We start from the raw sequence: 134140 nt of genomic DNA, 5'->3' as shown, positions 1-134140 counted from the left end.
ATGCAGGGTGGCTCCACTATGTAGTGCCTTAATTAGACAAGATAGTTGAATTGAGGACAGCCTAGACTTTTTATTCCAACCTTCAGACTTTTATAATTTCATTTCAGGTGCCATCAAAAGGGAATTTAAAGCTTATTCTCTTTTTTCCTTTTTTTAACTAATTTAGTTCAAGTGTCATTTCAAGGGTGAACGCCTTTCAAAAATTTTAATTTAAAACTTTAGGATAATTCTAAATTACGTAATAAATTATTTTTCTACTTTTTTCCCCCTACTGATCTAATACTATGCACAGGGGAAAACTGTGCAATTTGATTGAACAATCTCCTATATGGAGTTCAGAAAAAAAAAAAAGAAACACATACATGGTGTGGGTGTGACAAGATATGGGACCAGTGTGCAATCAATCCTCTATGACTCTAATATATCATGAACAAATCATACTAAGTGTATTTCAAAAATTAATTACTAAATTAACCACATGTATAGATTATCATTATATACAACAAAATATTATCCTACTATATAGAATCGGCTATACGGATCAAATGACGCTATTAAGTCTTATCATGTATTATATCTACAATAAGATTATTAACAAATATATTTTTTTTGATCACCTCATATATGATCTTTTTAAGTTTTTCTTTTACCATTCGCCATCTATTCACTTTTTATCTCATCTACCTTTTTAACTGGGTATTTTATTTATCTTTTTTCTACATGTATAAACCACTAGAGATGAGATTCTACTATTTTTTTTACAATAAGCATTACTCTCACTTCTCTCTTATATTTTTATTCTTTATTTTGTTCATATGTGAATGGCCGCTCATCTATTTTAGCATCCTCGTCTTTGCTACACTTATGTTTATGGTAACCCTTTGCCGCCCAAAATTCTGTTTTATACAATATAGTCGGTCTAATATCATGGAATAAGATTTTCCTTTAAGTTTTTAAAGGTACTTTTTGTCGCATATAAAATTAGACGCATTTCACTATTTTAACCAGTCTGTTTATATCCGACGTTTTACATTCTTTTCAATTTCTCTATTATTCTTTATAGATTACATGTTAAAATAAAAAAATACATATTAAAAATAAATTAAATAATACAGATTTATACAAATATTTATTTGGTGATTAATTTTTTTGTATAGACATACTATTCTTATTATGAACTTATCCAAAGTGCTAGATTTGCTGGTCCATTAGTTATAATTGAATCTTACAATATGTAGAAACAATTGACCAGTTTAAGCAGAAACAATTGTTGGTCTAGTGGTTAGCTCACCAGTCCGCCTTGTGTATGCAGCAACCCATTGACCAACGACAAACCCTTAAATAGAGCTCAGTACCGCAGCAGATTAATCACATGCCGAGTTGGGAGATACGAGAAACCAAAAGATATATATATATATACGCAGAAAGAATTACTTGGCATGGGCATGTTTGAGAATTGAGAGGGGTAACTGCATGCATGGGACATGGATTCTCAAGGTTACGGTTGTTTCCATCTGATCAGTAGTCATTCCATAACAATTACTTGGCTCTTCCACCGTTGTCTTTTCCAGGTCCCAAGGGGTAATAATAACAAAACAATATTATATGACCAATAAAATTGATTATTATTTATTAAAAAAAATACTAGATAAACAAATTATTTTTGTAATCAAATTCATTTAGAATTTTTTTTCTTCTTATGTCTTTTCCTTTCTTTTTTCTTCTTCAACTAAATTTATAGTTATCAATTTTTAAGCTATTGGACTAACTTGATTGATCTTAATTATCAAGTAATTTAATCATGTGGCATCATCGATATATTAATATTTACTATTTAGCCAATTTTAAATTTGGATAAAGTACTAAATTGGTCCCTACGTTTGGACGTAATTTTGTTTTGGTCTTTAAAGTTTAAAATGTCCTATTTGAATCCAAAAAAGTTTCATTTAGTTTTAATGTAGTCCTACCGTGAGGTCAAAGTTAAATAATTAACGGAATATCCTACATAACAACAGTACAAGAATAAGATCGATAATCTAGAGAACAAGTACAAGCTTCAGAGACACAATATCAACCGTGATGCATCAATAGATTTATTTATCATTCTCTTTAGTTCTATAGAAAATATTTCATTTCAATTGCAAGAAGAATGATAAATAAATGTATTGATACATCCATGGTTGATTTTGTGCCTTTGTTCTCCAAATTGTCGACCTTGTCCTTATACTGCTGTCATGTTCCATTATTTATTTAACTTTGACCTCACAGTGGGATTACATTGAAACTAAATGAAACTTTTTTGAATTCAAATAGAACACTTTAAACCTTAAAGACAAAATAAGATTACGTTCAAACGTAGGAAACTAATTTAGTATTTTACTCTTTAAATTTTAAACTCTAAATTTTAAAAGTGTTAATGGCTAATATTGACCAAAAAAAATATTAGACTCTGACATTACAGGTAATGATATACAAAAAGACAAATTCTTTGGTATCTATAAATTTGATATTGAATTTGCCGAACTTACCTTTAATGATAAATTTTAAATATTTTAAAATTATTTATTTTTATATTTTTTAAATTAAATATTAATATTTGTCCTTTTTTAATAAATTAAACAACTATATATAAACACCATAACAAGCACTGTACAAAAATATGGCCGAAGAGTGTCACTTCCATAACCATAACATGGGGCCTTACTGCCAGTTACCATTGGCCCAGGTCACGACTCACGAGTGATGATGACTCTGTGGTTGCTTCAGTAACCAGTAGTATGAGGTTGTTTTTGCACTATGGACTTTTTCTCACTACAAGTGGTTCCCGAGTCCCTAGTCTCTGTCATGGTGGACCAAGTGATTTGCTTTCTTCACAGTGGAGAAAATGCTATGGCTTCCTTCTTCTTAGGGTGGTTCTTCTTAGGGTGGTAATATGTACTCTACCTGCGGGTACCCAACCCGATCCCACCCGTTAGGATAGGGTTGCCAATCTGATCCGCAACGGGTAGGGTAGGATGCGGGTAGGGTTCTCGTGCGGGTTGAGTTTCAACCCTATCCGACCAACCCGCACTTTATATATATTTATATTATATATTTATATAAAAATATGTTTTAAATGGATGTTTAATCGAAGACCTCTCACTAAATGCAAAAGATCCTTAGTCACTAAAAGAAAATCATTAATTGATATTTTAATATATTTTTTTTACATAAAAATCAGTTCTATTTTAAATTATCACCAAATTATATAATAATGTTGTATATTTTTTGTAACCCGGGAATAGGGTCGGATACCCGCGGGTTAAGAGCGAGTAGAGTTAGGGTTGGAATATTCTCAACCCGCGGATAGAGTTATATTTTAGTATCCTTAAGTCTAAGAGACCCAATATCTTAGTATCCTAGTCTTCGCTCGAAATTAATAAGGTATTGAAGCATCTTTTCTTTTTTATATATAGGGTTATATAAAGATGAGACTCCCCAAGTCAATAATAAAAAACATTGGGAGTTCGTTCTCTCACTTTGACTTTGAAGAATGAAGAGAGTTCATGTAAGCTATTCAATTGGGCCTTTCATAGCACGATGGAATTTTCTTTCTTCTTTTCTCAATGGCGTGTTTGTTTTCTCTTTTTTATTTCTTTAAATTGCTATTAGTTGTGACGGCTTTCTTGGCTATGCATATACAATATTTGAGTAAAATTAACACAAGGTGACATGAGAAAATCAACGAACAACTCTACCTTAAATTGCGTTAGCTAGAAGGAATGATCCTTGAAAATTCATGCCCTCTGATGAAAGAACCAACTATACACAAAATCAACCTACCAAGCCAACCCCAACCTCCCATCTTTCTTTTTTTTTCTTGTTGGGAATGGATGAAGGATCATTTTCCAGCTAACTTCAAATCAAGCTTTTTCTTTTGAAGTTGATGATAGTAAATGATTCAACGTTGCTGCTTGAACGACAGCAGTCGGGCTTGGTTCCTTGATATGGGATGTCCCGGCTCTTCGAGTGCCATAATTCTTAACACGGCGCGAAGGAACTCTAAGAAATCTCACCAGCCTTTTTGAACCCACAAGTAAAACCACGCCAACAATGATAAGCAGCCTGCAGCAAAATGTTTCGGATTAACTTGCTTCTGGCTTAAGATCATGAATATTCACATATTGGGAGAAATAAGAAATACAAGATTATTGATAAGTTCTCTATGTAAAGTTATTCAACCTAAACAGAAAAGAAACTTGGACAAGAGATTAACTGAAACAAGAAGTGCTTGTAATAAACAATAAAACTAATGTTAGTTCTAGCAAATGAAATGACGAACTCTCAAAGACCTTGGAATGTAAGGGGAAAAAAAGCACAAAGCAATAAGGCAGACAACTTATATTACCATCCAAGAAGAAGTGCGAAACGAGCTTTTGGGGCTGAAGGGAGTCGCTCGCCTAAAGCAAGCATCCCAGCAAGTACACCAGTCAAAATTGATGCCACAGCTGCACATGTAGAAACTATAATAGCCCTCCCATGCTTTAGGCCGCGTGTCTACATGGTGAATAAAATAAATACAGTGATGCAAATCTGAAAATGGCAATGCAGCACTTAGACATGTGTCTAGACATTTTGACTGAAATTAACACTCATAGGTTGAATTCAAATGTCAATTAAGCTTAAAGTGTGTAAGCATTTTGCACAAAGTAGATGGCACAAAAGATATCTTCAGCATACCTGGTAGAATAAGCCTGCACCACTAAAGAATACACTGATGATGATGCACATAGGAACCAACAGGCTGGGGAAACCTTGCTCCAGGAATAAAAATCCCATCTTTGAAATTACAGAAGCCATCCTGCATTTAAAGGGTTTACAATGATCAAGTTGTATTTGCTAGCATAACGTAGTAACCCCCAATAGAAACTAACAATTCTAATTGAAACCAAGTCTAGACTTCACTAATGAAAATTTCAAGATATTTTAGATTCTTACTATCACCATTATTCTCTAAAAAGTAACAGTATAAACAGAAGGGAAGTAACAGTACCCAAACAGAATTCCAGATTCCAAGCCATATATGATTTCCTCAACAACATCATATTCCATCTGTAAGAATTAAGAATGTAAAGTCATGCATGGGTAAAAATGACAACAAAGATATTTAAATCACCAAAGGGATAGAAGAGGTTATTTTTGATAAAATATCAATTGTAGAAGAGTTCAACATTGTTATCTAAATTAGTAAGTGACTAAATCAAATACTTTGTCTAATGAGGCAATATATGATCTGGATGTCAATGTTTCTCACACTAATATTGCATCAAAATTAAGTTCTATAAAAATAAAGGAAAAAAAAACATGTGAATTTGAAGCTTCTAGAAATGAAAAAGGTAAATTTAAAAGGTAATATCATGATGACAAAATAAATTACCATCTCTTGTTCTCTGCGATGACGTTTGCATATACGAAGCCATGCATTAAGTAGTATCTGCATAAGTGTTTCCAACAATTAACATAACGACTCTATTTGGAAGCTAGTAATATTACTTTGTTGCGCAGACATCGTAACAAAAATGCATTTGGAATTTCCAACATACTACAATAATGCCGTCTTGCTGGCTTCGAGGAAATTCAGTGCTTAGTGGAAAAATCATTTCAAACACAAATGTTAAAAATAAGATGATGCATAAGGCAGGGTACCTACAAACAAGATGAAAACGACAAATGCCAGCCACGGTACACATAAAATGGATAGAGCAGCAGCCTCTTGCTCCTCACCTCCAGCACCAACTCCTAAATTTTGAAGAGCATATCATAGTTAAAATATTGGACATGAATCACATGTGATAAAACAAAACATTTGATGAATTGAATCCATTAACTGATAGCAAACTTAATTTTATCAGCATATGGATAACATAAATGAGGAATTTGAAACTTACATTACCTATTGTGCCAAAACCTGCCAAGGTAATGCCAACCCAATCAACAATATTCATGACTTCCTTAAGATAAAAATGAGAAAAGATTGAAAGAATGGCCAGTCCACTGCCAGAAACTGGTTGGATAACAGAGACCTATTTGGGAAAACACCACCATATTTTATCAACTTGAGGAACCTCAGAACAGGATTAATAAGAGCATGCATTATACATGTTAGAATATAATTAGGATAAATTAGGATTAATTAGTATTATTTAGTATATCTGAATAGGATATTACGTCTTTATTATTACGATTCTCTTAGTACCTATAAATACCCTTTCATATTGTGTCTTTCATATTGTGTCGAGACAATTTGAATAGACAACTTGATTGTACTAAATAATACTAATTGATCCTAATTGATCCTAATTATATTCTAACAATACACAACAGTATGGCAATAAGAAATAACCCCCTGAAATTCAGAGTCATGCTTTCAATTGAAGAAAACTTCTCTTATAGGTATTGGTATTTTTCACTTACAGGAGCTAGAGAAAGTGCCCTTAACATCAACAGTGCCCCAATTATGTCCATAAGAAAACCTATCAACCAGGTTTTGTTTGAAGCATATGCCTTTATGACCTGCAAAAGCCGAAGAGCAATGTTAATCGCTTTTAATCAGTGACTCCCTGTGGTTGCATAAGCTTGCATGAAAATTTAAACAAAAAAAAAAGGATCTTGAAATTCAATTCTCTCTGTTCAAGTTTTCAGTTTCACCATTCCAAAAGAAACTAACAACGCAAAATTGTAATGTTTTCGAGCTACGGCGAATTGAGAGAGAGAGAAACAAATGTGCATGCAAATGTTTGAAATGATATTGGTAATGAAAAAGAAAAGAGAAGAAAAAAAGGTGAAATTTTTGAAAGGGAAGAAAGAAAGGGACCTTGAGCTTGAAAGAGAGAGGGGGGAGAATGAGTGTGCCCTTCTTCTGAAGGATCTTGCCGACGTTGTTGCCGGCGGTGGCAACCACCGTCAAAACGATAGATTCCCACATCTCTCTTCTTCAGCCCTTTTGCCCCTTTTCCTTTCTCTGCTCTCTGCAAAGTGCAAACCTCTCTCTGCTTCGCTTTGTTTCACAGCGCTTTCTTCCATTGACTTGCCTTATTAATTCATGGATTTCATTTAATTACATTTTTTAAATGGTGAAAACTCACTTGAAATCGACTTTAGGTAAAGTTGATATTTGAGAGTCGTTAGACGAAAATTTAATTAAATTAATTAAATTATCTGACTGTTCTCAGATATAACTTAACGTGAAGTCAACTGCACCTGAATTTCCATCCTTTTAAATATAATATAGATGTGAATATGAAATTATGAATATAGATATACATTTAATTATGTTTTTAGTCCCTATTCCTATTCGTATCAAAATGGATGCTTTTAATTTTTTCCTCTTATTGTTGTAAAATACAATTTTTTTTAAAAAATTTAAAAAATGAGTGGAAAAAATATTAAATATATAAAATCATACTTAACAATATTAATTGAAATAAAAAATTAAAAAGATTTATTTCCTATTTGAATAATCAAAATTTGGTAATTACATTTGATTTTTTCCTTTTTAAAAAAATTGTTTATTAAAGAAAAAATAAACTGGTTGAATTACATTTGTCATTCACATTTAATATATATAGAATATTGTTATATTATTAGTAAAATTTATTATTTTTTTAATATTAACTAATTTTAAATTTTAAATATTAAATTTTAAATTCTGATGGTATAAAAATAAGATATTAATCTAATAGAATTTATTTTTAAAAATTTTACATAGAATTTATTAAGATTTTTAAAAATTTTAACAGGTAAGGGGCGTGTTATAACACGTGGTAGCATCTTGGCCAACATGTGGGGGCGTGTTGGACACATGGCAACATATTAGCCAACACGTGGGGAGCGTGTTGAAACACGTGGGGGGTGCTAAATGATTTCCACAATACTGTAATACACTTCAAATATCAATATTCAACCAAAATACCATCTCTATTTCTATATTAAAAATAATTTCTACAAATTAGATTAGATTTTTTTAAAATTAAAAGTTTTAGTCATAATATATCTTCTTTTCAAATTAGAGATACAAAAGCTTTAAAGTTCATTTTTTGTCAAAAAAAATAAAATTGGGTTTAGGATATAATACCATAATTAGTTTTCAGTGAAAATAATTTTTTTTATTTTATTCCAAAATAAATCTGTTAAATGTAGGACAAAATAAATAAGTTTTTTTTTTTAAATAAAATCTTTTTTATTTATTTGTTTATTCTAAGAAAATAGAAAAAAAAATGTATTTTTTTTGACAAAAAATGAACTTTATCTATGTCTTATCTATTAAACACAATTTTATATCTTTGTATTTCTGTTTTAGTATATGTTAATAAACGCGGCCTTATTTCTATAATTTTGAGTGACGAGGCACACAAAGTCACAAACTTTAGCCTCAAAGTGGCCATGACATTTTTGCTTATTTGGTAAGGACTAAAGAAATGGTGGGATTTATAAGTGCTGTTCCGCTATTTTCTTGAATAAAATATTTTTTTGTAAAAAAAAATAAAGAAATGGTCTTATTTACATTATCATTTATCTTGCCTATTTATGTTGTATTCTGTCCCATCCCATTGCTTACTAGTTACTTCTATATTTTTAAGATGGAACAGAAGTCTAGATTCCCTTAACAACAATACAAATGATTAATAATTAAGTGGAATCAGAATCACGGTATTGGTACAAATAGAAAAGAATAGTTTTTTGAGTTCAACTCTGTTTCATGAACTAGAAACACATTCTAAATAGAAAATTATTACTATTTTGATTTCATTGTATGACAAGCATTTTATAAACACCACAAGATGTCTTTTGAAAGTTGTCTCTCAAATATAATACAATTTATTTAACTGAAAGCAAAACCTGCCTAAATATTAGGATGTACATGGCCGGGTGAAACCGAATTTAATGTGATCTAGACCCGACTCAAAATATATACAGGGCCTATTTATTGGACTCGAACCCGGCCCTAGACCCGATGAAACCTATATACTTTCGGCCACGATTATACCGGATAAAAACCGGGTCGTTAACATTATATTACCTTGATACCTTCTTCTAAGCTAGCATGTGAAAATATCCAAATTTCCAAGACTCCAACCATTATTTGACATGGTAAAATTCACTTAGAAAAGTATAACAAGAACCAACTCTTCTCTAAAATTAAAGCATAATCATAATCAATACTAATATTGTCTAATAACACCAAATATTTAAATCAATATAAATAACACAATATTATGCAATAGTCTAAAATTTTATGCATTTTAAACATAAAATATTAACTTATAGTCTTATAATAACTAATAACACAAAATATTAAGGTTTACAATACTTAAATTCCACATAAGAATAGCCATCATCTATCACTAATAATACAAAATATTAATTATGTATGATGACCGGGCCGACTTCGGGTGACCCGAGCCATAACCCAGACCCGACCCAAAATAATGACCGGATCTATTTTTGAGACCCTTACCCGACCCTAAACCCGATAAAATCACACAAAAATAGCCCATAAATTGTTCGGAGCCGGGCCGAGTCTTCGGCCCGGACCGAGCCATGCACACCCCTACTAAATATGCATTCAATAGGTCAATTTCATAAGGTGAAGCACATTCTGGAAACCACGTTGAGCCAATGGTAAAAACTAACAAGAGTCAAAAGCCATAATCGGAAAGTAGAAACAGAATTAAGAAGGTTACAGATTACAGAACACTTCAATAAATGGAAAGATATATTCTGATCCCTCAGGATCCAACATGATTTAACAGTCTATCTAACATATCAACAAAAGCTTTGACTAACTCAAGAAAACCGATCATAACCCATTATTAATTAGTGATGAATGATGATTAATCTGAAAGTTCTTACAACAAACTTAAAATTTGTATACAGAACTTTAAGCAACACAAACAATAGGACAAAGTAATTAACATTTAACAGTAGTACCTACCAACCATAAACAACCTTGGAGTACTTGTTCTTAAGCCACCTAAAACTGTTTCTGAGGGAACGTTTGACTTTTCCTTCCACAGAATACATCTTATAGCTAGCAACCCTCTTCTTCCTCTGAAGTTCAGGATCACCAAAGCTCCAAGACTTGGAAATAGAACCTGAAATGCTTTTCCCTTTCTTCAGCTTCAAGTCCCTATTATTAACACCACCTTGAGTTTGAACATATGAAACACTATAGCTCCTGAAATCATGAGGAAGAGGTCTAGGTGCACCATAGTAGCTATCTATCTGCATCCTTTCCCCATTTGCATAGGATCTTGATCTCTGAAACTCCCCCATTAAAATTCTGCAGGAGGATTGAAGAAAGGTTTGTTTTTTTTTATCTCTTGATGAAAGACCAAGACTTTATGGAACCCAAAAAATGTTATCATAATTTTGAGGAACAGTGGTTATGTGGGGTCCAATGAAGACTAGAGGAGCTGGTCTTCTATGTCGATGGCTGCAAGCAAAGTTTTAACTTTGAATTTTATTCTAGATTTTTATGTGCTGCTAATTCCATACATTGTTATTGAAATAAGCTTAGAAAGAAAAAAATGTGACAGATAATTAAAAATAAATAATTCAATCAAATTGAATAATAAACAATTCTTGGCGTGTATAGTGGGGAACCATTATTGTTGAATGGGGAAGCTTTTAAAATTCTTGAGGATTTTTCTTTTTTGACTTAGACAAAAGGTGTATTTTTGAGACTATGGACAAGGATTCCGAATATAGGACAACCTTTCTGTCACGAATTTCGAGCCTTTTTCACAGGCTCAAGACAATAAACAACCGTAAAAGTCTTCTTTAACGGGTCCGGTTTTCAATCATCATAGTTTTTTACTTTTTTTTAGTGAAACAACTAAGAAAGTAGTTTTTGGTTGCCCACGGTATCCTCCGACCCGACAGGTTAAGGATTTATCCGTCGCGGATTGGAGTTCCATTTAAAGGTTTGCAGCTGGCCAATGGGTTACTGCATGCATAAGGCGGGATTTAAACCCCCGACACTTATTAAGAAAGTAAGCACCCATCAAACCAACTTGAGTTCATCTCCCATGGTGTGTTTGAGAAGGAGATTGAAAGATACAGATTAAAAGACAAAAATCGAGAGATAAAAATTAAATTAAATTTTTATATTATGTTTGGTATAAAATATATTGAATTGAGTTATTTCTCAGTATTATATTTAGTTTAATCGATACTGAGAGATAGATTTAAAATTTGAAAAGTTAATTGAGTATTTTCAATAAAAAATGTTACTAAAATTTTAGTTTTGGTTTCTAGAAATTTCAATCTTTGTATCAGCGACTAAAATTTTAATTTTAATATTTGATCACCAAACACAATAATCAATATTCTATCCTATTCCGTCCTATTCCTAGTTCCGAAAAACAAATACAACCTAATTGACTTAAATAAATTTATAATTTCCTTTAAATATTCGTTTTTTTCTTTTAAATCTTATAAAAAAAATTTTGGTTTCGGTACAATAAAATTTAAAAATTTACTTTATTAACTGCAGTAAATTTAATGTACTGTATTAGTGTATTGTCGCGTTAGTATTCAATCTATTACATTAACATTTAACAAAATAAACTAACGAAAAATATTATAATAAAAATATTTTAAATTTAACTGGACCCAAAAAAAAAAAATTATAGAGATAAAAAATATTTAAATTATTCTAATTTTATTAAATAAGAGTAAAATTATTATCATAATCAGAGGACAAAATTTCAAACTTTAATACTACACATTCAAATTTTTTGTTAATGGTTTAATTCAGGATGCTAGGACAGGGCGGTTTGCATTCACCAAACGAGGCTTAAATGTGCTTACCTTATTATATAGTTGACACTTGACAATTATTATCATAAGTTCATAATCATAATGATCGTTACGCTATTAATTAATCACGTCCAGGCTGTGGTCTTAGACCACAGAATGGTTCTAATTTCTAACTATTAAGAGTTAACACATGCCAGCATGAACTGTATTTTGAGGTACTGAGACAGAAACTGAGAGACTGAAATTTAATATCGTATTTGTTAGTTCAGAAACTAGTATTAAAATTTCTGTCTGTCTCTAAAATTTCAGTATTTCAGTACTTCCAAAAAGTAGGGACACAGGAGACTGAAATTTTTAGAGATTGAGACTGAAACTTTAATAACATTTTATACCTAAAATACTTTCATTTCAATTAATTAATTTCAATTTTACCCTTTGTACAAATTAAATTAGAATTTTATTCTTGTCTCAATTCCTGTCTCCCATTTTGCACCAAATAGATACTGAGATTTATTTCAATTCTTGTCTCTTAGTCTCTGTCTCTCAGTCTCAGTTTTTCCGTCTCTGTCTCTCTACCAAACACTACCTTAAGTGATTAAGGTATAGATTACTGATTTTCACACTAATGAGAAAATCCAAATAGCAGGTATAAATGATAAAAGGCTATAAAAGCAGGACATTTCCAATATAAAATTAGAAAATTTCAACTTTACACAACCATCCCTCATATGTTTAAACAAAACTTATATGAACAGAATTACAGAATATTCAAATCCAATAAGGCTAACACCAGATATACAAATAAAACCCCAACAAAAATTTTGCAACACAAGCCAAAACTAGGAAGAATGCTCATTTCTCTTCAAATCTTGCTACAAAAGAAGGGGCCCTAGATCATGAAAAACTAAGTAAAGACTGCAGCATCCATACTGAAAGCAAAACTGATGAAGCATTAATCAAATCACAGGAGATCAGCAACATTGGCTGGAAGCTCCTCAACCACCACATTGTAAAACTTTTGTATGTCAAGCAGCATCCTTTCAACCTCCCTTGTCACAAAATTGATGGCAACACCCTTTCTTCCAAACCGACCGCTACGACCAATCCTATGGAGATAGTTCTCTGGCTGTGTAGGAAGGTCGTAATTAATCACAAGTGAGACTTGCTGAACATCAATACCACGGGCCAAAAGATCTGTGGTAATGAGAACGCGAGAGGACCCGGAACGGAATTCTCTCATGATGATATCTCTTGTATTCTGGTCCATATCTCCATGGGTGGCCGAAACAGTGTGATCACGGCTGCGCATCTTGTCTGTCAACCAATCTACCTTGCGTCTGGTGTTGACAAAGATAACACTCTGGGTAATGGCCAGAGTTTCGTAAAGATCACAAAGTGTCTCAAGCTTCCATTCCTCCTTCTCAACATTGACAAAAAATTGCTTGATACCCTCCAAGGTGAGCTCATCACGTTTCACAAGAATCCTCACAGGCTTATTCATAAATTTTCTTGTGATCTCCAAGGCTTCCGGAGGCATTGTGGCAGAGAAAAGCCCGACCTGTATCTTAGGTGGCAGGAGCTGAAAAATATCATAGATCTGGATGGGAGGAAAAGGGAAAAGAAAGGTAACATTCAGAAAAAACTTTGAGGGGAAAAAAAAAGTTAAATACAACTTAAAAGTACTTAATATGTTTCCTATTGGACATGCAGATAATACCAGTGCAGTGCTAACCAAAACATATAATTCTTAAAATGGAATTTGGCAAGCAATAGATCTTCTCATCCATGAAAACATGAAACAAATAGGAAAATTAGTTTCAAATAACAATACTGGCTGAAAGTTTTCATCATTTGGCAGATAAAAGGATGATACATGAAAGAAAAGGGAAGCAAAGACACTGAAAGGCAGTAACAATGTTTCAGCAGCCACCTCATTACAGCAAAAAAATGTGGCAATAATACAAATAAAATCACTGAATAGTATTCTTATGACAAAATCTTCCTCTGCAACATCATATCGATAGAACAAAGCAATTAAAGAGAGCATCATATGAAAGTAAGTGAACCTGATCCTTGAAACCTTTAGAGAGCATCTCATCTGCCTCATCTAACACAAACATTCTAATGCTATCAGGGCGCAAATACTGTCTTCGCAGCATGTCAAATACACGACCAGGGGTACCAACTACAACATGGACACCACTCTCAAGGATACGTTTATCTTCACGAACGAGGGTCCCACCCACACAAGTATGAACCTTAACCCCAAGATAGTCACCTAGTGCTCGCATGACCTTCTCAATTTGTTGTGCAAGTTCACGAGTTGGAGCAAGAACCAGAGCCTGGCATTCAACAAAGCTGTAATCAAGCTGCTGCAAGATACCAGAGCAAAACGTAGCAGTTTTTCCAGTTCCAGATTGTGCTTGCTGAATTACATCAAGTCCCCTGATGAAAGGCACAATCCCCCTTTGCTGAATTGCAGAGGGCTTCTCAAAACCTTTCCAGAAGTTGCACAATATCATCAAGAATGCACAGATCCACATAAATAGAAAGCAATACAAACTAGCATTCGCAAGCAGAGTTTAGAATTAAATTACACTAATGCAATAATCTACATACCATATGCATAAATACCCCTTAGAAGGTTCTCCTGCAATCCCATAGCATCGAAGCTGTCATAGACTTCGTCATAAGATGTAAAGAATTCCTGTCCATCATCTCCTAGTCTGGCCCATCAACATACCAAACCGAGAATGAGCACATAAATATGGCCATCGCAATAATGCATTACTTATAACAACAATAACGAGACTATGAAGAAACTCTCATAATGAGGAGTGCTAGGGTGCCAGCACTTTTGTTAAATTCTGGCCAGCACTTAACCACATAAAAAAGAAATTGAATGATTCTACACCATTAGATGCAATCTCACACCATTAAAAACATCATTGATGGCTAATTAATGGCTAAAAACCACAAAATCTGCTGGCCCCCTAGACTTTCTCATCTAAGTATCTGGCAAAAGAAACAAACAACATACAACTCATTCATCTTAGCATCAAATTGACGAGCATCAAATTGTGATCCTTCTGGTGCCAACTCCGCCATGATTGCAAACTAGAAAGAAAAATATACATAATACATTAGCTCATTTTGCATAATTTGGAAATTAAGATATCAAAAATACTTCATGAATTCTAATATGCCAACCACAGTGCACAACATAACTACACTAATCTGGAAACTATAGAGAAAATGAATAACCTAACTAACCAAAACGGTAATCCGATAATCAATGAGAAAAAATCTGCCACAAAATAAAGCTGGAAGAAACAACTCAAAAAAGCTATATTAGCTGAGTGTTACTTTAATCGAGGTTAATATTAAGTTATAAAATGTAAAAATCTAGGGAAAAAAAAAATTAACGCAGAGTGAGAACTGCCACAACATAAATTGATCTGAGCAAAGAGAGATGGAAATCTGTAACAGAAACTAGAAATTGATGAGATGTGAAGTGTAGCAGCAGTGAGATGCAGCTTTTAAATTGCAATAAATCATAATTAAGTTCAAAGTTGAAACCTTTTGAGGGTGAAGATGGAGGTTCGGATAATGAAATAGCAACTAGTGAAGAAAAAGAGTGTGTGTTGGGATTTGAAGAAATGGTTGGATCTTATCTTGAAGGATGGTGGTGTTGGCAACGAAACGACGGCGTAGAACACAGAAACGCAGCTGCTGCTGAGTGAGTGGTAAGAGAAAATCAGAATAAGTTGAGGCGTTTCGTTGTTTGGAGGGAAAGAAATAGAGAGAAGGGGAGGGAGAGACAGAAGCCGGAGTAAAAGTTGAATTTCTCTTTCTCTTTTTGTCTTGCTTGGAGGACAAGAAATTGAAAAAGAACAAAATTGAATAATCATTTTTCTTTTTTTTTTTTTCCTTTTTTTTTGGGAGTGAAGTGTGAGATATAAAAAATAATTATCCTAATCATTAAAATTAGTTATTAGTATATAATATGCACTTTTTAATTTTATTATGGAGGTGAGGATGGGGTAGGACCCTGTCATGGAGTTCAGGTGTGCTTTACATGCATGTGGTGTCAGCAAAAGAGAAATCGAACCATGCGGGTGGGAGAGGCCTTGTCAGACGGTCCGATTTACTCCAATAACACGATTTCTAAAAAAAATTAACTATACATAGAACACGAATGGTCCGATTTGCTTTATCGAAGATTCAAAATTTCTCTACTTACAACTCGGACCCTCCGACCTGATCATCACCTTTTTCATACACACAACTCGTATGGTCCGAGTTCTTCACACTGCAACTCAGAAAAAACTGCCCCACACGCACCTCAGAATTTCATAACCAAGCACAATACATTCGTGGTTTCCATAACCGAAAAAATGAGCCTATAATATGTATTGAAATATAAAATATACATTAAAAATAAATTAAACTACATATTTATTTGTATAAAAATATATAATAATTAAATTTTGTGGCTAATTTTAACATATAAATAGTATTTTTTTAATAAAAAATAAAAAATTTGGTCAAAATTATCTTAAAAAAATAAAAATATTAAATATATATTAAAAATAGTAAATTATTATACATTTGTGTGTAAAATATTATTTTATACAATTTTAAATAGTTAATTAAGTAATTGATTTTTAACATATATAATTGTTTAAAAAAATTCTTCTAACAAAAAAGTATTTATATAACATTAAATAATAATAAATTTAGTTTTTTCTTCTTTTTTTTTTTTAATCAACTGAAATCCAAAATGTAAAACTACATATTATTTTAAAATAAGATATTTTTTAATATCAACAGAAATTGAAGAGAAATCATACTAGAAAAGTGAAACATATACAATTAACTAAGAAATCTAAGTATGTCTAGGTTTAGTTGATTTGTCTATATATTCATTTCTTTTTCTAAATACGTAATTGAGTGTTATATTCCACTCCTTCACTGGTAAAATCTGAAACGCTGCTACAAGAAGAAAATTTGTATGAGAGTCGTGAAAATACTCAATTTTTTTTAATTTACGTTATTAAAAAAATTTTATAAAAAATATTCTATGAAAATACTTTGTCTTTCACATAATTAATAATTTATAATCTATTTATAAATTATTGATATTTTATAATTTTATAATATATAATTAATATTGTTATATTTTTTACATAGTTGTCATACTAAAAATAAAATTATAAAAAAAATTATAATTCTTTTAATATATATTAATAAATTTTTTAAAAATTACGATAAAATTTTTAGATCATCCTTGCTCACAGTGTCACAACCTCACAACAATTTTCTTTTTTTTTTTTTTTTTTTTGGTCCATAATTTTCTTTTCTTTTTTATTCCTCGGAGGGGGGCCTTGGGCTTTTCAGAATGTAACTAATTTCTATCCAACTGTATTCTTAAACAATGGTGGTGGAGGCCTTAGCACAATGGAAATTCGATTTTCAATATATCTATTTGTTTAGGCCATGTGAACCAAGGTAATCCCTTATGTATCCCTATCAAGCCTGCATTTATAAGCACAAATATATAATTTTTTTCAAGCCCAGGAATTGAGTCCTAATTTCTGACCAAAAAAGAGTCCCAATTGAGTATGCAAAAAGTTATTAATTGTTAATTTTTAAATAATAAAAAATATAACTTTGATGCACTAGACAATTTAAACTTTATATATATATCTAATTAGATAATATTGTATTAACAAAAATAATTACTTTTATATTAATTACATGAATAACTATTCAAAAACAAATGTGATTTGACAATTTTATAAAACGTGTTATATTATTAATATATTAAAATTAAATTCTAACAAAGATATATAAAATTTTATAATTAACAAAGAATTTAAGAAAATACAAAAATATTTAAAAGAAAAATATATAAATTTCATATAAAATCACAAATTTTATATAAATAACAGAACACGAAAAAAGAAGAAAAAATGTATTGAGAGAGAATAAAAAGAAAAAATAAAGAAAAAAGAATAAGAGAAATACGAGTGGCAACATACATGTTATCCGTAGGTATCCAACTCGACCCTATTCGATTAGGTAGGGTGCGGGTTAAGTCTCAACCCTATCTGACCAACCCGCACCTATATATATATATATATATATATGTATGTTTTAAGTGGATGTTGAATTAAAAACCTCTCATTAAATGCAAAAGATCCTTAGCCATTAAAAGAAGATCATTAATTGATAATTTAATAATTTTTTTTTACATAAAAATCAGTTCTATTTTAAATTATTATCAAGTTATATAATAATATTGCATCTTTTTTATAACTTGCAAGTAGGCTACCTGCGGGTTAAGAACGGATAGGGTTAGGGTTGAGATATTTTCAACCTATGGATAGGATAGGTTTAAATTTATATAAAAATTTCAATCTGCGAATAGGATTAAAGTTGGCTCTAAACCCTACTCTATTCTACCTATTACCACTCGTAAAGGAAAACAGAAAAAATGAAATAAAAAAAATGCAATAGAAAAAGAAGAAGAATATTAGAAGAAAGAGAGAAAAAAATCATAGAAGGAAAAGAAAGAGGAGAAGAAAGTACGTGGAAGAAAAAGAATAATGCATATGAAAAAGGAAAAAAAAAATAAAAACAAAACATTTATTTGTTTTCAATTTGAGAAAGTCTAGGGCAGCAACTTTATTAAATTCTGGCTAGTATGTAATCAACAAAAGAAAAAAGAGTAATTTCACACTATTAGACCATTTGGCCAGTACTCCCAAGAGTACTCCACAGACAAACAAGCCCAAATAAGATGATCAATAACTCTATATTTTTCTTTTATTATATCACATGTTTATTTTGCCTTTCTTTATTATTCTGAAATGTGTGAGTCAACTTTTATTCTTTATTCTGTTAGTATCTTATTAGAATATTCTACAAATTAGAAAGATTTGCTAGATATGATTGTATTTATGATGAGCTTGTAAAAGCTGTATATATTACAGCAAGAGAAAAGCATTATACAAATTTTACCCTTCTCTTCTCCTTACTGTCCATAATTCAGTATGGTGTCAGAGCTTTAAAGCTCTGCTATATCCATCCATGGTAAAGACCACAAATCCAAACGGAACACCTCCTTCTCATTCTCCTTCTTCTTCTTCTGTCATACAAACAATGAGTGATAATGATTCAAACCCCTCTCAAAATTCTGCTATCCCCTTCTATATACAGCCAAGTGAGAACCCAACATCAATTCTTGTTTCCCTGTACTCACAGGAAACAACTACCATTCTTGATGTCGTTTCTTTTTTATGGCCATAATTTCCAAAAACAAATATGGCTTTTTCACAGGCTCAATCCCTTCTCCTTCACTTGATGACCCAGTTTATCCTGCTTGGGAAATGTGCAATAATTTAGTCATTTCCTGACTATTTCATTCCCTTTCACCTTCCATTACCCAAAGTGTCATTTATCTGTCTACTGCTTCTTCTGTTTGGGAAGATCTTCGAGATCGCTTCTCACAGTCAGATCTATTGCGCATTGCTGAATTGCATGAGGAAATTTATGCACTCAAACAAGGTTCACTCTCTGTCACTGACTTTTTCACTGCCCTAAAGACTCTATGGGAAGAGATAGAAAATTCACGTCCTCTCGCTCTCTGTACATGCCCTGCAAAGACTTACCGTAACCAAGACTTCATCATCCGATTCTTGAAGGAACTTGATGAACGTTTTTCAGTGGTAAGATCCCAATTGCTTCTCCTTGATTCTCTGCCTCCAGTCAATCGAGTTTTTGCCATGGTAATTCAGCAGGAAAGACAATTACAAGCAGCTTCTGGCATTCTGGATGAACAACGAACTATTGCTGCCGCGATTGAAGGTCAATGACCAGGACACGGTCGCGGACGCGGCTCTGGTTTCCGCAGCAAAGGACGCGATGGGAATTCCTCCAAGTACTGTACTCATTGCGGCAGAACAGGGCACACGGTGGACGTGTGCTATGGAAAGCACGGGTATCCACCTGGACACCCGCGATACCCTAGACGACCTCGTGCTGGTGATCACGCTGCTCCCTCCATCAACAGCGCCGCTTCCTCCGCTGCTAACCCTACTCTGTTCTCCAACGGCGCCGCACCATCATCCTCTTCATACAGCCTGGTTCAAGAAAAACAGGTTATTAGGGCACCAACTGAACTAGTTCTTGGACTGACCCAAGCCCAGCATGCAGCCTTAATGAGCTTTCTGAAAAAGGGCCGAGGCCCACAGTTCAGTTTCTAAGGATGAGATTAAGCCCTCCAGTTCCTCTTCCTCTCAATCTCAAATTGGGCTTCTCCCCAGTCCAAATTTGGGTAGCCATATTTTATGTTCTTCTCATACTTTTTCAATTTTAAATTCTGCATCACACTTTGTTTTTAATGGTGCATGGATATTAGATTCAGGTGCCACTGATCATATTGCTTCCAATTTTTCTTATTTTATTTCATACATAAAAATTAAGCCAATAGTGGTCCATATGCCCAATGGTTCCAAAGTTATAGCATCTTTTAAGGGTGTAGTTCAATTTTCATCCTCTTTAATTCTTTCTAACGTACTTTATTTGCCTCAATTTCATTTTAATCTAATTTCCATCTCAAAACTTACTTCTAAACTTCCTTATGATGTCACTTTCTCACAATTTTCATGTATTGTGCAAGAACCAAACAGCTTGAGGATGATTGGTTTGGGTAGTTTAAAAGAAGGATTATATATGTTCTTGAGCAAGTTTTCCACAACATAAGTTCATCACCTTCCTCCATCAATTCTACATATAGTACACCCATCACATCTTTAAACTTATAGTATTTTAGAGTAGGTCATCTTTCTGGACAACGGCTTAATGCCCTGCATAAACAATATCCATTTATTTCTTTGCATCATGATAAACTTTGTGATGTATGCCATTTTTCTAAGCAACAAAAACTTCTTTTTTCTCTTAGTAATAATAAAGCAAGCATGAAATTTGAATTATTACATATGGATATATGGGACCATTTCGTCAAAATTCAATTCATAATCACAAATATTTTTTAACCATAGTTGATGATTTTAGCCGCTTTACTTGGATCATCTTGTTAAAATAAAAAAGTGAGGTATCTCAACATATCAAAAATTTCATTGCTTTGGTTGAAACACAGTTTAATTCTAAGATTAAATTTATTCGATCAGATAATGGTCCAGAATTTCTTTTGACATCCTTTTATTCATCAAAAGGCATTATTCATCAACGAAGCTGCGTTGAAACTCCCCAACAAAATGGGAGAGTCAAACGTAAGCATCAACACATTTTGAATGTTGCTCGTGCTCTCATGTTTCAATCAAATTTGCCTATCACTTTTTAGTCTTATACTATTAATCATGCAGTTTATTTGATAAATAGAGTTCCATCTGCCATTCTTAATTTTAAAACCCCTTTTGAAACTCTATTTAATAAACAACCCGATTATAATGAACTCAAAGTTTTCGGCTGTTTATGTTTTGTTTCAACTATTTTGAGACATCGTTCTAAATTTGATTCAAGAGCACAAAAGGGTATTTTTCTTGGTTATCAAAATGGTTTTAAAGGATATATTGTTTATCTTTTTGAACATAAGAAAATTCTAATTTTCAGAAATGTGATCTTCTATAAGCTTATTTTTCCCTTAGCCAAAAACAATCAACAGCCCACACAAAATTATCCCATTCTTATCCCACATCAAAATAATCCAAGCCCAAATAACATCAATAATTCAAAATCACCCTCCATTCCTATTGGACCCATTCCTTTACCCGATTCAAGCCCACTTCACAACAATAATTCCCAACTCCCCTTTTCTGGAAGCACCGAACCCCCTCTCTCTCCTAATTCCCCTTCGTCTTCTTCCTCCCAATTGCCTTTACCTTGTTCTCCCAACTCTTCTTCCAATGTGACTTCTCCCCCATCCTCTCCTCAATCACATACAGCCCCTCACTCCATTGAGCTAATTGAACCTGGACCAATCACTGTCCCTCCTTCTACCCGACATAGCCACCGTCATATCCGGCCTCCCACTCATCTCTCTTATTATGTCTGTAATACTTCTTTTAATCCCCAAATTTATTCATCCTCACGCTCAAGGTATTATCTATCTTCAGTTTTCTTTTTTGCTTTTTTTTCTATCTCACATACCAAGTTTCTTTCATCCTTATACTCTGACTGTGAACCAAAGACCTTTTAGGATGCTGTTAAGGTTCCTCACTGGCAGCATGCCATGACAGAGGAAATTGCTGCACTTGAGCTGAACAAGACCTGCGTTCTGGTTGAGTGTCCTCCCACCGTAAAACCCATTGGATGTAAGTGGGTTTACAAGATCAAATGCAAGCCTGATAGTAGTATTGACCGCTACAAGGCTTGCTTGGTAGCCAAGGGTTTCACACAGACAGAAGGAGTAGATTTTCTTGAAACATTCTCACCGGTAGTGAAACCTGCAACTATCAGAATCGTTCTTGCTTTGGCTTCGATTAAGGGTTTGCCAATCCAGCAGCTTGATGTTAACAACACTTTCCTTCATGGCGATTTGACGGAAACTATCTATATGGCTTTACCTCCTGGTCTCAAATCTTCTCAGCCAAATCAATGTTGCAGATTGCTCAAATCATTATATGGATTGAGACAATTCAGTAGAATGTGGTACAAGAAACTCTCCCTTCTTCTTGTTTCTTATGGATATCAGCAGACGATTTATGATTATAGTTTGTTTTTCAAAATTCTGGGCACTGACATTTGCATAATACTGGTCTACGTTGATGATATTATGATTACGGGAAGTTCTTCTTCTGAGATAACAGCAATAAAGGTACTTTTGAACTCTAAATTTAAAATTAAAGACCTTGGTACATTGAAGTATTTTTTAGGTATTGAGGTAGTTCATTCTTCTCGGGAAATCTCTCTTTCACAGAACAAATACTACTTGGACCTTTTGAACGATTCTGAACTTTTGGGTGCAAAACCCACACCTATTCCTATGGATAGTACCTTTAGACTTCATTAAGATGATAGTCCTCCTTTGTCTGATCCATTTATTTATCGGCATCTTGTCGGTCGATTGTTTTTCCTAACCACAACTCATCCGGATATCACCTATGCCACCCAACAGCTTAGCCAATTCATGGCCACCCCTACTCAGGTTAACTATGCAGCAGTTCTTCGAGTACTTCGATATCTGAAAAATAATCCGGCAGAGGTCTTTTCTTTCCCAGATTTTCTAGTCTTCAGATATATTGCTTCAGCAATTCCGATTGGGCAGGTTGTCCGGATACCCGTCGTTCATTAACTGGTTATTGCTTTTTTTTTTTGGAAATTCTTTAATCTCTTGGAGGACTAAGAAGCAAACTACTGTTGCTAGATCTTCAACAGAAGCTGAGTACCGAGCCTTGGCTAACACTACATGCAAGCTTTTATGGATCTTGAATTTGTTACAGTTTCTTCGTGTGTCTTGTGATCGTCTACCTGTTCTGTTTTGTGATAATCAAAGCGCCTTACACATTGCTGCCAATCCTGTGTTCCATGAGAGAACTAAGCACTTGGAGGTGGATTGTCATCTGGTTCGCCAAAGGGCTCAAGCTGGCGTAATGAAGTTGCTTCCCGTCCCATCTTCGCGCCAATTGGCAGATATATTTACCAAGCCTCTCCAAACACATTCCTTTCGTATCAATTTATCCAAGTTGGGAATTCTTGACGTATATCATCCTCCAACTTGCGGGGGCATATTAGACCATTTGGCCAGTACTCCCAAGAGTACTCCACAAACAAACAAGCCCAAATAAGATGATCAACAACTCTATATTTTTCTTTTATTATATCACATGTTTATTTTGCCTTCCTTTATTATTCTGAAATGTGTGAGTCAACTTTTATTCTTTATTCTGTTAGCATCTTATTAGAATATTCTACAAATTAGGAAGATTTGCTAGATATGATTGTATTTATGATGAGCTTGTAAAAGTTGTATATATTACAGCAGCATACAGCCAGTAGATAAAATCTCACACCATTAAAAACATCATTAATGGCTACAAATCACAAAAATTACTATCCTCTAGCACTCCTCCTTATTTAAGATACCTGATTAACAATAACTTATTTCTCTAACATTAACTGTTTATAATAATATTATAAAACCCAGAAACTAAAGTTATAACAACAAAACAAAGGAAATATGATTCATACAAATTCTCTGAACGGAGCCCATTTTGTATACTTCATGCCCTGATAGTCTCATCAAACATTTTGAGAACATGCAGAAGAGTCCTGAGGTTACGAATAATGACGTCACTTTTGTAAAGGAGCTAATTAGTGAAGGACAGGAGTGAAATATAAATGAGTTAAGGAAACATTTTGACGAAGATACTATAGGGAAGATCATTAGAACCCTAGTGAGTGTTATTGGAAGAGAAGATAAATTTAGTTGGCCTCTTAAAACAGATGGGAAGTACACTATCAAGACGGGATATCATGTTGCCAGAAAAGAGTAGAGCATCGATAATCACAATAGCCAATCAACTAGTGATGACTTCAAGGACTTATGGAGGGACATTTGGAAATTAAAAGTGCCTCAAAAGATCAGAACCTTTCTATGGCAGGCCTCACATAACATATTACCGGTTTTTCAAAACTGTTATAATAAAAAAATTTCTAACACTCCTATCTGTGCTATTTGTTCGCAGGAACCAGAGTCCACTGAGCATGCGCTGCTGCTTTGCCCTTGGACAAGGGTTGCGTGGTTTGGAGCCCAAATTCAGTGTTGTCCTACGGTCCATACAGTCTCATCTTTTGGAAAATGGATAATGGATCTTTTGAAAAATATGAAGGTATGTACAGGAACTGATTATGAACAATGTAGCAGCAAAGTTGGTTTTTTGGCATGGGAGGTGTGGAAAGCAAGAAATCAAGTAGTGCATCAGAGGTCCAAACCTAGTCCTATAATAGTAATCTACAAGGCTAAACAAATGGAAATAGAATTTACAGAAATGGCAGAAGAATTGGCAAAAAGTTTTGTTAATGAAAGAAGGAAAGTTAGAAGGGTTACCTGGAGACCGTCACTGCCAGGATGGGTTAAGTGCAATGTTGATGCAGTGTTTGTTGAAGTGTTTTCTGGAGGAGCAACAACAGCAGTATTCAGAGACCACCATGAAAACCTCCTCACAGCCTCAAACTCTAAAATAGTGGCCACCTCGCCTTTAGTTGCGGAAGCCTTAGCGGTTAGGAAAGCACTAATAATAGCAAAAAATTTTCAACTGGAAAGAATTATCTTTGAATCTGACAGTTTGATTCTCATCCAAGCTCTAAAATCAAAGGCATCAATTGCAGAAATTCAAGTTATTTTGGATGACATTTTGGATTTAGCAAGAAATATCTCAAATTGTGGGTTTACCTGGGTGCCTAGAGAAGGGAATGGCTTAGCGCATGAAGTAGCCAAGCTTACAGTTGACAGTTCTCTTCAACAGAATTGGCTTATGTGCAAGCCACAAAACCATCACGAACATCTTGAAAAAAGAGATTTACATGTCACTGCAAATGACAAACAGATCATGAGTATGGAATTTTGTTTTGGACTGGCTGCAAATCAATTAAATCAGAAAGAAATTTACTTCGCTTGCAGGTCGAAAGTTCGAGGGTAATTCAGATATGGATTTTGGCACTTCCATTATGGGAGAGATGGTGGAATAGGATGCTTGTTGTTTCTTTACTTTCCTTTTTTGGATTTGGGTTTTTTGTTGTCCCTAGGGGAGGGAACGGTGCCGTTTGAAAGAGCAAGGGAAGGCATGACGGATTCATGGCATTTTGAAGGTTAGGCTGGCTGTTTTTTTTTGGGAAATAATGAGAGTGGGATGTTTTCTCATGCTTCCAAGGAAGGATGGGTGAGTTTGATTGTAAGGAACAAAGAATGAAGGAATGAAGGCTGCGCAGTAGTCTTTCTTGTTGGATAATAGCTTGGAGTCTTCTTAACGACGAAGATGTAGAGTGACGAAGGGTTGGTGTGCTGTTCTTAACTGCTGGACAGATTGGGTCTTGGAGCTTTCCTTGTTTCGGGTTGGGCTGCCCAGGTCTACCAAAGGAGTCAGAATCCAGAAAGAAAGGTGTTCCAGATGTGGGTCAGCTACGGTTATAGCAACGGCAACCTATGGAGGATGCAACTTGAGCTGCTGGGCGATGGAGGGTGGTGACAGAGACCTCCTGGTTGCGGCTTCGAAGGGAAAGGCTGCGTCGAAGGCTATGTTGCGAAGGAAGAGATTGAATGAGGGGCGGCTGGATACTGCTACACCGATGGGGGCACATCGAGTTCTTGCCGGCGAGGATGAAGATTTTCGATGCCAAGCACGGTGTTCATTCATTCAGGCGCTTGGGATTTGCTAAGGAAAAGCTGCTGCATGGAGGGAACTCTAGTCTCGGCCAACATGCAAAGGAATCGCAGGGTTCAATCCGTGTTGGGTTGGGCATGGAGTTTTTGTTTCGGGTCTGGGCCTTTTACGGCCTGGATCCCTAACAAAAAAAAACATTTTGAAGTTAACTTCATGTATTATGTATACTAAGAGATTGCGATTATATTGAAAAACGAGTTTGTCAGATTGATGATAAAAGTAGATTTTTTTATTTAAATAAAATAAAAAGTGATTAATATACTATATGATTTTTTGAAATTAATTTTAAATTTGTGAATTTTTTATTTTTAATAATGTATAAGTTGTCTCAAAACTGTGTGTTTTAAATTATATGTTAATTGTTACACCCTAAGACGATTAATATTTTGAAGTGTTCTAAAAAAATAGACAGTTTTGAGACAAGGTATTGAACTTTCAAAATCAATGTAAATCGTCCCAGAGTGTGATGATGTATACATTTTACACCTAAAATTAGGATTGGAAGTGAGTCAAGCTAGCTTATTAGCAAACTCAAGTTCAACTCGTTAATAGCTTGATAAGCTGAACTCGTGAGTTAGTGAGGCGAGCTTGAGCTTGCAATTGAACTCAAGTTTAGAATTAAGCTTATAAATCAAATGAGTCGAGCTTGAGCTTGAATATGCCCAGCTCATTAGCTTGTGAGCTGACTCAATTATATATATAACATTAAAATATAGATTAAATACATATAGAACATGCGTATTAATAATTTAATATATATATATATATATATATATATATATATATTAATTATTTAAAATTTTATAGTAATTTTTTATATATAATTTTGATGTAGAATGACATAAATAAAAAATTTATAATTGATAAATAGATAATATATAAAATTGATCTTTTTTTAATATTTTTTAATATATATATATATATATATATATATATATATAAAAGTTATAATTTATTGATTTAGAATTATAAATAATATTTCTGTTATTTGAGCCAATTCGTGAGATCGAGTCAGCTCGTAAACTTTCGTCGAGTCGAGTTTGATGAGATTACGAAATTGGTTCAATTATATAATGATTTGATTTAACATTTGCATCCTTTATTCACCAAACAATTTTTCATTACCATCAATAATTGTAGTCGGCCAAGATTGGCCTGTGTAATTGGCCAAGGTGTGTTCAAGCGTAGTCGTGTAGACTGTGCAAAGGCGATTGGCCAAGGCCGATATTAGAGATGGTAATAAGCAATCATCAAGCATGATGCTACAAGAAGTCAAGAACATTAGAACCACGTTATCTCTTACTACAGTAGACAAATAATAAAGAAAGGGAATGAGAAGGAATAAAGTTGTTGTTCTTTTGATAAAGATTAAAATAAGGGAATTGAATTCATTAAAGTAAGAAATTATAGATAGAGGGTACTGTGTAAATGTATGCATATACACTAATAACACTATGCATAGAGTCACCTTCACAGTGGACCAATGTTGGCGTGCAGGGTTGACAGAAAAGAAGAAGATGGGAAAATGGGCACATGCCTCCAATTTGTTGTGATCACATTCACATGATTCTCTCCATTTTTTTTCTTAATTTTTTATTAATAATAGAAAGACTCGAACCCACAACCTCTTAATTAAGTATAAAAAAGAAAAGGTATAAGGTACCAACATATTATCTGTCAATTTCTGCTAATTCTTATTTATAATTGTATTTTATGGAAGTGTGTTCGTAGATGTGTCTAATAATTAATATATTTTAAATACATATATAAAGAGACACATCTAGAAAATATATCTATAAAGACACTTCTATTAAACACAGCTATAAAAAAGACATTTTTATTAAACACATCCACAAACACACTTTCATGAAACACAATTATAAATAAGAGTTGGCAGAAATTGGCAGATATGCTGTTAGTAACATAGCGAAACTGAAAAAAAAATTATGTCATTTGAGCTATAATTCATTGACTTATTTTTTCTTGATTTAAAAGAATAAAATATAATTTTTTATTATTAATTTTATAAATAGAATAAAATAAATATAAAAAAAATTAAGAGTATCTATTTTTCATTCACATGCATCATACATTAATATTTGAATAAAAATTTAGATATAATCAACTTTACATATAATTAAATAATTTGACTAAATTTTTATCTAACGATTTTTAATTATCAATTTTACATAAAGTTGACTGCACTTGAATTTTTAGTTATGTTCGCCGTCATCATCATCAGGCATAGGTGCTTTTTGAAAGGGTCGTTAGGGTTTATCGGTTGAGACTTGAGAGTCAATCAATGTCAGGTAACAACCCCACGCACCTTCTTAATGGAACCTTGCAACCCCACTTCACCGCTCGCAATGCAACCCCAACCACAATTTCTTCTTTCTCATTCCATCACGCTCCGGATATTCTCTTTGCTATAACTACTATCTTATTACAAGAATATATACATATATATATATATATGACAGAAAAAAATAAAAAATTATTCTATTTAATTTAATATATAATATTTATAGTTATATATTTATTTTATTTAATATTATTTATTTATTTTAATAATAATTAAAGAATATAAAATTAAAAAATAAATGCATTAAAAGAAAAAACAAGTTATGGCTCTTTATGATTTTTAAATTAGGACCTCATACATTATAAAATAATATTAAGTAATTCATTTTTTTTAGCCAACAATAATTTATTTTTTTAAAATTATTTTGTTTATTTTAAATTTTTTTTAAATTCTAAATTATAAATCTAAACACTAAATTAAGTTGGTTAATTAAAAATTAATTTTTTATACTTTTTTCTGTTCAATTAAACTCTATTAGGTTATACACTATCACAGTAAATTCTCACCATCACCAAGTTATTGTTCAAAAGAATTAAAAATAATACTACATGACCAAAAAATATTATTATTTTTAGTTAATATTTAAATAATACTCTAAATTTTAGGTACTAAATTTTAAATTTTAAATATAATTTTGATAATATAAAAATAAGATATTAGTAAAAATATTGATTAATATGAATAAAAAGCGTTAACTTTCAAACGTTTCTTAAAAGCTCTACACTGTTTTTTTTTTATATTTGATATATATCTTTTATTTTTTGTATTAAAAATAATTAATAAAAAGTGGGAGATAATTAAAAAATTTGTCTTTTTATATTATAAGAAAAATTATATAAAAAATAATAAAAATATAGTAAAAATTCACATGTAGTTAAAGTTAATAATTAAAAACTATATCATTCGATAACAATTTAGTTAATCATATCAAATTATCTAACAATTTTTAACTAATAACTTCCCATAAAAATAATTATATATAAATTTATACTTAAAAATATTATTTCTAAAACAGATTTATCCATAATTCAACTTAAAGAGAATTTTTAATATAATGGACAAATTTGACCAAAAGCGGGGTGCACTGTGGTTGTGGCGGAAAGTAGTATTCAAACTATTCATAGATATCTGAAAGGATCAATATATATGCAGATTGCAGAACGTGCTGGTGGTACCCAAATTAAAGATTTTTCTTTTTCTTTACATTACCTTCTTATTATTATTATTGTTATTATTAGAATAAAGTATACTTTTTATCCTTAAAGTTTGGTAAAAATTTTAAAAATATCTTTAAATTTTATTTTATTTTAATTTTATTTTAAAAGTTTTCGATTTGCATCAAACATACCATAGACGACTAAATTTTCAAAAAATTTAAGACCAATCTAATAACAATGTATAAAAATTATGCTTGATTTACTTGTATTAAAAATTATTCTTATAAAATTATTATTGAATTGATCTTAAATTTTTAAAAAAATTAACTGTCAAAAATATATTTAATACAAATAAAAAATTTTTAAAATAAAATTAAAACAAAATAAAATTTAAAAATTTTTTAAATTTTTTTATCAAACTTCATCGACAAAAAATATACTATACGGTGGTTATTATATATGTTACAAGTACAACCAGAAAGAATTAAAGAGAAGGGTATATGCATATATGCATGTGTTGCCCAATGCAACATGCCAGTTGTTGATGAATCATGATACTTACAGGTGGTCTTTCTGTATCCACAAATAAACATTTTTCTTATATAAATCATGAAACTTACACTTGCAAGTTGCAATCAGCAATTAACTCATCATCAACATCATCCAAATAGGGCTAAATTTAGAAAGCGGTAATGTTAGGATTGATCATTTTTAAAGTTATCTATTTGAACATACATAGTATTTATAATTATATATTTATCATATTTAAAATTATACAATTATTTTAATAATAATTAATAAATATTAAATAAAAGAGTAAATGTCCTTTCCGGTCCCTAATTATTTGTTCGATGGACTTTTTATCCCTTAAGAAATTTAAACACCTAAATTGGTCCTTATCTACTTTGATATATGTACGTTTCAATCCCTGGTTAGGGACCGGAAATGTCATTTATTCAAAGTAGATAGAGACTGAAATGTACATATATCAAATTAGATAGGAATCGATTTGGGTGTTTAGATTTTTTAAGGAGTGGAAAGTCCATTGAACAAATGGTTAGAGATATTTACTCTAAATAAAATTATTTAGATTAATTTTTTATTATTTTTCAAATATTATTGATTAAAAAATCTCTTAGCTTGCATGCACATGCCCTTTCCTTATTGGGAAACTGTTACACACATCATATCAATGCCCATCCCATGATCCCAATATATATATATATCATCATTAACCACAGTGGCCTCAAGCTTATAATACTTTTCTAGTTATTAGTGGCTAATTGGACTTCATGCCCACAATCATGAGTCAGTGAAACACTCTGCACAGGTGATCCACTTATTAAGGGGTCTTAAGTATATATTGCCTCTTAATGCTTAATTAATGCATGTTTATACATATTCAGCAAAAGGCACAAGGTAAGTGATGAACCAATCTGAATGGCATGTAAAGACTAAAAGAGAAAAAAAGTTAAACTAAAATTTATACACAATTTATAAAAAAAAAATTTAATTTAAAAAGTCATTATATCTTTTTTTTTTATGTACAAAATTATGTTTTTTTAATATAAAATATAAAATTTATATTATATATAATAATATATGTATTATTTAATACACAAATATATGATAACTAATTTAACGATTAATTTTTAATATATATTATTATAAACAATTGACCCATACAATTACTTTTGTAACCAAATTAAACCCTCATCCAAATGACGCACTTGCTCTCTGCTGCCGCGGTTGCTAATTGAAGCATTAACGTTGTTAATGATTAACTTTGCAACAATAATGTTATTAGGAAGTAAAATAATAAAGCATAAAGCATGTAGACTTTAAAGTTTAAACTACTTTAGGCGGCGCATTAGATCTTGGTGTGACTTTTTGTGGTTCAATTCATTAGTCTGTATTCAGCACTAATTCCATCCAATGCAATTCCAATTCTCTTAATTTTTCTTTTTTTTTTTTTATAGGGAAGTAAAAGTGATGATATATTTTAATATTATAATTTTTAGTGTATTTTAAAATTGTGGAAGATACACAAATCGGAGAATCTTATTTCTATACTTTAAATTTTTAATTTTTTTTAATAAAAATTTTTCGGTTCACTTTCTGTTCTCTTACAAATTCCTCGATCCGATTTCATAAATTCTTCGGTCTAATTTATATACTTCTCACAAATCAGACGGTCCGATTTTTGTTTATCTAATTAAATGGTTTCACTTTTGAAAATAACACCTCGATACCCATATTTTATAAAAACACTGTTGCTACTCCAATATCAAAAACAAAATCTGTTTATCTCTTTAATCTTTATTTTGTTAAAGAAAGCGATATATATTTCCATGTGTTGCTCTTCAATTTGATTTGCATAATATTAATTATTAATTATTACTGCCAGTCTGCCACCACCATAGGATATTCCCTTCAACTCCGACAGACATATCAATAATGTTGCACTCGATTAGTGTTTTTCTTTGACATGATAATTCACACCAAGAACCTGCTTTCTCATTGGACTATACTCCTTCTATAATAAGAATCACTACAAAATACAAAATCATTCATATATATCTAAACAGTGGAATATAATCATTACTTGTATGTATAATATATGGAAACCTTCATAAACTGATCATTTAAGTGTTCAAATATCCAATTACAGATAACTATCTTTTGTTGTAATTAACAATTAACATGTGTATAATATAAAAATTAAAGTAATCAAATTCCTCAGTTTAATTGATAAATATCCTGATCCTCAATTTTAGCAAGGGCATGATGAGCCCCTCAGATAATCATAACTTGCATCTGACACAGAAATCAATTACAACCACAAAAATGACTCAAGAACTTCACAGAATATTGAAATCTTGCGCTTCGAATGATTTCATTTAACTAACGCTCTTAGCTTGATCTCAAATTACGTGACAGAAAATTGAATAATGCAAAAAATTGTGTATATAACTTGATTTGAATATGCATGTATGCATATTCATATATTGACTCAGTTAATTACTTATCTTATGAACATGAATATACAATTTGAATTACAATAATATTTGAAAGATAATAAAAAATTAGCTCAAATAATTTTAGTTTATCTTATTTAATATTTATTAATTATTATTATAATTAATAAATATTAAATAAGATAAATTTTGACTATTTTAACTAATTTTTTATTATCTTTACCGTTTTAATCAATGTAAGTAATAATTATTGACAATCTTTGAAGGACTAAGACATACATAAAATATATACTCTATCAATGTTAGAGAAATCTCTTGTTCTGGAGATCATCACATTATTAGTTATAACATAACATAACATTATTAACAATACAATTGAAAAAAGAGCTAGTAAATCCATATAAAATTTAAAACATTAAAAAATTTAGCTATTATGTATTCTAAATACGACCTATATTAAGATTAATATTAATAAAAATTTTAAATTTTTTTATTTTAATAATACAAAACAGTTATATTGAATTTACTATAAAAACCTTTTAAATTAATAACTGATAACATTAAAATATTAAACAATAATTAAAAATTTTAATTCATCTTCCTAATTTTTAAATAAAAAATTTTAATTTTTTTTATCTTTTCAATGTTTTGGAAAATAACATATATATTTAAACTTTCACTTAAAATTAAGATTTCTAATCATCATCATTCTTAAAATATAAAGTACATATTCAAGATATATAATAAACTTACTATTAGTGAAAAGTTTTAAATTTTTTTATTTAATAAATACAAAATAAATACATTCAAAACTTAAATATTTTGTATTTTCAATAAAAAATAATATAATAAATAAACCCATAAGATATTTGCATTGCTTAGGTCTCCAAGCCTCCAAAAGCACTTAACAGTTAACAGAGAATTTATCTTTTGAGGATAATACTGTATTGAAAGAAGTTGAGAATATCAACTAGCGAGGATTGGAGGGTCAATAAATAGATTTAGAATTACAAGATGCTTCGGTAACAACAATGAAAATAAATGAGTTTAATTTGAAGTTGGACTAGAGCTATTTGTATAAAGATAAAGCAGAAAAACTTAAAACAGCAAAAAAAATATCTAATTTAACTCTTGATAATTATCTTAAAAGGACAATAAAATTTCTATGCTAAAAAAAATTAAGTTAATATTTTTTTTGACATAGAAACTAATCAATTTCAAAAAAAAAAAAATCAAAAATTGAATTAGATATTTTTTTTAGGGTCTCATTATTCTTTCGAAATAATTGTTATGACCGAATAGAATATTCACTGAAAGATAAAGTTTCTACCCCTGCCCTTCTTTTATTTGTTCCTGCTTTCTCTTTTTTTCTTCTATCTGTAAAATGTTTAAAATATTAGAGAACGGTGAGTGGAAGATAACTCACATTTATTCCTTCAATAATATTAAGTGATGCAATCAAATTCTCTCTGATATCTTCCATTCCCAGCTCTATATAAACCCTTCCATCCCCTTATACTTCTTCACCCAAAATCTCAAGTTCCAAAACAAAGGAACATGCAGTTTTAGGGCTAATTGGTTTATTTTTCTCCCCCATAATTCACTTCAACCATTTTTGTTTTTCTGGTTCTTCAGGTTCAACATGAAAGGTTACATCCAAAATATTCAATAAATTTCGATCCACCATACATATAAGATGCATATCGAGTTCAAAAAGGGTAAGGGAGGTGACAGAAGAGAGTGAGCACACATGGTATTTTCTTGTATAGTATTTAATACTCGAAACTATGTGTGCTCACTCTCTACCTGTCACCCCAAACTATCTCTCTTGTTATATATATTTTTTTAATTTTACTAATAATGTTTATTTCTTTTGTTATTTTAGCCTTTATAAATGCTAAAGAAGAGTAATAACCCTAGCTTGCAGGTTGGGATCATCCTATAACATTTTCATCACAGTAGGTATGTATGTATGTGTTGATGGGTGCTTAATTACAGATCCTCCTTCAAAGAGTTACAATAATCTGTAATTCTAATTGATGGATCAAGTTTGATGCTGTTATACTCAGTCAACTATCTGTAATCCGTTGAATTGCAGGTTAAATAAGTAATTTTGGCAGATCCTAGCTTTCTTTTGATTCTGACTCTGAATAAATATCAGTTATATATCTTATTCTTAGGGTTTTGATGAGTTTTTCACAGCTTAAACAAAAGACTATTGATCAGTAAATTAGAACCAAGTTTCAATCTCTCATCAATTTTGGGTGCAGAAAATTTCACTCTCCTCCCTTCTATTTTATAAATATACATTTCCTTCCGTTTTAATTTTTTAAAAACATCTTCTTTAATTTATTTTAAACTTTTTGAGTTAACTAATGTTAACTTTATCTATTTTTACAAAAAATTATATTTTAAAAAAATACTCATTAACAAAAATTTTATTTTTTATCATTAAATTTTGTTTATCAAAATATTCTTTAATAAATTATTCTTTTATTGATTAAATTATATTTTTAAAAAAATTAATAATTATATTATTTTTTTCTAAAATACTCTTCAATAATTTTTTAATTATTAAATTATAATTTTACTAAAATTTTTGTTAACAATTTTTTTATATTTTATTATTAATTTTTTGATATCTATATATATTATTTTAACATTAAATATAAAAATTTAGTAAGATTATTTTTCAATATCAATATATATTAATTAATTGTTACACAGTGGTAAGATTTTTTTATTTAATGTTAAAATAATATATATTGATATCAAAAAATTAATAGTAAATATAAAAATAATTGTTAAAAATAATTTTAGTAAAATCACAATTTAATAATTAAAAAAATTATTGAAGAGTCTTAGAAAAAAATAATTTAATTATTAATTATTTTAAAAATATTTTAGTAAAAATATAATTTAATCAATAAAAGAATAATTTATTAAAAAGTATTTTGGTAAGTAAAATTTAATGATAAAAAATAAAATTTTTGTTAATGGATATTTTTTTAAATAATAATTTATTTTTTCTTAAAAAATAGATAAAGTTAACATTAGTTAACACGGAAGGCAGGGCAGGGGAGTGGAATTTTCTCTTATTAATTTTACTTGTTTAAAGTTGGCTTGGTTATGAGCTATTTATCTATATTTTTCTTTTCATTAATTATCTCTGAAATAAATGCATTATATTAGATGTAATAATAATGAAATTATAAAAGTTGAGTTAAATAAAATAATTTTATATTATTATTAATATTTTTATTAGTCAACACATATACCCAATTAATCAAACGTTATATTGAGGAACTTACTTTTATGTTTCAGCCTTATATAATATATTATTAGTTGTATGTCTTGATGCTATATATATTTTTCTAGTGCTCTTTAAATTTGGTATGTATAAATTAAAGTTCCCAAATGCTAACCAGTGCTTTATTTACACATAAATATTATTCGACATAGTTTTTTATAATAATATACACTGGTTTTTCAACACTTTAATTTCAGGTTGTGAAAAACAAGATCGATCTTATAGCTAACTTAAGGGGATTGGGGGAGTTGCTAAATTGTTGTAGGGTTTATGTTTATTGGTTGTGTATCATATATAGATGTATGTTTGATATGAAGAATTTTTGAACCGCCATATTTACAATGTATTAGAGTTGTGTCTTGTTTGATATGAAGGAAAGTAGTAATAACCAGAAATTGCTGTACAAAAATTGCCCAATTTCAATTCCCCCCATTGATTTAAGCAATAAATGATGTGATTATATGCTGTAATTTAAGATTTTGATGAGTCCTAAGTAAATTAACTTATGACAAGATCACATATATTAAGATTTTGATTTGAAAGGATGAACTAATTAAATAGTCCAGTGATTGGGTGCAGTGGTTGCACATATTGAATTGAATGGAAAAGTGTGTGGCATGCAGATATAATATGAGGTTAATTGCTCATAGAAAATAGGTTAGGGCTTTTTTCTAGGTTCCCCTTTTGACAAGGTTATTAGCAATTCAAAAATTGGTTTCAAATTTCTATTGTTATGGTGGTCCATGTTTGAGACATTTGAGATGTTCTGAGGAAGTGAATCATTTAGGAGCATAAATAATTTGTTTGCAATTTTCAGCCCAAATATATATATACAAAAATGTTATTCGTACTCTAAAATTATTTAACAATATATTTATATATAAATATATATGTAATTTAATTTATTTTTAATGTATATTTATATTTTATTATATATTTTATATTAATAATTAATTTTAGTATTTACTTAGTATAATTGATATATATATAGTGTCACACACTCACACCTCCTTCAAGTTCAGAAACATTAGGTTCCAATAATAATAAAAGATAAATAATTAAAAAACTCAAATGCTCTTTTTGCATCTGCCTAGCTTTGCCAATGTTTAATATAGTATAGGAAAGTTTTTAAGTTTATCGATACACCAATATTTCAATAATTTTTAACTGTTAATTTTAATTATATATATTATATATATTTTTTATAATTAAAATCAACAGTGAAAAATTATTGAAACATCGGTATACTTGAAAATTTTTTTATAGTATAAGGTCAATATATAGGGCACCTGCTTAAAATAATTATAAGCCTCAGTAAAAAGTATATATATATATATGCTCATATCCCCATAATAATAAGCGTGGACTGCTAAGCTAATTAAGCTACAAGAGTAGCCCTTACTAGTATATGAATATTCAATGAGTAATAATAAGATTTGATTATTCAGTTCGTTTTTATAGTGTTATATAATTTATAATTAAATTTTTGTAACTTTTTTAAATTTTGTGTTTACATAATTTTTTATTTTATAATTAAATTTTTATCAATATAAAAAATATTAAAGTTAATAAAATATTTTTCGTAAATTAAAAATATCAATAATTAAAAATTTAATTAGATCTTTAATTATATATTTTTTAAAAGAATATTTCGTTAATTTTATAATTTTTTACCAAAAAAATCTAAAAAATAAAAATAATGTAAAAATTTAATTAAAAAAAATATAAAATTTAATAAAATTATAACGACTAATTGGTAATTAAACCTAAGAATAATGTTCAACAAATTTCGTACCGTACTATCAAATAATTTATGTGTCAAATTGTAGAAAGGGCATCATGATTCTATTTAATCCAAAAAATAATTATATTAAAAAATGCATAGAATTGGAAACCTGGGTATGGATTTTATTTTACACTAAAAAAAATCATACCCTAATGTCCGTAAAAGAATAAAAATCTCACTGATGAAGAGTATATGCCTGCCTAATCTTACAGGTGTAGAAGAGTGATGAATGAGCATGCAATCATGCATGAATTGAATTAATCATCGCATTATTTTTTGACGTCGGATTAGAGATGTTTAATTATTTTTTATCGTTTTGGGAAATACTTATGTGAAGGTTTACTGTGGTATAATTCGTTTTCTAATGATTATCTTCTCGTTTTCGGTCTCGCCAAAAAAAACATAGAGAATAAATACCTGCAAAAAATATTTTGAAGCTCAAATTAGTATATGAGTAATTAATTATTTGTTCTGCAATACTTGAGTTACTTCCCTTTTTATATTCGAGGCAAGTATTAACAGTTGTTTAACCGATTAATTTATCTTAATAAAAAATAAAGATACTGATCTGTAATAACATAATTAAACTTTTTTATTTTAACTAATATTTTTAATAACTTAATAGATATTTTTGCATCGTCCCAGTTCAACATATTTTATTAAAATTACCAAAAATATTTTGAAAAAGACAAAAGGTGTGTTCAATGAATGAAAAACAGCTATTGTTTTATTTTTTAATGTCATTTGAGTTGATTTAAGTAAAAAGAGAAACGATGGATGAGTTTATCTTAATTTAAAGAATGTATTAAAATCTAGTTATAATAAAAATATGTATCCATAAAGTTTAAAGTTCCAAAATTAGAGGCATTATCAACCAAAGTGTCGATAGAGGATAAAAAATATGTATCATTTGAACAAGTTTTGTTTAAATCAATAAAATCGATACGCATACTTCATTTATCATTATGTTTTTATACCATCACAACATTAGCTAGCTAAGTTGTAAACCTTATTAAGGAAGCTTGTCGCTTATCTATACCAAGGTTACATTTTTTCTGTGCTATAAGTCGGACAGACAGATTGAGTGCCAACTTGTGAGAAATTGCAAAAAAGTCGATGCGTAGCATATTTATGGAAATCCATGCAAATAGATCTGCATTTTGCTGAAGAATTTGTCGGAGTTTATCTTTTTCATATTTCTGTAGAACTGTACCTGCATAGGTGAATTTGTTTGGATCATTAGTCAAAGAAATCTTTTACAATTTTTCTATTGGGTAGGTCGGTCCTGGAGCTCGGCTTATGGATCCAACTCGGCTAATGGTGAAAGATTAACCAAATTGTGAACAACATTGATCTGCGCACCTATAGCTTGGTTAGAAGCAGGCGTTCTCATATTGCCGAGTTTCACGGTTGGCACCGTGGATGATGGCAATAAGGTCGTTTTGCACATGAAACTTGACACACAGATAAATTTTAGATATCATAGCACCAGATTTATTCAAAAAAGATTAGTCAAGTATTAAGTTATAAGGACAATTAACAACAAGATATTGGATAAAGTCTTGGTTAAAAGATTCTCACTCTATGATTAGTAACCACACAGATCTTAAAATTGGTACACATTTTACCTGAAAATTTCACTAAGTTTTCAGTGGATAAATGCAGTATGTAATTGCTCAGTTTCATCTTTTGAAATGTAGAGTAAAAAAAGACATTTGTATTGTTTTCAGAATCTAAAATTACTTTCCAAACAACTAAATTTATGAAACAAAGCAAAAAAAAAAAAACCCTATATTTATGAAATAAAGCAAGGAAAAAAAATGAAACGAAGCAAGAAATAAAAATAAAAAAAGGAAAAGGCTCGTCTAGTATTACTTTAATTCCTTAAAATTTATTTACATTGACTATTTTAATTTTTGATTCATAATAAAGAATAGAAGTAGTTTAGCCATATTTATGTAGCGCTCCACGATTGAAGGAACATTATGGTTCAAGAACACTTCCTCAGCAAGATTGAAGAAGGTGGTAATTAAGAAGTGATCAATATGTTAAACATGCAATTTCTTTTACCAATAATCCAAATAAAATTATTTCATAGTTACTGGAAATAAACACACTGATTATTTCAAAAACCAGAGGAGACAAAAAAGAGTATATATGATATACAAACAAATATGGTAAAAACTCAGATGAAATCGACTTCACATTCACGTGAAGTTGATACTTGAGAGCCGTTAGATGAAAATTTAGTTAAATCAGTCAAATCATTTAACGGCTCTCAGGTATCAACTTCACGTGAAGTCGACTGCACCTGAGTTTCCACCAACAAATATATATATCCTAATGCTAATTATTACATATTACTTCAGCTTTGAATAAAACTATATTAAATTTTACCTATTATCATTTACCAACTAAAGAAAAGTATCCTACTAGGAACAATAACAAAATGAAAAAGGGTGCATGATGATTTGAAAGAGAAGAAGCACATGATGAGTAAAAGTAGTAATAGGGATAGTAATAGTCATGTGGCCCTGATATTACTGTTGGCTCTGCTTCAGTTGTTGAACCTGAAAGAGGCGGCAATGGCGACGGCGGCGAATGTGGCTTGGGAGGTGATGGTGGTGGTGAGAAGGTGGCATAATGTGGTGATGATGGTGGAGGATATGATGCAGAAATTGATATCAGAGGAGTAGGAGGAGGAGGAGGTGAACATATCAATGGACATGTGTCACAGTCACTGATGCAGAAACGATCATTTGTAGAAGAAGCTTCTTCCACTCTGACAAACAAAGCCAGAATCATCAACAACACCTTTGAGATCCAATAAAGAAACAGGATTTTCTTGCTGTGATCCATTTGAGTTGAAGTTGGTGGAGCTAAGATATACCTTGAAGGCATGCTTATAGTTTTATGGTCCTAGTGAATTTTGTGAATTTAGTTCAACTTTTTTATCAGGACTGTTCTGGTTTTTAATTCTGTCCTTTTGGAAAAGCTTTAGTTTCAGAATCTTAGATGCTTCTTTGCTTCATCAAGGGTCTAGTGCCCTTCTGAAAGTAACAACTTATATATTAGTATTCATAATCAATAGTAATCTTCTATATATTAAACTATTAGTATGTGAATTCATAATTTGTCCTTTATTGGATCTTGTTGTATTTACATCATGATGAATGTATTGAATAAATTAAGGGCTTAAGGCATCCCTAGATAAATAAATAGAAAAAAAAAAAAGAAAGAAAAGAAGCCATTACTATTTACAACTTTCATTATATCAATGGAGTTCAGACATTGTAAATTTTGCACCTTTTGCAATTTCTTGAGAAGAAAATCCAAAGGAACACTTCTTTAGCAATTCCCCTTTTCTTTTCTCATATCTATCTCCAAACATATAATTCATCTTTGTGTTTGTGAAATCTTTTCCTCATGGTATTATGCACTTTATGCTGATTTAATTATGCTTTTCTTTGCAAGTGGAAATTCTGTGCCTCCTTTTTCACTTGAGTGTAATATACACCAAAGTATAAATGTGAAGCTAAGCAAACCAACCATCACTGTGCTGCAAGAATATCAGATTTATGTTCATTATAAAAAAAAAATAAGCTTATGATGATACATATACAATGTCTAGCTCCTAACAGATACAAATACACAAATATCTGCATGTATTCTTTTCTTTTCTAAAAGGAATTTAGATCATAATGTACTAACCTAGCTCCTATCTTCCAAATTCTCTTAACCGATTAAGTTCCGGCAACACAACGGTTGCGAGATTCGGCCTGTCCTTCTTTCTGAGCTCACAACAGGCCAATGCTAAGTTGGCAAATTCTAGAGCCTTCTCAACTGGCCAATCAAACAACATAGGATCAAGCATATCTTCAAATTTTTCCTTTGCAATTGCCCTCCTAACATGGTGAGAAAGTCCCATAGCAGGTTTGGCTGTGATTATCTGCAATAGTACTACTCCCAAAGAATATACATCCGATTTTGGGGTCAAAATTCCAGTTTGTTGGTACTCAGGATCAATGTAACAGAATGTTCCAGCAGCCGAGGTCATGTAATATTGTGTGACATTGTCCACTACAGATTGAGGAACCAATCTTGCCAGACCGATGTCTGCGATTTTGGTGACATAATTCCTGTCCAAAAGAATGTTAGCTGGTTTGAGATCACGATGAACAATCGGCTCCGGCTTCGCCTGGTGTAAGAAAAGGAGAGCAGTTGCAATGTCAGCAGCTATATTAAACCGCAGCCTCCATGGCATAGGTGGTGAATTATCTTTCCGGAACAATCTATCTTCTAAGGTACCATTGTCCATGTATTCATACACCAAGCAACCAGATTCAGGACAAGCACCAAGGAGCAGAACCATATTAGGATGTCTAATGCAGCTTAGTACCTCAACCTTTTCAATTTTCACAGCATAAACAAAACATGTTACAAACTATAGAAAAAAATAGATCACTAAGATGATTGAAATAAATCCATTACCTCTTGTTGGAACTGTTTCCTTCCTTGAGCAGCTTCAGGATTTAAGACCTTAATTGCAACAGGGGTATTTTCAAGATCACCTTTATAGACAGAACCATATCCACCTTCTCCAATTTTTCTTGAAGGGTTGAACTTCTCTGTAGCTGCTTCAATCTCCTCCATGGTGTATCTTCTGCATCGCATATCGGTGTGAGCCAAAGCAGTTAGTGCCATCTCCTTCTCCTCTGCCTCTTTCGCCGCCTTCAACTCTGCATCCCTTCTTCTCTGTGTTTCCAGTTCAGCCCTCTTCTTCGCATCCTCTGCCATTTCCCATGCTGCCGTGGCCCTTGCCTTCTCCCTTTCTGCAATGGCAAGAGCTGCCTCTTGAGACATCCTAATCGCCTCAACTCTTCTCTCCCCTTCCATTTTCAAATGCCGCATCATTTCAGCCTGTTTTACAATCATGTCCAAGTTAGCAACAGTTTGAATTTATGTCATCGTTTTCTTGATATTGCAAAAAGTAGCATAACCTCTTTCTTGGCTGAGATGGCTTGTTTGCAAGCTGTGCTGTACAAGTCTATAGTTTGCTGCAGTTCCTGCTTCAATCTTCTAATTTCTGCATCAATATCTCTCTGTATTGAAGACTCAAGTGTTAGACAAAGAGTAATTTGGTGATATAACAATAATGTTGTTGTTTTGAGACTTAACAGTAGAAGAAGAGATTGAGGCTGATGAGAATTCTGATGAGAAGCTGAAGTTAGTAGTTTGGTTGTGATCCATTGATATTTCTCTACAGTCATCCATTGAGAAATGTCGTAGATGAGGAGGTGTTCCTTCAAAGGTATTACCCATTAATGGAGAATTTCCTGCACTCATTGGCTTATCACGGAACGAGATTATTCCTCTGTTCCATAAATAACAAAAATCAAGTTAGCATGCAAAAATTTGATAATCTATCTGTCTATTTATCTATCTATTTATCTATTTATAATATATAAAAACTGATACCAACTCTCTCCACAATGAGTTTAAGTCATCTTTTTTTTTGCTAACGATACCACATCAGCAATTCTAATGACTTGACAAAAGATAAAAATCAACCAATTACTATTTAGTAAAATATTTTAAAAAAATTAAAACAAAAAACTCTTATTTATTATTATTCAATTGAAATATACATTCAAAGTGTCATAATAATAATAATAATTATAAAAAATTTCAGTTATAAATATTCAAATTCTACAACTTATACATATTAAGACTCTTATTATCCTTCATTTCTTAATCTCTCATACTAATTGTAAAAAATTTCTTAAATTTAATATAACATTTTTATATGTTTTTCATTCTCATTCATTTATTTTTTTAATTATTTACAAACAAAAAACCGCAAGAAAAGACAAAGTGTAGCTATTAATGCAAATCGAAAAATGAAAAAAAAAAAAAATGCAGTTTTATATAACTCTAATATAATTAATCTATGTCTTTTTTAAAAATAAATAAATTTAAAATCTATTTATATTATGTAGTATAAATAATCTATCTCTCTACGCATTGCATGGGTTTCACTCAAGTTATGTCTAACAGCTAAGATATGTTAAAGCGGTTGTCACCTTACTCCTCCCATGTCTGGTTCACTATGTGGATAGTGGTGGATTCTGGAAGGAGTAGGAGTAGAGGGTGGTGATTGCCATAGCCGCGGTGGAGTTCTGGGTGGGGTAAGGGTATGTTGGATGGCACGTGTTGCAGATCGAACCGACACAATTTTCCATTTGGAAATCACGTATACAGAACTGAAATCTGGAGCTGATTTAAGCAATGCTGTTGGCACATCAGTTTGATGCCCTCTCAATATTCTGTGTGTCAATTCAAAGTACTAGTAATTACCTAAATCTAAGAAACATTTAAAAAAGAACACGAAAATGAAATAAATAAATAAATAAACCTTGAGAAAGCACCCTTGTTGGCTGGTGCACCAACCACAATAGTGTGTATGAAATTCTTGCTTGCAAATTCCACAATTCCTCTCACAACATCGCTTTCATGGATTACGGCTTCTTTTACTTGCACCTAATAATTACAATAATGCACCAAAAATAATAATATTGTGTATGCCTGTAAAATAATGGTAATAATAAGAGTATTAATAATTACATACAGCTTTTCGATTACATAGTCCACGTAAGTTGCCGAACACATTGGCTACATCGTCTTCATCGGGTTCATAAACAGTAACGAGATCGTTACGAACTGCATGATGAAATTAAATGAAAGAACCTTAATGGTTTAAGTAATAATAATGATGAGAAATATAAGAATAGGGTACCTACGGCTACAAATGTTGTCTTTGTGTTTGACATGGACGGCAAGGACGAGAGGGTTGTCTAGATGATTAACCGCCCAACGAAATGCGTAGGAACTGTTCTTATCTTTGTCCACGGCCACCAACGTCGTGTTTGGTGCTAACGGTGTTTTACCATCATAGAACGTGGAAGACATTCTTTTATTAACGATGATGTCTAGGGACAACTCCTCCTCTTGCCGCTACCGCCACCACGCCGCCGGTGGCAGAGAAGAGAAGAAGGAGAGAATTAGGTTAGAGGAACTCCAATCAAATGCATTACAATGTTTGATCTATCCTTCATCACCCTTTGTTTTTGTCTAATTTTAGGATTTACATGTAATGAATAGACTGCCCTAAATTTTACTAATGTTTTCTTGTTTGTTCCAAAATATGGATGTTTTAAGTTATGTTATATTTCAGGAATTTTATACTGCCAACTAGATTACAAACCGTTTATTTAGTTACATATGTACACCTGTATTAGCTGGCCTAAGGTAGTTAAGCCTAACTGCCAACTGCTGTAAGCGGTTGGTGAATGAGTACCCTTATCAGGTGACATTATACACTTTATACTATAAAACAAGATAGGACTATATGTTACGTATATATCAAAATCAGCTATTAAAATCAGCCACCATTATAAAATACATATTGAAATATATAAATATATATTAAAAATAAATTAAATTACACATGTATTTATACATAAATATATTGGTTACTAATTTTAATGGCTAATTTTAATATATAAATAGCATTTTTAAATCAGATATATAAGAGAGATATAGAAAAAAAAGAATTAGTAAAGACTAGTTAAAGTCCTTAAAAAACCGGTCAAGCATATCAATCCTGACAAAAAAATATATATATATATATTTTTTATAAAAATTTATTGATAACTTTTATGGTCACATTATCTAAATAAAAAAAAAGTGTTTGTTTCGGTATAACGATACAATAAAATTTATACTATAAAATAAGATAGGACTATATTACGTGCAGAGGAGTGCTAGGACCAGCAACTTTTATAATTTGTAGCCATCAAATAATCATTAATGATAATTTTAATGGCGTGAGATTGGTGTAAGATTTCATCTAATGGCTCACTTTTTTTTATTGGTTATATGCTGGCCAAAATTTGGATAAGTTGCTGACCTCCTAGACTTTTTTTTACGGACTTTTTCTTACGTGTATACTAAAATCAGTTACTAAAATCAGCCACAGTATAAAATATATGTTAAAATATAAATACATATTGAAAATAAATTAAACTACATATATATTTATACACAATTATATTAGTAGCTGATTTTAATAACTAATTTTGATGTATAAATAATATTTTTAAACAAGATATATAAGAGAGATATAGAAAAAAAAAAGAATTAGTAAAGACTAGTTAAAGTCCTTAAAAAACCGGTCAAGCATATCAATTCTGACAAAAATAAATTATATATTTTTTATAAATATTTATTGATAATTTTTATGGTCACATTATCTAAATAAAAAAAAAGTGTTTGTTTCGGTATAACGATACAATAAAAAAAATAAATGAGTAAAAAATTGTCAGATGAATTATGTTTTTTAGTTATTATTTATTTTTCAAAAATATTATATTAATATATATATACCAAAATATCTTTATAAATAATTTTAAATAATCATATATATCCTTACGATTATTTTTATTAAAAAACAAATAACTCTTTTTATTGATATAATCAGAATTCTTTTAAAATTTTAAAAAAAAATTAAAATCAAATCTTATTCTAATAATTTTAAAAAACAAAAATGAAAAACAAAACCAAATTTCCAAAAATAAATTATAAACTTGTTCATCTTCTCTTCGCATATGTTTCACATGTATGAAACATAATAAAATGCACCAAACATAATCCCAAACACCATTGTAACCATTATTACTCTTTCACATGTATGAAAAATTGGATTTTTTGAAGGTGGGGTTATTTGGGGTGCTGTAATGGGGGGGGGGGTGTTTGAATTTGACTTTTGCTTTGTTGTTGGATTGCCATAAAAAACGATTCAAAATAGGGTTAATTTCATTATTATGAATGATGATATTGGTGATGCTGGATTTTCAATTTGTTTTCTGAAAATTTAGTTTTATTTTTTGGGATTATTAAATTAAGATTTAATTTTAAATTTTTTTATTGCAGAAAAATATTTTAGTCATAACAATAGAAAAAGATTATTTAGTCTTTTAACAAAATAATCATAAAAATATATATATTTATTTAAAATTGTTTATAAAGATATTTTAGTATTTATGTTGATATAATATTTTCTAAAAAAAATAAATAATAAATGATGACTAAAAAGGTATAATTCATATAAAAAAATTTATTTATTGATTTTTTTATCATGCCCATACGTATAAATTAGTCAGCATATCAAAATAAATACCAACAAAAAATAATTAACACTTTATTAGGATCAACATTCACACAGAAATCCATAAAATTGGTGACTTAGTATCAATAATATAAGCATTAAGTATCAAGTAATTGATTGACTTTTTATTGGATTTGGATCCTCTAAAGTTTGAATTTCACTTTAAAGAGTAAAGTGTGATCTCTCACCATTAATTTTATAGGTGGGACCAATAATAAATATAAAAGAGAAACTATTCAAGGGTAGAAGATCACATTTTATTCTCTAAAGTGAAATTCAAACTTTAGTGGATCCAAATCCGGCTTTTATTATTCCACATGAACAAAATTATTTTACCAACTTATGTAGAGATAGAAATTTAGGTGTAGTCAACTTTATGTGAAGTTGATAATTGAAAGTCGTTAGATAAAAATTTAGTTAAATTATTTAAATTATTTAATAATTCTCAGCTATTAATTTCACCTGAAATTGACTGGGCCTGAATTTTTTCAGAAAGCCAAATGTGTGTGAACTTGTTGTGACGATTTGTTGTTTTGCGTGTGTGTTGATTGCTGGGTCCTTCATTTCTGTTTTCAAACCCTTGTCTTTTTCAATTAAATATGCCAAGTTCCTTACGTAATTAACAAGTAGGTAATCAACTAATCATATCTGGGATCGATAAAAAGAAAATTAGCTGAACTGGATGTCTAATTGAACAAACCGGTACAAGTGTGAAATTGTGAATCTAACAATAAGCTCAGGATGGATTAAATTATAAGAGACTGAAACAATAATATAAGAGACTGAAACAATTGTAAACTATAAGAGACTGTTACGGTGCTTTGAGTTGATGTCTGGACTGAGCATTAACTTTGATAAATCGAATCTGATATCGGTGAACTGTGAGCAAGGATGGATTGATCAGGCATGTGGACTGCTGGGATGCCAACAAGCTTCTTTACCGGTTAGATACTTGGGAGTTTCTCTAGGTGCGAATCCGCGCTTGGTGAAGACTTGGAAACCAATCATTGATAAGGTGGAACAGAAGCTGAGTTTGTGGAAAGCCAAGGTTTTGAATAAATTAGGTAAGCTGGTCCTTATCAAATCGGTGCTGAATAGTCTCCCCATCTACTACCTTAGTCTATACAAGATGCCGAAGGCGGTAGCGGACAAGCTGATTGCTTTACAACGGAACTTTATGTGGTGTAGGGAGAACGGGAACTATGGTATACCTATGGTAAAGTGGGAGATAGTTCAGGCTCCAAAAAAGGTTGGGGGATTGGGGGTTGGTGATGCAGTGCTGAGAAACACAGCGCTTCTGTTTAAGTGGTGGTGGAGGTTTTCAAAGGAGGATTGCCCGCTGTGGAAGAAGATTGTGTGTTCGTGTAATAAGTTGAACCCGGATGTCATGTTAGCAACTCAGCCTTTACCAGTAAAGGGTGGCCCTTGGAAGGACATATGTCAGTTGAATATAAAAGAACCGCGGATTCGTGATAAAGTGGTAAGTGGACTGGCAATGGAAGTAGGTAATGGTATGCAGACTCGATTTTGGGAAGATAACTGGGTTCAAGGTGGTACTCTGAAAGGAAGTCATCCGAGACTCTACTCTATTTCCAGTCAGCAAGGACTTGTCATCGGGGAGTGTGGTTTTTGGGATGGGCTTGATTGGATTTGGAATTTTCAATGGAGGAGGGCACTGTTCCAATGGGAGCTGGAGCTTGTCAATCAACTGCATGAGAGGTTAAGGCCAGTGAGGTTGTCATCAGGTAGGGAGGACAATGTGGTGTGGAAGTTTGAAAATAAAGGTATTTTCTCTACTAGTTCTGTGATCCAGGCTATACAAGCGGAGACATTATCAGCTGAGATAACGAGTTATAGCTTCACGAGTTCCATTTGGAAAGGTTTCGTCCCTCCGAGAATTGAGCTCTTTGGGTGGTTTGTGCTAGTGGGTAGAGTTAACACCAAGGAGCGGTTGACTAAACTAGGAGTCAACATTCTGGGGGATAGTATGTGTGTACTGTGTACCAAGGAATTAGAATCTGTTGAGCATTTATTCCTTAGGTGTGAGGTAACATGGCAGGTGTGGTGCAAGTGGCTGAGGTTACTAGGAAGGAAGTGGGTGATTCCCGGAACTGTTAAAGAAATGTTTGAGAGTTGGCATGGAATGCATAATAGACAACAGGGGAAGAAGATGTGGATGTCAGTGTTCTTTGCAGTGATTTGGAACATCTAGTTGGAACGGAATGCACGAATCTTCAAGAATACAAGAGCAAGCCTGGAGGTCATACACACAAGGACGTTGATGAGCTACACGGAATGGAGTGGTGGTGATCCTGGGGGAGGATGAGAGTACTGGGGATAGTAGGGGTTAGTTTATTTGTTGGTAGCTGATTATGTGTCTTCTTCTTTCTTTTATTTGCTCCACTTTAATGTGTTGAGCTTCCTTTGTTTCAAAAAAAAAAAAAAACAATAAGCTCAGGAAAATTATAACAAACCTGATATTTAATTTTATTGACTCAAGTGGTGAACAATAATACTATACAATAATAATGTTAATGTCAACGCTTGAATGTGTCAACTGTATACTCTATGATTATTATATTGTTTTTATTCCATCCCTAATTAATTGTATAAAGACCCAAGTATGAGTGACAAGCAATTCATCAGATCCGTAAAACAGTTCAATGAATAATGTATAGCGGAAATTAAATGCATATTGTTTTGGTTTTTTCTTGAAGCCAATGCATGCATGGCATGGCATGGCATCCATAATCCAACCATAATTAACTGTAGGTTGTTGCTTGTTAGCCACTCTATATGTTTGGAAAGACAAATGGTCAAAAGTAGTTTATATTGTTGACTTTAGGGTATCAATGTAGGACCCATGAGGCCCCACCTAGTATTGTTTCCTGTGCCATTACTTGGCTAAAAAAAAAAAAAAACAGATTATGCTACGTAGATATCAAAATTAACCAACAAAATCAGTCATTAGTATAAAATATATGTTGAAATATAAATATATTATAAAAATAAATTAAATCACACATATATTTATATATAAATATATTAGTGACTGATTTTAGTGACTAATTTTAATATATAAATAACATTTTTATATAAACTACTATTTGGTGAGTTCTAATATATTTTACTCACGGACATGGAGGGAGTTAGAACAATTCTTTGCTGGAATTAGAATAATTCTTAAGAGAGGTTCATATAAAAATATAATTCTAAAAAAAAGATAAATTAAATTAAGTGGAGATTAATATAAAAATTAGTAATTTTGATATATTAAAATTTTTAATTTGGAGGGTTATTACCCCACTTTTCTAACACTAACCTCTGCCTCCTGCTTATGGGAATTTTGAAATAAATAAATAAAAATTTTATAAAAAGTTGGAAAAAAATATCTGAATCTCCAATCATCCTGTACCTAACAGCGCCGAATCCAAATGGCAATGGCACTCCATTCTGAAGAAAATAATGCTTATCCCTCAATCCTGTTCACACTTGCTCCCTCCCCCAACCCAACTCTGTTATCACTATCAATGCAAATTACCTACCATTTTCTTTTCTCCAAATTGGTACAGATAAGAGTTTTTTTAAATAATATTTTTAGAATGATATTATAAACCAAGCATGAAATCAATAATTAATTATATATTAGTTATGGACTTTGTTAAGTAGACAATGATTTTTCTGAATAATGTAAATAATAGGTTCTAAAACTGACTCAATAAAATAAAAATACACTACACTTCCAAATTACTCACCTAAATCTTAATATTAGGATAACCATCCGCACACCTAGTGAATAATTGAATATCCGATATATCCATTGTTCACATTGTTTAATATTTTTATTATTATATCATAAAATTTAACTAAATTATTTAAAATTCATAAACACAAATAGGGATGGTAATAAGATGGGTAGGGATGAGTTTTTGTCTTATTTAACTTTGACTCTGTTCCATCCTATAATAATTTGCATAGAATTCACTTCGCTCCTACTCATAGATAGTAAAATTGAACTGTAACCTATTTCCGTGGGTATCTACCCCACTCTTATAATTATTAAAATTTAATAAATAAAATTAAATTTAAAAATTTATATAATCATCATCACATACATAACATAAATTAAAGTAAACACTTAAAAATGATACAATATTATTAATCAATTTACTAATAATTTTATATATATTATATATATACTGAGATGGGTAGAGTCAGGTATTACCTAAATCTGACCTCGTCCTGTCCCGTTCAAGGACCCGCCCTGCTAAAAACCTGTCCCGAATGGATAAGAGAGGGGTGAATACCTACAAGTAAAGGTAAAAGTGGGTCAGACTACTCGACGTTAACCTGTGGCTCGACTCGTTTTAAGTTCAGTTTTTTGAAAAACCTACTAGTTAAAAAGGTAAGAGCAAATGCTTAAAAAAAACTTAAAACATTCGTTGGACCGGTTCATCAGAATATTTTTTTGTAAAAATAAATTATTCTTAATTTAGACTTTTAACTATTCACTTGTAATAAACACAAAACAAAATAAAAAAGAATCAATAATCAAAACTAGTTAAGATGATAACTTTTTTGTTAAAAGAAAAATAAATTGTAAATATAGTTCTGATATTTGACTTACGATGAATGTATAAACAAATTATACTTTACAAATTATGAATTATAAATTATAGAATACATTTAATATCAATTTAGATATTTTAAATTTATTGTTTTGAGTTATAATTCACAAAATAAATTTTTTAAATAAGCTCGTAAACTTGTTGAATTTTAAACAAATTTGATTCAAACTTGAAAAAAAAACCTATAAAAAATAATATACCTAAATTTAGAACATTTATTTATAATATAGATCAAATTTGTCAAAAACAAAACTCAACTTAGTTCGACTTATTTTCATCTTTACTCACAAATTTAGATAATAATGTCATTCCTAAACACAAATATAATTTTTTTAGAGAAAAAAAAAAACTGATAAATTTAGTTAGGACTTAGGAGTACCCGATTTATTATAATCACAATGGGTATCATAAGAGAAATATTTAAGGCCATTGAAATTAATTATTTTTTTATTATTATTCTTAACGATTATTTTAATTTCTTTAATATAAAAATTTAAAAAATATATTTTTAATCCACATTTTTAAATATCCATACCTAATTCACCGCTAAACCTATAAATGGCTTTAAGGCTGCAGTTGTTTTTAATAATAGAATAGGACAAGGCACTGAAAATAGAATAATAAACTAGAATAAATTATAAAAATTTAATTTATTCTCATTTTTTCATTCAAAAAATTTGAGATGAAAAGTATAACAATAAAAAATATAATTATTAAAAATTAATAAAAATAATAAAAGAAAAAATAAAAAATAAGTTGTGTTCTTTGTTATTGTCTCCGTATCCTTCCTATCAGAATAAACACAAAATATATTAATTCAGTATCTAAACACATTGTCTTTATCCACATCTTTTTTACCAAACACGATTTTGTATCTTAAGGTCCGTCTCTTTAAACAAACTCAAACTAACATTCCTCTTACTGTATTAGTGATATGAATGGTAGCGTTCACACAGTGATACTCTTGAGTTGAGTTTTGAGACGAATAATAAGAGTGAAGAGAAGCTTCTCTTCTCTCATAATCTCTAAGCTATATTTCTATTCCATCACTTATGACACTTGTGTTTTATTGCATTCTATGAAAATCCAAACTTTTCAGAGACCCACAATTCCTCTTAACCTTCAAATGAAGAACAAGAAGAAGACCAAGAAACTTAAGGGCGCTATCGTTTCTTCGTTCTTAGTCCGCCACCACAATTTCGAAGAACAATCCCACCAAACCAGGAGAAAAAAGCCACGTGCCACGCCAGCAGCTCCACCGCAGCACCGCCGGCTGTGGGTGAAGGACCGTTCCGGAGCGTGGTGGGACGAATGCAACAGCCCCGAATTCCCCGAACAAGAGTTCAGAAAAGCGTTCAGAATGGGAAGAGCAACGTTCGATTCGATCTGCGACGACCTCAATTCGGTGATTGCCAAAGAAGACACCACCTTGAGGAACGCGATTCCGGTACGGCAGCGTGTGGCGGTTTGCCTGTGGAGGTTGGCCACCGGTGACCCTCTGAGAATCGTTTCGAAAAGGTTCGGTTTGGGAATCTCAACTTGCCATAAGCTTGTTCTTGAGGTTTGCAGCGCCATCAAAACGGTTCTTATGCCAAAGTATTTGCAGTGGCCCAATGAAGATTATTCTTTGAGGAAGCTGAAGAATGAGTTTGAATCTGTTTCAGGGATTCCCAACGTTGTGGGATCTATGTACACATCACATGTTCCCATTATTGCCCCAAAGATCAGTGTTGCTGCTTATTTCAACAAGAAGCACACTGAGAGGAACCAGAAGACTAGTTACTCTATCACTGTTCAGGGTGTTGTTGATCCCAAAGGGGTTTTCACTGATGTTTGCATTGGTTGGCCTGGTTCAATGAATGATGATCAGGTTTTGGAAAAGTCTGCACTTTTTCAGAGAGCTAATAATGGGGGTTTACCTAAGGGTCTTTGGATTGTTGGAGGTTCAGGGTACCCTTTGATGGATTGGGTTTTGGTGCCTTATACTCAGCACAATTTGACTTGGACACAGCATGCTTTCAATGACAAGATTGGAGAGGTTCAGAAGATTGCTAAGGATGCTTTTGAGAGGTTGAAGAGTAGGTGGTGTTGCTTGCAGAAGAGGACTGAGGTCAAGCTTCAGGATTTGCCTGTTGTTCTTGGGGCTTGTTGTGTTTTGCATAATATTTGTGAGCTGAGGGATGAGGAGATGGATCCTGATCTCAAGTTTGATCTTGTTGATGATGAAATGGTGCCTGAGGTAGCTCTTAGATCCATGAGTTCCATGAAGGCAAGGGATGCAATTGCTCATAATCTTTTGCACCATGGACTAGCAGGGACTTCTTTCTTCAATTGAATACTGAAAATTTGGGAAAGTAGTATTCAACTAGTTCTTTTGCTTGTGTCTTTCTATTTGTTAGTGTTGCAAGTGTGAGGAGTGTTGAAGTTAGTCGCACATCAAATAAAGTAAGGAAGAGTGAGGAGTTTATAAGATGAGAGACCAATTAACTTGACACCTTAAGGTTTTGAGTTGGATGTGGCGTCTTCTCATCTTATGTTCTCTCGCTTGATTCATTCCCGAAATCTCCCCAGTGGTCGAGAGCTCTCCGCAGTTGGCCCAACACTATTTATGGTGATGATGATAGAATTCTCCATCATTGTTTCATGATAAAGGCTTTGTAAAAGATATAGTTGCCCCCTCCAACAAATATATATTGTTGTAGTCTTCATAGGTTTAAGGTTTTTATATATATATATATATATATATATTCTAGACTTGCAAGTTGTAATCTAGTTGCTTATTTTAGTTGTGTAAGATAGATTACTTAATAAGATCATATCATATCATTCTTTTGTAAGTGTCATAATCTTAATTTCATTGCCATATCGAAACACTAGTTAATCAAATCAGAATCGGAATATTCTTTTGTGTATTTTTAGAATCCCTTGATTAAACTAGTATGAAATGCAATTTTTGGAAGAGCAAGATCTATTTTATTTCTCCCATAGCAAGCGAAACACGTTGTTAATGCTATTAAGCTGAAACTAAAATCACTATCTGTGAATATTGACTCTCTATTTGATGTAACCCAGATCTTGACACTGTAAGTGGTAACAAAAGTTTTGAATTTGTGACTTTTTATGATATTTAAGCACTTTCTATTAAACTACTTCTATTTTAGTTTTATATATATATATATATATATATATATATAGAATAATACTACACATTTAAGTCTTTTTGTTAACCAAGTCCAAACTAAGTTAGTCTAATATATGAACAAGCTCAAGCCAATATACTAGACTTATTGCCAGGGAGGGGGAACCACATAGGGGCAAAAGGGACAATAGCCTTCCCTAATTTTAATTTTTTATATGTAAATTATATGTAAATTTTAATTTAATCTCTTTTAAAATTTTATTTTAGTCTTATTTTATTATGTAAATATTTTTTGTCCTTCTCTAATATTTCATCTAGTTCCGCCACTGCGTATTGCACCTCTGATCTGTAAGGTAGCGTTTGTTTTGAGGTACTGGGACAGAGACTGAGAGACTGAGACTCAGTATCATGTTTGTTGACACAGAGACTGGTACTAAAATTTCTGTCTCTATCCCCAAAATTTCAGTATTTCAATACCTCCAGAAAGTGGGGACACAGGGGACTAAAATTTTTAAAGACGGAGATTGAAACTTTAATAACATTTTATACCTAAAATACTCTCATTTCAATTAATTAATTCCAATTTTACTCTTTGTGCAAATCAAATTAGAGCTTCATTTTTATTTTAATTTCTGTCTCTTACTTTGCACCAAACAGAATACTGAGATTTATTTCAATCTCTGTCTCTTAGTTTCTATCTCTCAGTTTCAATCTTTCAATCTCTGTCTCTCCACCAAACACTACCTTAAGACTTTAAAATGTCTGTGGCCTGAACTGTTCTATTTCCATGACTAATGCTCGAGTCAATTCTTCGTCTTATTGTCTAGGTGGTATCAGACAATGAGAAAAACGTGTTCATGTTATCATCACTTACCTTAAACCTTTTTAAGAGTGAAGTTAATTAGTGCAACTTGAACAAGCACATTTCACGACGAGAAGCCGTGAATGAAAAAAAAAAAAAAACAAAACAAACTTGTATGCATGAATTGGGGGTAAAATAAGCGCATGGAATACACGTTTGGCTTCATGGTTTGTATATTTAAATGGAAAGGTGAAATGATGGGTTTTGGATCCTTGTGTACATAAACCAAAAAAGTCACTGTCATTCTCACATCACATTGCTACAGTTTCCACTCAGCTACTATTTTTGCAAAACATCTCAACTTTCAGAAAAAAATGAGTGCTTTCAAAAAACGGCGCTTTCAAAGGGAAGGATCATTTTGGCATATAATAAATAGGGTCGTTATATTGATATATAGACACTAATGTATCTCTTGATCTACCTTTTTTATAAATCAAAGTTACTTTATTTTGTTTAACGTTTGAGGTATGATACGTGTACACCAAAATCAGTCATCAAAATCAATTACCGTCCATCAGTATAAAATACATACTAAAATATAAATACATATTGAAAATAAATTAAACTACATATGTATTTATACACAAATATATTAGTGGCTGATTTTAGTGTACAAAAAGTATTTTTGTTAACGTTTATAATTATATACTTATTATATTTAATATTATTAATTAAAGAATATAAAATAAGATAAATGATAATTAAAAAATATAAAATAAAATAGTTTTAGATTAGTTTTCTACTATCTACTAATGTTCTTGTTATAAATTAGATATGGATAACAAAATTAGTTTTTGTCAAGATAGTAAATATATTATGCTAAAACTAAAAAAGTAGAGTTTAATTTTGATGCACCAACCGTCTAAAATACTTTACACAATCGTCCAATCACATCAATTCTTCTGGATGATCATTCACGTAATTAATGAAAATAGAAGTTATTTTTGATGATGTAGCGTTACATAATTGAATATATATGTAAAGCTACTTTATACTGATAGTGCATCAAAATTAACTTCATATATATATATATATTCAACTCTTGAAGTTAATAAAATATTTATTTGTAAATTATATATGATGGACAACTTAGAAAAAGAATTGTATACCAATTCCTTCTCATATTTTTATTATATATAATAGATATTTATAATAAAAAACATTTTAGGAAAAAATTTATACACCAACTTTTTTCTATATTTACACTATATATAGTAAACTAGCAGAAGACCCGTGCAATGCACGGGTTGAAAATTTCGGTTACTTCTTTTGGATTTGTTTTTTTAGTGTTTTTGGATTGTCACTTTTTAAGTTGATAAAAGGTACTTTTATTGTTCAATTCTTAACAAAATGTAACAGATTTATTTACTCTATCACTACTCAATATATAAGTATTTTTTCCTAACTCTTCATAGTTTGCATAAGTATCGTTGCTTTTCAAAACATTAATTTTGATGAGCACGTCTTAGAATTGGCTATAGAAATCCTATCTCATAGAATATTGTATCTTGTTCAACTTCATAAATTATGCAACAACAAATACAACTTAAAAATATAAACAATACAATTAAAAAGATAAACATAAATAAGAACCAAAATCAATATAATTTATGTATATAAAAAGAATTCTTTCATCGCATTAAAATTTAAGGAAGGGAGCAATTGAAATTGAACCGTATAAGATTTTATAGGATTTTTCACGTATTACAACAAAAAATATTATTATTTAAATGCATAAAATTAAATCTTCTAACATTGAGATAAATAAGAGTCAAAATTGAGAAAAATCATCAGTAATCAAAAGAGTAAAAATTGCTTTAGTTTGATACTTGAACCTAAAAAAAATATCTGGTTTCCTAATAAATTAAAAATGTTATCAGTAAAACATAATAATAACACACAAAAAATTCATATTAGTTATTAGTTATGAGCTAAACAAATAATATCAAGTTTAAAAAAAATTTCACACATACGCAAGTCACAAATTTATTGACCTAAGATCTCAAATGCAAGTAATTCTCCTCACACAATAACAACATAATTATTATTATAAAATATATAGTTAAACTTACTATACAGTAAATCAACTAATCATAAGTAAACTATTCGAGTTGAGTCACAAGAGCCTGAAAAATATGGTAAGTGAACGAAGTTATTAACCTACTTAAAGACAACTTATTAACTAATAATTTGATTATGCGTAATGTTAATACAACTCATTGTGTTTTAAAATAATAAAATTATATTTTTATGTTGATTCAAACAAATATCTATAAATTGATGCTATTCTAATATACGTTAATAATACATGATGTTCTAATTTTTTTCTTGTGAAAAATTTTTATTTATAATTTTGTGCCATTAATATCAAAATTGTGTATTCAGAAAATTGCGTATTTGACTCTCAAATTGACACGAGAGAGAGCTAAAAAGATCCAAATATTTTTAAAATTACTTTATCCAATAAAAAAAACAATAAGTGGAATAAAAAATCATGACTGATTTTATAGTGTACACATATCCTTGTCAACATTTTAAGTATATGTGTTAGTAGGAGCACTATCGAAAGAAGATAAACGCATGCACCAAAAGAGAAAATTATTAATGATATGATACAACTGAGAAGTGTCTTAAAATTAATCCAAAACACAAACATATAGAATAGGTAACATTTCAAAAAACTCACAACACAAAAATGATTGGTTTGGTGTCACAATGCCAATGCTAAAATGATCAAAGATTAGTGCACATTTTCATTTAATTCCTAACAACAGTTCTTTATAACCTCATGGGTAATACTCATGTTAAACTAAGGTAACAATGAATATTTATAATCCAAAAAGTAAAAAATAATTTAACAAAGGAACAGCTGCCAGCCGGAACATTTATTGCACTGAGAGTTAACATTGAGACCCTTTGAAAATCTGAGTGAACTCTATGTCCTCCTAAGTCCTCACCAGAGGCTCCTGCTGTTACTCGTATAATATCTTCAATAAGTGCAAAGTTCCCCAATATATCATGAGCACCACTCTGGGTTCCCCTTCCTTCGAGAAGATTAGCCGGAGCAGCGTCTTCATACTCCCTTATGAACGTTTAGATGCCTGAAGGATTAAAGTGGATTTTTTCCCGCCAACCTCTTGCACAAATGAAACCAGCGCTTAAAAGAGGATCGGTTTCATCCCCGTTGGCACTATAAACTCCATCCTTTAAAAAAGGGTCCTCATCTCCACCAATTGCTGATGTGTCAATCTGAAACGGAATGTAGCATTCCGATTGAGAGGTTGACTTATAAACATAGGCTCTTTACATTAGAATTCCGACCCCATACATAGAGTAAATCTCCATATTTGGAGCATGTGGTAATCTGCAGCAGCAGGACAAAAATATAACACAAACCATAAAGAGAAGTAGTATGAATAAACAACGGATTTTAAAAGACAGCAGGATACAACATTATAGAAGATAGCAAAAGCAAGAATCTATCAATACCCCAAACCAAGGTAATAAAATGATTAATTACGTAGTAGCCAAGTGCCAACAATAGTCAGATTCTAGATTGGCAGTCTTCTTGTGTGCAACTTCTACAAAATGTTTACTAAAGTAATTAAGTATAGGATCTCACCTTGTTTCTAAGGGGTTAGACCAATATTTGTAATGCTTGTATTTTGGGTCATCTAAATTATCAGCAATCCCACGAGACAGTTTTCTAATAATAATGTTTATTTAACTCATTTTGTGCATTGTAATAAACTTCCTTATTTCCAAATTTATTTCAGAACTTATAGTTATATATTTTAAATACTCAAACTAATTTTAGACATTATACTTCTATTATTGCTGTAGCTTTTTCCAACAAAAAATTGAAAAAAATAAAGAAAGACCTAATAGAGCAAGGGTGCCAATGAATGAATACATCATAAGAAAACTTAAATCAATCTAATGCCTACTAACCTGTCGAAGCCATTGGATCACCTCACAATTGCCATCATGAAAGCGAAAAGACAGCTCCATGACCACAAATCTAGCTTTTCAATTTGACCCATATTCCAATCAGCAATCTCCCACAAATCATCCCCCTCCCTAAACCCTACCCTAAATCAAGTGTGTATGAGTATTAATAGCTCAATAGTTCAGTGTACGTTATAGAAAATTGAGTACTAAAATCAACGGAAAATTACAAAACTCAGATTTAAAACACACAAACCCCAGTGGGAAATCAGGAGCACAATTGCAAACCCTAATAAAATCACTGCATACTGAAAACGAAGAACCTAACAGAAAATCGAAAAAGAATAATATGTTTTCATTTTTGGTATGTATGTTCTCGTCTAAGTTAAGGGACAGAGAATTGGTAAACTAACAATTGCTAAAACACTAACAAACTTTTTAAATTAACAACACCAAGGAAGTAGAAAGAACTTAGACAGCTGTGATTAAACCAAGGAAAACTGAATCTATTTATAAACATATCCAAGTGGATAAAGTGCAACAAAACTATAATAATATCTTAATAAAGTTATATTAGAGTAAAAATTTACATATGCCATAAGATAATGCTTATTTTTTATTTTTCATTTTTTTATTCCTAAAAAGAGAACATTAAAAAAATGGCATTTAGTAAATGCACAAACATGCCAAGGATTTGTCAATGACTATGGCAAAAGAAGAACAGAACTTGTTAAACGGCATTTAGTAATAATAATAACGAATGAAATAATAAAAAAAGTAACTAATATAAAAGGAGAATATGAAAAGGCAAACAAGAGATATTTGGTGGTTACAAATTCAATAGAAAGAAAGTGCATTGGATTGATTTGTATAGAATTTTCTACTTTTTAGTACAGAAGTTTTTTAAATATAAATGTATAAAAATTAATCATTTAAGAGTTAAAAAAATAAAAGTTAAGAGTTTCAATGCGAACCAAATGGTGGAAAAATGAGAAATATAAGAGATAAATAGCTCCAATATGAAGCAAATGAGGAAGCCAACCATTGAAATTGAACCATATCGAATTTTTATAGATTTTTCCACTTTTTAAAACAAAAGAACTTTATCATTCAAGTGCATAAATTATATCTTTTAAGATTGAGAAATAGAGTCAAAATTAAGGAATATGGGATTAGTAATCCAAAGATTAAAAAATGATTTAGTATCATCACTGAAAAAAATAAATATCTGGTTTTTTATTAAAGTTAAAAATTTTATTTGTCAGATACCATCTTAAAAATACACGTTTTACAGGTCCAATGTGACAATAAAAGTAAATTTCATCCAAAAATATTAATCAAAGAAGTTCAGACATCCAACAAACTCGATGGATTATTTGGAAATGAAATATAAACTCCATACACAGAGATCACAGTTTATACACAGAGGTCAAAGGGGAAAATTTTTACCTTAACTTTCTTGAAAATTTTCTGACCTCATTTTCATATGCAGTAAAACTGTATTGCAATTTGAGAACCGAAACCAACAACAACCTCAATCGCTCTCTTATATATCTTTATCAATGAAGAAATCACATTATAAAAAAAGTTAATTGGCATCCAAATATCAATATAAGTAGAGGATAACATTGACATAATCACATACAACTTAACAACAAAAATCATGAAAATTTATTTACATAAAAAATATAGCAGTTTAAAACAAAACAATTAATCTCACAAAAGCCTGTAAATTTTGAAAGACATTCAAAAATCCTAAGAATAAATAACTGTGAATTCATAATAATGGTAAACACAATAATGCATAGAAAACATGATGATACAAAACAAATTTAATTTTAATAAAACAAATAAATAAACAAAGTTATCCGAAATTATGAGTTCCACCCGGACAAAAATCCAAACGCCACTTTCTTAGATCTTTTATTTTGCATAAAATAAATAAATAAATAAATAACCCAAAGATCTGTGAAACAGACAAACAAAAAAAAATCAGCGGCCTAAATTGCACATTGTAAACATATTAACTTATCTTTTTTCACTCCTTTGAATAAGAAAAAAAATTGAAGATTAATTCAGCAACTATATTTTGCAATTAAAATAAAATGATACAATTTGCAGCTGTTGTGACAATTATGAGAAATATATCTAGGTATTTTGAACCACACACACGCACGCGCGCACGCGCATACGCACACATGCACAGAGAGAGAGAGAGAGAGAAGAAATCAAGTAATGATCTGATTTTTAAATATGAGTTTAATCTGATCCAAAAACGGAAAGATTGTGCTCAAAATCAATTTTTCCTTGCTTTCAAAATTCAAAATCTAAACTCTTGTTTGCTTTTCTATTGTGCCAATTCTCATAGAAATGAATATAAAAAACGGTATACCTTTTTCAAATTTCTCGCTTTTAAAGGTAGTAGAACTCCTAATAACCACAGGCTTTGAAGATATTTCAATCGCAGAAATCTTCATATCCTAGTTTGATTCTTATCAGCATAGATTTTAATATGAAAATATAACAACCAAATCAATAAGAAAAAAGAGAGCACAATCCAAAAACAAATCCGAATCGAGCATTGGCCAGATGTCAACCACACTGAAGGATAACAGTATCATAATCACACACAACTTCAACACAAAAATCACGAAAATCTATTTACATCAAATTTTAACAGCTTGCAAGAAAAACTTAATCCCACAAAAGCCTGTAAATTTTGAAAGACATTCAAAGAAACCTTAGAATTAAATACAGTGAATTCATAATTATGTGAAACACAATAATATCTAGAAAAGACAATGATGATAAACAAAATTAATTTCAGAAACAAAACCCTTACCCACTTTGAATCCCACTGAGATAATGGGAAAGAATCAAGGCAAAGACGCGACACAATACAACCTACACCAATGACCAGAGTGGTGTACACTTGTATATAAATAAGGCACAAAGGTAATTTTGACTCCGAAGACAAAAAAAGGGCACAAAGGTGAATCTAACACTCAATTTGGTTGTGACAAAAAACAACAGAAAAACAAAAAAAAAAAAAAGAAAATAACCAGTAGTAAGAAAACAGGTAATGACTTCTCGACATACAAAATGAGGAAGGCAGCAATTGAAATTGAACCATATCAAGCCACAAAGGTGAAAAATAAAATGAGAAAAAAAAAACAGAATAATATGAATGAAAGTCATACCTAGTAGTGCCACCGCCGCCACTGCAAACACCAGAGCGGACCATCAAAAGCAAATCATCATCCATCATGCCCATCTCTCATAAAAGAGGGAAACAAAATATGCATTGATACAATAAGTACCCAAGAAAATAAAGACCAAAAGATCAAAGAAACAATAAAGAATAAAATAAAGGAACCAGCGGTTGAAATTACACCATACAGATTTTTAAAGAATTTTCCACTGTTTTAACACAATTAGTTTTTCGAACTTGAATGCATAAATTGGTCAAATTAAAACCGCACTTGTTCACTTATTTTGAAAAGCTTTTAGCATATTCAAACTCAAGATTAAAAATCCGAAGAATACACCCAAACTTATAATAAAGAACAAAAAGAACCTTGAAATCTTTGAATGAGAAAATATCAAAAACTGAAATTTGAAAGCATGTCATTTCACTAATTAGGCAGTATCAAATTCAAGTGACTAATCAAAGCCACTAAGTTTTTGTTAAACTGACACTTTTATGTTATTGCAATTATTCTAGAATTTTCAACCCGGAATAAAATCTACAAACAACAAAGGAAAACCGAGAACACAGAGTCAAACACAATTTCAGAATTTTCACAACCGGAAGAAAGGGTACAAATCATTAACCAAAAGTAAGAACAAATTATACAGAAATTCGAGACCTTCTTATGAGTAAAAATTTATTTGAGAAACTTTAAAGCGTGTCATTTCTAGCACCTTAAATCAGTTAGGAAATTAAAGATATTTTGGAATTTTCACATACAAATAAAATCCCCAAAGAACACAATAAAACTGAAATCGAATAAGATAAGGAAATATCAACACTCACACTCCACACATGTGTAGTAGTAAACTCAATTTATGTTTCTAGTCAACATCATATAAAACTTTTAGTTAAAAAAAGTTCAAAAAGCATCTGAAGCAGCATGATTAAATCTGTGCATTGAACAGTTATTATCCATTTCAAATGACTAATTAAAGCGACTAAAATTTTTCTATACAAACTTATTCAACAAAACTATCAAAATAGCTATAATAACTAACTTCTTTATCCATTATCAGAAGCCGAAGAAAAGCATGTTCTTCATTCTCCTCCCTATGATCAATTAAACTCCTCATTCTGATGATTCTGAGTGTTATCTTCCAACATTCCTTCCAGGAGGTGAGATTAAAGAGGAGCTTTTTTGAATCAGTTGACACTAAGCATAGTTCATTTGTTTCATCTATCACACAAGCAGCAATACAAACAAAACCACCCAATTTTCAGAAGGAAATCAGAAGGGAATGGATGAACAGAACCAAAAATAATTACTGTTACTGGAACAAAATATCTTATATCCAAACAAAAAATCCAATTTTCAAAACAGAATCAGAAAAGAACGCCCAAACAGGGACAAAAACAAATCCTGTTAATTGAAAGGAAACTTGAGTATCAAAGTAAACAAATATCAAAGAATCTGAAATAAGTCATAACCACTACATACCTACATCACAGGAAATTCGGATTGAACAGTGAAACACGCCACATGATGGAAGGGGACAGAGAAAGGACAGGGCCGCCGTAAAAATTCCCACCTAACTTGTTGTTTCTCAAGATAAGAGAGAGGCAGAGTGACATGAACCCTAGGCTGATTTCCTCTTGAGAACTACCACCGATCTTTAAATGAATCTGACAAATCAGACCAAAAAAAATTTGTTCCCAGGATCCTTTTCCATGAACCCTAATCGCACAGGTAGCTATATCAATAAGGGTTAGGAAAAGAAAGAAACCTGAAACACCAAGATATCATAGCCAAAAACCGATCCAAGAAGGGGAAGAACTGGGAATGGAGATTGAAGCTTACCGAATGAATGGATTGATGAGAGTAAGGCTTGTCAGTCAGTATCCACGCATCTACTGCTCTCAACTCTGTTCTTGCTTCTTCATTTTGATTCAATCCGTATTCCATAAAAATACTCTTTGAGAAGCAGCTACTTGAACACTTCCAACCCACAAAATCATCACATTAATAAGCAATAACTTTTCTGTTTTTCTTCTACCTTTAAAATTTGAAATCATTCATTGTTCAATTTTTTCTTCTACTACTACTGCATGTGGACAGTACTCTTAATGTGAAACAGATGAAAACACATAATCAGTGGCATTCTGAATTAAGTAATTTCCACACAGAAATTAAAATTTCACTAATTAATCAAGATCCATATTATGTATAGTTATGAGCAGTGAAATTAAGTAAAGGTGATATTGGGTCAGAGAGAGGGAGAATGAAGAGGTACGAACCAGGGATCGCTGGAATATTCGAAGAGCTTGCCTTTGGTAGAGAAGATGATGAGTGCGACTTCGGCATCGCATAGCACTGATATTTTGTTTGCCTTCTTCAGCAAACGTACCTATCTACCTATCCTCTATAACATTGAATCTCCTTCAATCTCCTTATATTCAGCGCATTAAACCTCCTCTGAGAAAATCAATAAACACATCAATAAATTAAACTTTCTTCTTAATTAATTGAATGGTTTAAGCGAAAGGAAACTAACCAAATCGCCTTCAATGACGTATTTGGAGACTTCATCTCTAAGAGTGATGAGATCCTCTTCGCTGAGATCCTTAGTGATCTTGTTGTCCATGCTTATATCGCAGAGAATCTTGCGAGCTCTGCTCCTTCCGATTCCATGGATGTACTGTAGCGAGAACTCAATTCTCTTGTTCGGAATCTCCACTCCGCCAACTCGAGCGCACTCTATGCTTAACTCTCTCACCTGAGCACACAAATTCGAAAGTAAACAAACAAATTTCAGAAATGTAAGGTAGAGTTTGTTTTATGTTACCTTGGGAGGGTTGAGAACAGGGAAATAGACGGCTCTGGAAAGAGGTCTAGGGTTTGAGATTAGGGCGAGAGAGGGAGCTATAGGCATCGCTAGCGTTTGTGCCATGCTCGAGTTGTTCTTCTTCTTTCTCTGCTGCTAAATAGAAGTAAGAGATAAATAGAAATTAAAACCAAAAGAAGCAAAATTGTCTCAACACAACTCCTCATTCCAATGTATTATATTAACATAACAACCCATAAAAGAAGCAAAAACTTTAGCATATAAAATATTATAACCACTAAATATATATATCAAAAACCAATCTATAACTTCAAAAAAAGCTAAAAGCTTTTTCTCTTTCTACAATCAACCGGTTCTTCTCATTTCGCTCGTTCTAAAATATGCATTATCTCAAAAAAAAAACATTACTAAACCACAAAAAAAAAAAGAACAAATTAAATATAATTTATATAAATATAAGCAAGAAAAAAAATAAGTCCGGCAAGCTTCAGCTCTATATGAGGAAATTCAAATTATTAGCCTTATTAGCTTCTCTAATAAGCACCCAACCCCAATCTGGTTCAACAAAATACTATCTTAATTAGGAATATGAAAGCTAATCAAATTTAATTAAGCATTAAGCAGAGTTTGTTACACACAGAAAGCATATATATAAGAGGAAATAGGAAATGTAAAAGCATATATACTCCTACTACTGCATGTGGACAGTACTCTTAATGTGAAACAGATGAAAACACATAATCGTTGGCGTTCTGAATTAAGTAATTTCCACACAGAAATTAAAATTTCACTAATTAATCAAGATCCATATTATGTATAGTTATGAGCAGTGAAATTAAGTAAAGGTGATATTGGGTCAGAGATAGGGAGAATGAAGAGGTTCGAACCAGGGATCGCTTCCCTAACTGCGATGCAATCTCAGATCAAAATCCAGCTGGATACTCAATTAATCTCTTATCAATTTCCCTCTTATCAAACAAATCCTAATAGACTATTTTGTCTTGCAATCTATATATCCATATGGAAGGTTGTAATTCTGTACCTGTGGGGTAAGTACTGAAGGCAACTCCATGTAGCATATGAACCCATTGAGACTCCAATGACATAGAACTGTGGCCCTGACTCTAACTGATCAGCAAGTTCTTGAATGTCAAGTGCTTCACTTTTGTGCGAGCGTTTGGGATTTGGATCACTTTCTCCATACCCAGCTCGGTCATATTGCAGCAGATATATGCCTAGTTCATCTATTAGTTCCTGTATATATGTATATATACACGTTGAGTAACCTTATTCAGCATATGAATATCTTAATTGTATAGTACTACTATTCTGTTTAAGTTGACAGGGAATGAGTAATTGTACTTGGGATGCGAGAAAGTTCATCTCTTTGGAGCTTCCAAAACCATGGACAATGATGATCTTGTACTTTGCCACATCCTTAGAAACCCCTCTCTCAAGATAAGCCAGGTGCCTCCCATCTCTCAGTTTAATTCTTGGTGAAATCATAGCAAAATCATCTTGGTTTGGAGAAACAACCTTAGTCCCCTGAAACAAAAACCCAATAACATATATAATATTGAAACCATTAAGAATGAACAAATCTTATCAGTGTTTACCTGACAGAAACCTCTGCAGAGTTGTTTTGTCTGATATTGTGATGGTTTCTTATCACTGAACAATAGTTTAAGGTGATGTCCTAATCTTTTCATCTGTTCTTGATGACTTAGTAGATCCAAGCTATGCTTTTTATTTCTGTGTGCACATCAAATATGAATGGAATGATAACTGAATTTGGTTCATTTGGTTTGTTTAAATCAGAGAAAATCAAACAAAAAGCAATCGGATCGTGGAATTCATGAATAAAATAAAGGAACCCAGTGCTTGAAATTACACCATACAGATTTTTAAAGAATTTTCCACAGTTTTAACACAATAGTTTTTCAAACTTGAATGCATAAATTGATCAAATCAAAACTGCACTTGTTTACTTATTTTGAAAAGCTTTTAGCATATTCAAACTCAAGATTAAAAATCCAAAGAATACACCCAAACTTATAACAAAGAACAAAAAGAACCTTGAAATCTTTAAATGAGAAAATATCAAAAACTGAAATTTGAAAGCATGTCATTTCACTAATTAGGCAGTATCCAATTCAAGTGACTAATTGAAGCCACTAAGTTTTTGTTACACTGATTTGAACACACAAATACTACACCTTTATGTTATTGCAATTATTCTAGCATTTTCAGCCCGGAATAAAATCTACAAACAACAAAGGAAACCCGAGAACACAGAGTCAAACACAATTTCAGAATTTTCACACCCGGAAGAAAGGGTCCAAATCATTAACCAAAAGTAAGAACAAATTATACAGAAATTTGAGACCTTCTTATGAGTAAAAATTTATTTGAGAAACTTTAAAGCGTGTCATTTCCAGCACCTTAAATCAGTTAGGAAATTGAAGATATTTTGGAATTTTCACATACAAATAAAAGCCCCAAAGAACACAGTAAGATAAGGAAATATCAACACTCACACTCCACACGTGTAGTAGTAAACTCAATTTATGTTTCTAGTCAACATCATATAAAATTTTTAGTTAAAGAAAAGTTCAAAAAGCATCTGAACCAGCATGATTAAATCTGTGCATTGAACAGTTATTATCCAATTCAAATGGCTAATTAAAGTGACTAAAATTTTGCTATACAAACTTATTCAACAAAACTATCAAAATAGCTATAATAACTAACTTCTTTATCCATTATCAGAAGCCGAAGAAAAGCATGTTCTTCATTCTCCTCCCTATGATCAATTAAACTCCACATTCTGATGATTCTGAGTCATTTCTTCCAACATTCCTTCCAGCGGGTGAGATTAGAGAAGAGCTTTTCTGAATCAGTTGATACTAAGCATAGTTGATTTGTTTCATCTATCACACAAGCAGCAATACGAACAAAACCACCCAATTTTCAGAAGGAAATCAGAAGGGAATGGATAAACAGGACCAAAAACAATTACTGTTACTGGAACGCAACATCTTATATCAAAACAAAAAACCCAATCGACAACGAAGACGCCTGAAAATATGATGATTGGACCTTTGTAGCTGCAACTGCCGTTGCCGAGGAAGTGGGATGCGATTCCTCAATTGCTTTGAAGCAAGCCGCCGGGCTAACGCTCTTCGTGAGCGTGTGAAGCCCGCAACAGAGATCTCAGTCTCTCAGCATCGCCGGCATCTCTCTGCTTAGCTCAATCGGTTAGGGTTTTCAGATGGAGCTTGACAAAAACGATGTTGAAGATACGCCGTTCGAGAGCGCGAGATATGCCTTACATAAATGAGGATTTGGGAGACAGGGAGAGCGATAAACAGAGCGTTAATGGCCAGAGATTATCCGGAGCAGGAGAAGTGAGTTGGCTATCTATGAGAAAAAGAAGGGGAAGGTTGGATTTAGAATTTCAGAAGAAAAAGAGAGAGGACGGCACAGGTTGAAGCGAAAGAGAGATAAAGAGGGAAAAGATAAGGGGAGAGAAGAATGTAACGTATTTACCTTACTCACCGTTTCAATTTTTTTATTCTAAGTTATTGAGGAACTGACGCGTGGCTTCAGGAGCCACGGCAATTATACAAGTAGTAGATAAAGAGGGACTACAAAATCACAAAATACATTGATTTAACTAAAAATACCACCTTTGCTTTTCTAACCATCATTGTCCCCCATTAGTATCTAGATGAGGCTTTTTTGCTATGACTAAACCATCATTTCAGTTTTTGCTAATAAAATAGTAACTTGGAAAAAATGTAATAATCTTATAATTTTCTGTTTCTTTTTTTTTTTTGGTTATTAATTATCTTATGAACTCTAAAAAGATTTATTTTTTTAATCTTTCTAAAGACTAGTTTTGGTTTTTTTTTTTTTTTTTGTCTTATATTACACACACTTACCGCACATACACACACTAAAAAGAGTTTTATTCCTTTTATATTCCACTCCTGAAATTTGAATTCTGGTATAACTTCTAGATTTTTGGGACCAACTTGGACTACACTTGTCAATTTCAAAAGTACACCTATCAAATTGTATAGAGAGCCGGTAGGCTCAAGAATTCAGTCCAAATCAATTTAGTGGATGAAAGGGTAATTTACCCCGGTTACCAAAAACGGGCTCCTGAAATTTCAATTGGTTCCGGGGACATTTGGTAAGATAAGAATCACAATTTCAAGTCCAAAAGAAAATTTCACAATTTGACCCAAACAAACAAACGAACAAACAAATATAGTCTACGTAGATAATTGAGGATCGGGAATGAATCCTCTCACACTTCACACTTGACAAAACATTTGAAAGAAAAAAAAATAATTGAGAAAATTGTTAACCAAAAACAAATATTGAAAAAATTCATTCTCATTCTCATTGGCCAAGGATAAAATCTAACTGTAACAATCCATTAGGCCTGTCGGGTCATATGGGCCACCAGAAGAGTGCAGATAGAAACAACTCATTTCAGACTCAAAAAGAGAAAAGATAAAAAGTCTCTTTCTCTCGCAAGGAGAGCATATTTCTCTAGATAGCTAGAGCGACTACTTCGACAGGAAGCTGGTTCATCTCCGGCAGCGGAGCTTTCGCAAAGAAAAAATAGAAATAGTAACCAAAACTATCAGAAGTGTCCGAGGCCAGGTCTCCTCTTTGTTAGAGAGTACTTCAAGCTCATGGCTATTTTAAGAGGAGAAGTTCTTCACCTAGATGAAGACCATCATGTCGGTGAGTTTCAAATAACAAAGAAGCTAGTTGGAAGACTTTTGACAGAGAAAAATGTAAACAAGACTACTGTTGAAAAAACAATAAATAAGATGTGGGGTGAGCCTCAAGGATTGATCATCTCAAATATGGGTACAAACTCATATTTGTTCAATTTTAAAAATGAAGAAGATGCTATGAAGTGTTATGAAGAAGGTCCATGGAGGGTGGACGGGCATATGCTCAGCTTGCAGTGGTGGAGGCCAGAGCTTTCCTTTGAAGAGATAAGTTATAATTTCCTTGCTATTTGGATTCAAGTTCATGCTTTGCCTTTGGAGAAGCTAAACAAGAATATTGCAGAGAAGATTGGGGCTTCATTGGGCAGAGTGTTGGAAGTAGAAGATCCATATGTTGATGGAAATTTGCTTAGGAAGTTTTTGAGGGTTAGAGTAGAGGTGAATGCTTTGGAGCCATTGAAGACAGGATTTTGGTTTAGGAGAAGTGATGGTAGCTATTCAAAGGCGTCCTTTAAATATGAAAGGTTATGTGATTATTGTTATAATTGTGGAAGGATTGGGCATGATAAAAGAGGATGCAGAGAGGTGATAGCAATGGATAGTGAGAATTCAGGTTTACCAAAATATGGGCCAGACCTTTCAGTTCTAGGGCTTAGATCTATCATTGCAGAGGCTGAAAAGGTGGGAATCAGAAAAAAGGGTGGTGGTAATAACAGTCCAGAAGGGAGTTCATCGGTGGCGCGTGGTGAAGACACAGGGAATAGCGAGTGGGTATGGGAAAGAGATAGAAGAGAAAGAGAGGCAAGTCAGGAGAAGGTAGATAGAGCCAGAGCTAAGGGTATAGGGATAGGACTACATGCTACTAGAAGGTTCTCACAACAAACAGGATTTGTACAAGTGGAGGAGGCCCCATTTTATCAGCAGGAGCAGCAGATGGAAGTAGAAGGAATGAGTGGGAAAAAAGATACCCAATTTCTCGAAAATGGTGATACTCAGCACTTGGGAGAAGAAATGAAAAAAGATAATGATAGACATGATGGGATTGCAGGAGAAGAGATGGATGGGAGTAGGAATCTTTTAAATGTGGAGAAAGGGCCTAGTGAAATAGAAATTGGGCCAGCTTTGAATGGCCCACTTAACACTTTGCAACAGAAAAGGGATGGAGTAGAGCCCATACAATGGATCCATAAGCAAAAGACTTCAATAATGCAGGAGGCGGATCACATGGACAGAAACGAACGAGTTGAGGAGATCTTTCACAGGAATCAAGAAAGTACAGATGGGCCTGGGAGAAATGATGAAGCATTAGTATTCAAGAGGGCTGATGTGCACCAAAATCCAACCAAGAATAATTTTCAACTAGATAATGAGAAAAGGGCAATCAGGAGAACAAAAAAGAGCGGGAATGAGCAGGAATTGGATTTAGACAGAAGAGAAATTGGAGGCAATCAGGAGGGAGAAAAGTACAGCAACCATGCAACGACAATAACATATGAGTATGAGATTGATTTGGTTCAGAAGATTGTTCATAGCTTAAGACTGAAGAGAAAAAGAGAGGAAGAGGCACAGGTACAATTAGAGGACATTACTGAAGAAGCGAAATACCTGACACAGGTTCGGGGAACAAGTAAGAAGAGCAAAATGGTCCAAACAATTTCATGGAAAGGACAACGAATGCGAGAAGAGCTTGGCAATGAAGAAGCAACAGAAGATACGAAGGCCGAGGAGGCGGGCCTAATCATGCCCCCAACTCAACCATGAGCATCATAAGTTGGAACTGTCGCGGGTTAGCGGCTTCCGCGACAGTTTCGGAACTACATAGTCTATGTAAACAGATTAAGCCGACAATAATCTTTTTAATTGAAACAAGAGCAAAAGAAAAGACTGTAAGTAGAATTAAGAAGAGACTTCATTTTGAAAATGCCTTTTGTGTAGAACCCCGGGGTCTGTCCGGCGGTCTATGTTTGTTTTGGAATGCAATATATAAGGTTGATATTTATTTTTGGTGTGATAACTATATTAAAGCTCGAATTGTGGATAAAGAAGGAAATATGTGGTTATGCAATTTTGTATATGGTAATCCTAATTTTAAAAAAAGACAAGAGCAATGGAGGGAGATCACGGTTAGTTGTAGAAGTGAAAGTGAACCTCAGCTCTTCATAGGAGACTTTAACGACGTTTTGAGTCAAGAGGAGAAGGTGGGACTGCATCCGAAGCCGCAAAACCAGGTCAGAGACTTCAGAAATTTTGTAGATTCAAATGCTCTCATAGATTTGGAATTGAAAGGAGGAGGGTTCACATGGTTTAGCAATCCAAGAAATGGATTTGTGACAAGGGAAAGAATAGATAGGGCTTTGGGCAATTGGGAGTGGAGGATGATGTATCCACATGCCTATCTTTCGTCAATGCCTGCTATTAGTTCAGATCATAGTCCTCTAATTTTAGATTTGAACCCTGTGCATAATGTGAGAAGGAGTTTTAAGTTCGAAGCTTTTTGGGCAGACCACGAAGATTGTGAGAATGTAGTGAGAAGGGGATGGAGTAAACGAGAATCTAATGGCAACGAATGGGGGAGATTAACTAATAAAATCAAGAGTTGTAAGGATGAGTTAAGAAAATGGAGTAAAACTACCTTCAAACGGGCAGACAAAGAGATTCATTGTTTGAAGGAGGAACTTAAAAAATTACAAGCCTCTGATTTTTCAGAAGAAAAACAAGAGCAGATGCAGAATATAAAGGAGAAATTGGTTAATTTGTGGAGCCAAGAGGAGAAGTATTGGGGACAAAGAGCAAGGGTAAAATGGCTGAGGCTAGGGGACAAAAACACTTCTTTTTTCCATGCAACCACCATTCAGAGAAGAGATAGAAATAGTATTCAAAAATTGAAGGATGCCTCAGGACAATGGTTGAATAGCAAGGAAGAAATAATGGAACACATTGTTAATCATTTCACGAATTTGTTCACTTCAACAAGAAGACAAAATTTTGATAGCACCATTCGGAAAATCCCTAAGAGGGTTACAGAAGAGATGAATAACGAGCTGCTGATGGAAGTTTCAGATGAAGAAGTTAAAAAGGCAGTATTCAGTATGGGAAGTCTCAAAGCACCTGGACCTGATGGTTTGAATGGATTGTTTTATCATAAGTATTGGGATATCATTAGCAAGGAAGTGTGTGAAGCAGTGAGAAGTTTCTTCAAAAATGGATACATACCGGAGTGTATTGGGGAAACTACAGTTGTATTAATACCCAAAACCAAGAACCCTGAAAGTCTTAACCAACTAAGACCCATTAGCTGTTGTAATTTTATTTACAAAATATTGGCAAGGGTCATAGTGTTAAGACTTAAGGGAATAATGGAGAAAATAATATCACCGATACAGAGTGCATTCGTGGGAGGGCGTCTCATTCAAGATAATTTAGTCATTGTGCAGGAAATATATCATAGCCTCAACAAAAAAGGTAGAAATGGATCACAAGATATGGCGGTTAAATTAGATATGAACAAAGCATATGATAGGGTGGAGTGGGACTTCTTGGAACGGGTCATCACAGCTTTCGGGTTTCATGAACGGTGGGTAAGATTAGTGATGCAGTGTGTTAAAAGTGCCAACTACCAGTTCAAAATCAATGGGGACCTGTCAAGGAAAGTGAAACCACAAAGAGGATTACGACAGGGAGATCCGCTTTCGCCCTATCTTTTTATTCTTGCAGCGGAAGTGTGTACTATATTAATGGAGGAAGCACAAAAAGAAGATAGAATTTCAGGCCTAAGAATTGCCCCAACAGCCCCAACAATTACGCATCTTTTATTTGCAGATGATTGCATTATTTTTGCCAAAGCAAAAGAAGAAGAGGCTTATCAGATAATAACAGTCCTTAATGAATATACAGAGGCCTCGGGGCAAAGAATAAATTTAGATAAATCTGGTATTACCTTTGGACATCAAGTCTCAATACAAACAAGAGTATGCATTGAAGAAATACTAAATATGTCATCATGGGAATCCCCAGGAAAATATTTAGGACTACCTGCAATTTGGGGAAGATCTCTAAATCGGGCTTTGTCGTGGATAGAAGAGAGAATTTTGAACAAGCTTGAAGGATGGAAAGAGAGGTTACTGAACCAAGCTGGCAAGGAAATTCTGATTAAAGCAGTTGTACAAGCCATACCAGCTTACGCTATGAATGTGATAAAATTTCCCAAGCAGTTTTGCAAGAGAATCAATTCAAGAGTAGCGCGATTTTGGTGGGCGACATCCGGAAAGGAGAGAGGTATTCATTGGAAGAATTGGAATATAATAACAAAGAGCAAGATCGAAGGAGGATTGGGCTTCAAGGACTTTGAAATGCAGAATATAGCGCATCTTGCAAAACAAGCATGGAGAGCTTTGAAGAATCCAGATGCAATTTGGGTAAAAATTCTACAAGCTATCTATTATCCAAAGGGCAATTTCTGGGAGGCGCAGGTTGGGAAGAATTCTTCGTGGATATGGAAAAGCATTCTGCATGGACGAGAATTGCTAAGGAGGAAAGGAAAGTGGAGTGTTGGAAATGGGTCAAAAATTAATATATGGAGGGATAATTGGATAGCTGAAGTAGGTAAGGTGCTGGGGAATGGTAGACAAGATAATCAGAAAGTTGAAGAGCTCATTGAAAAGGGAAGGGGTTGGAATGAGAGCAAAATCAGAAACATGTTTTCGCCAGAAATTTGTGATGCTATTATTAGAACCCCAATTAGTTTTGTGAATAAGGAGGATAATTTATACTGGCCTGCAAGAGATGATGGTATATATACTATAAAGACAGGTTATTTCGCAGCAAAAGGAGAATTTCAATCTCGAGATCATGGGAACCCATCCACAAGTGATGCTAGGAGGGAGTTATGGAAAGAAATTTGGAAAATGGAAGTTCCCTCTAAAATTAAATCATTTTTGTGGAAGGCAGCCCATGACATCGTGCCGGTAAATTCAAATTTGTTCAAGAAGAGAATTGCTGGGAGTCCTATATGCCAGATTTGTACTAAAGAGGTGGAGACAACAGAACATGCATTATTGCTATGTGAGTGGACAAGGGCTACATGGTTCGGAGCTGATTGTCAGTGTATTCCAACAACAGAAACAGTTACTGAGTTTGGAGACTGGTTTATGACTATCATACAAAAAATCAAATCAGTAGGCGGGGAGGAGGAAAATAGAAGAATTAGTAAAATAGGATTTCTGGTGTGGGAGATATGGAAGACTAGAAATCGGAAAGTGTACCAGCAGCAAGAAATTAATCCAAGCTGGACTATAAAGAGGGCAAAACTAATGGAAAATCTATTTTGGAGAATAGCGGAAAAGAAGATAAATTTAAAAGAAAGACAGGTTCAAAAAGGAACGAGAGAGGTTCGTTGGAGGCCACCCCCTGCGGATTGGATCAAGGCAAATGTGGATGCTTCTTTCAAAAAGAATACAGGCAAAGGAGCTATAGCAGTGGTGTACAGAGATAGTAGAGGAAAGATTTTATTAGGTTTCACAGGATTAATTCAAGCAAACTCAGTCACAGTAGCAGAAGCTTTAGCAATTAGACAAGCTCTAATCATTGCAAATAATTTGTTCATGGAAAAAGTTCTCATTGAATCAGATAATCTAAAAATCATACAAGCAATTAAATCCAAGAGTCCAATTGGTGAAGCATGGGCAATTATTCAGGATATTCAGTTGTTATTGGATCAATTACCTGGTAGGGGCCTAACTTGGACTCCCAGAGAAGGAAATCTTCTTGCACATAAAGTGGCCAAAGAAGCAGAATTAGGGAACCTTCATTCAAATTGGAGCATGCAACCACCATTAGAAATTCTGCGTATTATGCACAATGAAAGTAAGAATCAATAGAATGAGCAAGATATGTGAAGAGACGAGATATATTGAAAACATCACCTGTTCTCATATTTCATCGATAATACAAAAAAAGAAACGTCTCTTAGCCAGATCATTTGTGATCTGAGGCAAAAGCTCTAAGTGTTACCCAGAGTGACTCAGTCCAAAAAGAGGATGGCCCACGTTTTGGCGTGAAAACAGGATTTCAGAAGTGACTCGGGTATCGCCGAGCAGCAAGGATCCCTTGGAAGATGCAGGAGCCATGTAGATGATCGATCAAGCAGCTTAGGTGGCCGTCAAGCGTAGAAGGTGACGGTCGAGCACTGTGTCCATTGATTCAGGGGAGTCGAGTTCGAAGAGGTTGCAGTCCACCTAACCAGAGCTCTTCCGGTCATTTAGGCACATTTGCTGATGGAAAGCCGCTACAATGGAGGGCATCGATTCTGGTCTCAGGCACAAGATCCAGGGAGAAAGGAACAGGAAACTACAGAGCATGCCTTGTTATTATGTCCATGGATGAGAGCTGTATGGTTTGGAGCTCAAATTCAATGTAGCATGGCATTCACCACCCAAGGATTGGATAAAATGCAACATTGATACACAGGCAATGGTTTTACATGGATCCCAAGACGAAAGAAATTCACTGACTCATGAAGTAGCAAAAATGACTTACACAAGCAACCTACAAACTAATTGGAGCTCCAAGTCTCCAACCCTCCTCAGGCTATAATCAAAATCATCAAGGAGGAATCACAACTCTGCATAACTTCATAGACATAGGAGGGATCCAATTTGAGGCGCGGGACTTCGAGATTTTGCAAGAGCTCCTCACATAGTTGGTGCTGCATCATTTGAGGGGAAAAAGATAGGAAGATGTGTGCGCGCTTCAAAATAGATTGAATGTATTAGGATATTTAGGTTGGGTTGGGATTGGGCTGTGTTGTTCTTTTGGGTAGCTCGGGCCTTAATGGCCATTGTCCAAAAAAAAAAAAAAAAAAAAAAAAAAAAAAAAAAAAAAGAGAAAAGATTACATATTACCAAAAAGATAAAAAAGGTACAAGCACGTGGCAGAGGCATTGTACCAACATGTTTGCCTCATAATAGCCACATTCAAAGTGTGTGAGCACAGCTGAGGCATAACTCAACTGGTTAGACCATATTTTTTTTTGTGACTGAAATAAATTAAACAAAGAAAAACAAAAGAAACAAAACAAGGAACTGCTTAAATAGAGGGACAGACCCGTTTAAGACTACTCTTAAACTCCTCCCAATGTGAAAGAAGCTCCACATGCGAAAGTTGTAACTTCATCGCCATCTTTGCCATAGTATCTGCCACCGTGTTTGCATCTCTCATAATCAAACGAAAGTCAACACGCCAATTTCAATGCATGATATCTCTTATTTTGAGTACCAGTGGATCAATAAACCCAAAACCATCTTGAGTAACAAGATTAAATGCTTCCACACAATCTGTCTCACAAATAACATCTCGTTGACCCACATCCCAAGCTAAGAGATATCCTCTCCAAATAGCAAACAATTCTCCTTGAAGAATACTATTACTCTCAATCATTCCCAAACACCCCCTTTGCCAGCTCCCATTACAATCTCTAATAACACAAGCAAAACCAACACTATCACCCGAACCAAAATAACTAGCATCACAATTAATCTTAAAAGTACCAATGGATGGGGGATTCCAAAAACTAATTAATCTTAAGGGTTAGACCATATGCTTCTTAATATGCTGCACTCAGGTTCAAACCTTGGTGAGTGCACCAAATGTTGAATATGAACCCTTAAGTGTGTGTAGTGTGGGTGTATTATGATACTTAGAATTGGCAGTTAGGGGTCTAGATCGGGTGAAGTCCGGGTCTTGATCAACTTTATCACGACATCACCAAAAATTAGATTCTACATCTTTTGATACTCTAAATTTTGGAAAATAATTATTCCATAACATTGCAACATTCACATAATAATAATTTAGAATCTAACAATAAAAATTTAAGTTTCATAATAATAATTATATCAATTACACATTAAACATTCAAAGTTCAAAAGACAATTAAAACAAAGTTAACAACCAACACAAGATTAACATAATAATAATAATTTATAATGTCATACCAACTAATAACAACAAAATATTAAGTAACAAACAACTACACAGGTCCAACGGGTCGGAGCCGGGTGACCCGAGACTTGGCCCGAATCCGATTTAATAAATAACCGGGGCCATCTATCGAAACCTCGAGTCTGACCGGGCCATAACGAAGCCGGGCCAAATTAGCCCCGAAGTCATCGGGTCCAGTCCGGGTCTTCGGGCCGGACCGGGTCTTGTGCACCCAGTTGTCCAATCTACTTGACCCAAAAAAAAAAACATGCCTTGGAATGAAGGTTGCAATGGTTTCCTTAACGAAGGGGATTCTTCAAATGAAGTTGGAGTAGCTAATTAGGCAATGTATTGGTGAGAACATTCAATTACTTCTCCCATCTCTTTATTAGTGTTCAATTTGTGTTTGGCTGGGCCCAGGGCTGGGGGCGGCTGGCCAGCCCTTTCAATCTCATTCAGAAAATTAATCAGAAGCTCAGAACAACACCACAAGAATCCTTCGGTTCCCCTTGGATCGGGGGAGATAGTAAACCAAAGTGATATATATGGTAGAAAACGTAATCTATATGGAATATCATGGTTTATACATTACGATGATATCATGCACAAAGTGATGCCAGAGTACAAGTTGAAAAGGCTCCAGGTTCTTACTACTACAACTCCCTGCTTGACCATACTAAAATTAAAAGCCGAGGTGCAAATAATACATCTAATGTACACAGCCTTATCCCCTTTGAGTAGAAAGGTTTGAGGCCAAAAAATAATAACGAAAATCCTAAACAAAATCCAAGATGAAAAATGGGCTTGCTGACGGGAATTGATCCTTTATTCCCATATTCACCAACAGGTAAGTGATCTCAACTATGGAACCTAATAGCAAATTTATCCACCACATATAGTTCATCTTAACTGGCATCAAGCAGATTCTCATGGTCAAAGAAGCAGTTCCAGTGAATGTTAGACTAATATGCTGCTGAGTGCTGCCTACTCACCATGATCATGTGGTAGATTGAAAGGAAAGTGTGCAAATTGAATTTTTAAGGTTGGTGACTCGGGTTTTTTATCATCAAACTTGTAGCCTGCATAAAATACTAGACTTAGAGTGTATGATATATTACCAACACATTTATGATAAGATGATAAAGCATCTATGAAAGTGAATTCCAAATTGATAAGATTACAGAGAGTTTAGGGTTGTGTTTGTTTCCTGTATCTAGACACACGTATATCATACATATTCAGATTCATTATTCCAAGGCCTTTCTTTTCCCTTCTTCCTAATCACTATAATGTCAACACCAATCATACATATTATTTTTCTCTGCACTATGAATAGACATTAGACTCAAATTTATGCAGCCAAAAAAAAAAATGAATACCTTGCAGAGCTTCCATTGCAGTGAGAGCACATTTGGAATCAACAAATTCCACAAAACACAATGTCAAAGCCTTGTCTCCACTCTGCAGCATACTCAATCATTTAAAAACTACTAAATATAAAAAAAACAGACAAATATAAATACATTAGAACATTATCTATTGTTTAATGGATTTAAACTTTTCTTTTCCTCATTTTTAAAATAAATAGATGTCAAAATGTAACATTTTGCCTTAGTCCTTACTGCAAAGGACTTCAGAAAGAAAAACGTTAGAGGGCCATCAGAATGTTTTTGGCCATCATTTAGCCATCAACTCAATTTCTTTAATCTAGTTCTTTTAGTCTAATAATCCAACAACATATTTTATTCTACTTTTAAACAGTGATGTCTAACTGATAGACAAAAACAATAAATTCTAATGGCCCTCTAGCATTCCTACTTCCGAAATTGAAGCAATGCACACCTAAACTATCAACATATCACTCTAAATTAAGAAACTTACCCGTCTAGGCTCCTTGTGAACAACTCTAATATCCTTATAGCCAATAAAGGGACGGAAAAGATCTTAAGATATATGTCAAGGCATTTACATCAATGGAGCATTGTTCTTAACATAGTGAATGCGATTTCATGCACTTCAATTAAATTTCCAGTTCCATAAACTCTAAAAACGATGTTACATTGAATAATAATATAATTTCACACACTCTTCCTACACATTAACACTGATTAATCACATGAATTGATGCAAGCAACGAAAAGGATACGACCAACTTCCCTTCTGGTGCAGTCTTTTGGGAGTCCACCAACAAACAGAACATTGGATTCAGGCAGCGAATTCGAGAGAGCATCGTAATCGATCTTCGAGACAGTCCGTTCGTTACTTATAACCGGATTAACAGGTAACGAAGCATCACGAGTTTTGCCAAGATCAGTAGGGTCTTCAAGAGTTGAATAAGCCCCCTTTATGTCAAGCCCTGTTGGAGCCATTGAAACAGATTCGGAACGAACCGCAGAACCCAGCAGAGCATCATCAACACCGTATGCACTCATACGCAAAAAACTTACCTGAATGGCAACAAATTAATTAACTCAATAAACGAATATTATTGTTAGAAACAAGAGACTGAGAGAGTAATCTGAAAAGTGTATTATTTAGTTGTGATGAAAGGTACAATATACAAGGGATATTTATAGGTGATAAATGAATCAGAGCAATAAAGGCATAGAATCCTACAATTAATATACAGATATACTAGACGATACTAATTGATCTAAATTGATTCTAATGATTCTCTAACATCTCCCCTCAAACTCAAGTGGGAGCTAAGGATACCAACTTAAGTTTGAATAACAAAGTCCGGAAACGAGTCGGGTGATGAGCTTTCGCTCTGATACCATGTTAGAAACAAGAGACTGAGAGAGTAATCTGAAAAGTGTATTATTTAGTTGTGATAAAAGGTACAATATACAATGGGTATTTATAGGTGGTAAATGAATCAGAGCAATAAGAATCCTACAATTAATATACAAATATACTAGACGATACTAATTGATCTAAATTGATTCTAATGATTCTCTAACAATTATAAATAAATTAAGATATTTACATCGCTCTGCATGTAATCAGATGCAGCAGCACGCAAGGCGGTGGAATTGGAGAGAAGAGGGGAAGCCAAAGAGGGTGGCTCGGCTGGAATGTAACCAGGAAAGGTAGTTCTTGAGATTCCTGCGGACAGAATAAAATTAAGTAGTGGTTTAGGGTTTAGAAGGTGCATAAAAGAATTGATATGATTGGTACCTCCGTCAGGAACGTAAGGGTAATAGGGATCCGCCATAGATGCTCTCTGCAGTCTGCTATGCTAAACAGTTAACAGTGAATAGAAAGAAAGTCTATATTGGTTACGGTGTTGATGATGTGGCCCAAATCGGTGCGGGTAATGCCATGTTGGTTTCAACAATGAATCGGGCCTGACCGCATAAGGGCTCGCCCCGCTTTATGTTAATCTAACCCAGTTAGCCAGTTAGGTTATGTAGCTCGAAGCTTGTACTAAGGCCACTTCTTCTGCCTCTCAAAATACCACACTACCGGCTAAGTAAAATTTTTTTTTTTTTACCCAAACGGTATCCCCTAATTCAATAGGTTAAGAACTAATCTGTCGCGGATCTGAGTTCCATTTAAGGGTTTGTCGCTGGCCAATGAGTTGCTGCATGCACAAGGCAGGAGTTCGAACTCCCGACAATTGTTTAAGCGGACGAGTGAGTTTACCACTCGACTAACCCAAGTTAGTTACCGGCTAAGTAAATTTGTGGACGTGTGAATTGGTGGACTAATGATTAGTTTATTAGTCTGTTTAAACAAAAATTTAAAACAAAAAAAATTATAAATTAGAATATTATGTGGAATAAAATCTTAAATCTAATTCAAATATTTTATCTATCTTAAAAATTCAAAATTAGTACTAAATTAATCGAATTAATTCAGAACGACTTAATATATAATTAGTATATATAATTTTATATAATATTTATATCCAAAAAAATATTTTAAAATTAAAAAAACATTATATAATATAAAAAATGTTAACTAAAATATAAATATATAATATTTTGTTATTAATTTTATAGTAATATATATTTTTTTATTATAAAATATGATTCTAATTGAATTAGATCTATCCAAAATATTAACAGAACCTAATCACAAAAATTGCGTTAAGTGAAGAAGTCAACTTAATTTAAAAATGACAATTTAAGACGATCTGACCTGACAATTTAAGTCAATTTAATATGTCCGTCTTAAATGGGATAGATTTTTCTATCACTAACTGATTTTAGATTAAGAATAATACCTTGTGAGTGTTGTAAAATAAAAGATATATATATATATATAATAGAGATGTATAAATAGAAGACTTTTGTATTAAAATAATTAGCTCAATAATAATTTATATATATATAATAATATTATATGTTGTATTGTGTATATATATACAAAGATAGAAAGAAGTATTAAAAATAAAGAGAGGGAGAATCGCATTTGCTTATTGTTACAATCTCAATATAATAAAGATGATTAATAATGTTATTAATATTATATGTAAAGAGTAATAGAAAATAGAATTTAAAATACTTATAAAATAAAAGAAGAGAAAGAATTGTAGTAGAAATATAAAGAGAAGAGTATTTGATTGCAACATAAAAGAGAAGTATTCGTAAGAAGAGAGAGAGGTGATTTGTCTACTACTTTTTTTTTTCCTGTACGAATACTTCATATCAAGTTCTTATTTATAGGCAAACACATGGCATCATTTTCAAACATTATTTAATAAGATTCCCTTTGAAAACCTGAGACTTGTGGAAAATGGGAATCCACCTCAGGCAATCTTATCACAACACTCCTCCTTGGATGACCATTTAGGATTATTGCCTCGTTAAAACCTTACTAAAGAAAAACCCAGTGGGAAAAAAAAACCTTAGTGAAGGAAAAAGAGTACAATATCCTTTAGTGATGGGGACTGCCTCGTTAAAAACCTTGTCAAGAAAAACCCAATGGGAAAAAAAAACCTGACCAAGGGAAAAAGAGTACAGTCTCCCCCTCTTGCCGACATCATTTAATGTCTCGAAATCGGCGCATTCCAATCTCATGTACCAATCTTTCAAAGGAGGATTTTGGGAGTGACTTTGTAAATAAATCTGCCAGATTGTCACTTGAACGGATCTGTTGGACATCAATTGTCCCTTGATTTTGAAGGTCATGAGTGAAGAAGAATTTGGGAGAAATATGCTTTGTTCTATCACCTTTGATGTATCCACCCTTAAGTTGAGCAATGCATGCTGCATTATCTTCAAACAGGACAGTTGGAGCTATCTTATGATCAATCAGTCCACATGATGATAGAATATATTGAATCAGACTCCTCAGCCAAAAACACTCGCGACTAGCTTCATGAATCGCTAGTATTTCAGCATGATTAGAGGATGTTGCAGCAATCGTCTGTTTTGTGGACCTCCAAGATATAGCTGTACCACCATATGTGAACAGGTATCCTGTTTGAGATCTCCCTTTATGTGGATCAGACAAGTATCCGGCATCTGCATAGCCAACTAGTTGTGACTTGGATTCATAGGGATAAAACAATCCCATATCAACCGTTCCATGAAGATATCGAAAAATTTGTTTGATTCCACTCCAATGTCTTCTGGTTGGAGAGGAACTATACCTTGCTAGTAAATTCACCGCGAATGATATGTCAGGTCGCGTATTATTAGCAAGATACATTAGCGCTCCAATGGCACTAAGATATGGTACTTCAGGACCAAGGATATCTTCATTTTCTTCTTTAGGACGGAATTGATCCTTTTTCACATCCAAAGATCTTACGATCATTGGTGTACTTAATGGATGTGACTTATCCATATAGAATCTTTTCAAGATCCTTTCTGTGTATGTTGTTTGATGAATAAAGATCCCACCTTTTATATGCTCGATCTGCAGGTCGAGACAAAACTTAGTCTTTCCAAGATCTTTCATCTCAAACTCTTCTTTTAGAGTTTTTATAATTGTTGGAATCTCTTCAGGAGTCCCAATAATATTTAAATCATCAACGTACACAACAATTATAATGAATCCAGATGCAAATTTCTTTATGAAAACACACGGGCAGATATCATCATTCTTGAATCCGTTTTTGGCCAGATACTCAGTAAGACGATTATACCACATTCGTCCAGATTGTTTTAGACCATATAAAGATCTTTGCAATTTGACTGAGTATAACCCTTGCGAATATTCATTGGATGGTTTGGATATCTTTAGTCCTTCAGGGACTTTCATATAGATATCCCGATCTAATGAGCCGTACAAATAGGCTGTTACCACATCCATTAAATGCATATGCAGTTTATGATATGCAGATAAACTGACCAAATAACGCAATGTTATCGCATCCACTATAGGGGAATACGTTTCTTCATAATCTATGCCGGGCCTTTGTGAAAAACCTTGTGCCACAAGTCGGGCTTTATAGCGCACAACTTCATTTTTCTCATTTCGTTTTCTCACAAATACCCACTTATATCCAACAGGTTTTACATCTTCAGGTGTACGGACTACAGGTCCAAAGACTTCACGTTTTGCAAGTGAGTCTAATTCAGCCTTCATGGCTGCTTCCCATTTTGGCCAATCATTCCTTTGTCGACATTCTTCAACTGATCTTGGCTCAAGATCCTTACTTTCATGCATGATATTTAACGCCACATTATATGCAAATATTTCATTGACAATTGTCTTATTCCGGTCCCATTTCTCTCCTGTAAAGACATAATTTATCGAGATCTCGTCATTTTCACAATTTTCAGGTACCTGAACGTCTTCTGGCGTTATATCAGAATTTTGGACAACTGCAGGTGTCTTTACTATGTCTTTTTCAACAGGAATCGTATTTACCTCTTTTCTCTTTCGAGGATTTTTATCTTTGGAACCGACAGGCCTGCCACGCTTCTGGTGTGTATTTGCTTCAGTGGCAGTTTGTCCAACTGGGACATCAATTCGAATTGGGACATTTTCCGCCCTGCCACGCTTCTGGCGTGAATTCGCTTCAGTAGCTACTTGTCCTACTGGGACATCAATTCGAATTGGGGCATTTTCCGCTGGTATATAAGATTTGGTTATCCTCTTTGTATCGGAAAATGCATCAGGCAATTCATTTGCTATTCTTTGCAAATGTATAATCTTTTGAACTTCTAGTTCACATTGCGCTGATCGAGGATCTAAATGCATCAACGATGATGCATTCCAATTAAGTTTCTTTTCAGGAAACTTATTCTCTCCCCCTAATGTTGGAAATTTAGATTTATCAAAATGACAATCTGCAAACCGGGCTTTAAACACATCACCAGTTTGTATCTCAAGATACCTCACTATAGAGGGAGAATCATATCCAACATATATCCCCAATTTTCTTTGGGGTCCCATTTTGGTGCGATTAGGTGGCGCAATGGGAACATATATCGCACACCCAAATATTCTTAAATGGGAAACATTTGGCTGCTAGCCAAAAGCTAATTGCATAGGAGAGAACTGATGGTAACTCGTTGGCCTCAAACGAATAAGTGCTGCAGCATGTAAAACTGCATGCCCCCAAACCGAGGTTGAGAGATTTGTTCTCATAAGGAAGGGTCTAACAATTAATTGGAGGCGCTTAATAAGTGATTCTGCTAACCCATTTTGTGTGTGAACATAAGCTACTGGATGTTCAACACTTATTCCATTAGCCATACAATAAGCATCAAAAGCTTGGGAAGTAAATTCACCAGCATTATCAAGACGAATTGCTTTAATTGGATTTTCTGGAAATTGTGCTTTTAATCGAATAATTTGAGCCAGTAATCTCGCAAACGCCAGGTTGCGAGAAGATAATAAGCACACATGTGACCATCTCGAAGATGCGTCTATCAGGACCATAAAATATCTAAAAGATCCACATGGTGGATGAATAGGTCCACATATATCACCTTGAATCCTTTCTAGGAATTCAGGGGACTCAAATCCAATCTTTACTGGTGATGGCCTTAAAATTAACTTCCCTTGAGAACATGCAGCACAACAAAATTCACTAGATTTAAGAATCTTCTGGTTCTTTAGTGAATGTCCATGAGAGTTTTCAATAATTCTTCTCATCATGGTTGTTCCCGGATGACCCAATCGGTCGTGCCAAGTTATGAACTCATTTGAGTTAGTAAACTTCTGGTTTACAATGGCATGTGATTCAATTGCACTAATCTTGGTATAATACAACCCAGATGAAAGTGAGGGTAATTTTTCTAATATAACTTTCTTATTTGAATCATGAGTTGTGATATATAAATACTCATGATCTCCCTCATTCATAGTCTCAATATGATATCCATTTCGGCGAATATCTTTAAAGCTCAACAAGTTTCTTCGAGACTTGGTAGATAACAGTGCATTATTTATTATAAATTTTGTTCCTCCAGGAAACAAAATTATAGCTCTTCCGGAGCCTTCTATCACATTGCCTGAGCCAATAATAGTATTAACATATTCCTCTTTTGGCACAAGATGGGTAAAATATATATCACTTTTGAGAATAGTGTGCGAACTTGCACTATCCGCAAGGCATACATCTTCATTACATATCCTTGCCATTCTTTTCAAAAACAAATAATAATTAAATGAGTAGTATGCACAGTTAAATTGAATACTTGATCAGAATTATTTTTCTAAGAAACACTGTACATAAAATAATGTCATATACTGAAATTTTATTTTTAAAATTTGACACAATTAATAATTTCAAAATTCATAAATATTAATATTTCATTATTTATGTACATCACATTTGAAACTTAAATACATAGAAAATACAACTTAACAATAAGTTCTTTACATTATTTATTTACATATATACTTCACAATCCCACATATTAAACTATTCCATCATTGATCAAATGACCAATATTTCCTTCAGGGTCCTCAAAGAAATCAGATACATCATAATGAGTGGTGGAGTTCTCAGCATCATTTGAAACAAAATTTGTTTCCTTTCCTTTGTCGTTCTTTTTCAAAAATGCATGGTAAAGATCGACTAGGTGCCTTGGGGTACGACAGGTACGTGACCAATGGCCCTTTCCACCACAGCGGAAACACTTCTCCTCGGTTGATTTATTCTGCCCGATATTCCTTTCTTTGTCCCACTTCTAGTGAGATCCTCTCTTTTGAACATAATTCTTTTTCCTTCCATAATTTTTCTTGTTATTAAAAGCTTGCCATTTACCTCTTCTGGGGTAATGATTTGCCGCATTTACTTCAGGAAATGGGGCGGCGCCAGCTGAGCGCGCTTCATGATTTTTTAATAACAACTCATTGTTGCGTTCGGCAACAAGAAGGCAAGAAATTAACTCAGAATATTTCTTAAACCCTTTCTCTCGATATTGCTGCTGCAGGAGCACATTCGAGGCATGGAAGGTTGAGAAAGTTTTCTCCAACATATCATGATCAGTTATTTTTTCCCCACACAATTTCATTCGTGAGGTGATTCGAAACATTGCAGAATTATATTCGTTTATAGATTTAAAATCTTGTAAACGCAAATGCGTCCATTCATACCGGGCTTGAGGAAGTATCACCGTTTTCTGATGATTGTACCTTTCTTCAAGGTCTTTCCAAAGATCTGCAGGATCTTTTAATGTGAGATATTCATTTTTCAATCCCTCGTCAAGGTGACGACGGAGAAAAATCATGGCTTTAGCTTTATCCTTCTGGGATGCATTATTTTCAGCCTTAATGGTATCTCCAAGATCCATTGAATCAATATGGATTTCAGCATCTAGTATCCATGATAAATAATTGTTTCCAGATATATCAAGAGCATTGAATTCAAGATGAGAGAGCTTTGACATAATGAAAATTTGTTACCTGAGTCTTCCTCAAAATTTGATCAGAGTCTCGTGCTGATAACGTGTTGTAAAATAAAAGATATATATATATATATATATATATATATATATATATATATATATATATATATATATATATATATATAATAGAGATGTATAAATAGAAGACTCTTGTATTAAAATAATTAGCTCAATAATAATTTATATATATATATAATAATATTATATGTTGTATTGTGTATATATATACAAAGATAGAAAGAAGTATTAAAAATAAAGAGAGGGAGAATCGCATTTGCTTATTGTTACAATCTCAATATAATAAAGATGATTAATAATGCTATTAATATTATATGTAAAGAGTAATAGAAAATAGAATTTAAAATACTTATAAAATAAAAGAAGAGAAAGAATTGTAGTAGAAATATAAAGAGAAGAGTATTTGATTGCAACATAAAAGAGAAGTATTCGTAAGAAGAGAGAGAGAGGTGATTTGTCTACTACTTTTTTTTTCCTGTACGAATACTTCATATCAAGTTCTTATTTATAGGCAAACACATGGCATCATTTTCAAACATTATTTAATAAGATTCCCTTTGAAAACCTGAGACTTGTGGAAAATGGGAATCCACCTCAGGCAATCTTATCACAACAGTGAGCTCAGGTCGAGAGGAATTTTAGGTTGAGCCAAATTTTAAACATATCTAATGCGAATCTTTTTCAGATTTATGTGTATTAGTGTGTAGTGTGAATGAATTGTTGTAATATGACCCAAAAAAAAAATTTAAGTTATTGATTTATTAGCACTAGAAGAAATCAAATGTGTAGATTATTGTCAAATATAGAAATCGTTCTTTACTTATAAAAAAAATTATGTGTTTTATTATTTTTATTATATTTTTAAATCTTTTGATCAAAATCTCGTTTGTCTTTTACATTTCAGCCATATAAATTTTCACTTATCATTTTAATATTCACTTTTATTTAAAAATGAAAAGATTGCACATTTAGAATAAAAAAGTAACGAATATTTTTATTTTTTTTTAAAAATATTGAGGAAACTCATACTAGTCACCTCATGTTTTGATCAAAATTTAATTAAAAGAAGATAAATATTCAAAAGTTAGTAAAATTTGTTATTTGTTGACAGTATTTTTAGTTATCTATTCAATTCTTTTAGTCTTATAATCGATCAATATACTTTTAACTTATATTTTTAAATATTAATAATTAACTGTTGGTAAAAAATAATAAATACTACTAACTCTCTAATATTTCTCTTAAAAGAATTATTATAACTAAAAAAAATGTATTGATTTTTTTTTTTGCCAAAAAAGATAAAATTGCATTTCTCAAAATGGATGGGTTACATGAGTTCAATAGGACGAAAACAAAACAAAGGGAATCTCCCAACTTACTATGAAGTGAAAAGAAAAGATAATTAAACTTGAAATAAAGGAAATTGTCTTAGACCATGATTTATTGTTTCTATTTTTCCTGAGTTTTCTGCAAAGCTTCACTATTGCATCAACCATCCCCGAAATTTTTGTCTCTTTCTTCTAAAATTTAAGTAAGTTCTGAACTTTCCATAAATTTCATAGTAGAATTATAACTATCACGAGAGTTTGACTGTTTGAGTACCACTATTTCTTATAAAAGCAGACTCAACCTTTGTAACCACCAAGAAGCAAAATCCACGATATAAACCTCTGAGTCTGCTTCCTCTAACAATAAAGTTCTCCAAGCTTCCATGGCAAAAGGGCAGGTAACCAAACAGTGTAAGGCTGTTTCTGAATTTATTTGACATTTTGGGCAAAGAGGAGAGATTGAAGGAAAACGTTGGTGAATATTGCTGAGGACCGACAATCCTTATGGACTAATCTCTAGATGAAAATCTAAATCTTGAAAAAAATTTGCAACTTTCAGATTGAATTCCACAACACCCTGTTTCGCATAATTGGGAGGCAATGTTCAATTGGGGGTGTCGGAGTCCATAAGCAATCTTATATTCTGAAGCTACATCATACTATCCATTTTTGTTCCAAGACCATACCAATTTGTCAATCCCAGAGCTATTCAAAGAAACTTCCTTTATCCTTTCCACAATTTCAACAAGAAATAGGTTTTGAAGTAGTGGCCAATTCCAATTACGATCTACTGGCAATAAATTTTTAACTCTATAGGATCCAAGATGGGTATAATTAGGGATGTTTATAACAAAAGGGTAAGGTGAGAGGAGTCATAGATCATTGAAAATCTTCACATTGTCTCCAGTACTAACACTCCATCTGAGTCCTTTTTCTACCACCCTTCTGCCCTCGAGTAAACTCTGTCACCCCTAAGATGACTAAGAATTTTTCTCCACTATAAGTATTGAATTGAGCCTGAAATACTTGCCATTCAACAGTTGATCCAACAAATTATTTAGTTTTGTAACACACTCCAGAATTGCTTCTCCAATAAAGCTAGATTGTGGGCTCTTAAATATTTGAATCCAAAGCCTTCTTCTGGTTTTGGTCTAATCATCTTCTCCCAACTGATCTAGGTCATTTTTCTTTCTATCATTTTCTGTCTCCACTAGAATTGATTGAGAATTCTATGGATAACATCTAGCAGGTTATCAGGCAATTTAAAATAAGACAAGGTGTATATCAGAACCGTTTTTTCTATTGCTTTTATCAAAATTTGCCTTCTCCCAGTTGATAGAAAGTTTTTTTTCCATGCTTGTACTCTTTTCTATATTTTTTTCTTGATAAGTCCAAATGTGGCCTTCTTAGACCGCTGGACAATGAAAAGTAAGCCCAGATATTTATCCTGTGCTCTTATGTGATTGATTTGTAATTGTGCAGCTAATTCTTCTCTTAATTGAGGTGGTGTATTATTACTGAAAAAAATTATTGATTCGTTGAGATTGATTTTTCGTCCACTGATACTTTCATATTGTTGGAGGAGGGTTAAGATATTGTTGCACGACTCTGAGAAAGCCTTGCTGAAAAGTATAGAGTCATCTGCAGAAAGTAAGTGATTAACTGATGAACTATTTCTATGTATTTGAATTTCTTGAATTGTACTGTTTTATTTTGTCTTGTGTAGTAAATAGAAAAGACCTTCTGCACAATTAGAGAGAGATACGGTGATAAGGGGTCATCTTGTTGAATTCTCCTAGATGGCCTAAAAAAGTCATACGGTTGACCTTCCACGAGAACAGAATAAAAAACAGTAAAGACAGGTTCCCTAATTCAAGAAATTCATTTATGATCAAAACCCATCTTTTCCATCATAAACCATAAAAAATTTCATTCGACTCTATCATATGCATTACTCATGTCAAACTTTATCGACGTGTCAAACTCTAACCTCTCTTTTTATTTTTCAGATAGTGCATACATTCATGAGCAATAAAGATACTATCTGAAATTATCTACCTTTTAAAAAAGCACTTTGATTCAAGCTCACAATCTTATTCAGCATAACTTGCATTCTATGAACTATAATTTTGGAGATAATTTTATAAAACACCGAAGATAGATTTATAGGTCTCACCTGTGTCATGTCTTTTGCATCAAAGGCTTTTGGAATTAGACAAATTTGCATGTGGTTAAAGTTTTTAAGAATTCTACCACTTTAAAAAAAAAAACTTTAGACAGCCTTGTACACATTGTAACCAACCACTTCCCAATAGTATTGAAAGAACTTTGCCATGAAACCATCATCTCCTGGAGCACTGGTAGGACAGGCATTAAAAGTTGCTTTCTTAGTTTCCTCCATAGATACAAATCTCAACAATCTACAGTTCATTGAAGCTGTAACCGTAGGTTGAAATTCTCCTATAAACTCATTAGGGCCAGCTTGATTTGTAGAAGAGAAGATGTCCCGGAAGTATCCTTCTACTACTTTTGCAATGCCCTCCGGGGTGGAAACAATCGCACCATCATCCCTTGCTAGTCCCCATAATTTATTTTTCCAGTTTCTAGCATGAAATTTCTGGTGAAAAATATTGTGTTGCGATCCCCTTCTTTTAGCCATTTGCACCTCGACTTCTCTCTCCATTAACTTTCTTTCCTCTCATACGCCACTTCTAGTTAGGCTTCTAGTTCATCAATCTCCCTTCTCCCATGAGTTCTTGCGCCTCTCAATTCTTCTAGCTTCATCAAAATATCATCAATTATTTCTTATTTAGAATTGATCTTATTTTGTCTTTGTCAATGGAACAATTTGTGTCTGCATTCTTTAAGTTTTTGTGCCAAAACATACATTGGAGATCCTTCCACCTCTATCCTCCAAGTGTCTTCAATAATTTGCTTAACCTCACTTCTTTCGCATCAATGTTCTTGAAATTTGAAGCGTCTCTTGCTCAACCACCTTGGTGGTTCGGTGTCAAGAAGTAGTGGAATGTGATATGAACTATTTTTAACAAGCCTTTTAACCACCGCTGCATTATATATCTCCCTCCACTACGCTCCTGCTATCACTGTATCTAATCCCTCCTTGATTAGGGTATCTCTCTTTCGTCTATTGGTCCATGTGAAAGGTTGCCCAATCATTCCTAGATCAATCAAGACATTATCATCAATAAATCTATTAAATTTTTTCACAGAACTAGGGGATTTTGCACTACCTCCATATTCCTTACTTTGGTACTTGATTGTATTTAAGTCCCCAAATATCACAAAGTTGCCTAAATCGTTGTAGTTTTGCCATAATATATTGAAATTGTGTCTCTCTAGTAGCTTCATTTGTGCTAAAATGAACTCCAATCAATCCATATTCTTGTCCCTTAGTACCATCCTTCACTCGTGCTGTCAGAAAAAAAAAAAAACACGATGCTAGATAATCTACACTTCAACACTCTCTTTCCATGCTAAAGTCATGCCTCCGGATAAACCAATCGGATTAATGAGTCTCCAATAATTAAAATCACATGATCTAAGCTTTCTTTCTACCAAGCAAGATTGATTATTTGTTTCATGATGCGTGAGCATCTTTCCCATATTTTCTATTTATTTTAAGTAAACATTTAATGAGTTTTAATTTTATTTTAGTGTTTGAAACCTCTTTGGATGATACTTTGAGTTGCTTTGGTGTTTTAATTATTTCAAGTGAAGTTCGAATTAGTTTGGCAACGTTTGTGTGCAAGAAAAGAGAAGAAATCAATCTGCCAAGCTGGCGCTAAACGCAGACCTGGGCATTTAGCGCCAGCAACTCAGCAGCGCAAGGGAGCTTTCTGCCTACTAGGGTGCTAAACGCCAACAAGCCAGAGATGAAAGAGAGCTTTCTGCCCACAAGGGCGCTAAACGCTGGATCTGGCGTTTAGCGCCAATGATCCGGATCACATTCTCATTTATGAAATATCTTTAGTTGGATTTAGCTTTTATTATTCTATTTTATTTTATTTTATTTATTTTTAAGTACAAACAAAATCTTTTAGGTTTAGAATTTATTATTTTATTTTAGTTTCAAATCAAATTAGGTTAGATATAAAAGGGAAAGGATTCAACCCTGAAGAATCTTTTGACTTTGGCACTTTCACATTTTCGGAACCCTAGCTTTCTCTCGAAGTCATGAACCACTATGTAAGAACCGCGAATCAATTAGCTAATTAATTAACGTAAAATAATAATAATTTAATTGTCCGAAATAGGTTCAAAATTTTAGAATATTAATTAGAAAATATAAATATGATATTTGGACTCAGTAGATTTTTTCTGAGTTGAAAAATGTAATTTTCTTCGGAAAATCACATAAAAGCGCGTACCGGTAAATTAACCGGCAGTACCGGCCTAAATCTGTCCGATACTGTGCGAGAATGGTAAAAAATGTAGAAAAACTTAGGAAAATAATTAAAGTTAAAAACCGGGCACTAATTCTAAAGGTTTGGCCCAAAGTCGGGCCAAACGGACCAAAAACACTAACAGGTTGGACCGAGCCCAAGTTGGGCCCAAACCCGACATATATAAGTTCATTAAAAGAACTCATTCAGCCTCATTTTACACTCAAACACACCAAACACAGCTGCAAGTTGAGAGTGAAGAGGGGAGAAGAGTTACTATTCACTCTCTTCTTCAATCCATCATATCTCGAGGTATGGTACTCCGATTCGCGTGCCATCAGCGGATACACGAAGCTCTCGTCGAGCCCGTCACTTCTAGCTAAGAATTGTGGTAAGCTTCTTGAAATTTTTTGTCCAGTTTCAATCCCTTGTGAAATTCAAAAATTTGGTTTTGATTTTGAGCGAAATCTTGTGTTTTTGGGTGTTTAGGTACACTCTAGCACTTGATTCCTATTGGATTTTGACTCAATCAACGTTGGGCAAGGTGAGTTTATTCTTAACTCTTGTAAAATTTTGATTATGATAAACCCTAGGTTGATTAGCTATGAATTATGTGAATATAGCTTGAATTCGTGTTATATGGAGAATGTTGGTGACTTGATTGAGTTTGAGAGAGCTTATGGAAACTTGGTGGAGTCAATTTGGTGATTTAGTGCATATTGGGAATTGGCCAAGGTATGGTTTTTGTTTTCTCTATGTAATATATAATATTTTTGGAAACTTAGGCTAGTGACCCATAGGGTAGGTTAGATTGAATTGGTTGTTGAATTTGTTGAATGATGATGTATGATGATTTGATGACTTTTGGTTATTTTAATGGAAGTTGGTATTGATGTTGATAAATGATGTTGGATGTTGAAATTGAAGTTGATTTCTCATGATTAGTGGTAATAGAATGATGATTGATGAGTTTGTTATGTGAGAAATGGTTTAAAGTGATATAATTGATAATTGGGTTTGAGAATTTGATGATATGAGTGGTGGAATATGATACACATGGTGAGAACTGATGTGAGTTGAAGTTGGTGTGGTTTTGGTTGAAAATTTTGGTAAGTTGAGAATTTAGTGAACTTTGGTAAAAATAAATTTTTGATGAACTTCAATGGATCATATCTTGAGCTACAGTTTTTGAAATTCAATGTATTTTATATCAAATTAAAGATAATTTAAAAAGCTTTAAAATGGTATAAATTTTGTAGAAATATGAATTTTGTAGAGAAAGATATGATCGTTGAAATTTGGTGTCTGAAATCTGAATTCTGTGAATGATGCAGAATTTTGTGGTTTCTGGTTTGTGTGCACACGCACACCCTTGTGCGCACACACATAAGGGGATATGGCTACTGTTGGAAGCGCTAGCACGCTCTGTGCGCACACACAACCAACGAAGTTTTGCAAGCTGTGCGCACGCACATGATGGAAGGTGCATTCTGTTGAGGGCGTTCGCACGCCTCGTGCGTATGAGCAGAATGAAAATTTTTACTTACTGTGCATACGCACACCTCTATGCGTATGCATACTTCTTGAAAATTCCTATGGGCGTGCGTACGCACAACCCTATGCGTACGCACACTGCCCTGTTTTTTAATAAAAACCTTGTTTTTAACTGTTTCACCTTCCCGGCAAGCTTGTAAACTTCCGTGACACTTATCTAAGATTCCTTGGCCTATTTTTGGATGTCAAAACATAGAGAAGGTCCTAGGTGAATTTAATTCGGTACTTCTGGTAAAAAGTTAGAGAACAGAGGCTTAGGTTTCTGGTTTATTGAAGACGGATTTGCTGAGAGAGATGACGAAGTACTGTAATAACGATTGTTATAAAGAATTGTGGAAATTATGAATTGACAGTAGTGAGATGAGTCTGGAACTCAGAATGAAACTTATGAATTGACAGTGGTTGAGATGAATCTGAGACTCGAAATGCAATGATGAATTATTGATATACTAAAAAATGATTTTTCTGAAAACCATTGGATTACTGTTATATACTGAGAACTGTTGAGACGCTATGCGCCTGACAGGGACGGTTTGGTTGGATCCCGCCTATCGAGGTCGCAGCGGCGGCGTAAGGGCGGTGGTTCGTCCCGCTTATGTTGAGATGTGAGGTCTGTGGCAGAGTATCCCGCTCGCATCCTTTCGGAATCACAAGAGTGTGCGCAGGCACTATATCCTTGGACCGTGGGCCGGGGCACGATCTCCCTAGGGGGTACCCATTGTATTCGTGATCGAAAGGCGACGTCTCCAAGGAGATGTGTCGAGTTGGCAGTTGAACCGACAATGTGATATCACAGCCAATAGGACAGGCATTCATCATGTGCATCTTCTATCTGTTTGTTTGCTTTTCCGACTTGAAATTGCTTGCCTAATTGTATAACATGATTAATTGCTACTTGAATTTCTTGACATACATGCTATACTTGTGCTTTACTTGCATTGTTATTACTTGTGTTTTCTACTGGGATTGAGGAGGTTCGGAAGGCGGTGGCGATGGGATCGCATGGCGGATAGGCTGGCGAAGGCTGTGGGAGAGCGGAGAATTGTTAGAGTAGAAATCCACTAAGTTAGATTACCCTTTTTCATTGTGGTTTTAAAGTTAATGTTTTTAAAGTTTACTTATGCTTAAGCCTGAATCTCATGATGGATATGAAGCTCTAGGATTGCCTCTGGCGTCCAGGAGTCTTATATCTTATATCACTGGGCACTGTTACCATATTGAGAACCTCCGGTTCTCATTCCATACTCTGTTGTTGTTTTTCAGATGCAGGTAGCAACCCACCTAGGTGAGTTGCTTTGATGGTGTCAGAGCGGAGGATCCCTACTATGTTTGGAAGTCTTTTGATTTATTTTGTTTAGTTTCTCTCGATTTTGTATTTATCTTTGCCTTAGAGGCTTACTTTGAGAGAGATATTTTGTATAAGCTGTTTTACTTTCAAAACTCTGTATGTCTGTATATACTAGTCGGCTTAAACTCCGCGAGCTGCGGCTAGTGTCCTTTGACTATTATACCTATATTTTGTTATCTTATATCTTTATCTTGTGCCTCGATTAGTGTAGCTTCGTGTGAACATTTTGCGCTTTTCAAACGCTATTTTTGAGCTTAATCCTTCATCGGGCTTTTAGAATATATTATTTCCTTCTATATAAACATGTACAAGCTTTAGAATTGTCGTAACCTCTGATTAACCTTTGCTTTACGGCATGAGGTAAGGCTTAGGGTAATTAGGGTGTTACAAACTAAACCTCCTTGGTTAATTTTAGAAGCTCTCTTTATTTCTATGGATTAAGTCTATTATTGTTCTATTTTAATTAATGTATTGATTCAGTTTTAAGGATTACTTTCGTTCTTCATCTTATGAATCTGGGTAGATCGGAAGAATAACCCTTATTCTATATGCGTTCTTGTGATTCTTGGAAGAGTTATCTCACTTGAACACTAACATCCCAAATTGCTAATTACTTGGACTTAACAGGATACGTGACATATAATCCTCTTATATTTGGGTAATTAGGGTTTTTGTGGTTATTAAACTAGAATTGAACCTAACTCTCTACTCTATATTAAGTGACTAAGACATTAGCGGTTGATTAGATTAGAGGAGAGTAAATCGCTAAGGAATTAGGGTTTAGTTAATTATAGTTTGCCATGAAATGAATCTTGCATGATTAAGATAGTTGGTAAGGAAACTTAATCCGGAAGAATAAATAACTCCGAAACCTTAACTGTTTTCTCACATATATTTCACACAAATTCTACTGTTTGCTTTCTTACTCTCTGTGTTAGTATTTTAATGCTTTTGACCCTCAAAACACCACTTTCTGCTTGCCTGACTAAGGAGTCATTCGACCATTGTTGCTCAGTCCATGAATCCTCATGGGATCGACCATCACTCACCTGAGGTATTACTTGGTACGACCTGGTGCACTTGCCGGTTCAGTTGTGGATTGCGAAATCCGCTACCATTTCACATAAAAAACAACCTCGGGGAGTGGGATTGACATCCCTTTAAGGGAATGGACTGTTAGGGTTCTCCCTAAATTCCGACAGTTCCACGCTATTATTCTCATGGTGACTTGGGTGCCATTGAATGGCTAGCACCCACCACCATCTCAGCATAACTTTCATATTTGTCAAAACACCTCCTCTTTGGACTTCCCATTTCAACATCCACCCCAGCTCCCCTCTTTTCTCCTATCACACCTATCAGTTCACACCATTGTTTTTTGCTAGGTTCTTGAATTTTCTCATTCTTCCATGTTGCTGCCCCGTAGTCTTCTCACTATTCTGGATGTTGATTAAATTATCTTGCAGTGTGATTTCTCCCTGTTTATGTTATTTTTCTTAACACTGAGACCCGAAAAGCATTCAACAAGGCATTTCGGCATGGGCTTCTTCTTCCTCATACCATCACTTGCTTGTGATTCCTGACAGCTTGACCCCTTAAGCTCTTCTTCTTGTTCCAACCATTTTTCTATTTGATTTGCTTAGCTTTTATCCATTCTCCATTTTTGTCTTAGCCTTGCTTATTGTTGCGAGTATCCTCCATTAGCATCCTACAAGTTCTGTGGTCATGTTCAATCTTTGCGCAATACGTGCATACCACTCCAAGCCACTCATATTGCAGAACCACATCTGCCATGGAATTTTCTGGCTTTATTACTTTCATACTGTCTCTGATTCTTTTCTCGGCATCTAGCTCTACTTTAGCCTTCACAATCCTTGTTTCTTTCCGTTTGACATTAAACATTCCAACCTCCAAAACTGTGCCAACTCTTGCGCCCAACTTTTTTGCCACCTCCATTGTCTTGAGGTACTCTGAAAGTCTCCAGAATTGAATTCAAACTGGGTACTTGTGAATTTTCTGACTGTTAACAGTTGTATCAACTCTCCATCTATGTGTATGGAGGCCAAAGTCTTTGAAAAACCATGGTGACCCCTTTTCTATTCTCATAACATCTATTTCATTATCAAAGAAAAATTGAAAATAATTATGACCAATCTTACTTACTCTAAAACCGTCAGATCTACCTCAAATTATCCGAAATGCTCCCTCTAATGTTCCAACAGAGAGACTTTTGTCTGCATACAGTCGGCCAACTAAGTTATTGAGCATGCCTTGAGGCCATCGCTAAAATCACCTTCTTCTAATTAGATTAGGTTGTCATTATCATTGTCACTCTCATTGTTTCGTTCCATTTCTCTTCTTCTTATATCTGCCATGCAGATGATACGTGATTGCTTAAAGTAGTGGAGAATTCTTCTATTTCTAACCAAGAATAGACGTTGACTCGTCGGCACTTAGGACTCTGTCACAAAAAATCTAACAGAAAAAAGAAACTCTAAAAAAGCATTTTAACCTAACGGCACTTAATCTCACATACTGCAAGCGTAAAAAAATGTACTAATTTTTTAGTATATAGTCGATCATTTAAGCAAAAAATTATATGTAATTTTTTTTTTCATTCTCAAATATTTACATAACTATTTTACAAAGTGCCAAACTAGCTTAGCTTATTGTTGATTATTACTTGATTCCATCTATAAGTAGAGCCATTTGTTTTCTGGTCGAAGTTTCTTTCATCACTACTTCGCTGGATCATGGGGAATTATGCGAATAGAGATACTGGTTACAGTAAAAAGAAACTAAAAACTGGGACCAGAAGACGGAGATAACAAGGTTTCTCCCTTCTAATGTTGATGTCATTACCTCGCTCCTACCATTGGTGTCATTTTTGTGTTACTATGATCAATACTGACAACAAAGTTTGGCCGATTAATCTAATAACGATATTGAGTTAAAGTTAAGATTTCAAATCAGTAGTAATAAATCAAAAACCATGCTAGCAGCTTTTTCTTTTTCTATCTCATTTTGTTTTCTTCTACCTATAATATATTACTAAGTTAGCCAATAAACTATAGCTCAGATGGCATAATCTTCCCATACTCAATTAAGAGGTTGCGGGTTCGAGTCTCATATATTTGGTAAATATATATATATATATATATATATATATATATATATATATATATATATATATATTACTAAGTTAGAACATTTAATCGATCCATCTATTTTGCAGAAGAATCAAAAGATGTTAGTAGGCTGAGATCTATGGTACGCTTGCAGGGTATTTCGGGAAAAAAGATATATTCAATTTATATTGTTATTGCTATTTTGGCATGAGATTAAATGAACCAGCTTGACAAATTTAGTTCACATTTGTGTTTTGTTATGGGATGATGTTTGGGAGTTTTTCTTAGTTGATTGTGTATGTGCGATTTCAATTTAGTTTAGTTTAAATATTCTTCTTTTCCTCTTATTTTTATATTCAATTGCGCAATACGCTTATAGAAAATAAACTAAACAGATAATTTTAGTAGATACTCCTCGTTTAGCCACTCTATTTTTACAACTATAGTCTTTTCAATACATGCAGGAGTGGGTTCAGAAATATTATTACGGGAATGAATAATATATAATATTAAAAAATTATATAAAAATTATATAATGTAAGATGTATTACAAAAATATATTGATAGAGAATATATTTTAAAATACAAAAAATATGTGTGTACTTTTTATTAACGAAGTGATCGATTCTTTGTATCATAAAATTCATCGATAATAGAATTTGTGTCAAATTTTTCAGCAATTTTTTTAATATAATTAAAAGACAATTAAAAAAAAATTATCTTTCATTTTATTTCTAAGTCATTCTTCACAATATTCATAACTGAAAAAGATATTTCAATTGTAGCAATTTCAGAGAGAATTAATACCAAATAAATAAAAAAAGACAGTTACAAGAAGAAAAAGAATCCACTTTATGAAATTTGAAAATTTTTATTTAGTTAAAAAATATTAGTAATAATATCTTTTTCATATTTTTTAAATATTGTTACTTATTTTTTAAATATTAAAAATTATTAATATTTAAATTGAGTTAGACTTTTATTTATAATAGACTAAATATTAAATCATTTTTTAAAAAATTAAATCATATTTAATAACTTATTACTATTAATTTAAAAAAAAAAAAACTGAGGGGTCGAGGCCTCCACTCATCCGCATATGTCCGGCCTTGAATACATGTGAGTAAAAGCTGAATGCTCCCGTCCTAGTTTATATATATCCTGAAAGTATTTATTTTAATGTAGTTGAAGAATTTATTTCAATAATCACTAATAAAGAAAAAAAAATATAATTGAATTTAAATAGAAAAAATAAATTAAAATTAAAATAGAAACAAAAAAATGTTAAAATTGAATATAAAGAGAATTATTCTATTTTTTATTCAATTTTTTAATACAATAAAAAAATGATTTCTCAACCTAACTTGTTCACACCATAGTTTGATAATTGAATCGGAGAAACTCCTCAACTTTCTACTCAATTTTCTGTGAATAAGAGAGAAACTCACTCAACCTCACTTGTCCATATTATGGTTTCATCGCAAAACCAAAAAGTACTTTGACACCTTTAATCACTCAGTACCACGACTACAATATCTAAGGAGGTATTTATAACATCTTATTAGATTAAAACAAAAGATAAACTTAATGCCCATAAACATAAAGTTCAATCTAGTAACTAAATAAACAAAATAAAAATACATCAAAATAAACTAATAACTTTTAAATAATATTTGATCTCTTCATATCACGAATATTTGAAGCACGTCTCAATCACCATTCTCATATTTTGGTCATCATTTTTTTTACTATATCTCAAAGTTCAACAGGCCAAAAATTATTCGTTACGAATTTGAGTTTTATTTAAAGGTTTATCGCTAAGCTATATGCATATGTCGAGATACAAACTATCGACGCTTATTTAAGCATAACAATGAACTAATAACTAAACTAATTTAATTTAAAAAATGTTTAATAACTAAAATAAATTAACCAAAAACAACTAAAATTTGTCTTATTTAATATTTATTAATTATTATAACAATTAATAAATATTAAATAAAATAAATTCTAATATTTTTTTATTTATCTAACATTACCGTTAATTTATATTCTAATAATAATTAATCCTCCATAATTCAATTACAGTAAACATTTTCCCATTTAATCCACAAGAAAAATGTAAAAAATATTAAGTTTTCTTTTTTTTTTTTCACGAAAAGAATTTGAATGAGATTGAATTATTTGATACACTTTTTCACTTATTTAGAAGTTAGTTATAATTTTATTAATACCCTTATAAGCTATTTAATACCCTTATATTATCTGAAAGGTAATATTCTTTTTTACAATCCAAATAAACAAGTAGGTCCAGAAGTGGGTTGGTATTGGTGTGGGTCTGCTGACAAAGTCTATGACTCACGCAATGATTACTTGTGGTTGTGTAAGCAGCTATTTAGTTGGGAGGAGAGGGAGAATTGGCTTAGGCTTTAGCGTCAGTTTGTTCTGGAAAAGCATAAGTTTTTGGCTTGGTTGAGTCTTAAGGAGGCTCTTCCTACTGCAAGTTTTCGCTTTAGAAGAGGGATGTCGTCATCGGATAGGTGTCCAAGATGTCTTTCTAGTCAGGAATCGGTTTTATATTGTATTTGGGATTGTCCAAAAGCTCAGCTAGTTTGACATAGGTTGAATATTTCTTGTCATCCTTTGGATTTGAAGAACTAATTCTTGTATCATAGCAAAGAGCATCCGTTCAAGTTTTTTTCGAGACTTTGGTGGATATGGAGAGCAAGGAATAATGACATCTTTAATCCTCATGAAACTTGGCATCCGGAAAAAGTGATTTGTGCATTAACTTCAGAAAAGGAGCTTAGGAATATTTTTGAATTACAACGTATGTCCATTCCCTCTACTCTAAATGGTTTTTGGAATCTCTCATCCATTGGTACTTTTAAGATTAATTGTGATGCTAGTTATTTTGGTTCGGGTGATAGTGTTGGTTTTGCTTGTGTTATTAGAGATTGTAATGGAGTTGGCAAAGGGGGTGTTTGGGAATGATTGAGAGTAATAATATTCTTCAAGGAGAATTGTTTGCCATTTGGAGAGGATATCTCTTAGCTTGGGATGTGGGTCAACGAGATGTTATTTGTGAGACGGATTGTGTAGAAGCATTTAATCTTGTTACTCAATATGGTTTTGGGTTTATTGATCCATTGGTACTCAAAATAAGAGATATCATGCATTGGAATTGGCGTGTTGACTTTCATTTGATTATGAGAGATGTAAATACGGTGGCAGATACTATGACAAAGATGACGATAAAGTTATAACTTTCACATGTGGAGCTTCTTTCACCTTGGGAGGAGTTTAAGATTAATCTTAAACAGGACTATCCTTCTATTTAAACAGTTTCTTGTTTTGTTTGTTTTGTTTTTCTTTGTTTAGTTTATTTTAGTAAAAAAAAAAAATACCCTTATAAGCTTTTGTGGGGGCAGGTAGATTTTTTTCTTTAGTTAATAAATTTATCTATTAAAACTTTAAAAGATAATAATAATAATAATAAAAAGGACTAGTACAACTCAGATCCAGTGAAGAAGATGCAGATACATAAACGGCCATAACATACCGAGAAAAACAAGCACGATGCACCGGTAGCCATACCCATAATCACAACATAACACGAGTCAGATACAGCCAATGAGGTTGCAGATAAATCAAATTTCACAAACAAAAAAAAATAAAGAAAAAGGTACCTGGCATGGAGAGTGAATGACACGACCCAATCAGAAAGCTAAACAAGAGTGGGACCCTTTCCTCGTTGTTTTCATGTACTAAAAATGCGCTCATTTCATTTATGATGGTGACAGCGACACTTTCTCCTACTTTATCATCGCCCAACGTGTTCCACACCTTCCTCCACAAGCGCGTCACGCCCCTCCCCTCCTGCTTCCGGGCGCATTTCCCTGCGCCACATCCCACGTGCCTCTCCTGAACACTCACACCCGGATCACGCCACGTAAGCGGAGAGCGAATTCACGAAAGGGACGCCGGTGACTTGGCATTCAAGCATGAGGCATGACTGCATAGTGCATTGGATAACGCTACTGGTGTTGCCTCGGATTCGAGTCCCTCAGCCCCTGTTCTTTAATGCATCATCTCTCCTCGTTGTTGCAATAAATAAAAACGTTGCAGAGTGGTTTTTTTTTTTTAGAGAGAGAAAGTTGTACAGTGTGTGTCTGCGTTGGAGTAGAGAGAGAAAGAAAAAAAAAAAAGCTTCAGAATCCAGATAGATAGGTGAGATTATTATGCTATTTGCATAAATAAAAAAAAGAATAGATACAGTGAGTTGGATTTAACACATTATTATTATTATTATTATTATTATTATTATTATTATTCTCTTCTCTCACTCACGGTCCTCACTCTGAGAGAGAGAGAGAGAGAGAGAGAAGAGAGAGAGAGATGGAGGATCTCGTGGAAGAAGAGAAGGGAGGAGAGGAGGTGTTAGGTTCGAGCTTGACGATGGAGAAGGTAGCTGCAGCTAAGAAGTTCATAGAGAATCACTATAGGGCTCAGATGAAGAACATCCAAGAGAGGAAGGAGAGGTACTTGTATATGAAAGTGTTTCTTATCTGCTTTGTTGTGATTTGCTATGGAATTTTTGAACTCTGGTGTGTTGAGAGTTGAAGCTTTTGCTAAGTCGAGCACAATGCAAATTGATGTGATAGATCTTGTTATTTATTTAATTAGCTTTCTAAACTTGCCAAGTTGACATGCCTTTTGTAGCTGAAGTAATCTTAGTTGCAAATCACTAGTTGAGTGATAATTTCGAGCTTGAAACTGATCCTAGAATTAATCTGTTAGGGTTGATTAATGAGATTTTTCAACTAGTCTATGATCCATTTGTTTTGTTTGGAGACTCTGGTTCTTATGTTGAATTGAAAATGCAGAAGATTTGAGATATAGTGATTAACCTGGTTCTTACAGTGTGACCCTTCGTATCTCTTGTTCTACAGTGTAATGCTCGTGTCTGATCCCGTTTTTCTTAAGTGATAATCCTTTTTCTCATTCAGTTATTTTCTTGATTCATGCTTCAATATGCTGCAGCATCTATAATCTGTTTCTTTTGTAAAGTTGATCAGTGTGGAGAAGCTTTAGCATGTCTTCTAGCATCACGTTTCACACAGTCCTTACCCCGTCCATGTTTTGGTCGAATAATTTTTCTTAAGGTGTAATTAGCAAATAAATTAATTACCTCCTCTTTTTTATGGTTAGACATACTTTTTGCCATGAAGTGGTCCCAATCTACCTGCATTTATCAATAGAGGCCAAGTAAGATTTATAGAATTGATTCCGGTTTACGAAAAAACTTGGCTAGTTTAAAATTGCTTTACTTAAAAAGGTTCAAGTATAATTAAATAACCCCTATAGTTTAACAAAAATTTCACACTTTTTCCTATGTTTTTTTAAATCCTTTCAATATCTTTCTTTGGCTTCCCATTTCCATGCGGCTTGATAAGCATGGCTAACAGCTATACAAGCACCTGATGTGATAATTTGACATCCAGGACAAAATGAGTTGGAACTAACATTAAATGGGAACACTGATGCAATAAGAGAACATCGCTACTAAATAGGGACTAACATTTGTCTAAGTCCACTGAGGATCTGAAGCAGGCCACTAAGGGTCCTGAGTAGAGACAAGATGTGCTTATGCTATGGATTGAACACTTAATTCTTGAATTTATTGCTTTGGAAATATCTGTGCACAATGAAGTGAAAGAGAAAAGTGACGTTCTTTCAATGTTTTTGCATTGGATAGTATCATAAGACGGATACTTTTCTGGCCATTAATAAATGAGATCATAATATTTATTGACTTGATTGTAACTTTGTAAGAGGTCTCAGCTTCTTGTTATAGACATTAAGCTTTGGTCTAAACTGATTGGGGTGAAACAACATAACACACATTCTTTCATGTCTGAGCTTCATCTTGGAAAAAAAGGGAAAAATAAAGGAAGTTAAAGGCGTTAAGATTTATATTGGCATCTCTATTAGTAATCATGCTTAAGTGTTTACGTAAAATAGTCTCAAAGTCTCAATTCTGATGAAGTTCCTTTGTTCACCTTCTGTTTTGGATGATCCTGACACATTTTTTTTTTTAAATTCTAGGCGTTGGGTTTTAGAAAGACAATTAGCTTCTTCAGATGTGCCAAATGAGGAACGTGTTAACTTAATCAAAGATTTAGAGAGGAAGGAGACTGAATATATGCGATTGAAAAGGCACAAGATTTGTGTTGACGATTTTGAGAATTTGACCATCATTGGAAGGGGGGCCTTTGGAGAGGTCAGATTTGTCCTTGGCATACTTATTTGTGCATGAAAGAATTCTTGTAGGATATGCAATAGATCATTAATCAGTTCTGTTTAGAAATAGAAAATTTTTCCAGTGCTTTCAGTGTTACCTTTATTTCTGGTACTATTTTCTCCTAAATTGTCCACTTACAGGTTAGACTGTGTCGGGAGAAGAAATCTGGAAACATTTATGCCATGAAAAAGCTGAAGAAATCTGAAATGCTGAAGAGAGGCCAGGTAAGATATATGTAACTAACTGAGTGGAACGAGACTTTTGAAAAAGAGGTGCATAATCTGGATGAAAATAACAGACCTGACATTTGATTCATTACTCTACATTTGCATTTCATGTTCCAACATTGTTGCTTAGATGTTTTAGTCTAGAGATTATAAATCCATTAATAGGTCATACTATCTCCTGTTAGAAGGATCACCAAGTCATTGGATGTATGCTTAGCTGTTACTTTACTTACAAGAGATCTTTTTCTCTACAGGTGGAACATGTTAGAGCTGAGAGGAACTTACTAGCTGAAGTTGCTAGTCATTGCATTGTGAAACTTTACTACTCATTTCAGGATGCTGACTACTTGTATTTAATTATGGAGTACCTTCCCGGGGGTGATGTGATGACGCTATTGATGAGGGAAGACACGTTAAGTGAAGATGTTGCCAGATTTTACATTGCACAGAGTGTTCTAGCCATAGAGTCTATTCATAAACACAATTACATTCACAGGTTCGATTTGGATGTGCTGATAAAGTTGTTGGCTTAATTTGTTAAATCAGTGATGATGGTTTATTGGGTGGTGAATGGAACATTTTTACATGCTAAACTGTCTTATCAGTTTCCTAATTCATTTTATCAGGGATATTAAACCAGATAACCTTCTCCTGGATAAAAATGGACACATGAAGCTCTCAGATTTTGGCCTCTGTAAGCCTCTTGATTGTACTACCCTGTCTACACTGCATGAAAATCAAACTATGGATGATGAAAATGTGGCAGAGCCCATGGATATTGATGGATGTTTTCCTGATGCGGACAATCGGAGCAGCTGGAGAAGCCCACGTGAACAGCTTCAGCATTGGCAGATGAACAGGAGGAAGTTGGTAAGCTCAAAAATTTTAACTGATGTATTGCTGTCAATATGTAATATGTATCAGAAATATCTTGCATTGTGTTTCTCATAGTCATCCTGTTTCTTCCTACTAGGCATTTTCAACAGTGGGGACACCTGATTACATTGCTCCTGAAGTACTTTTGAAGAAGGGATATGGAATGGAATGTGACTGGTTAGGTTTTACCTTATGCTTTATATCTTTTTATCTAATTTTTAAGAGCTGTGATTCCGTTAGTTTCTTTTTTGGATAATATCTTGAAATTGTATTTTATCTGTAAATAAATTTGTATAATTTTCAATTAGCATTATAAGTTGTGAAAGTCTACTATCTTTCTTTATTAATTGGTTTTCAATTTTCATGTTTATCAGGTGGTCATTAGGAGCAATAATGTATGAAATGCTAGTTGGTTATCCTCCATTTTATGCTGATGACCCAATAACTACATGCAGAAAGGTACATCCTAATTGGCAAAATTTAATTATCAAGAATAATTCATGAACTATTCCTGCATCCCATTTGCAATTTAAGCTGATGCATGAGTTAGCACTATTTTCTGCTTATTTTGGAGATTCTAAAATTCCAAGTTCTTTTGCTATCTCCTAGTGAGTGAGAGAGAGATGGTAGTTTAAGCTGCTGCTGACTTGACTACATTTCCTATCGTTGCTGTATAGGTTCTTTTGGATACTTAAAATGATATTCATTACCATAGCATCGTTCAAAAGTCAAAACTCTTTTGGTATAACTGAGTTATGACTACTCTCTACTGCTAATACTTTTATTCATGACCATAATATTTAAAAGCCCTTTTATTTATGTTACCCCGACTCCCCGAGTCTCTGTTTGTATACTCTTTTTCATTGAGGCTGCATTCATTAATTGTTGTAACATTCATCAATTGCTGATAGATTGTTCATTGGAGAAATCATTTACGATTTCCAGAAGATGCACGCTTGACACTTGAAGCCAAAGACTTAATCTGCAGGCTGCTGTGTGATGTTGATCATAGGTTAGGTACTCAAGGGGCACAGGAAATCAAGGTAATGCGTTTGTTTTCTTAGAGTATGTCTGTTCAACTTTTTTTACCCCCCTTGTTGCTATTGATCATATATTTCTATGTATACCAGGTTCATCCTTGGTTCAAGAATGTGGAGTGGGATAAACTATACCAAATGGAGGCAGCATTCAAACCTCAAGTCAATGGGGAGCTGGATACCCAAAACTTCATGAAGTTTGATGAGGTTAGCATGAAGATCATCTTTTTTATGCTATCCCTACTCTTCCTCCCTACTTTTATAAAATCTTATTGTGGAACTGCTACCAACTCTCCGCTGTAAATATCTGATTTTGCCCATAATCATTTGACAAGAGTATCTTTAATGTCCGCTGGATTATGATAACACTTGACGTCAGTTTACTATTATCAAATTTAGGCTTGGCTGAGTTATAGTATTTTCAACTTTCAATGCTTTTTATTGGGCTCTGGAATTTTGAATGATGAAAAGTGATTTTACCCTAGGGTTTTGTTTTATAATGGTAAAAGTTATGTTTTATGGTATGTAGCATAGCTTGTGAGAAACCTTTTACTATCGATTTTATGCTTTTGTAATATCAGGTGTAAATATAGGTGTTAAAAACTTGTATCTTTAATTTATTGGGTGAAAACACATTAATCTTTCTACTTCTTTAATGACATTATATATTCTTTATTTAGTACAAAATCTACGATTTCACAGTGATGGGCTGTTCAACCTAACCGACAAGACTTTCTCATTGTTTTCTTTATTGGATTATTAGGTAGATCCACCAACAGGAGCAAGAACTGGATCTGGATCCTCCCGGAAGGTACACTTCCTTATATTGGTTTGCATGTCATTATCATTTTCTTCATTTGTATCAGAAAGTGTGATATAATTATCAAATTAAGTAGGAAACAAAGTAAAAAGCTGAAAATTTATAACTCTAGTATCAATGATGCTTCCTAGGTTGCAACACTTTTTTTAAGAGTCAGTAATATGAGATGAAAGGCACCGTATTTGATAGTTTATGGTTAATTTGATTTTTTCAAGATAAATTTCAGCACATAGTTTCTCATAACTGAAAAAAATTTTAAAATTTGTTTATTTTATATATATCAACAGGAAAAAAATGGGATATGCTGTTTACCAAGCTTCCACCTTGGCTTTCTTAAGATACATTTACTTTGATTTGTGTGTATGATGGTTAAATGAATAATTTGGTTGTTACATAGCAAAATTTTCTTAGGTCCTTTCCAACAAACTTTGTTGCTTGTATGGTGGCACCAAACAAATTGTATTTTGGATTTTGAAAGGGCTAATTATGTTGTTTATATTAAGGCCTCATTTGCAGTAAACTGTCTAATTTGTATTTTGAATTAAGATGGGAAAAATAAATAGCAAATTATTGATTCTCATTCAGTAGCTTTTTATCTGCACCTCTTTTTGGTTGATATGTATTTATACTATTAATCGTTCAATTTATTATTTATTTTTTTATATATTACCCAGAAAAATGGCATATTTTGATGTTCCAACTTTTATCCTGCAGATGCTTTTGACTCCCAAAGATCTAAACTTTGTTGGGTATACTTACAAGAACTTTGATGCTATAAAAGAAGGGCTTAGGCAGTCTCTTGGTATGTAATCTAACTCAACTCCTAAGGTGTTTTCTTGCAAGATGACTTGCTTGTATTCTTTCAGAGAACATAGGCATATCACTTTTGTATTAGACTCAAGTTAGTCTTGAGCTTGGTTCTTCAAACTGGTTTTATTGTTCACGAATAATAAACTGACATTGGGGTCAAAATTCTACTGCTGGATTATAATCACAGGCATGTATCAATCTGAATGTAAGTTAAAGAAGAGACAGACAAAGGCAACAGTTATCAAAGTTGAATTATATATTAATGATCTAACATTTTGCAGGTGATTCCATGCAAGATTATGCTTCTAAACGGGCAGCTGAGGAAACAGGTTTGCAAATGCTGGCAACAACAGGAGATCCTATGCTACCTTAACTCAGAATTTCACAACATTCAAGTTGAAGCCAATCTTACTGAGTTTTTGTGCACCTGCTTTGGCTCTAAATATTTGGCCAAGAGCATCCCTTTCTTAGTACTGGATTCCCATGCCATTAGCAGGAATGTTGTGTACACTGTACAGCAAGTAGTTGAACAGCTTTGTCAAAGCTTGTAGGGCAACATCCTCTTTGTGTGTGTGAATTTGAATTCTGAAAATTAGGAAGAGTTGTGCAACTGAGTGCTCCCTATCCTGGCTGCCCAGGTTGGCTGTGGAAGAATTATTGCCTTCTCTAGTGGCAGTTGCTGGTTAAACTCTTTAGTTATGGACATATTACTAAGGAACCATGACCAAGAAGAAAGCATCCTGATAAAAAAAATTATTCCATGTGATGTGTACATTTATTGGAAGATAGCAGGCATTTTTAACTACAAAAAATGGAACACTATGCTTGTGGGATGGATTATGAACGTTGTCTTTTATCTGTTCAGCTGTCTTGCCCTAATACCCTTCACATTGTTGTACTAGTATCTATTTTATGTTGCAAATGTGCTATTTTAGTGATGTTAACATGATTGTGCCTTGGTGAGTGACTAATGCTTATATGAATACAATTACAATTTACAAGCATCTTTTTTGTTTATTCTCCCCTTACATCGATTTAGATAGCCATTCATTTTATGGTTTATTTATCCACTGTTATTTTTTTTTTTCTGTATATATTTTAAAATTTTAATTATCAAGACCATTTTTGAAATTTTTGACGGTTAAGATTGGAGATAAAATCTTCGAGGGGAATGTATGGTGAGGATGCATTATAGAAATAAGTTTGCCCCATCATCAGGAATATCAGTTGTATTTTATCCTACTTAAAAGCCTTCAGGATCAATGCTTGCTCTATCTATGAATTAAAATCTAATTTGGCTCTTTGATGTTGAGGTAACAGGCACGAAAATACTTTTAACTTGACGTATTTATGTATGGTCATATGAATACAAATTTCTCAATTTATGGATGACGAAAGTAATGGAGGGATGCCCTTTTTCTTTTTCTGTAGTTGTGGAACTTCCATTTCATTGGTGGGATATAGCTGTCAGGGCAACTCCAGCCCAAAATCAGATTTAATGTAATCTGGATTGAAAAAGACTTTATAGTTTAGTAAAAAAGGGGGGGGGGGGGGGGGGTTGTAGGTAAATAATGTTTTGAGGAAAGCTGAAGGCCCAACAGAAAGTATTATTTTTGTTAATATTTTTAATCATCAATTCAATTTTTTTAGTCTAATAATTTAATAATATATTTTTTACTTACACTTTTAAAAAAATTAAATTAATAATATATAAAATGTAAAATATACATCAAATACATGTAAAATAATATTCCCCACTCATCTCCTCAGGAAACACTCGGACTGGGGCTCAAAGATAGGAAATGATAGTATGATACCTCTAGAGACGAAAATATGGGACATATGTTTGAGGACTCAAGCTGAAATTTCTGATAACTATCTATAAACAAGTAAAGAAGCAAGGAATTGTGTGTTGTGTATTGACTAAATCTCTTTTGCTCGGCTTTTTTTTGTATATATAAATTGTGTTTTGAATTTTAAGGATAAATTACGTATATAAATTGTTTAAAAACTAAATTTATTATATTACAACTTTCTAATACTGTAGATGCGTTTGTAACTTTTTTATATTTGTAAAAATCACTACAGAATGTAGTAGTTTTCAAATTATACGTAATCTACTATATTGCGATTTACGTAAAAATGCGTGCTGAGCAGAAATCACTATAGAATATAGCGGTTTCTGAAGAAGCTATTCTGAGCATAAACTGCGAGTGACTATAACGGTTTCTTAAGAAATATTGTCTTGCATAACCTGCAGGAGGATACCGCAGTTTATATGTAGTTTGCCTATAAAACTGCTTTAACTAGTAGTGGATTCTCATTTGGTATGCTGAAAAATTTTGGTTAGAGAGAGATAATTTTAGTTAGAGAGAGAAAGTTGTGGATTGAGAGAGGGAGGAGGAGGCTTCGAGAGGATTTGAAATTCTTAGAGGGGCCATATTCAAGTAGGTCCATGGCGGACGAAAACCGCTTGTACCGACTCAACTGCGTTGCTCACGTGTAGCGCATAGGGTTCTGTCGTCGGATGTCACATTTGTTGATCCTAAACCAGTCGAAATTTCGGTCGATGCCTTTCACAGAGGGTCCTCGCAGGCGCCTGCTAGAGTACAAATGTCTGATGTGCCTGATAACAGACGTGTGGAGCGGCGTCAACGCATTGATACACGGGCTACTAATCAGGAGTGGCGATGGCTACATGACATGATACAGGAGGAGGAAGCTGGTGGTGACGGGGGAGGACTTGGCAATCATCATGTACGTCGGTCTAGTGCTAGATATCGGTGTGTTAGAGTTGGCAGTGCATTGGCTGGACACGATGATAACCCTGCTGGTACAGTGCATGATCACCAGTCTGATCATGGTGTAATTGGAGACACTGAGACTGGTGTTGGGGGAAGCACATTTACTCATGGTTCGAGCTCTCAAGTATTTCATGATGTCATCACCCAGATGTATGCTAATTTTGCTACCACTACCATGATCATGGACATTGACGATCAGCTGGGCGGTTCACAGCTTGACCCCCAAAGGTAGGACCTGTATCCGATTGTTGGCCGATGGCTTCCAAGTTCAAAGTTGAGAAATATGGAGGATGTTGCTGTATGCCGGAATTTGATGAGCCGTGATGTGTAGGTGGATTGCTCCGGATATTCTCATCACTGTCTCCAACAATGTCAATAGGCTCTTCGTCCGAATCATTCTCTCACATCTCATTTTCAACTCGATCTGGTTCACCTTCACCTGCAATATCAGGAATCAGACAGAGTGACCTATCCATTCCAACTGCAATAGATGAAGGATCAACTAACAGACAAGCAAGTGCAACCACAAGCATTGAGGTAGAAGCACCCCCAACATAGTCGACTGAAAATTCGGCACTGATGCCCCAAAACTGTCGACACCATCTTACAACTTGGCATACAGCTCGTGTATTCTCACTTTCGGAAAACTTCGCCGACAATGGAACAAAACCTGCATATCTTTGTTGAACCCTATAACAAATGTTTCATACTTCACCACCAGTCGACTCAACGGCAATAGGGATCTTGTAAAACAACTTCTTCACCCACTTTGTCCCACACACTCCTAACTTTTGTAATATACTAATTTTTAGCTCTTACAATATATTTGATGATTGGATAAAGACACTCAATGGTTCCCTATTAGTAAACTTAACACCATGCCTTTTGCTTTTTTGAATTTTTTTAGAGCAATGCACTAGAGCCAAAAAACTCTCCTCACTATCCATTTGTGAAAATGACACTCTACTTCACAAATGCCTCATACTGGGTATTTATAGAGAATTTCTTATACATAAACTGCTACAGTGTGCTACGGTTTATGCAAAGTAATATTTCTTAAGAAATCGATATAGTCACTCGCGGTTTATGCTTAGTATAGTTTCTTCAGAAACCGCTACACTCTATAGCAGTTTCTGCTCAGCATACGTTTTCACGTAAACCGTTATACCGTGTAGCGAATTACGTATAATTTGAAAACTACTACACCTTATAATAATTTTTATAGATATAAAAGAATTACAAATGTATTTGCAATATTAAAATGTTATAATCTAATAAATTTAGTTTCTAAACAATTTATTTAAGTAACTTGCTCGTTTTTTAATGTTATAAGATGAATGTAGAGGAGAGCATGAGTCTATTATTAGTGAGGTTATTTTTCTTCTCTTATTCACAGTTTTACCGAGGTATAATGAGCAGTTATAGGCTCCGTTTGGTTGATGTATATGATGAGACATAAACACAAAGACACAGATATTAAAGACATGGACATAAAATATTTGTGTCTATGTATTGTGTTTGGCAAAGAAGACACACATATTTAAAAAACACTGAATTATCCTTCATTCAATAACAAGTTTTACCACCATCACTGTATACCCATTACTCCAAACACTACATATCATCACCATTTAATTTTTATTTCTTCTAATATTTTTTTCAAATATTAAATATATAATTTTTTTTGAAAAAAAAAATAAAAAACTAAAGTACAGAATTTATCAAAGATGAATCAAAATTTAAATAAATAAAAAATTAAATGTACAATTTTTTCTAAAAAATAAAAGGATAAATTTGGTTGTAGAATCTAAAAGAGAAAGAGAAAAAAAAAAGGTTCGGAGAGATAAGAGGACAAATTTTAAAAATTTAATAAAGGTAAAAGAGTAAAAAATAAGTGTCTCACAAATTGTATCTTGAGTATCTTACTAAATTGAAAGTACACAAATTTAGTGTCTCCATATCAATGCATGTCCTTCTGTATCTTTTGAAAATCTATATCTCACCCAACCAAACAACAAGACGTGAATCTTATCCATGTCTTAACATCAATCAAACACTACCTTATTGAATTATAGGGATATAAGACACACTTTTCTTTCGCAATGAAAATTTAAAAGGAAAAAGAAAAAAAAAATAGAGTTTGATAATAGAAAAAAAAAAAAAAAAAACATCTTCTTCCGCTCGGTTGACATCAATATTTACTTGTCATACATTGTGCTTCATATGACATTTTTTTCCTTCAGTAGTAGGCTTGCTAGTTTCATACATTGTAAGATTAATTTACACTAACATAGAAACTTAGGGGATTTTGACTTTTGGCTTTTAAAAAAGAATAACTACTCTTGAAAGAACCTCATCACATACTTTTCAAATCTGATACGTATTCTCTAAATTAATATTTTTCCTACTATAATTGTAATTATTATTTTTGAATAAAATTTTTAGATTGGATATATTTGTTAACTTATTATCATTTTTTTTTTTTGCTTATACAAGAGGGCCAAGACCAAGAGCCACTAAAAGAAATGTTATGCAGAAGTTCTCACATTTCAGCTTTTTATGTATTTTGTTTATTAAATATTTGTTATATTTATCTTCAAAACAATAAAACGCAATAAAAAAATGACAAATAATTTTGTGAATAATTTTTAACTGCTTTTTAATAATTGCACGAATAATTTAAGTGACAAATATTTGTGAATAGGTGAAAAAAATTATCAAACAATACTCGATGACTTCTCTTCTATGAAGCACGGACACTTTACTGAATTATTGTGTCTGCGAGTTGGACACGTTTTGGACACGACACTCATCGACATTCGTCCGACATGCGTGTTTGTTGTGTCCAACCATATTTTAATAAAAAATAAAAAAATTTTTTCGGACACGCTTAGACATACCTAAATACCATTACGTATCAGCATGTCCAGTTTTATTCTTAACATATATTTTTAAAATAAATTTAGATATAGTATATATTATTATTTATTAAAATAAAAAATATTTTAAATACTTGATATAATTAAAATAAGACGTTAAAAATAATTAAAAATTTTAATTTATATTTTAATATTAATAAAATATCAAAATATCATTACGATTTATCTAAAAAATACTTTATATTTTATATGTATACGTGTCTCCGTATCATGTAAAATTTTAAAATTTGCGTGTCGACGTATCTCATGTCGTGTCGTATCTCGTGTCCGTATCAGTGTCTCGGTCAGGCTCAAATAATAAACTTACATATATAACTGTTATTAGTTTAGTTTATACTTTATAAATTCTATAATATCATTTAAGCAGATCCGTCAGGCTCAAAATTATTTTAATAACCCGAAGCTGTTTTTTAATGACAAAAAACAAATGCATCATGATTTCTAACACGATGTATGTGTCGAGATGTCTCATGATCTCATCCTTCTTCTGTGATAATAATAATTATTATTTTTTATGCTTCTTTGATAATAATTTTCCTTTTAAAATATTACCAAAGTGTTATACTTTGTGGAGGGTTGAAATTTACATATGAAAAAAAAAAAAAGCAAAATCATGGCAAGAGTGAAATGGAAAGTAAAGTAATTAAATTAACGGTAATATTAAAGAAATAAAAAAATTTAATGAATGTTAAATAAAATAAATTTTTGACTCTTTCTTTTGTTAATTTTTTTTTTTTTAATCTATGGTCATTTTTTAAATTATTTTTGGCTTTTTCTTTTGTATGAAATGCTGACTTCATTAAGTTGATGATATTAAGGATCCGTTTATAAAGTGTCAAAAATAATTTTTTTAAGTTTTTGACTTATAAAAAGTAGTAGTATTAATGTTTGGTACAATTTTTAAAATCAAATTACAGCTTTCTAAGAAATTATTTAGGAGCTTATAGAGAAGTTAAAAAAATAGTTTCTCTCATAATACTACTATTTTTTATCATATTTCTATAAAATAAATACTTTTAGAACTAAAAATCTAAACACAAAATAATTTATTTATAAGCTACTTTTAATATAATCATTTATTATTTAAATTATTTTTTCAAAAAAAACTTAATTAAGTTATTTTTCTAAACTAGGCCTAAGTAACAAACGACTTAGATTATGGCTAATCAATTGAGCTTTTCCAAAATTGAGCATGTCTTGATTACCTTCATTTGAAGTTTTTTTTTTTTGGTGACTACCTTCATTTGAAGTTTAATGTTATATAAGTAGACCCAAAAAAGAAAAAAGTTTAATATTATATTTCATTTTAAGGTTAGACTTTTTCTTTAGTCGTCAGGCTTACTCTGTGAATTAAAGAATATTTAATCGATTCAACTACTAAATACTAATCAGCTAATGAACACTACAAGACAAAATTAAGTTTACCACCTGTGCTCAAAATTCAGTCAACAATCTTTTTCAAATTTATCTACGGATCCACGTATATTATAAAAAAACAAAAAATTTAAAAGTGGCTTGACCTGACGAATAAAAAAACATTTCAATTAATACGTATTTTAAAAATATATATTAAAATTATTATTATTAGCAAAATTTTATATTTTTCATTTTAATGAGTATATAATAATATATCAAAAATTTAATTTTGTATATTTATTATACAAAATTTTCAATTAATTAGTGTCTTAAATAAAAAAAAAAAGTTGATTGACTTAGACCTAAGCATTATTAATGGTCATGAAATCAATTAACGATACAATAATATACGTATTTCTCCTTGACATCCTTGTAGAATGTAATGGACTATTCAAATATATTAACATTTAATTATTTTTGGTTGTTTAAAATTGTCACAACACAATATAGTCAAATTTGTGAATCAATTGTGTAAATTTATGGGTTAAAAATATGATTATATAACTCAGAAGTATTTAATTGGAGATTTCAATAATGCGCAGAGCTAATATAATTTTAAAGAGGTAGACGTCATCATTACATTAAACTTATATGTATGGAACAAAAAAATGCTATACGGAAAAAAAAAAGTAATATTAGGAACATAATAATTTAAAGTTATTATGTTTAATTTATAATTTTATGTATTTAATATTTAAAATTATATATTTATTATATTTAATATTATGTATTTATTTTTTAGGTAATTAATTAATAAAAATAAGAGAATTTTAGATTGATTTGAATTGAATTTTATTTTTTTTAAATACTTTTGATAAAAAAAATTATTCACCAAATTAATTATTTTGTATTTATATATAAATACTATATTGACGTTTAATTTATTTTCTATATGTATATTATATTTTAATTAATATTTTATATGAATGACTAATTTTTAGTTTACATATAGCATAATTGTACAATTTAGAAAAAAGGAGATAAATTAAGATTAAATACTTATAAGTAATTGTAATTTTTTTTTGTAAAGTAAAAAATTGATGCTATTCATTGTCCCATAGATTCACAAGACTTTTCATTCCAGTTGTGTTAATTATTAAAATCAAAATTATTAGACGAGTGAAAATATATATATGGGTGGAAACTCATGTGCAATCGACTTTATGTGAAGTTAATAGTTGAGAGTCGTTAGATGAAATCAGTCAAATCATTTAACCGCTCTTAAATATCAATTTCACGTGAAGTCAACTGTACCTGAATTTTTGCCGTATATATATATACTAAATCATTCTATTTTCCGTTTCTTTCTTAATTGGATTAAGAACTATCAAGAACGATAATCCTTTAAATTACACTGTGCATAGAAAGAACAGAAAGATGGATAAATAAGTAAGTCAACTTCTTTGAAAGAGAACTTCCATTTGTGTTAAGAGGTTCCATTGATGTCCATAAAAGAAGACCAAAATTAAGCAATAATGGAAGTGGCTCAATTATACATAAACTTCTAGGAATTTGTATATAACAAGAATAATGGTAAATTAACTGGTAGTACTAATATAGTACACATTATTTTTGAAGTGAGATTATACATTAATGAAACTATATAAAGTAGTAGTTTAGTAGAATAGCAAAAGATAACATAGCATGGTTATGGTTACATTAGACAATAACAATAAAAGTCAATGAGTTATATCTCAAATGACATAGTATTTTCATACTCAATTAAGAAGTTGCGGGTTCGAATCTTTTATCTTTGGCAAAAAAAGAAAAATATCTAAATTTTAGGGTTTGTTTGGGTGAGCTTTTAAGAAAAAATCTTTTTTCGAGTTATCTTTTTTTAAAAGATCTTATAGAGAAGTAAAAGTAATTTTATGTTTGGATATCTCATATAAAAAGGTTTTTTTATCAATCAATTATGTTTGGGTATAACAATATAAAAGTACTTTTTGTTTATTTATTACATGAAAAACATCTTTTTTTAAGAAAAAAAGATCTTTTAAAAAAAGATGTAAATTACAGCTTCTCAAAAAAAGATCTTTTTTTTATTTTACTAGTGTTTTTACTTTTACTACTAGAATTTTGTCAAACATGTTAAAAAATAAAAAAAGATCTTTTTTTCATTAAAAAAAGATCTTTTTTTAACAAAATAATGGCACCCAAACATGCACTTAGTCAATAAGTTATAGCTCAAATAACATAATCTTCCCATACTCAATTAAAAGATTGCGAGTTCGAGTCTCCTATCTCTGGTAAAAAAAAAAAAAAAAAGACAATAACAATACACACTATGATTCCGTTTGGAGCAAATAAAAATTGGTGAAGATTAGATTGGATGATGAAAAGTGGAGTGAATGGATGGATGGGTGGAGATGCTTTAATGTGCCCTTCAAGAATTGACATCTGTCCCTCTTTCTCTCTCCTTCAACTTCAAGCCTTCAACACACACTTCTTTTCTTTTCTTTTTTTTTTCTCTATTGCCTCGTTTCTCTTTTTCAAACCCTTTTTTTTTTTCTTTTCTCCCATTAAAAAGTTCCAATTTTTTTAAGCTGGGTCATTTTTTTTTTTTAATTTTGTTTTTCTTCTTCGTCTCTTTCTTCTAATCTTCTCCACTTCCTTTGTCGCGCTTCCAAGTCTCAACACCCCACTCACCCACTGCACGCAGGTAAGCTCATACTTTTATATCGTATTGGAAGAAATTATCATGGCTCAGCTTTGATTATCATTGAATGTTTATGATGAACAAAATCCAATTTTTTGAGGTAAAAACTAATTCTTTACTTTTTGGGGTTGTTGATGCCTTGTTACTTGTTCAATCCGTGGGTTTTGGGTGTGAAAGTGAGGAGTGAGTAGTAGATAAGGGAAAGAAGGAACAAGACCCTACACATACACGGTTGACAAAATTAGGTAGTGAATCCTGTTTTTTCTTCTGTCTATTCTCTTTTTCTTTCTTTCTACCCTTTCATTCATTTCACTTTGTAATTATTGTTATTAGAAGGGGCTGAGATGTGTTGCCTTAGATCCAGGCAACTCATAGTGTTATGTGGAAAAAAGGGTGCCATCTTTTTTGGCCATCCATGTGATTCTTGAGACTGTGCTTTTTTGCTGGGTTTCTTTCTCATGACTTTTTCCTCTCTTTCTTGTGCTTAGAGATAATGAGAGTTGGGGTAATTTCTATTTTTCTTCCACTTTCTTTTGGTGGGGTTTTATTTACTCTTTTTGAGCTCAATCTGTTTTCTTTTGCAGATAAAGTTTGGTTCTTTCAAGCTGTTTCTCTCCCTCACTAGAGTTGATTGGGGGTTAGACCGAGAAGAATCCAGAGAAGGATATGATTATGTTTGAAAAGCGTGTAGTTTAGCTATTTTTGGTTAAAATTTCCACAAATGGAAGTTAGGATCCGTTGTTGTTGACCAGATCTGACTATTCCCCATTTCACTTTCACCACCTTTTAACTAGCCCATGCTTTGCACAGACTGAATTGCCTCCTTCCTTGGCCTTATAAGGCTTCTTAGACATGGAAAGTGATCTATTAAAGTCCACGCTTCACATTCCAAGATCATTTTCAATCAGTAAAGCTGGCAATCAATTAGTTGAAATATGAAGGGTTGTGTAGTATCAAAAGGGTGGGAGGGTAACTTTTCGTACTGCCTGGATAAGGATTCTGATGGAGGAGATGTCGACTACGGTTGCAGTGCCATTAACAGTAGGTAATTCGGTGTGTGATAAGCCAACCATAGCTACCCACATGGATGTATCTAGACTTAAGCTGATGACTGATACGGGGTTGTTAAGTAATTCTGTAACAGCGGTTTCTACTGAAACGTTTATAGGCTCTAATGAGGATCATAATGGTGGCAATCTTGAGGATGAAGTTGGTAGTACAACAGTCACACCATCAAAAAAGGGAAGTGAAGGAGAAATTCCTCTGGATGATATGATATCCCAGAATAAAAGCACTTTGGTTGGTGGTGATGAAGCTTCAACCCCAGAAATCGAGGAGGATGATACCTTATCATTGGAAGGTGATCCAATTATTGATAGCTCCTGTTCTCTTTCAGCAGCCAGTGAGAACAGTAGTATTTGTGGAGATGAGTTCATCAATTCGGAGGCCAATCCGGATTTAGGAACAAGAAGTTCCGTAGACATAGGGAAGAGCATGTGCACTGTTGATGCTGTTGCCAGGGCTGCTGATTTAGGGGAGTCCAATTATGAGGCAGATATTATGAGTGAACCCCTTAATGTAGCGGTGAGCCTTGAAGAGGCAGTAGTTGGATCTGTCACAAAGCCTACTACAGTTGTTCTTCATCAGCTACCTCTAGAAAAAGTGGTGGCTGGAACAGGTGGTCGAAGTGTTTTTGAATTGGACTGTACTCCGCTTTGGGGATTTATATCTTTGTGTGGAAAAAGACCCGAGATGGAAGACGCATTTGCAACAGTACCCCGATTCATGAAGATTCCTATTGAAATGCTAATTGGTGATAGGGTAATTGATGGACTGAATAAAAGTTTGAGTCAGCAAACAATTCATTTCTTTGGAGTCTATGATGGCCATGGTGGCTCTCAGGTAAAGTTATAATTTTTTTTTTCTTATGTCCAAAAATTTAGGGTTTTCTCTGGGGAACTCCACATTGAGAGCTTGCCTTTCTCGTTCAGGTGGCAAACTATTGTCGTGAGCGTATGCATTTGGCGTTGGCAGAGGAAATAGAATTAGTCAAGGAAGGTCTAATAGTTGGAAGTAGCAAGGATGATTGTCAAGACCAATGGAAAAAAGCTTTCACCAATTGCTTTTTGAAGGTTGATGCTGAAGTTGGGGGAAAAGTTAACAATGAACCTGTTGCACCGGAGACTGTCGGATCAACTGCAGTTGTTGCTGCTATCTGTTCATCTCATATCATTGTTTCAAACTGTGGTGATTCAAGAGCAGTCTTGTGCCGTGGCAAAGAGCCCATGGCTTTATCCGTTGACCATAAAGTAAGTTTCATCTATTGTATTCTTCTATCTCCTTTGACTTGTTGAGGTTTAAACTGACCTAAAGAAATTGATTTCTGTTTCTTTTGTGGTAGCCCAATCGAGATGATGAATATGCAAGAATTGAGGCAGCAGGAGGGAAGGTGATCCAGTGGAATGGTCATCGTGTATTTGGTGTCCTTGCAATGTCACGATCTATCGGTATGTCCTTAACCTTAACTGTACTTAATTTAGGCGTTTCTGTGAGCTTGGCTAATTATAGAAGGATATCCTTTTATCAATCCACTGTTAATTTCAGCATCTTTATTTATGTTATGAATGAAAAAGTGGTCAGCTAGTGAAATTGTGTCCATACACAGATAGTGAAATTGAATATAGGCTTTTAAATCAATGTGATGCATGTCATTTGGTTACACATGAATCATAATTCTTGTAAAGTTCCAATGGTGGTAAAGGTTTCCTTACATATGGAAGGTTAGTTACTTTTTTTTTTTTTTCGGTTGAGGCGACATAGCATAGGAGTAGGCTGGTAGGTTAGCTTTGATAGCATCTAAGAGTTTTTAAATTGGAATATTTATAAATAAAAATTTATTTTATGTTTGCATTTATTGCACTTATCCCATTGCAAAACATAGTATTGAGTTCATTTAATGCATGTGAAGTTCTTCTGCCATTATGTTGCAATATCCTAGGTTCATCCTAGAAACTACTTGAGTCTGTTTGGATGAGGGATGTTGAATGATATGAAGAGAGTGATTCGATGAGAGTTTAAAAATTTACGGAAAAATAGATAGTGTGAGGAACCTTCCCCTAAGACACCCCATTGAACTTGTTGCCATGATAGGCTGCCATGTAGGGAATTTGATTGTTCCTCCAAAACCTGTTAAATGCAGTTCTGAAGTTAGAGCCTACTGCCTCTCCTTTAGGCTGCGAACGAGAACACTTGTTCCCCCATTCTTTATATCTAGAGAAAAAAGGACGTATTCATTAGCTACGTTGCGTGCCAACTTATGGAAGCCACTGGTGATTTGATTGGTCTGTATATGGTCTTGGTTTCAAGGCCAGTTTGGAAGTCGGATTTCTCGATGATATTCTTTTCTGTCAGTAGTTTTGGAAGTTGGAAACTATGCTTGTAAACATCTATTTTCTGATTTTATGTTGACGAACTCTCTTTCCGGTTCATCTTATGTTGTTTGTGTGTCACGTGCTGCGATTTTCAGGTGATAGATATTTGAAGCCATGGATCATTCCGGAGCCGGAAGTTACGTTTCTTCCCCGGACGAAAGACGACGAATGCCTCATTCTGGCGAGTGATGGCCTGTGGGATGTCATGACGAATGAAGAGGTGTGCGACCTAGCTAGGAAGCGAATACTTCTCTGGCACAAGAAAAATGGCCTGACACTGCCACCAGAAAGGGGAGAGGGAGTTGATCCTGCAGCACAAGCGGCCGCAGAGTACCTATCGAGCCGCGCCTTACAGAAGGGAAGCAAAGATAACATCACAGTAATTGTGGTGGACTTAAAAGCTCAAAGAAAATTCAAGAGCAAGACATGACATCTTCTTTCAACCCCAAAACTTGGGTGTTTGAAGATGATCATTGTACTATATAGAAGAAAAGCTTAAACATAATCCAAAAATATATAATAGCTTTGCCCTTTAATTTTTTTTCCCCCTTATTATTTGGGCATCTTCTTGGATTTAAGCATAGAACTATGTACTATATACAGCATCCATTTCCCTGTCTCTTTCCCCTTAGAAAAACTGTCAACTGATCAAAAGAGTCTCCTTTTACAATTGTGCCACATTGGGGCTATGTAAATCTTAGCTGATTATTGTAGGAATAGGAGACAAATTCCAATGCCTTTTGACATATCCGTGTCAGCATATTGTATTCATTATTATGCCTCCGAGTGTGAAATGCTCGGTGAGATGTTTTACTGAATATTGTTTTAGTCTCTGTTGTTTATAAAGAAGAAAAAGTGGTAGCTAATTGGCATTGTGATTTTTTCATCTTGTTATCTATCTACTGTAATTTCTTTCCCCCTTTTTTTGGTCCCATAGAATTCAGGATTATGAAACCTACACAATAAAGTAATGTCGGTGGCACATTGATATCAATTGCTATGCCCCAATTCAGTGGTTGTACTGCAATAATGATGATGGCGAAAACCGACCGACAACCTACCTTGTGAAAATCCCCTAAAAAATATTAAGAGAGCCACTACCTCGGTATTATATTGTTCAATACGTTCGCGGATAATTTTACTAATTTCATCTGCACGAATAGTTACCATGAGTATTTCTTAATTTAATTCTAGAAGAGAAAAATGATGCCTGTACTCTAAATTTACTAAAGAAGAAGGACTAATGCGTTATTTTATATCTTTCATTTCCCCAAACATGCCAATATTAGCACTGATGGTACGTAAATGTAACTCGTTGTTCAAGCAACTATTCAGCGTTCTCAAATAAAGACGTTTTTAACGTCTTTTTATAAAAATATTTTTTAATAATTAAAATTTAACACATAAGAATTAAATCGTGTTATTTTTGTTAAAATTAGACTAGACAAATTGATTTGACAAAAAAATAGTAAATCAAATCTTGAACTGATTTAAATTAATATTATTTTTTGTTAAAAAATGACTACAATACCTTATTATAAAAAATGACTAAAATACTTCTATTATATATATTAATTTTGAGAATCCTAAATTTTAGTTCTTTAGGGTTAGGATTTAAAATTTTTGAAACATATATATATATAATATATATAATAAAAGTATTTTAATTATTTTCTATAATAGATATATTGTAATTATTTTTTATAAGAAAAATAATATTAATTTAGACTAATTCAAGATTTGATTCACCATTTTTTTCGATCAAATCAATTTGTCTAGTTTTAGATTAGCCTAATTTTGACAAAAATAACATAATTTAATCAATTATATATGTTAAATTTTAATTACTGAAATATTTTAAAAAAAGGACGTTTTATGTGTCTTTATATGAATGATTTTCAAATGTTAATTCGGAGAATCATGAAAGTTTAATTTGTAATCTGGTTAATAGTTCTACCTCCTAAGTTTATTTAAAGGTGAAAATTAAGTTACAGTTGATTTTATATTAAAAATTGGAATTAGCCATGAAAAATAAAACAAAAATCAACTTGGTGTTACGGGATTCTGAACCTGTGCATGTGGTTTTCCACTATGCATGAATTTCAGATATTTTATTGTTTTGACTAAAGCTTTGTTGTTGCTTCACGAAAGCAGGTAGCAAAGTTTCAAGATGCTTACACATCTGCGAATATAATTCTGCTGATTGAACCTAGTTTTTTTATGGTTGTGATTTGATGGCTCCAATAAATATCTCAACCTCGAAGTTCTTCTGATTCCGATTGCCGCGAGCAAAGACAAACGAAAAGGTCCTACGTGTCTGCCTGTATGTTGCGCTGTCATGTTTTTGCCTTCAATGAAAACTGGGAGACAATGACTTCTCAACTGTCCACGCAAAGGTTGTCGTTAAATTTTACCCCTTTCATCAAATTGCTTTACCCATAAAATCAAAATTCTAAATATTAATATTTCAAGCATTTGTTTTGTTTCTTGAAAAATAGCATCACATATATTTATATTTTAAAAACAAAATTATTTAACAAATGTTCTAGGAGGATAGAGTAGGGACACGGGAGCCGCAATTTTGTGATCACAGAATTCCAAAAAAAAAAAAAAAGGAAAAGAAAAGTACTTGGCAAGACTCCTTAAAGAAAACAGAAGACTAGTCTCATGCATTAATAACAAAGAAACTCCAAGAAAGTCCAACTTTTAAGTGTGAATAAGAAGACTCGAATATAGAACAACTTAACTTGTACACATGCTCTCAGCAGTAACACAAACATTGAGAAACTCTGAAACTTTTCAGAGAATGGAGGAAGCAGCAGTGAAGCTCACTGCTAGTATTTCCTATATGCCAACTCTTTGACAGCATCAGCAAGGTTTTTCTCGTCCTTAACACTCTCAACCCAGTTTGCATTGATGTTAACCCTCTCCAGGCTCTGCTTTAACGTCCTAGCAATTGGCTTTGTACCACCATGGCTAGCAAAGAAATCCTCTACTTCCTTCGCTTTCTCAACGGAAGCAAACTGCACCCATGATCAACGAAATGATCCAATTACTAAATATGCAAGAAAATCAATAAAACAAAGAAAGCATTATAGAGGGACACAGCAAACAAACCGGTGAGACAACTGCACTGACAAACCGAGTTATCAAAAATCCAGAGCCATATGTCTCTAATATGCGTTTCCAGTTTTCCTGTATAGGAAAATTGTTAAGACGATGAATGTTAAATCCAAGGTTTGATCTACCTACAATTCCAAAACCTATTGGTTGTGATGTGTTCCTTACCTTAAGCCATTCCCAGGCTACCTCTCGTCCTTCCGGACTAGTAGGAAGCCCCATAATCACGTCCTGGCTACGGACCTGACCAGATAAACCAACATATCAATCAATCTCCAGTATTTATATATAACCATTTACCTGGTTTTTAATGTATGAGTTGACATGAACTGACTTAATATTTGCAATTAGATACCTCAGGAGTCAGCATGAAGTTAAGAACTTCAAGAACTAGATCCGGATCAGGTGTATCAGACAAGGAGCCTACAAACACATTCAAGATATTGGTATGCTTTGACTCAGAAAAGTAATGTTATGCTAATTCTCACTCATAGATGATGTATTATTATTACCCAGAATGCGTATTTTCTCTTGACTTAAGTCAGTTTCTCTATATACTTTCAGAAGGGATTCATAACCCGATCGGTTGGTTTTGCTTGCCTGTTGCATTACTGCCACATATGTTGCCTGCCAACAATTTTACAATAATCATCAACAGAAGTCCGTTAAGGGTTTCAGAATTCCAATGAAACTGCAGCTAACCTTTCTTATATCAGGTGGACAAAGTGGTGTATTTCTGTCATTCAAGAATGCCTGAAAACGCTTGTTTGCTTCTTCTAGAGTCAGATCATGTCCAAACTGAGCTAAAGCAGTCAAAATTTCTCCTCTCAACATTGCATCGAGATGACTTTCTCCTGGTTTAGGTTCCCAACCAAGCCTCCTGCAGGGACAATATACAAGAGGGTTAAGAAGTTTAAATCTGAAACACAAGATAGAAAAACTAGTTATCAACGGACAAAGTTAATATTGACTATGTAAACAGACAAGCTGAACCTCTTTTAGGCTATCCACACTACCACAAGCAACATTACCATTATACAAGCATAACCTCTATCTAGCAAACACTACTAATATATTTTAATTAATTGAAACAAAATATTCCAGGATCTATGTCAACTTACTCCGCAGTGTATTGGAAAAGGTTGATAAAGAATTGCTTGAAATAATCTACCAAGTCTGGTACTGCATCAGCTGCAATCCTTCTGACTTTATAGCTAACCTGCACAAATTAAAGAATTGGAATTAGATTATAAAATAAAATAAAAATAAATTTTTAAGTAAGAAAACGCAAGACTAGGTAGATAACATTACAGAAATCAGGTTTGACAGCACAATATATTCAACTTCCCCTCTGTAAGCTCCCATCAAGTTTATCAGCGATGTCAATGATTCTTGGCGAGCCATACAAAGTGCAAATAAATCATCCAAAATTCCTGACACAGTAAATTACTCACAGGTTAAGTATCTTTTCCTTTTCTACCATAAAAAATAAATTGCCTTGGATAATTTCTAATTTACCATGTCGGTCTGCTGTAGATAATAACTGTTTATCTATGGCATATCTAAGTCTAGCCGCAAGAGGCTCGTCATATTTCACCCTATAGAAACCTGTCTGATCCACATTAACTTTAATCCAAGAATTTGCAACTTGATCTCCAGCAATCTGTGAACCCACTAACTCCTTAATGTCAAGTGCTTCAGATTTTGCTTGCAACAGGAAATTCTTGCGAACATCATATGAGCCAAAGCATAGTGTTACTGGAACAACCCACTGTCCTTCTCCGTTGGCACCACTTGACAAGAATTGCGACTACCAATTAAATGCAAAGCTAGGTCACAACACATGTAATGGATTTTTCACGCTGCAAGTAATCGTAATCAAGAACTCAAGAAACCTGATTAAACTCCAGTTTCTGATCATTGACTTTAACTGATACAACAGGATATCCCTGCTGCTTTGTCCACGAGCTCATTAACTTGTTGACAGGTTCGCCAGATCCCTCCTCAAGTGCATTCCATAGATCCACAGTTTTGGCATTTGAATAAGCATGCTTTTTAATATACGAAGCTAAAGACCTCTGGTTACATGAATAAGTGATATATAAAAGCAATTTGAGTAACTTCATATAAAAATAATAGAAACATACATTTCACTAATTTCGCATATATAGTATACTTGTAAGAATTTATAGTATGCATATGGTCTGTCTTATGGAATAAGAATACTGATTTATTGCATTCAAACTATAGCCTTTTGTGGAATGAGAATAGTGACCTGAAAGCTTTCAGCACCAAGATAGCTTTGCAGCATCCTAATTACAGATGCACCTTTTCTATAACTTATTGAATCAAATATTTCATCAATCTCGCCAGCATGATTTACTTCTACCTGCAAATAAAATTTATATAAAACTCGTAAGACAAACTATAAACTTGTTAACCAAGGATTACCCAAAACTTCTTTTTAGATTGATACAACACACAATACAAAGAATTACGCTGCATGTAATTAGTCCGTGTATAAAAATCCAATGCAAGATAAACTTAACCACATTAAAGAAAGGCTGACAGATTAAATGATACAATACCTCAATTGGGTGGGATTCCGCAAGCCCATCCAACCTGAGACCCTCAGTAGATTCATTTACGAATTGAGACCATATTTTCCAGTCAGGAAACAAGCTATCAGTTGCTAAATAGCTAACCTGGTCACACCCAAAAAAGGGGGGGGGGGGAGAGAGATTAGTTAACTTATAAAATTAAAGAAACAAAAAAAGAAATGAAAACAAAGAAAATTGACAAGCAGACTCTGCAATGACAACAATATATGGATCTATGACACAACACAACTTACCCATGTTGCAAACCCCTCATTCAGCCATAGATCCGTCCACCACTCCATTGTAACAAGATTACCGAACCACTGGTGAGCCAGTTCATGGCCAACAACAGTCGCAACCTTAATGGCAACCAAAAAGATAAGTTTTCCTCGAGTTGCAAACAATGTCATTTTACATAGAGCAAAAGAAACTCAAGTTGTCAAGGTTATAGCATCATTATGAATAGGATGATTACCCTCTGCTTGTTAACAGCAGCAGAATGCTGCTCATCAAAAAGCAAAGCAGTTTCGCGATATGTAACCAAACCATAATTTTCCATGGCTCCAGCAGCAAAATCAGGGATTGCAATCATATCCATTTTTGGTAGAGGGTAGGGTGTGGCAAAATACCTGTTGAATTATCAGAGTTAGTTGACTATTGAATAAAAAATGATGCCAACATGCCCACAACAGCAGTCAAGCAAATGGACTGACATGGAAACAAACTTAGCATATTATACACTTATGTTGCCCATTCTAAAAATGATACAAGCAGGATGACCATGCTTTGCATGAAGAACACAACAACATAAATTCTTAAAAACAGTTGCATGTTTTGCACCTACAAGGTGAATTACTGGAATTTGAAAGAAATTGAATTCCGAATCATTTCTGATAACATTCCCATCTAAGAAACAAATGATTTAACGGTTCCACACTACTTACTCCTTGTATAGTTCCAAAGTTCTCGTAGCAACATGTAATGCAAATTTCCCTTGGTTTGCCTTGCCAACTTGACAATATACTCGAACTTTGACCCCTGTCAAAATGGTAGATTTCATTAAGAATAGAGAAGTCAGGGCTAACAACACCTGGGAAAAAAAAAAAGTTTTACCATCGGATGTATGATCTTCCACATAATCAAATAAACCAACAACAACTGCAACCAAATATGTAGACATGATTGGAGATTCCTGATATGAAACTGTTTTCAGACTTCCATCTACTTTTTCTTCCACAACAGGCATGTTAGACAGAGCAACAAGCTCAGAAGGCACATCCAAAGTGATCTTGAAAGTAGCCTGCAAAATCAAACATCTATGATGGAACACAGGCCAACTTCGAAAGCACACCTCAGTGTGTTGTTGCAACAATAAAATATTCTACCCTTATGAGTGCTTAGACGAAAGGTCAATTTAAGGGAGAAGATGTGCAAAGTAGGACCTTGCATGCAGGTTCATCCCAGCAAGGAAAGCATCGCCTGGCATCAGCTGGTTCAAACTGTGTGACTGCCATGTTCTTCTTCTCACCATTATGCTCATAGGTACTGCATGCATGAAAAAATAACCATAACAAATAATCATAAAAAAGAAATGAGCAATGATACATGACCAACAAAATTTATCATTTTTTTCCAACACTTGATCAACACTCTAAACACTAAGTACTAAATTCTAATTCCTAAACTCTGAACCTAAATCCTAATAGTATAAAAACAAGGTGTTGGTCTAAAGTGTTGACTAATATTGATAGAAAGTGTTCCTCTAACATTTCTCTGAAAAATATCAGGAAAACAGGACATTGACTTAAACAACGTTGCTTGTTACTACCAAGTAAGGTCATGAAACGATCAATTTCAATTTAGTCAGTGATCAAAATGCATGCAACTTAAGCATAATTCAAGTTGAATTTTTCACCCTTTGGAAACCCATGAAAAACGAAGAAAACCTAACAAGAAACAACGCACATACCTTCTGTAAAACCCTTTCATTCTATCATTCAAGGTTCCTTCAAATTGAATGGCCAACACACCCAACCCAATCGGAACCGCCTCTGCAAACTCCAGCACCAAAATCTCATCATTTTCGAACAACTCAACTCTCGAAGGCTTGATCACCTGCATACACATCCAATTTTTTTCTACATGATCAACACACTAAAATATCAGAATGAATACGAGAGTTGCGTATTTATCAACTTAAAATGCGGCAAAGGAATGAGTTTAATTATAACAAACAGGTGGTAGGCATAATCGAGAACATAACAAGAGTTGACCATTTGTTTCGTTAGTCGGGGAAAACAAGGAGAGTTAAAGAGAGATTTAAGAACCTTCGAAGAGTCACGGTGCATGAACGAAACTGAACCGTCAGCGACGGTGAGCTCGGCGGCATTGAGAACGATGAAAGAGGTGGCGGCGACGATGTCAAGGTCGACGGCAACAGAACCAGCAAAACGACAGGAAGTGAGGTCCGGTTTGAGTCTTATGTCGTAGCGTTTTGGAATGGCGAATTTGGGAAGACGAGGTTGGCCTTTGAACTGATCCATCTTCTTCTTCTTCTTCTTCTTCTCTTGCTCTGTTTCACTCTCAGATTCGGCTTCTAACTTGTGAGTGACACTTCCACTGTGAAGTGGAATGTCTATTTATACAGATGGCTTCTTCTATTGAACTTCGCTTAAACACGACGTCGTGTTGCCTTCTCTAAACGCCACCTTGCCTTCTATTTATCTCAGGATTTAAAAAAAAAAAATTCTATATTATACTTTTTAAACAAAAATAAAAATAAAATTTATATTATATATTTTTTTAATCGGGAAAAAAAAATAGCACAAATTTGTAAAATTTTAACTGAGACTATTATTTACGTGTCATCTCAATCCTTTTCCTCTATCCCTGTGTCTATCTATCTGTCTATCCATCAATACAGTTTTGAATACCTCCAAGTCTTTTCAAGTAATTGGTGTCAATTATTAAAAACAATTATTTAATAATTTAATGAGTAATAAATAAAATAATATGATTAATACATGAATAATAGATAATAAATTTAAATATTTCACTTATGATAACAATTAAATAATTAGGTCTATATTATACTTAATAGCACAAATTTTGCAGTAAGTTATCATGTATCATCTGAAATTCTAAATTCTTTATTATTTTTTCTCTATTCACACGTCTATCTATCTATTTATTAGTGTTAAATTGGTACAATACACAAATTTATATTTTAATTTGATATAATAAACTGAAAATAATATTTTTTAACTATAATTTTTTTAATTTTAGTATAATATTATTATTGTCATTATATAATAAATATATTAAATATGTTATTTTATATTAATATAAGTAAAATAAAACAATTTAAAATTTATAATATTTTTAAATCATAAAAAAATATCTAAAAAAATAAAAATATATATAATTGTATTAGGAGTTTTTTTCTATAATAAAATAAAAAAAATTATTATTTTTTAAACATGATTTTTAAACTTTAATTCCCTAAATATATTTTTTTTTGCATTTAACTCGATGAAAATTGGCAAGTGCGTCTTACCCCGGCGAACTCCACTCAAATTTCTTTAAACACGCATTTTTAATCCATATCATAGTCTAGAAAAATAGTATATAGATCTACAAATGAGTACACAAAAATACACGAACAACAAGCATGGTTTCAAAGATTTTTTTAATTATAAATTAAAAAAAATAAGCCATATTTAACAATGCAACTATGTTATCGTCTATAAAAATACACAGATACACCGGAATAAGTCATATTTAACAAGAATTTTTTTTTAATTTAAATTAAAAAATAACTATTTTCTAAAAATAATCCACTTCAAATATATCAAATTAGAAAGTTAACAATGGTAACCATTATTATCGTCTCCAGACACAAGAATAAGTCGTATTTTATTTTTGGGAAATAGTTATTTTTTTAATTTAAAATTAAAAAAATTCTTGTTAACTATGGCTTATTCCGGTGTACCTGTATAATTTTAGAGACGATAATATAGTTGCCATTGTTAAATATGGCTTATTTTTTTAATTTATAATTAAAAAAAATCCTTGAAGAAGTCATGCTTGTTGTCCGTGTATTCTTATGTACTCCTATATATTGTTTGTAGATCTATATACTATTTTCTACACAATGATATGGATTAAAAACGTATATTTTACAAAATTTTAGTGGAATTCGCCGGATAAGGCAAACTCTATAAAATTGATAGAGTTCGCGGGGTAAGGCTAACTTGCCAATTTTTATAGAGTTCGTCGGGGTCCGCGTGAACTTGCCCAAATGCAAAAAAAAAAAATTGTATTTGGGGAACTAAAGTCCAAAAATTATGTTTGGAGAAATAATAATATTTTTTATTTTATTATAGAAAAAAATTCACTGTATTAGTATCATATCAATTTTACACTAAATTTTATATCAAAATACTAACAAAAGTTTATCGACAATCTAATATTTTACTAATTTCATTAGATAAATAATTGTCATCTGATGTTGTGTTCTATATTTAAGGAGGCAACACTACCCGAATCCATGGATACCCACTCCGTTCCGCACTGGAGTGGGTTTTTGGATGGGACGGGACGGGGTCGGATTTAGGTTAAATCCATCCATACTCCGTCCCTACTCGTTAGTAAAATGATTAATAATATTGTATCGTATTTAAATTTTTACTTTAATTTATGTTATGTATATAATCATGGTTATATAAATTTTAAATTTTAATTTTATTTGTTGGATTTTAATAATTATATAGGCGGGTAGGGGTGGCAAGTGGGGAAGCCTATCCCACCCTGCTAAAAGCCCACTTTTTGGCTGGTCTGCCCTGCCTAACTGCAGACTAGCGGGTTAAACCCGCAAAATCTCCTTTTTTTTTACTATTAACTATTAAATAATATATATAATTTTTTACAATCATTTTAATAAATTTATAATTTATAAAAGCATAAAAAAATTATAATTTTTATATTTACAAACATTAAAGTCTTTGTAATTATAAATATCTAATAAACATAATTATTGTTCATACCCTATCCCAATACAACGGTCAGGCCCAATCAATACAAAAGGCCCAATCCAAAGGGTTGGCCTTCACCCGATCTTCCCAA

The 134140-nt window shown here is 32.9% G+C and overlaps 10 protein-coding genes and 1 long non-coding RNA gene across 69 annotated transcripts; 4 read left to right on the top strand and 7 right to left on the bottom strand.

The window, feature by feature from the left end:
- Positions 1–3585: 3585 nt before the first annotated feature.
- On the bottom strand, positions 3586–7233 carry LOC112766238 (probable magnesium transporter NIPA9). Its single transcript, XM_025812136.2, has 9 exons — positions 6854–7233; positions 6454–6552; positions 5933–6062; positions 5690–5778; positions 5417–5473; positions 5033–5091; positions 4720–4840; positions 4388–4536; positions 3586–4104 (listed from the first exon to the last, which is right to left on the bottom strand). The coding sequence occupies exons 1-9, from the start codon at positions 6962–6964 to the stop codon at positions 3903–3905; spliced, it is 1017 nt and encodes a 338-aa protein (XP_025667921.1). The 5' UTR covers positions 6965–7233; the 3' UTR covers positions 3586–3902.
- A 2454-nt stretch (positions 7234–9687) lies between these two features.
- LOC112766640 (uncharacterized) lies at positions 9688–10455 on the bottom strand. The gene has a single exon (XM_025812538.3). It carries the CDS (start codon positions 10312–10314, stop codon positions 9970–9972), a length of 345 nt encoding a protein of 114 aa, XP_025668323.1. The 5' UTR covers positions 10315–10455; the 3' UTR covers positions 9688–9969.
- A 1996-nt stretch (positions 10456–12451) lies between these two features.
- LOC112765143 (eukaryotic initiation factor 4A-10) lies at positions 12452–15686 on the bottom strand. Of its 2 annotated transcripts, none has more exons than XM_025811017.3 (5): positions 15382–15686; positions 14843–14919; positions 14422–14528; positions 13869–14299; positions 12452–13399 (listed from the first exon to the last, which is right to left on the bottom strand). In XM_025811017.3, the coding sequence occupies exons 2-5, from the start codon at positions 14908–14910 to the stop codon at positions 12764–12766; spliced, it is 1242 nt and encodes a 413-aa protein (XP_025666802.1). In that variant the 5' UTR covers positions 14911–14919; positions 15382–15686; the 3' UTR covers positions 12452–12763. The 2 variants fall into 2 exon arrangements, with proteins under 2 accessions (XP_025666802.1, XP_029150430.1); XM_029294597.2 differs by having other exon boundaries at positions 15076–15571.
- Positions 15687–34103: 18417 nt separating this feature from the next.
- LOC112762546 (uncharacterized) lies at positions 34104–39542 on the top strand. The gene is made up of 2 exons (XR_011875720.1): positions 34104–34814; positions 36215–39542. It is a non-coding gene; the product is annotated as an uncharacterized lncRNA (long non-coding RNA).
- A 364-nt stretch (positions 39543–39906) lies between these two features.
- On the bottom strand, positions 39907–44909 carry LOC112767047 (U-box domain-containing protein 52-like). Of its 4 annotated transcripts, XR_011875719.1 has the most exons (10): positions 44604–44909; positions 44432–44523; positions 44219–44343; positions 43887–44129; positions 42982–43177; positions 42804–42905; positions 42295–42723; positions 41515–42208; positions 41110–41362; positions 39907–40853 (listed from the first exon to the last, which is right to left on the bottom strand). XR_011875719.1 is itself a non-coding variant. In XM_025812935.3 (9 exons), exons 1-8 carry the CDS (start codon positions 44770–44772, stop codon positions 41522–41524), a joined length of 2043 nt encoding a protein of 680 aa, XP_025668720.1. In that variant the 5' UTR covers positions 44773–44909; the 3' UTR covers positions 40925–41362; positions 41515–41521. The 4 variants fall into 4 exon arrangements, 3 of the variants coding, with proteins under 3 accessions (XP_025668720.1, XP_072079836.1, XP_025668721.1); XM_025812935.3 differs by lacking the exon at positions 39907–40853 and having other exon boundaries at positions 40925–41362; XM_072223735.1 differs by lacking the exon at positions 39907–40853 and having other exon boundaries at positions 40925–41357.
- A 7656-nt stretch (positions 44910–52565) lies between these two features.
- Positions 52566–54494, top strand: LOC112766740 (protein ALP1-like). Its single transcript, XM_025812629.3, has one exon. The coding sequence runs from the start codon at positions 52736–52738 to the stop codon at positions 53990–53992; it is 1257 nt and encodes a 418-aa protein (XP_025668414.1). The 5' UTR covers positions 52566–52735; the 3' UTR covers positions 53993–54494.
- A 3894-nt stretch (positions 54495–58388) lies between these two features.
- On the bottom strand, positions 58389–69198 carry LOC112766469 (small ribosomal subunit protein uS13c). Of its 50 annotated transcripts, none has more exons than XM_072223724.1 (16): positions 68742–69198; positions 68394–68572; positions 67259–67394; positions 67005–67187; positions 66685–66896; positions 65643–65774; positions 65352–65573; positions 65095–65272; positions 64658–64795; positions 64298–64534; positions 63858–64036; positions 62807–62827; positions 61999–62077; positions 61056–61160; positions 59610–59745; positions 58389–59022 (listed from the first exon to the last, which is right to left on the bottom strand). In XM_072223724.1, exons 3-6 carry the CDS (start codon positions 67349–67351, stop codon positions 65732–65734), a joined length of 531 nt encoding a protein of 176 aa, XP_072079825.1. In that variant the 5' UTR covers positions 67352–67394; positions 68394–68572; positions 68742–69198; the 3' UTR covers positions 58389–59022; positions 59610–59745; positions 61056–61160; positions 61999–62077; positions 62807–62827; positions 63858–64036; positions 64298–64534; positions 64658–64795; positions 65095–65272; positions 65352–65573; positions 65643–65731. The 50 variants fall into 50 exon arrangements, with proteins under 50 accessions (XP_072079825.1, XP_072079806.1, XP_072079805.1 ...); XM_072223705.1 differs by having other exon boundaries at positions 59610–59750; positions 61999–62086; positions 62807–62882; positions 65643–65777; positions 68742–69189; XM_072223704.1 differs by having other exon boundaries at positions 61999–62086; positions 62807–62882; positions 65643–65777; positions 68742–69189.
- Positions 69199–78936: 9738 nt separating this feature from the next.
- LOC112766325 (uncharacterized) lies at positions 78937–81898 on the bottom strand. Its single transcript, XM_025812231.3, has 6 exons — positions 81554–81898; positions 81363–81481; positions 80520–80820; positions 80255–80316; positions 79753–79834; positions 78937–79452 (listed from the first exon to the last, which is right to left on the bottom strand). Exons 1-6 carry the CDS (start codon positions 81588–81590, stop codon positions 79358–79360), a joined length of 696 nt encoding a protein of 231 aa, XP_025668016.1. The 5' UTR covers positions 81591–81898; the 3' UTR covers positions 78937–79357.
- A 22104-nt stretch (positions 81899–104002) lies between these two features.
- LOC112764632 (uncharacterized) lies at positions 104003–111051 on the top strand. Of its 2 annotated transcripts, none has more exons than XR_011875718.1 (12): positions 104003–104514; positions 106082–106256; positions 106418–106501; positions 106759–107000; positions 107131–107374; positions 107478–107557; positions 107755–107839; positions 108292–108423; positions 108511–108624; positions 109181–109228; positions 109952–110252; positions 110329–111051. XR_011875718.1 is itself a non-coding variant. In XM_025810330.3 (12 exons), the coding sequence occupies exons 1-12, from the start codon at positions 104372–104374 to the stop codon at positions 110418–110420; spliced, it is 1527 nt and encodes a 508-aa protein (XP_025666115.1). In that variant the 5' UTR covers positions 104003–104371; the 3' UTR covers positions 110421–111051. The 2 variants fall into 2 exon arrangements, 1 of the variants encoding a protein (XP_025666115.1); XM_025810330.3 differs by having other exon boundaries at positions 109952–110039.
- Positions 111052–119510: 8459 nt separating this feature from the next.
- LOC112766403 (protein phosphatase 2C 50) lies at positions 119511–124182 on the top strand. Of its 4 annotated transcripts, XM_072223697.1 has the most exons (6): positions 119680–119868; positions 120043–120110; positions 120450–121767; positions 121857–122174; positions 122267–122372; positions 123392–124182. In XM_072223697.1, exons 3-6 carry the CDS (start codon positions 120868–120870, stop codon positions 123724–123726), a joined length of 1659 nt encoding a protein of 552 aa, XP_072079798.1. In that variant the 5' UTR covers positions 119680–119868; positions 120043–120110; positions 120450–120867; the 3' UTR covers positions 123727–124182. The 4 variants fall into 4 exon arrangements, with proteins under 4 accessions (XP_025668080.1, XP_072079797.1, XP_072079798.1 ...); XM_025812295.3 differs by lacking the exon at positions 120043–120110 and having other exon boundaries at positions 119511–119868; XM_072223696.1 differs by lacking the exon at positions 120043–120110 and having other exon boundaries at positions 119647–119965.
- Positions 124183–125344: 1162 nt separating this feature from the next.
- On the bottom strand, positions 125345–131743 carry LOC112766402 (aminopeptidase M1). Of its 2 annotated transcripts, XR_011875715.1 has the most exons (20): positions 131344–131743; positions 130986–131131; positions 130459–130561; positions 130130–130316; positions 129961–130054; positions 129492–129645; positions 129271–129375; positions 129005–129121; positions 128692–128805; positions 128312–128494; positions 127935–128226; positions 127728–127849; positions 127538–127635; positions 127119–127296; positions 126929–127043; positions 126772–126839; positions 126585–126659; positions 126414–126491; positions 126044–126319; positions 125345–125678 (listed from the first exon to the last, which is right to left on the bottom strand). XR_011875715.1 is itself a non-coding variant. In XM_025812294.2 (19 exons), the coding sequence occupies exons 1-19, from the start codon at positions 131557–131559 to the stop codon at positions 126131–126133; spliced, it is 2634 nt and encodes an 877-aa protein (XP_025668079.1). In that variant the 5' UTR covers positions 131560–131743; the 3' UTR covers positions 125939–126130. The 2 variants fall into 2 exon arrangements, 1 of the variants encoding a protein (XP_025668079.1); XM_025812294.2 differs by lacking the exon at positions 125345–125678 and having other exon boundaries at positions 125939–126319.
- Between the last annotated feature and the right edge of the window lie 2397 nt (positions 131744–134140).

This window comes from Arachis hypogaea, chromosome 17 (assembly GCF_003086295.3).
Source record: "Arachis hypogaea cultivar Tifrunner chromosome 17, arahy.Tifrunner.gnm2.J5K5, whole genome shotgun sequence".
Classification (NCBI taxonomy): domain Eukaryota; kingdom Viridiplantae; phylum Streptophyta; class Magnoliopsida; order Fabales; family Fabaceae; genus Arachis; species Arachis hypogaea.
Note: the sequence above shows the minus strand (reverse complement) of the source record. Positions and strands in the feature narration are given on the sequence as shown.

What these genes read in the sequence shown, in the direction of transcription:
- LOC112766403 (XM_025812295.3), top strand. Translation starts at nt 120,868, where the DNA reads ATGGAGGAGATGTCGACTACGGTTGCAGTGCCATTAACAGTAGGTAAT. An exon ending in ATGGCCATGGTGGCTCTCAG is followed by an intron (nt 121,768 to 121,856) that starts GTAAAGTTATAA and finishes TTTCTCGTTCAG; the next exon opens with GTGGCAAACTATTGTCGTGA. An exon ending in CTTTATCCGTTGACCATAAA is followed by an intron (nt 122,175 to 122,266) that starts GTAAGTTTCATC and finishes CTTTTGTGGTAG; the next exon opens with CCCAATCGAGATGATGAATA.
- LOC112766402 (XM_025812294.2), bottom strand. Translation starts at nt 131,559, where the DNA reads ATGGATCAGTTCAAAGGCCAACCTCGTCTTCCCAAATTCGCCATTCCA. An exon ending in CTGCTGTTAACAAGCAGAGG is followed by an intron (nt 129,376 to 129,491) that starts GTAATCATCCTA and finishes GTTGCCATTAAG; the next exon opens with GTTGCGACTGTTGTTGGCCA. An exon ending in TAGCCTGGGAATGGCTTAAG is followed by an intron (nt 126,492 to 126,584) that starts GTAAGGAACACA and finishes TTTCCTATACAG; the next exon opens with GAAAACTGGAAACGCATATT.
- LOC112766740 (XM_025812629.3), top strand. Translation starts at nt 52,736, where the DNA reads ATGAAAATCCAAACTTTTCAGAGACCCACAATTCCTCTTAACCTTCAA.
- LOC112766325 (XM_025812231.3), bottom strand. Translation starts at nt 81,590, where the DNA reads ATGGCGGATCCCTATTACCCTTACGTTCCTGACGGAG. An exon ending in CCCTTACGTTCCTGACGGAG is followed by an intron (nt 81,482 to 81,553) that starts GTACCAATCATA and finishes TTCTGTCCGCAG; the next exon opens with GAATCTCAAGAACTACCTTT. An exon ending in CTGATTACATGCAGAGCGAT is followed by an intron (nt 80,821 to 81,362) that starts GTAAATATCTTA and finishes GTTGCCATTCAG; the next exon opens with GTAAGTTTTTTGCGTATGAG.
- LOC112767047 (XM_025812935.3), bottom strand. Translation starts at nt 44,772, where the DNA reads ATGTCTTCCACGTTCTATGATGGTAAAACACCGTTAGCACCAAACACG. An exon ending in GACTATGTAATCGAAAAGCT is followed by an intron (nt 44,344 to 44,431) that starts GTATGTAATTAT and finishes TGTAATTATTAG; the next exon opens with GTGCAAGTAAAAGAAGCCGT. An exon ending in CCTCAATCTCTTCTTCTACT is followed by an intron (nt 42,906 to 42,981) that starts GTTAAGTCTCAA and finishes TCTTCAATACAG; the next exon opens with AGAGATATTGATGCAGAAAT.
- LOC112766238 (XM_025812136.2), bottom strand. Translation starts at nt 6,964, where the DNA reads ATGTGGGAATCTATCGTTTTGACGGTGGTTGCCACCGCCGGCAACAAC. An exon ending in TTGTCGTTTTCATCTTGTTT is followed by an intron (nt 5,474 to 5,689) that starts GTAGGTACCCTG and finishes ACACTTATGCAG; the next exon opens with ATACTACTTAATGCATGGCT. An exon ending in GTGCAGGCTTATTCTACCAG is followed by an intron (nt 4,537 to 4,719) that starts GTATGCTGAAGA and finishes TTCACCATGTAG; the next exon opens with ACACGCGGCCTAAAGCATGG.
- LOC112764632 (XM_025810330.3), top strand. Translation starts at nt 104,372, where the DNA reads ATGGAGGATCTCGTGGAAGAAGAGAAGGGAGGAGAGGAGGTGTTAGGT. An exon ending in TATGGAATGGAATGTGACTG is followed by an intron (nt 107,558 to 107,754) that starts GTTAGGTTTTAC and finishes CATGTTTATCAG; the next exon opens with GTGGTCATTAGGAGCAATAA. An exon ending in AGGGCTTAGGCAGTCTCTTG is followed by an intron (nt 110,040 to 110,328) that starts GTATGTAATCTA and finishes AACATTTTGCAG; the next exon opens with GTGATTCCATGCAAGATTAT.
- LOC112766469 (XM_029294421.2), bottom strand. Translation starts at nt 67,351, where the DNA reads ATGAAAAGATTAGGACATCACCTTAAACTATTGTTCAGTGATAAGAAA. An exon ending in TCTGCAGAGGTTTCTGTCAG is followed by an intron (nt 67,188 to 67,258) that starts GTAAACACTGAT and finishes TTTTTGTTTCAG; the next exon opens with GGGACTAAGGTTGTTTCTCC. An exon ending in CTTCAGTACTTACCCCACAG is followed by an intron (nt 65,778 to 66,684) that starts GTACAGAATTAC and finishes ACTTCTATTTAG; the next exon opens with CAGCAGAGAAAGAAGAAGAA.
- LOC112766640 (XM_025812538.3), bottom strand. Translation starts at nt 10,314, where the DNA reads ATGGGGGAGTTTCAGAGATCAAGATCCTATGCAAATGGGGAAAGGATG.
- LOC112765143 (XM_025811017.3), bottom strand. Translation starts at nt 14,910, where the DNA reads ATGGCGGAGTTGGCACCAGAAGGATCACAATTTGATGCTCGTCAATTT. An exon ending in GATGCTAAGATGAATGAGTT is followed by an intron (nt 14,529 to 14,842) that starts GTATGTTGTTTG and finishes TTGATGGGCCAG; the next exon opens with ACTAGGAGATGATGGACAGG. An exon ending in AAGGGGTATTTATGCATATG is followed by an intron (nt 14,300 to 14,421) that starts GTATGTAGATTA and finishes ACTTCTGGAAAG; the next exon opens with GTTTTGAGAAGCCCTCTGCA.